General features: G+C 48.1%; 4 protein-coding genes and 1 long non-coding RNA gene across 52 annotated transcripts; 1 reads left to right on the top strand and 4 right to left on the bottom strand.

The window, feature by feature from the left end:
• Positions 1 to 2,182: 2,182 nt before the first annotated feature.
• Positions 2,183 to 17,005, bottom strand: ZSCAN22 (zinc finger and SCAN domain containing 22). Of its 3 annotated transcripts, none has more exons than XM_009436589.5 (3): positions 16,917 to 17,005; positions 8,867 to 9,320; positions 2,183 to 6,285 (listed from the first exon to the last, which is right to left on the bottom strand). In XM_009436589.5, exons 2-3 carry the CDS (start codon positions 9,267 to 9,269, stop codon positions 5,210 to 5,212), a joined length of 1,479 nt encoding a protein of 492 aa, XP_009434864.2. In that variant the 5' UTR covers positions 9,270 to 9,320; positions 16,917 to 17,005; the 3' UTR covers positions 2,183 to 5,209. The 3 variants fall into 3 exon arrangements, with proteins under 3 accessions (XP_009434864.2, XP_016792484.2, XP_009434865.2); XM_016936995.4 differs by having other exon boundaries at positions 8,883 to 9,320; XM_009436590.5 differs by lacking the exon at positions 16,917 to 17,005 and adding an exon at positions 15,488 to 15,610.
• LOC107969834 (uncharacterized) lies at positions 16,758 to 29,534 on the top strand. 2 transcript variants are annotated; one of them, XR_001711964.3, is made up of 3 exons: positions 17,010 to 17,203; positions 18,457 to 18,543; positions 29,278 to 29,534. It is a non-coding gene; the product is annotated as an uncharacterized LOC107969834 (long non-coding RNA). The 2 variants fall into 2 exon arrangements; XR_001711965.4 differs by lacking the exon at positions 18,457 to 18,543 and having other exon boundaries at positions 16,758 to 17,203.
• On the bottom strand, positions 28,663 to 38,092 carry ERVK3-1 (endogenous retrovirus group K3 member 1). The gene is made up of 3 exons (XM_054673619.2): positions 37,964 to 38,092; positions 31,710 to 32,006; positions 28,663 to 29,566 (listed from the first exon to the last, which is right to left on the bottom strand). Exons 2-3 carry the CDS (start codon positions 32,001 to 32,003, stop codon positions 29,531 to 29,533), a joined length of 330 nt encoding a protein of 109 aa, XP_054529594.1. The 5' UTR covers positions 32,004 to 32,006; positions 37,964 to 38,092; the 3' UTR covers positions 28,663 to 29,530.
• On the bottom strand, positions 38,010 to 65,678 carry ZNF8 (zinc finger protein 8). Of its 2 annotated transcripts, XM_054672504.2 has the most exons (5): positions 65,092 to 65,678; positions 58,392 to 58,518; positions 58,030 to 58,125; positions 48,623 to 50,106; positions 38,010 to 38,092 (listed from the first exon to the last, which is right to left on the bottom strand). In XM_054672504.2, the coding sequence occupies exons 1-4, from the start codon at positions 65,155 to 65,157 to the stop codon at positions 48,668 to 48,670; spliced, it is 1,728 nt and encodes a 575-aa protein (XP_054528479.1). In that variant the 5' UTR covers positions 65,158 to 65,678; the 3' UTR covers positions 38,010 to 38,092; positions 48,623 to 48,667.
• Positions 65,679 to 66,718: 1,040 nt separating this feature from the next.
• Positions 66,719 to 116,619, bottom strand: ZNF544 (zinc finger protein 544). 44 transcript variants are annotated; one of them, XM_054673596.2, is made up of 9 exons: positions 116,064 to 116,406; positions 115,770 to 115,872; positions 114,879 to 114,947; positions 103,063 to 103,411; positions 101,312 to 101,403; positions 98,941 to 99,067; positions 98,574 to 98,657; positions 67,811 to 67,917; positions 66,719 to 67,057 (listed from the first exon to the last, which is right to left on the bottom strand). In XM_054673596.2, exons 4-9 carry the CDS (start codon positions 103,163 to 103,165, stop codon positions 66,989 to 66,991), a joined length of 582 nt encoding a protein of 193 aa, XP_054529571.1. In that variant the 5' UTR covers positions 103,166 to 103,411; positions 114,879 to 114,947; positions 115,770 to 115,872; positions 116,064 to 116,406; the 3' UTR covers positions 66,719 to 66,988. The 44 variants fall into 44 exon arrangements, 43 of the variants coding, with proteins under 43 accessions (XP_054529571.1, XP_054529580.1, XP_054529575.1 ...); XM_063802357.1 differs by having other exon boundaries at positions 66,784 to 67,057; positions 116,374 to 116,619; XM_054673595.2 differs by lacking the exon at positions 67,811 to 67,917 and adding an exon at positions 67,630 to 67,751 and having other exon boundaries at positions 66,784 to 67,057; positions 116,374 to 116,619.
• Positions 116,620 to 117,137: the final 518 nt, after the last annotated feature.

Here is a 117,137-nt window from a genome sequence, read left to right as displayed (position 1 = left end):
GCCATGTTGGTCTCAAACTCCTGAGCTCAAGTGATCTGTCCACCTCAGCCTCCCGAAGTGCTAGGATTACACCGCACCCGGCCTCCAGCCACTTTTTCTTCTTTTTTTTTTTTTTTTTTGAGACAGAGTCTTGCTCTGTCGCCCAGGCTGGAGTGCAGTGGCGTGATCTCGGCTCACTGCAAGCTCTGCCTCCCGGGTTCATGCCATTCTCCTGCCTCAGTCTCCCAAGTAGCTGGGATTATAGGCGCCCACCACCACGCCCAGCTCATTTTTTTGTATTTTTAGTAGAGATGGGGTTTCAACGTGTTAGCCAGGATGGTCTCCATCTCCTGCCCTTGGGATCCGCCCACCTCGGCCTCCCAAAGTGCTGGGATTACAGACATGAGCCACCGCGCCCAGCCGCCTCCAGCCATATTTTAAAGATAAAATATTTGTGCAATCTCTATTACTATCATTTAATTCCCAAAGTTCCCGCTTTCCCTCTGGTATCATTTCCCTTCTACCAAGGGTTTCCTTTGGCATTTCTTTTCAGGCAAGTCTGCTGGCAAGAAATATATATCTTAGGTTTGTTTCATTTGAGGATGTTTGTATTTTGCCTTCGTTCTTTAAGTGTGTTTGCACTGGATATAGAATTCTGGGTTGACGGGAGGCGGAGCTTGCAGTGAGCTGAGATCACACCACTGCACTCCAGCCTGGGCAACAGAGCAAGACTCCATCTCAAAAAAAAAAAAAAAAGAATTCTGGGTTGAGTCTTTTGTTTGTTTGTTTGTTTTTGAAATGGAGTTTTGCTCTTATTGCCCAGACTGGAGTGCAATGGTGCAATCTCGGCTCACTGCAACCTCTGCCTCCTAGGTTCAAGTAATTCTCCTGCCTCAGCCTCCTGAGTAGCTGGGATTACAGGCACCCGCCACCACGCCCGGCTAATTTTTTGTATTTTTAGTAGACACGGGGTTTCACCATGTTGGCCAGGCTGGTCGCAAACTCGTGAACTCAGGTGATCCACCCACCTCGGCATCCCAAAGTGCTGGGATTACAGGTGTGAGCCACTGTGCCCAGCCTTTTTTTTTTTTTTTTTTTTTTGAGACAGAATCTCACTCTGTTGTCGAGGCTGGAGTGAAGTCACCCAATCTCGGCTCACTGCAACCTCTGCCTCCCGGGTTCAAGCAATTCTCCTGCCTCAGCCTCCTGATTAGCTGGATCTACAGGCGTGTGCCACCATGCCTGGCTTTTTTTTTTTTTTTTTTTTGAGACAGAGTCTCGCTCTGTTGCCCAGGCTGGAGTGCAATGGCGTGATCTTGGCTCACTGCAACCTCCGCCTCCTGGGTTCAAGCAATTCTCCTGCCTCAGCCTCCTTAGTAGCTGGGATTACAGGTACACACCACCACATCCAGCTAATTTTTTGTATTTTTAGTAGAGACAGGGTGTCACCACGCTGGTCAGGCTGGTCTCGAACTCCTGACCTCGTGATCCTCCTGCCTTGGCCTCCCAAAGTGCTGGGATTACAGGCGTGAGCCACCGTGCCTGGCCAATTTTTTGTATTTTTAGTAGAGAAGGGGTTACACACCATGTTAGCCAGGATGATCTCAATCTCCTGACCTCATGACCTGCCTGTCTTGGCCTCCCAAAGTGCTGGGATTACGTGTGATCCACTGTGCCCAGCCCAGGCTGGCTAATTTTCGTATTTTTTGTAGATAGTTTCACTATGTTGCCCAGGCTTGCCTCGCACTCCTGACCTCGTGATCCGTCTGTCTTGGCCTCCCAAAGTGCTGGGATTACAGGTGGGAGCCACCGCACCCGGCCTCTTCAAATGTTTTCTATCATAAAGAACGTGTTAGCACTTCCAAGTACACTTAAGGTTTCGTCAGTTTCTCACTGTGATTCTGTTCTTCAAGACTCATATTATGTGCCTGGTTTTGAACTATTACATCTTCCTAATAGATTGTTTCTTTTATGAAAACATAGTGACCCCATGATTCTTAAAATGCTTTTATACCTTAATGTCTGTTTTGCGCGACTAATGCAGCTCCATCAGCTTTCTTCAGTTTCATGCCTACCTTGTATATCCTTTTCTATCCCTTTGCCCTCAACTTCCCATATCCTTGTTTTAGGTGTATCTTTTCTAAAGAACATATGGCTGGCCCAAAAAGAAATTCAATCTGTTAGAATTTGTCTTTACACTTGGTTTGTTGAGTACAGTCATGTTTATTGAAATTGCTGACATATTTGGATATGCTGTCAAATCCTAGTGCTTCCAGTTCCTGGCAGTGTGACTTTGGTCAGTTACATTCTCTAAGCCACTTCCTCTTCTATAAAACAGGGATGGTTGTGTGAGGACTGAGACGTATATAAATTATTTGGTAGACCGGGCAGCACACACAGGCTCTGAGTAGATTCTCTTTTTTCTCCCTCATCTCCTCCCCTTTTAGACAGACATGGACAGATATGTCTCAACGACCAAATGGGTGAAGATGCTCAGAGCATCAAGGGGATGGAGATCCAGTTCTTGTGACAGAGACTGAGCAAGTAGGAGGCAAAGAGAGGTGATGATGATTGCTGTGAGTCAGAGGCAGTGTGCAGGGCCAGGCTTTGGGTCAGGCACTACACAAGGTGGGTCCTGTCCCTGGTTTACATATGAGGAGGTCATGGAGGTTCAGGAAAGTCACTTATCTTAGGTCCCAAAAGTAGCCACAGGGAGGAGTCAGGCTCTGCAGCCTGAATTCAGGCCCATGCCTTTTCTGTTCCCTCCAGCGTGCTGGAAGCCTGTGCAATCATTTCACTAGGAATGTGCATCTCTCCTCTCTGAGTTTTCCCCTAAGCCTGGCATCCCTCTCAGTCTCTCAGCCTCTGGCACACGATATGTGGCCCTCTCTGCCTGTGTCTGGGACTCCCTCAGAGATACTTCCACAAAGTCTCTGTCTCCCTGAGTCTTACCTTCATGTTATGAACGTTTCTCATCAGTCTCTGTGCCTCTATTTACTCTTGACATAGAGGGAATGGGCCCGAAATACAGGGAGATACATATGGAGAGATGGTGACGGTGACTAGTACACAATACGCCAGGTCAAATGGTTCACATATGATGAGACCATCACAGAAACAGAGGCATGAAGAATGATACGCTAACAGTAATGAACAGAAGCTGTAGCATCCAGTGATAGACAGGGACCCTAAAAATGGGACAGGGATGCAGCATTGTGAGAGAAGACCAGAGAACACATGGACAGAATGCTGGCAAAGACTAAGTCCATGACACCAGGGGATCTGGGGCCCTAGAAAATGACTCAATACAGTCACATTTTATTGAGGCCACTGCATGCCAGGCTTATCTGGGTGCTGGCCCCCAGGAAAATCAGATTGTTCTTGCTCTCCAGGGTTCAAGCTGCTGGGGAGACATCCATGTAAACATACATAAGGACAATATGGGGCAGAGACAGCACGGTGACTGCCTCCTGGGGGCACCAGTCACATTCATGTAAGAGACATCAGTCAGGGCCTACTGAGTCTTGTGTGTTGTAGATACTGAGAGTAAGACATGGCCCCTGCTCTCAGGAGTTTATGGTATCCTTGGAAAAGGCAGACTATAAGCTCTACAAGGAGCAAATAAGTAAAACAAGGTGGTAGGAGTTGTAAGAGAGGTATCTAGGAGGTGCTCTGGAAGCAGAGAGGGCAAGCTGAAGTCTGCTCCCGGAGAGCAGGGAGGTTTCTTTGGGCGACACTTGAAACACCTTAGATGAAAAAGGAGGGCCAGGTGCAGTGGCTCACGCCTGTAATCCCAGCACTTTGGGAGGCCGAGGCGGGTGGATCACGAGGTCAGGAGATTGAGACCATGCTGGCTAACACGGTGAAACCCCATCTCTACTAAAAATACAAAAAAAAAAAAAAAAAAAAAAATTAGCTGGGCGTGGTGGCAGGCGCCTGTAGTCCCAGCTACTCGGGAGGCTGAGGCAGGAGAATGGCATGAACCCGGGAGGCAGAGCTTGCAGTAAGCCGAGATCGCGAAACTGCACTCCAGCCTGGGCGACAGAGCAAGACTCTGTCTCAAAAAAAAAAAAGAAAAAAGAAAAAGAAAAAGAAAAAGGAGAGGAGGGTTCCAGGCACAGGTACAAAGGCACATAAGTGGGAAAATGTATGGCTCCTTCAGGGACCACAGTAGTTCCGTGTGGCTGGTGTATGGAAGGTGGAGCCATGGTATGAGATGAGGCCATTTTCACTGCACGCACAGAAAAATGACATTATTCATACACGCATATGAGGATAACTGGAGAGGTTGCTCGGGGCCCAGAGCAGCCTGCATCTCAGCATACTTATACCCTGTTCAGGAAGCTGTGCTGTAGAAGATGGGTTGGAGAGCTTTCCACCTTGGAGTGACACAGTCAGATCTAAGTAGTATCAAGAGTCCCCTGGAGAGTGATACAGGGGCAGAGAATAAAGGCAGGAAGGGGTCAGGAAGGAGACCCCGGCTATAATCCAGGCAAGAGGCAATGAGGGCTCACATAAGGTAGCAGTGGTGGAAAAGGAGGTGAATTACAGATAAGCTTTAGGTTAAAACAATAGCGCTGGTGACTGGTGGGATGTGGAAGGAAAAGGAGAGACAGGAACATGCTGGGCAGGTGTCAAGCAGCACCACTGATTACGACAGGAAACCATGAGAGAGGCAGAGTGTGGAAAAGGCATCGTGGAAGAGGCAGTCTCAAAAGTCAGCCTTGCAGTTAGGCACAAAATAGGCTGGAGTGGAAAGAGTAGGTGCCAAGGCACAGAGGTGGGCATGGCAGGTGTCCGTTCTGGGCTAAGCAGCAGAAAAGCAGGCCAGAAGAACCACATGAGAACAAGCTACAGTCTGCCCGCCCAGAGCGTCTTGGGACGCTGAGTTCTGAGAGACATGCGCCTTCATTTGCCCTGGCCCTCAGAACCAGTCTAAATCCTCAGCTCAGCTGCCTTCTCTCTGGGACAGCCCTGAGTGGGAAATAGAGGGTAGCAGTGCAGGGCCCTTCTGGAAGCTTCTCCAGCTGGCCTGAATCACCTTGTGCTCATCAGGGTTCCTCAAATGCAGAGTTGTTCCTAGACAGCCCGAGTCTGCCCTCAGGCACCTATCATTTTGACAACTCATCAATCACCCACCCCGTCTGTGGCTCTTGAGGAACTCAGGGTTTCTCTTAGACGTTGAGCCTCCGAGAAGACGCTGTGCTACGCCCCCAGGGGCGACTTCCGGTCACTGCAGCACCGTGATGTGGATCCGCAAGTGAACCATCAGGGCTGAGCTACGGCTGAAGGCCTTCCCACAGTCGCTGCACTTATAAGGCTTCTCTCCCGTGTGGATCCTCTGGTGCTCAATGAGGGAGGAGCTCTGTGCGAAGGCCTTCGGACAAACCTTACACTGATATGGCTTCTCTCCAGAGTGGATTCTCAGATGTCGGATCAGGGCTGAGCAGTCGCTGAAGGCTCGGCCACACGCGTCACACTTGTAGGGCTTCTCCCCGGTGTGGATGCGCTGGTGCTGAGTCAGGTGCGTGCTCTGGCTGAAGGCCTTCCCACACGCGTCACACTCGTAGGGCCGCTCCCCCGTGTGCACCCGCTGGTGCTGGGTGAGGTGAGTGCTGCGGCTGAAGGTTTTACCACATTCCCCACATTTGTAGGGTTTCTCTCCAGTATGAATCCTTTGGTGCTGAGTCAGGTGGGTGACTCGGCTGAAGGCCTTCCCACATTCCTTACACTCATGGGGCTTCGCCCCTGTGTGGACAACCTGGTGCTGGGCGAGGTGAGTGCTCCGGCTGAAGGCTTTCCCACACTCGCTGCAGGCATATGGGGTCTTCCGAGAATGGGTCTTCTGGTGTGCCTCGAGCGCCGAAGCACTCTGGAACATCTTCCTGCACTCGCGACACTGGGAGGGCCTCTTCCCTGAGTAGGTGTATGGAGGCTCTGTCCCATAAGCATCCACCACATCAAATTTGTCTTCTGAAGGAGGCTTCTCTTGGGAGGTGAGGGTTGGCCACGCACTAGAACTGTTCCTCGAGGCACCAGATTCACGGCCACGCTGGTCTGTGGGGACATCCTTGTAAGGCCCTGGAGTTTTCTTGAAATGGATCTGTTGGGTGACAGACTTTGTCCAGATCTCCCCTGATAGTCCAGACCTCTCTGAGCTGCCCTCAGGTTCACATGCCTTGACAAAGGCGGGTCCAAGGGAAACACCTCCCATGAGGGTCTCAGTGACCACATTTGATGGCTCTGACTCTCCCAGGTCACTCTGCTTGCAGCTTGCCTCTGTGGGCTCGGCTCCTGGATCCCATCCTGAAACAGTCCGAACCACACTGTCACTCCTCCTACCACACCAAGCCTCCCCTACTCTGCCGAGGGCCCTGGTCACACCTTGTAAGGGGAGATGTGGCCCGTTCCTAACATCTGGCCCCAGTTCCAAGGGGAAGTTTCTTATTTGGTGTCTTGGATGACAAAGGGTGCAGGGCTGTCCTCCCACACCATCCAAAACTACACCATGGGTTCTGATTTCTCCTCCTCCCAGCAAACTCGCCATCTTTCAAGGCTCCCAATTTTGGCTCAAGAGTCAAGAGGAGAAACCCTGATGTGGAACTGATCTGGAGACAGAGAGAGAGGGAGGGTCTGTCCTCGTCAGGACCCTGAGCACATGCACCCCTGCAGGCTCTGATCTCTGTGGGGTTGCAGTTCTCTCCCTCACACTCAACACCTTGCCTCTAGGCCTGGATGTGACCCCTGTAGGCTCTGATCTCTGTGGGGTGGCAGTTCTGTCCCTCACACTCGACACCTTGCCTCTAGGCCTGGATGTGTCCACAGGTGCTCAGTGAATTCTGGCTGAATGAGGGAATCCATCCAGAAGCCCACGACGGTGAAAATTTCTGCAAGTAGAACCCCAGGTAGAATATGGCTGCTGGGGGTGAGTACGCGAGGTACCCACCTGGCCTCTCAAGCCCCTACATTGTAAAGTACTATGAAGGCAGAGTGTGGCAGAGGTGCTCTTGGAGATCAGAGTGTGCATGAGGTAGAGGAATGCTCGCACTGACCTGCCCTGCATGGGTGCAAAGGACACATAATCTGGCACATCTACTGGATGGATTCCAGGGAGGAGGCAGAGACAGGTGGAATACCCACTGCTCAAGTCCACAGTGGGGCTCAGCAGTGCAGAAACTGGACTCAAACCCCAGCTCTACCACCTTAAGCAGTCCTGCCCTCATCTGGGACTCAGTCTCCCCATCTGTAAGCCATGGACGCTGTGCCACTGGCCTTCCAGGGCCACTAACCACTATCAGGCTCTTGTCGTGCTGGGCCCCAAGCACAGTGGGTGACTTCCATTGCCTCATTTCAGCTTCGACCTGCTCTCAGAAGGAGGTACTGCTGTGATTCTGTTGCAGATGGGGAAACTGAAATCCAGCTGAGGGAAGGTGTTGAGTAACTGGTACAGGATCACAGTTAGCTAGTGGCCCAGTTGGGATTTCAGCTCCAGAATGTTCTCCTCCAGGTCCACAGGCAGTCTCCCCTGCTCCCCCAGCCATCTGCTTGGCCCTGTCTCCCCCTTCCTTCCTCTACTCCAGAAACATCACACCACCTGCTTTTACCAGAATACACCAGTGCAAATCACACTGCCAGGCCTTTGACCCCACCATTCCCTCTGCATTTTGCCCTTTCTCTGAGCTTTGGCCAACCCTGTGGGAGGACGGGGCCACTCCCTCCTTCCTCTCCCTGTCTCTGTGACATCTGCTTGGGCATAGACCAACCTCTGTTCCAGAGAGGCCTGTTTCTCCCAGAGCTGAACAAATTATCCTAACAGTTGCAGTTACCATTTATTTAATCTGTGCCAGGCACCATTTCAGGTGCTGCACGGGTATTGCCTTGTATCTCTCAACACCACTAAGGTGGGCGTTTTTATTACAATCCCCATTTTACCCATGAGTAAACTGAGGCACAAGGGAGTCACATGGCCAGGAAGAGAAGCAGCGGTTGGATCTACTGAGCCTTGATGATTCAGCTGTATCCAGACTCCACATTCCTCCTGCACACTGCACGTTTCCTCCCAGTGTGTGGTATGCCCACCTCCTATCTGTTGCCAATAGGCCAGGCCAAGCCCATCTGAGACGAGCCACCACTCCCTGCTCTGGATTGTCCCAAGGCTGGGTCTTCCCTGCATCCCACTGGACCTCCCTGGGTTGGGATGTTTGTGTGGGTCTCTGTGAGTAACAGTGCCCAGCTGAGCCTGGGGTAGGTCTGACCCACCCAAATCCTGGAGGCCAGCCCAGGGTGGGCACAGAGAAGGTGCACAGGGACATCTGGTATTTCCGTCTCCCCCAACAGCCACCCCAGGCACCGAGGCCCTCGTCTGGTTTCCTCTGAGAAACAGCCAGTTGCTCACTGTTAGTCCCTGGGATTTGGTTGGCCAAACACAAACATAAGATCCCAACCAGGCCAGTGGGGGCTCAGACCAGGGGCCTCTTATTGTTATTACCCCGGGGTTTCTACATTGGTAAGACATAAGCCTGGGGTTCCTGGCTATCTGTAACCCCTTTGGAAAGAGAACCTAAAATAAGAATGAAGCTAACACAGAAAAAACCAACTGAGAAACAGAACAAGAGAGGAAGAAGAGAGTTCTGATGTTGTCAACAGATCTTCTGGATATAGCCATATCTGCTGCCTCCTTACCCTTCTTTGCTTCAGCCCATTTCAGCTCGCTTTTGGTCACCTGCAACCAAAACACACCTGTCTACAACAGTGTGTGAGAGTTACGGTAAAGTACAAATGTGAGAATGGGTGCATGAGCAACCCCAAACCAGAGCCCTGTGCTCCCATGTTCCTGTCCAGGGTGTACCCCTGGTGTGCCGTGAAGCTGCCCACGGCGCCCCTTTACCTCTCTTGTCCAGCACCTGAGTCAGATCCTCCACCAGCACAGCGGCTTCCTCTCCGCTCTTGGGACTCTGGGCTCCCACCCAGGCTTGGATCTCTGGGGGCAGCGCACCCAGGAACTGCTCCAGCACCAGCAGCTCCAGTATCTGCTCCTTGGAGTGTGCCTCGGGATGCAGCCACTGACAGCACAGCGCTCGGAGGTGGGCCAGGGCCTCGTGTGGACCAGATGCCTCCTCATAGCGGAAGTGCCGGAAGCGCAGGCGTGCAGCCTCAGAGTGAGCAATGTGGTCATGGCTGGATTCTCCGCCCTGGGAGAGGCTGGCTTCCTCTTCCTCCTCCACCTTCACTTGAAGGAAGCTGTCCTCTTCCCACGGCACTGGGCTCAGGGAGTGCTTGGGGATGGCCATTGGGCCGCAGTGCTCAGTGAGACACAGGATGCCGGAGCCTTGGAACTGGGCCTGCAGGAATGTCAGAGCTTCAGCATCACATGGAACCTGGGCCCTGCCTCATGCCTACAGAGCAGGGAAAACACAGGCTTGTGGCCTGTGAGATGTGAAAGACTCTCACAAAGACATAGACAATCCTCATAATTAGGACAGCACCCACTTGGTGCTGAGCACTGTTCTAAGCTACTGCTGCTTGCATGTAGACTCATTTAAAACTTACAACAAACACCATCCTGGCTAACATGGTGAAAACCCGTCTCTACTAAAAATACAAAAAAAATTAGCCAGTCGTGGTGGCGGGCACCTGTGGTCCCAGCTACTCAGGAGGCTGAGGCAGGAGAATGGCATGAACCCGGGAGGCGGAGCTTGCAGTGAGCCGAGACTGCGCCACTGCACTCCAGCCCGGGCAACAGAACAAGACTCTGTCTCAAAACAAAAACAAACAAACAAAAAACTTACAACAAACTCAGGAGGTGGGACTTTCTACCTATTTTATGGATGGAAAAACAGACACTCAGGAGGAAAATATTTGCCCAAAGTCCCTCAGTTAGTGAAGGGTTAACAGAGAGCTAAGCTACAAACCCACGCAAACCTACAGCCAGCCTGTTTAAGGCGTGCTCCTCCCCAACAGAGCCAAGTCTTTCTCCCTCTGTTCCCCAGGTAGCCACATGGTCATTCTCTCACTTTATTTGCTAATTATTTTGTAGTGTTTGAGATTGATACATAATTGACTTTCGCCTTTCCTCTTTTCTAATGCACATATTTAAGGCTATAAATTTCTCTCTAAACACAGCTTCAGCTATACATCACAAGTTTGATATGTTGTATCTTCATTATCATTTAGTTAAAAATATTTTCTAATTTCTGTTACAATTTCTACCTTACTCATTAATTATTTTTTAAAATTTATTTTATTTTTTTGAGACGGAGTCTCCCTCTGTCGCCCAGGCTGGAGGGCAGTGGCACTATCTCGGCTCACTGCAACTCCGCCTCCCGGGTTCAAGCAATCCTCCTGCCTCAGCCTCCCAAGTAGCTGGAACTACAGGTGTGCACCACCATGTGAGGCTAATTTTTGTATTTTTAGTGGAGACGGGGTTTTGCCATGTTGGCGGGGCTGGTCTCGAACTCCTGACCTCAAGCGATCTGCCTGCCTCGGCCCCGCAGAGTGCTGGGATTACAAGCATGAGTCACCATGCCCAGTCCCATTGGTTAAAACTCTCCTGCTTCATTGCCAAACAACGGGGGGTTTTCTAGTTGTCTTTTTATTACTGATGTCTAGATTAAGTCTGTTGTGGTCAGAAAACATGCTATGATGGATTTCGATCATTTAAAATTTGCTGAAACTTGGTTTGTGACCCAGTGTATGGTTAATTTTGGTTAATGTTCCATGAATACTTGAAAATAATGCAAAGTCTTCTTAACTATGACACCAAAAGCATAAGTAACAAAAGAAAAAATAAATAAACTGGACTTTATCAAAATTAAAAGCTTTTGTGATTTGAAGGACCACATCAAGAAAGTGAAAAAGCAGCCCACAGAGTGGGAGAAAATATTTGCAAATCATATATTTGATAAGGGACCTGTATCTAGAACAACTCCATAGTAAAAAGATGAATAATACAATTTAAAAATGAGCAAAGAATGTGACTAGACATTTCTCCAAGGAAGATACACAAATGGGCAATAAATACACAAAAAGATGCTTAACATCACTAGCTACCAGGGAACTGCAAATGAAAACCACAATGAGATAGCACTTCACACCTGCTGGGATGCCTATAATCAGATAACATGTGTAGGCAAGGATATGGAGAAACTGTAATCCTCATATGCTGCTGCTGGGAATGTAAGATGGGCTGGCCAGTGTGGGAAGTACAGTCTGGGAGTTCCTCAAAAGCTTAAACAGAGTTACCCCATGACCTAGCAATTCTACTCCTACGTATAGACCCAAGAGAAATGAGAATATGTCCTCACAAAACTTGATACATAAATGTGCATAACAGCATTACTCATAACAGCAAAAAAGGAGAAACAATCCAAATGTCCACCCGATGAATGGATAAAATGCTGTATATACCTATAATGGAACACTATTCACCATAAATAGAAATGAAGTACTGATTAATGCTACAACATGGATGAACCTTGAAAACATGATGCTAAGTAAAAGAAGAAAGACACTGCAGGGCGCGGTGGCTCACACCTGTGATCCCAGCACTTTGGGAGGCTGAGGTGGGCGGATCACCTGAGGTCAGGAGTTCAAGACCAGCCTGGCCAACACAGTGAAACCCCGTCTCTACTAAAAAATACAAAAATTAGCTGTAATCCCAACTACTCAGGAGGCTGAGGCAGGAGAATCTCTTGAACCTGGGAGGCAGAGGTTGCAGTGAGCCGAGAGTACACCACTGCACTCCAGCCTTGGCGACAGAGGTAGACTCCATCTCAAAAAAAAAAAAAAAAAAGCATATTAGTGTTTGTCAGAGGCTGAAGAGAGACAAAAATAAGAGTGGTTGCTAATGGGTTTGGGAATTTCTTTTGGGGATGATAAAAATGTTCTGGAGGCCAGGCGCGGTGGCTCACACCTGTAATCCCAGCACTCTGGGAGACCGAGGCAAGTAGATCATGAGGTCAGGAGTTCAAGACCAGCCTGACCAATATGGAGAAACCCCATCTATACTAAAAATACAAAATCAGCCGGGCGTGGTGGTGCATGCCTGTAATCCCAGCTACTTGGGAGGCTGAGGCAGAAGAATCCCTTTAACCTGGAAGGTGGAGGCTGCAGTGAGCCGAGATTGTGCCATTGCACTCCAGCCTGGGCAACAAGAGTGAAACTCCATCTCAAAAAATAAAATAAAATAAAAATACAGCTTTAAAAAAAATAATGTTGGCCAGGCACAGTGGCTCATGCCTGTAATCCCAACACTTTGGGAGGCCAAGCTGGGCCGATCACGAGGTCAAGAGATCGAGACCATCCTGGCCATCATGATTAAACCCCGTCTCTATTAAAAATACAAAAAAATTAGCTGGGCATGGTGGAGTGTGCCTGTAGTCCCATCTACTTAGGAGGCTGAGGCAGAAGAATCTCTTAAACCCAGGAGGTAGAGATTGCAGTGAGCCGAGATCACGCCACTGCACTCCAGCCTGGCAACAGAGACTCCATCTCAAAATAATAATAATAATAATAATAATAATAATAATGTCAGCTGGACGCAGTGGCTCACACCTGTAATCCCAGCACTTTGGGAGGCTGAGGCAGGTGGATCACAAGGTCAGGAATTCGAGACCAGCCTGGCCAGCATGGCGAAACCCCATCTCTACTAAAAATATGAAAACTAGCCAGGTGTGGTAGCGGGGGCCTGTAATCCCAGCTACTTGGGAGGCTGAGACAGGAGAATTGCTTGAACCCGGGAGGTGGAGGTTGCAGTGAGCAGAGATTGTGCCACTGCACTCCAGCCTGGCCGACAGAGTGAGATTCTGTCTCAAAAAAAAAAAAAAAAAAAGTGCATTTGATAATTGTTGGGTGTTCTCTCCCTTATTTAAGTCAGGCCTCTACACAAAAGACGCCTTATCAGTAAGTCTCTGTGCTTCTACACTGCTTTATTTGCTCTTTACCACCTGATGTGTGATACACTTACGTGGTTACTTGTTTATTATTTACTTGTCCCTGTTGGAGTATCAGCACATTAAGGGCAGGGGTTTTTGTTTAGGTCTTTGCTTTATCCCCCGTGTCTACAGCATTGCTGGGCACATACATCAAGAATAATACTTTTGTTCAGCACACCCCCATTAGGTGCCTACTCTGTGCCCAGCACTGTACTAGGAATGCAAATACGGGGAAGGCATGGGTGCTGTGCTCAGTGACCTCAACGGAAGGACAGCGACCAACACATGATAAGATAATCATGATGATGGATATGGGTATAGTGTGCAACAGGAATAAAAGAAAATGGGAACAGACAGTCAGTGGGAACCTACTGGCTACCAGGCCACACTAGCCTTTGGCATCTGTTATCCCATTCAAGCCTTAGCACCACCCTGTGAGTCAGTATTACCACTCCCATTTTCAAAGTTGGGGAAAGTCAGCTGCTAGAGTCATCTGGTCAGTAGGAACAAAGCTAGTGTTTGAGCTCAGGCTATCTGCGGTCTTTCCTCCACACTCAAAGCCTTTCCAAATTCTAGAACTGTGAGCACTGAATGCTGGTCAGGGCCAGCAAAAAACTACTTTCATGTACTATTGGTGAGGGCAATCAATTAGAATATCTTTGGCAAACAATTTGGCAGTATGTTGTAAGAGCTTTAAAATGACTGTGCTCTCTGCCTCGATATTAATTCTACTTCTCAGAATCTAGCCCCTTTTCTAGATGGGGGTGCTACCAACATTCAGAGGGAGATAATACTTTCTTTTTGAAAAAAATTTTTTTTTCTCCAGACGGAGTCTTGCTTTGTCGCCCAGGCTGGAGTGCAGTGGCGCAATCTCGGCTCACTGCAAGCTCTGCCTCCTGGGTTCACGCCATTCTCCTGCCTCAGCCTCCCGAGTAGCTGGGACTACAGGCACCCACCACCACACCCAGCTATTTTTTTTTTGTACTTTTAGTAGAGACGGGGTTTCACCGTATTAGCCACGATGGTCTCGATCTCCTGACCTCATGTTCCGCCCACCTCAGCCTCCCAAATTGCTGGGATTACAGGCATGAGCCACTGCGCCTGGCCGCATGTAGCCAACGCTTAACTTTTTAAGAAACTGCCAGGCTGTTTTGCAAATTGGCTAAACCATTTTGCATTCCCACCAGTTGTGGATGAGGGTTCCAATTTCTCTACATCCTTACCAAGGTATTTTATACTATGGTAGTTCCCCCTTATCTGCAGGGGATGTGTTCCAAGACCCTCCAGTGGATGCCTGAAACCATGGATATTACTGAACCTTATATATTCTATATTTTTTCTTATACATATATACCCTTGATAAAGTTCATAAGTTAGGCATAGTAAGAAATTAACAACAATGACTAATAAAATAGAACAATTATAACAATACACTGTAATAAAAGCTATATTAATGTGGTCTTTCTCTCTCTCTCAAAATATTTTATTGTACTATATTCACCAAAACTGAAGATGAGGGGTGACTACTGTATTACTTTTCTTGACATTCTCTACTTCCCACAGTGAATTTGTTTTCTCTTATAGTCAGGAAGAATACCCTAAATTAAGTGTAACCTCTCCTAGGAGACCTCAACACTTTGCTTTGGCCACATACTACTCCTTACTCAAAGACTTAGCCTCTCCCTCTCCCATCCACGACTCCCACAGTTTTAAGTATTTGGAGTTCTTTTTCCTTTCCTTCAATGTCAGCCAGGACACTCAGTGTGCCTGGAGTCTCTGCTCAAGGAAGTCACCCTGGACAGAGATGCAGGAGGCCTGAGAAACAGCAATGGCCTTGGGCACAGGAAGAAGAGAACGTTACTCTAAAACAAGACCCCAATCCTGAAACCTTTTGGTGACAGCTGGTGACCTCTGGTGACCTCTGGCAAAGCTGTGTTTAAGCCCCTTCACTGCACTGTAAAGTTCTCTTGGGTCTCTTGTGGCCTTTCTAAACCCCTTGTTGCCCCTGCTGTTCTCGAGTTCTGAAATCCGTCTCTGACTGATTCCTCTGGGCTCTCTAGGCCTCATCTTAGCTGCCACTTTCTTCAGGTGTCATCCCAGATACCTGGTACTAGTCTAAGTCCTCTTCCCAGAGTGCCCTGGGTAACTCTTTGCTAGTTCTGTACTGTTTCCTCAGAGAGGCTGGGCTGTCCTGGAGCCACAGCACACAGGACTTGCCCTATAGCAGGTTCACAATAAGCAGGCATTAAGCAAATTGAATGACCAGGAAAGGCTGAGCATGGTTACCCAAGAATGTAGGGAATCATGAGGGGAAGGAGGAGCAAGGGTGGCAGGGATGACAATAGATGCTGCAACAGCTTCCAAGTTCTCTTTTGCACCCCTGGAACACCTGTTCTGGAGAAATCCCTCATGACAGTCTCTGAAATACATGTATGTGAAACTTCCTCAGCCTCCTCAGCCAACCTCAACTCCTGTCAGGTTGAGGTTCCCCATCCACAGCTGCTTTACCAACCAAGGAGGGTGGTTCTTTTCATTTCTCACACATGGATTATACCAAGCCTGATAATGGTACCTACCTCAGAGGGTTGCTATGAGATTATGTGAGGTGATTTATTATAAGTGTCCAGCACAGGCCTGGTGCACAGTAAACATGCAGTAGATGTATGGATACCATAGCCCCCTGCTACACGTAAGCAAACACTGGGGGACATATCCATAAGCCCAGCTGAATGACCACTAGTCACTCAGTTTCAGCTGCAGACATGGCAAAGCACAAATCCTCTCTCATATGCTTGGTAAACTGTTTGTGGATCACCCAAGTTTTAGTCTCCCTGATAAAAATCTCAGTCCATCAGATATTAACACATATTATCTCAGGTACAGTCTGTCAGCCACAGCCTTCAAAATACCCAGACACAGGAAATATCTCAATGTCACCTATAATCAGTCAAATAAACACAGGCCTGGCCAGGCATGGTGGCTCATGCCTATAATCCCAGCACTTTGGGAGGCCTAGGCAGGTGGATCACCTGAGGTCGGGAGTTCCAGACCAGCCTAACCAACATGGTGAAAGCCCGTCTCTACCAAAAATACAAAAATTAGCCAAGTGTGGTGGCCAGTGCCTGTAATCCCAGCTACTCGGGAGGCTGACGCAGGATAATCGCTTGAACCCGGGAGATGGAGGTTGCAGTGAGCCGAGATTGCGCCACTGCACTCCAGCCTGGGCAACAGAGCAAGACTCCGTCTCAAAAATAAACACAGGCCCTCGCAGCATTTCCATCACACAGTATTATTCTGATCACAGTCATTCATAATCTTAGTCACCATCTCAAGGACACACAAAGAATATCAGTCACACTTGAAATCCCACCGTCACACGCTCACCCTCTCACAGTATCTCACAACCCACGTAGGAAGTCTCAAACGGCAATCATCTCTGTCAGTCACACACTCCATGGTTAGTGTTACACTCAACCTATCAGAATCACACACTCCAACCCGTCAGATACACACACCCAAGAGGTGTCAGACACAGAACCGCCTATCAGACACATAAACGGGTCCGCCCCGCACCCTCCCAGGCCACTGGTCCTACATTTTATCTGTTATCTGTCCGCCCGCTCCACACTTCGTCCGCCCCACACCCGGTCAATCAGTCCATCCGACACACACTCCGTCAGTCCGACACATTCTCCCTCGGTCCGTCCGGCACTCAGTGTGTCAGTCCGCACCACATTCGGTCCGTGAGTCTGTCCACACCGGGTCCGTCAGTCCGTGCACACACGGTCCGTCCACACCTGGTCCGTCAGTCCGTCACATCCTCTGCGCGTGTGTCCGGCACTCGCAGTCCGTCTACTCACGTCCCCTAGTCAGCCTCTCACTCTCTACCCGCTGGGCGGTACCCCGCATCTCGCTCTGGCCGCCCCAGAGGTTCGCGGCTTCTGGACCTGCTGTGCCCCTCTCCAGCCTGGACCAGGACGGAGAACACCCCCGAAACCACCTCACCAGCACAGCCGGCGGACCCTTCCGGAGGTGGCCGCAGAGACTAGCCAACTTGCGCGCCCGCCGACCCGGACCACAGCTCCCAGCACACCTCACGGGCCCACGCCCGCCAGGACTACAATTCCCGGCGTCCTCCGGAAGCTCAAGTGTACCCAGGCGCGGTGCCTGCTGGGAATTGTAGTTGACGTTGGTCAGCACGGAGGCCACAGGATCCCAGCCCGGCCTTTGTGGGACTGAGGTGGCGCTGAGTGGGAGAGCAGCAGGCGATGCGCGAAAGGCGGGACTTGGAGGTGAGGGAAATGTGAAGGCTGAGGGTGAGAGTGCCTGTGTGAGGCTGAGGGTGGCTTTGGGAGGGCTGAGGGTGTTTGTGTGAGGGGTGAGGGGTAAGGGTGAGGCAAGAAGATCGGGTCTGGAGGCAGGGGAACCTAAGGACTTCCTAGAAGTAAATCAAATGGAAACTGCAGCTATGGTAGGAAATACCCTCTCCATTTATGCAGGGCGTACATGGAGTAAATCACTTTGTAACTTTACTTCGTCCTCTTCATTTACATAGGGCATATACCAAGTAACCAATGGAAACCTCTAGAGGGTATTTAAACCCCAGAAAATTCTGTAACCGGGCTCTTGAGCCCCTATGCTCCGGCCTGCTCCCATACAGTGGAGTGTACTTTCATTTTCAATACATCTCTGCTTTTGTTGCTTCATTCTTTTCTTTGTGCATTTTGTCCAATTATTTGTTCAAGATGCCAAGAACCTGGACACTCTCCACCAGTAACAAGGGTTCCTGGGTGAGAGGTGAGGGTGCCCATGTTAGGAGTGAGGGGAGAGGGTGCCTGTCTGAGGGCTTGTGGGTGTGAGTGTCTGTGTGAGTACTGAAGGTGCCTTTGTGAGAGGTGAGCGGTGTGGTTGCCTATGTCAGGGTGTGTATTGAGTGTAGCTATGTGTGGCTCTCTGTGAACACATGTAATCATTTTTATAAATGTGTATCATTTTTTACTGAATTTGAGCTGGGCGTCTGTCTGCATGAGTCACTCTGTGACCAGGTTTGTGGGCTGTTCTGTGTGCTTACTCTGCATGTGTGTGACCTGTGATTTAATCGTCATATGTGATAATCATGCAGCTGTGTTTGCCTGCACCAGGTGTAATTGTGTCTGAGACAGATACTTAGAGGTAACGGGGTGGACCTGACACAGTATAAAGGCCCTAGACTGTGTGTGATGTTGTTACGGTGACTGTGAATGGTAGTGTGATTGTGTGATTCAGTCGATGCCTGGACTGTGTGTGAGAATGTATCTTCTCTCTGTGTGTGTGTATGTGTAAGAGACATTGAGCAGGAGACTCTGGCTTGGGGCCCGATACATAGAGGTTGGTGGCCCAGCCTATGTTCAGGTGAGGCCTTTTTGAGGCAGGGCGTGTATGATTGCTTGGTGGTGCTGGTGGTGTTTGTTGGCCCCAGCCTGTGCTCACATCCCCTATTGTTCTCAGACTTTGCCCTGCAGACTGCTAGCAGCTGGAATGAGCATATATTCTTTTCCTTCCACAGATAAATACTGAGCACCCACTACAGGCAGCCAGCACCACTGCAGATTGGATACTGCTATGATGATAAGCATGGCCTGCCTTTATGGAGGTGATGTTATTGTGTGGGGAGGCAGATGGTAAACAAAGAAGTCATTTTTCTGAGAAGTTGGTATTTAAGCTGAGGCCTGAATAGAGCAAAGAACTCAGGGAGAGTAAGTTCAAGGTAGATGGAACACAAATGCCCACGTCAGGAGGAGGCATGGATGAGGAAGACTGGCTGGGGTGGATTAAGGGAAGGAGATGGGAGGGGACAAGGACAGAAAAGGGAGGCCTGTGGGGGCAGATCTTGAAGGGCTTGTGAGCCACATACGACTTTATTTATTTTTTGTAGAGACAATGTCTCACTATGTTGCCTAGGCTGCTTTTGAACTCCTGGCCTCAAGCAATCCTCCTGCCTCAGCCTGTCAAAGTGCTGGGATTACAGGCGTGAGCCACACTTGGCTCACATACAGACTTTGATTTCCACCTTGAGAGAAGTGGGAGCTATGGGAGGCCTTTGAGCAGAGGAGGGCTGTGCTGTGACTTAGCTCTTCATAGGAATTCTCTGGCTGCTGCAGGAGAAGACTGTCAAGATGAGAGTGGAGTCAGGGAGACCAAAGATGCAATTGCTTTGAGAGTACTGGCACCTGAGGCAGGCAGCTCAGATCAGGGTGGTCAAACGGTGGTGTGGTAGAGATGCTGACAGGTGGTCAGATCTGGATCTGTTTTGAAGGTGTATCAGGGGTGTCCACTCTTTTGGCTTCCCTGGGCCACATTAGAAGAATAATTGTCTTGGGCCACACATAAAATATACCAACGATGGCGGATGAGTTTATTAAAAATCGCAAAAAAAAATCTCATGTTTTAAGAAAGTTTATGAATTTGTGTTGGGCTGCATTCAAAGCTGTCCTGGGCCACATACAGCCCGTGGGCTGTGGGTTGGACAAGTTTGGTATAGATGATAGGGTTGATGGGTTGAAGTACAGTGTCCAAGGGGTGAGCAAGGCTGACCCAGGTGCCTGATAGTGCCCTCTGATTATGGGTGGGAGGAGGGTGTATGTGTTTGCTAGGACTGCCATAACAAAATACCACAGATTTGGTGGCTTAAACGATAGTTTAAAGTTTATTTTCTGGGCCAGGCGCGGTGGCTCATGCCTGTAATCCCAGCACTTTGGGAGGCCGAGGTGGGTGGATCACGAGGTCAGGAGTTCAAGATCAGCCTGGCCAAGATGGTGAAACCCCATCTCTACTAAAAATACAAAATAAATAATAAATAAATAAAATAAAATCAGCCGGGCGTGGTGGCAGGTGCCTGTAATCCCAGCTACTAGGGAGGCTGAGGCAGGAGAATGGCGTGAACCCGGGAGGTGGAGTTTGCAGTGAGCCGAGATCACGCCACTGCACTCCAGCCTGGGTGACAGAGCGAGATTCCATCTCAAAAAAAAAAATTTTTTTTTTATTTTCTGACAGATCTGGAGGCTGGAAGTCCAAGTCCCCAGATCAAGGTGTCAACAGGTTTGGTTTCTCTTGAGGCCTCTCTCCTTGGCTTGTAGATGGCTGCCTTCTCACTGTGTCCTCACATGGCATTTCCTCTGTTTGCACATGCCCCTACTGTCTCTCTCTCCTTATAAGGACACCAGTCATGTTGGATTAGGACCCATCCATATCTTCTTTAACCTTAATTACTTATTTAAAGGTCTTATCTTCAAATACAGTCATATTCTGAGGTATACTGGGGGTTAGGACTTCAACATATGAATTTTGGGGGGACACAATTCAGTCCATAACGGGTGAATGGACAGTGGCATCAGTGTGGGGATCCTTAGACCCCTTTTCAGGGAGATTCTAAGGAGGAAACGAGTGAGATAGGGCAGCAGCTGGAGGGGACTCTGGTGTCAGGGAGAGGAAGAAGAGCCCTGGTTGACATTTAATGGGTATAGGGTGACTTGGAAAGCCAATGGAATCTCTCCTCATTGGCTCCTTTTCTGCCTAGATTGTGAGTCTGTGCTGTTAGGCCTGAGAGGGGTCCTGCCCTTTACATAGCCGAGGCCAGGGTATCCTTGATGCCTTGTACAGGGCTAGGTACTAAGAGTTGGCTGAGGAATGACTGAATGACTGGCAGACCAACAATGTTCCCTTGCCTGGAGCTGCATAGCTGGATTCTCCTCATTCATCTCCTGCACCCACCATGGCACCTGTAGTCAATACTGCAGACCTTGGAAGGCCCTTTCCCTTGGCCACCCCTTTTGTGCTTGTGCTCTGTTCAATCAGCATTCAGGCCTCTGGACTCTCCTGAGTGGATGCTCCTCCTTTCCTCTCTCCCTTTGTCTCTTTCTTATCCTCTCCCCAGATTTCAAACCTTATCTTTTTCAGGGAGTATTCACTTTAATTTGGCAATTGTATCAGCTATTGCTCTGTAACAAACAGCTATGACACCTCTGTGGCCCACAGCAAAAAAAGTGCTTATTTTTGTCATGTGTCTGAGGGTTGGCTGATCTGGGCTGGGCTCAGCTGGGCTTGGCTCTAGGCTGCAGTTTGGGTCCAGGTCTGCTGTATTTGTCTTGCAAGGCTCACAGGAAAAATTCTTCTCATCCTGATGGCAGAGACACAATGGGCTTTAGGCCTGGACTCAGGACTAGCATGCTATCACTTCCACTCAGATTCTGTTGGCCACATCAAGTCACATGGCCACACCCAAACTCAAGGAATGGGTGGGGACATCAAATTTGCCTTTACTGGGAAGAACCATAAATATGGCCGTGGGTGTATATATGCAAGGAGCAGTGAAGAATTGAGCTAGTAATTCAATCCACTACAATAATACTTTTGGTTTCTTTTCTTTCCATGTAGAAAGCCAACAAAATCATTTGTGACCCTGGTTTCTTTCAGTTCAAGGCATGTGGTGATCATGCCTAAGAGTATCTTTGTTTACCTGAGGACCTTGGGCCATGCCAAGTATTTGTCAACAATGTGATTTATGGTGAGGATCTTAGGCCACACTGTAACAGTCTGACCACTAGAGGGGTGGAGACTAAGTGACTAAAGTCAGTCAGGTGGGCACTCCATGCCCACATGATCATCACCTAGTAAATGTCCGGAACACCAAGGCTTGGGTGAGCTTCCTTGGTTGGTGCTACTCTATATTGTCAGTCATTGCTGGGAGAATTCAGCAGTCTCTACAACAGCTGTACCTCCTCTCTTCTGGTTGCTGCCCTATGCATCTTTTATCTTTGTGATTTTAATCTGTATCCTTTGACTATAAACCGTAAATGTTAAGTATATCAGTTTTCTATGTTCCTCTAGTGAATCTTCACACCTGAGGATCTTGGGGACCCCCACATAGAGGCCAGCTAGAGGCCAGATCTCAGCCTGACAGCCAGAGAACCCCTGAGCAATGTTACAGGGGAGAGTGGGAACACATGCAGGGCTCCCAGGAAGCATTTAATCAACATCTGGATTGAGCAGTGGCTCCCAGTTACTACTTTGCCTTTGCCTCAAGTCAGCTAAATGGGTCAACTTGCTTCTTCAGGTGGAACCCAATCATTCCATTGTCTCCCATGCTCAATAGGACTTTATATTCTAGAACTGCCTCCTCAGTTCTAGAATTCCAGTAAATACCTCTGGGCATTGGTAAAAGGGAAGGAAATACTTCTGCCACCTTGGCCTTATCCATTAACTCAAGTATTTTCGTCCTGAAAAGTGAGTGCCTTTTAGCTAGGGGCACTGGGCAAGTGATTTAACCTCTCAAAGTCTCAGCTCCCTGATGTATGAAGTGGGAATAAAAATACATCCCAGGCTGGCTAAGAGGATGGAATGGGACAATCTACTTAAAGTGCTTCTAAAGTGCTCAGTAAAATCTTAACGAACATCATCACTGTCTCAACTAGTTTTAGTGACGTCCTCATGCTGAAGCTGAGGAACACACAAAATTTTCTTCTTAAAGAGCTAGACTCTGTGACACACACTTCAGCATATAAATTTTACGTTTTTGGTTCTGGGGAATAAAACCCCAAACCATATGGTCCACCTTAATACAAGGCACAAACAACTGCAAAAGCATCTTTTAAAAATATGTATTTTTTTGGGCGGGCGCAGTGGCTCATGCCTGTAATCCCAACACTTTGGGAGGCCGAGGTGGGTGGATCACGAGGTCAGGAGTTCAAGATCAGCCTGGCCAAGATGGTGAAACCCCATCTCTACTAAAAATACAAAAAGCTGGGTTTGGTGGCTGGGGCCTGTAATCCCAGCTACTCGGGAGGATGAGGCAGGAGAATCACTTGAACCCAGGAGGCGGAGGTTGGCAGTGAGCCGAGATTGCGCCACTGCACTCTAGCCTGGGCGACAAAGCAAGACTCCGTCTCAAAAAAACAAAAAAACAAAAAAACAAAAAACAAAAAAAAAACACATTTTTTAAATTTCATTTTTGTCTTGGCAAAAACTGAAATAAAGTCTTCTAGGACTGCTGAGAGGAAACCTGTTCATACCTGTGTACCTCCTACCACTTGGTTAGCATCCATGGGAACCTAATTAAAGTGGAAGTGGCCATTGTGCCCCTTGATGATTATGGAGAAGTATCTCCATGTGACATCTGAAAGACATATCCTAGGCCCACTCCCAGCTTCCTCACCCGCCCCGGTGACCCTGAAGGGAGAAATGTATAATAGGGGCTGCTCACACTGACCCTGATTTCCTCACACTCACAGTCCCTCTTCACCTGCCACCCCGGTGCAAAGGACAGCACACCAAGGATAGATGGGAGGATCTCTGCCATATTTGGCACATGCCCAGTTCACTGACATGCAAGAACCAAAGTGTCACTGAAGGCTTTCTGATATCCATGTATTCACATGGTTTTCCCTGGGAATGAATTCTCTGGTGCTGGGCCAGGAATCTGCTCTGGCGGAAGGCTTTGCCACACTCACAACACTCAAAAGGGCTTCTCTCCAGGGAATCCTCTCATGCAGTACAAGAGTTGTGGCCTCCTGGAAGGTTTTCTGACATATATGGCATATGAATGGCTTGGTACATGCATGCACATGCTGGTGCTGTGTGAGGTGTGTGCCACGGCTGAAAGGGTCGTTCCCCAGCGTGTACCTGGTAATGCTCGGTGAGGTGTGTGTGCCACGGCTGAAAGGGTCGTTCCCCAGCGTGTACCTGGTAATGCTCGGTGAGGTGTGACATCTGGATGCAGGACTTGCCACACTCGTTCCACTTGTAGGGCTTCTCCCCATTGTGAGTCCTCTGATGGAGGGCGAGGGATGAGGTTTGCATGAAGGCTCTTCCACAGTCACCACACATGAAGGGCTTCTCTCCCACGCGGACTTGCTCATGCTGGGTGAGAAACTTGCTGTGGCTGAAAGTCTTCCCACATTTTCCACATGCATAAGGATGCTCGCCCGTGTGCACCTGCTGGTGTAGGACCAGGGCTGAGGAGTCACCGAATGGCTTCCTTTACTCACCACATATGTATGGCTTCTCACCGCTGTGGATCTTGAGGTGCTGGGTCAGGTAGGACCCCTGGCTGAAGCCCTTTCCACATTCTGCACACACATAGGGCCACTCACCTGTGTGTACCCGCTGGTGCTTGCTGAGGGATGAGCTGTGGCTGAAAGCTTTCCCACATTCCTGACATGCATACAGCTTCTCTCCCGTGTGGCAGCGTATGTGCTCAGCCAGGGACAAGCTGGGGCTGAATGCCTTGCAGCACACCCGGCACTCGTAGGGCCTCTCACCCGTGTAGGTTCTGTGGCATGCAAGGCGGGCCGAGAAGTCAGCAAAGGCTTTGCTGCTCTTGGCAGGCAAATGGCTTTTCCCCGGTGTGGAATCACCGGTGCTGTACAAGGTGTGTGCTCTCGCTGAAGGTGCGTCCACACTCACCACACACGTATGGCTTCTCACCTGTGTGCACACGCTGGTGCTTGGCAAGGGATGAGCTCTCTCGGAAGCACTTGCCACAGTGGCCACACATGTAGGGCTTCTCGCCTGTGTGGACGCACCAGTGCTTGACTAGAGATGAATTGTTGCTGAAGGTACACCCACATTCCTGGCATGCATACGGCTTCTCACCGGTGTGCTGAACAAGGTGACTTCTCTGTCCAAAGGCCTTGCCACACTCTTCGCACGTACAGGGTCTCCTTTTGTTGGGAATCTGCTGATAGCTCACAAGGCACGTATTCTTGCCAAAGGTATCTTCCCACCCACTACATGGCAGTACACCCTCCCCAGCGTGGACTCCTTGTGGCTGATTAAGGTCTGGGAAACAGCTGCAGGCCTCCCCACATACACCCTCTCCTTGGCAGGAGCACCCCGATCTAGGACTGAAACACACGTGAGACCGTTTTCCAGAATGTGGTTAGGGGTGGCTTGTGTCTCTGGGGGAGTGCCCTGATACTCAGTAACAAATGGATGCCAGCTGGAAATTCCTGCCAGGCTCCACTCTCGGCTCTTCTTCCCCTGGCTGAGTGTCACTGCTTGGCAACATCTTTCTGTTGACTGGCCTCCATGCTCCGAGACTTCTCTCAAGCTGCTGGGCCAGAAACCCTGCCTCCGGAGTCTCACTGTCACCTGCCCCCAAGGCAGAGCGCCTTTGCCTGGAGATGGCTGTGCAGCTTGGGTTCCAGGCTCTGAGTCTGAAAAAGCAGCAAAGAAACATACTCAAGGCCCAATCTGAATGTGCAGTGCCCTATGAGAGGGGATGGACAGAACCTCAGGGGAAGGCGCACCCGTGAGCTGCTGGCCATGGATCTGCAGTCTTGAGACGGGGCTCCTGCAGTTGAAGAAGTAGACAGGGGCTGAGGACAGCCTCAGGGGTGACCTAGGGAGGATGCAACCTGGGAGCAAAAGGCCCTGGGCCTGTGGCTCCACTGCATGCCACTGACTGACCATATCCCAGCTCTGGGCCTGTTTCCTAGTTTCCTCACTAAGCTGAGCACGTGCACGTCTGTAAAAAATATACATGTATTTTTGAAAGCACAAAGTTTCACATCTCTGCCTGCCAGTCACTTACCAAACAACCTTTGGTTTAACTTTTCTGTGCCTCAGTTTCCCAACCTGTAAAAGAGGGTAATGATGATAGCTCCCCTTTGATTGGTTGAGAGTACCATCAAAGGTGTTTGCTGAGCAGCCTGACCTGCAGGAGGTGCTCAGGAAAGGGGAGCTGCTGCTGTCATTTGGTGGAAGTGGGTCCCCTTATTTGGCTAGCAGGGCCTGAACACTGCCACACTCCAACACATTGTCTCCACGTTAAGGAACTCAGCATCACACAGCAAGCCCTCGAGAAGCCCACAGCCAGAGGCAGTGTGGGGGCAGCAGCATAGATGGCTGTGGCTGCCTATGGGGACCCAGCCTAGGTCCAGAGGAGGTACCCAGATGAGGTGGGGTGTCTGTGTGGACGGCTTTCTGTTTTAGAGGCAGGCGTCTGAGGCACAGCTCTTAAGCATCAAATCAGGAAGCCTCTTTCTGTGGAGCCCCAAGCCCAGTGACCCCCTTGCCCTTCCTGGGAGTCAGGAGCAGAAGGAGGGTGTGCAAGTGGCATGGCTCTAGGCAGCAAAGATGCCATGAGGTGTTCGTGTTCTGTTTCACAGTCTTTCCACAGAGTGATGCCATTCCATCCTTCTGGGAGTCTGTCCCCATCATACTCATCATAACTCATGGCATCTGCTAGCCAGAGAAGGGGACCCACTTCCACCAAATGACAGCAGCAGCTCCCCTTTCCTGAGCACCTCCTGCAGGTCAGGCCACCCAGCAAACACCTTTGGTGGTACTCTCAACCAATCAAAGGGGAGGTATCATTACTCTCTTTTACAGGTTGGGAAACTGGGGCACAGAGAAGTTAAACCGAAGGTTGTTTGGTAAACTGACTGGCAGGCGGGGACGTGAAACTTTGTGCTTTCAAAAATACATATACATGTTTTACAGAAGTACAAGTGCTCAGCTTAGTGAATTTGATAAATGCACAGCCCTGTGTAACTAGCATTCAAATTAAATTCTAGAATGTTCTGTGAGGATGGAAAAGTTCTGGAGTTGTGCTGTCCAATATGGCACCATCAGTGTCAGGTAGCTCCTGAGTACTGGAAACATAGCTGGTGTGACTGGGAAATGGAACTTGTAATTTTATTTGAATGTAATCATAACTACCATATTGGACAGCGCAGGGCTAGGACATTTCAGCACCTTAGACAGCTCCCCTGTAGTAAGTAGCCCTTCCAGGAAAGGTGTCCCAGCCTAATTTTTTTTTTTTTTTTTTTTTTTAAGACGTAGTTTTCCTCTTTTGTCCAGGCTGGGGTGAAATAGTGCAATCTTGGCTCATTGGAAGCTCTGCCCCCCAGATTCAAGCGCTTCTCCTGCCTCAGCCTCCCGAGTAGCTGGGATTATAGGCACCTGCCACCATGCCAGGATAATTTTTGTATTTTTAGTAGAGACAGGGTTTCGCCACGTCGGCCAGGCTGGTCTCGAATTCCTGAGCTCAGGTGATCTACCCTCCTTGGCCTCCCAAAGTGCTAGGACTACAGGCATGAGCCACCGCGCCCAGCCCAGCCTCTTCTTGAACTTCATGCAAAATTATGTGCCCTGTTATAGTCTGAGGCCTCAGCTCCATGCTATCAGGCTTCAAGGACAGCAGCCACAGGATACCTCTATGAGGGCTATGTGAGAACAAAGTGAGATGTCAAGTGGGTGAGTGCTCTAAAGAGAGAAAAATTGATCATTCCTGCTGTACTGAATTCAGGTCGTAACAGAGACTCCCAGGAGGAAGGGCAGATGTGGGGCCTTTTGTTCCTTCCCACGAGACAAGAGTACTGAACAGACTATTTGGGCCCTGATTTGCCCATTACCCACACCTTCCTCCCCATCTTATTCCTAAGCTGAGAATGGCAAGTATGATGGTAGAGGCTGTCAGATCTAGGATCAAATCTTCACCACTCTCTGCTGTGATTCTGGGCTGCTCACCTCCCTTGGGGTCTGTTTCCTATCTATAAAATGGAACCTCCTGTGAAAAGCTTTTTGCTCATTCATTAAGGAATGAATTACATTTAACAAAGTTTTGGATTTTATTAATAAAATGTATGGACATATGTTTTTCTCTTGTTAGATAGGTACCTTCGTAACATTCTTGGTTTTCCCTCTGAGCCTACAAAGCTGACATTTGCTGCTTGTGTGTTTTTTGTTGGGTTTTTGAGACAGAGTTTCGCTCGTTGCCCAGACTGGAGTGCAATGGCGCGATCTTGGCTCAGCACAATCTCCATGTCCTGGGAACAAGCGATTCACCTGCCTCAGCCTCCCGAGTAGCTGGGATTACAGGCATGCATCACCACGCCCAGCTAATTTTTTGTATTTTTAGTAGAGACAGGGTTTCACCATGTTGGCCAGGCTGGTCTCATACTCCCAACCTCAGGCCTGCCTCAGCCTCCCAAAATGCTGGGATTACAGGCATGAGCCACTGCGCCCAGCCTGCTGCTTGTGTTTTACAGAAAAGTTTGCCAACCATACTCTGACGGCCTGGGCAGTGATGGAGGGTTTAAAGAGAGGGGTGTCCTCATCAGTCAGGGGTAAAAGACCCTCTCTACCCAATGCTGAGTGGAGAGTGATGAAGGGGACAACAGGAGGCAGGAGAACCATGACGAGGTAGTGGTGTAGAGCAGGCTGAGGAAGGCAGGGCAGTGGAATGAAGGCAGCAGAAGCAGGGTGTGTTTTAGAGGGATATCTGGTTTCTGAAAACATCTAGCCCTGTACCTGCCTCCTGTGCCACTGTGACTGCCACCCCACCATCTACCTCACTCGGCACCTCAGGCTCCATCACCTCACCCTCTCTCTGTCTCCACATTGCTTGGCCTCAGCAGCTACAGGGTAGGGGGCACCTGAGGTCTCAGTCCTGGGCAGAGGTCCCAGGTTGCTAGTGACTCTTACAGAGACAGGTTTGTTTCCAGGGCCACTGCTGCCTTCTCTTTGATCCTACACACCAGTGTGGCTCTAGGCTCCTGGCTTTGACTTCAGGGGCCCAGGCCTGGGATTCTGGAAAATGAAGTATGGCTAATGAGCACAGGCAGCAAGGAGTGGGTGTGGTCATGGCCACGCACACAGGCGCTCCTCGGACAAACAGATACACCCAGGCCAGGCTCTTCACAAGCCTAGGTCCCACCCATGGCCTCCCCTTCCCAAATTAAAAATATACATCCACACAAACACCTGTACATGAATTTTCACAGCAGTAGCATTTATAATATCAGAGTTGGAAACAACCCCAATGTCTATGAACTAATGAGTAAACAAACTGTGGTATATCCATACAATGCAGTATTATTCAGCCATAAAAAGGAATGAAAAACTGATACATGCTACAACATGGATGAACTCTGAAAACGTTCAGTGGTAAAAAGCCAGACACAAGAAACCACATATTGTATGACTCCATTTATATGAAGTGTCCAGAAGAGGCAAATCTAGACACATAACGTGGATTAGTGGTTGCCAGAGGCTGGAGGAAGAGCGAATAGGCAGTGATGATAAGGGGTATAAAGGATACTCACACACCTGAGGTCACACCTGCACATACAGGTGGCATCAACACATGCAGGACTGTCGCGGTTGCTTCTGGACCGAACGAAGGAGGATGAATGCAGAAATGAGACAGACAAAAGGATCTGTTTGAAAGAAGGGGTCAGGGGGCTCCTTGATTCTAGGGAACAGGGACCTGAGCTTTTACAGCCCTTCGTATTTATTAGGTAGAGTGAATAGGGAGGAAGGGATAACTGTCGGTCAGCTATTTGATTTAACACAGGCCCACATGATTCCTTTCTTTGTTCAACAGGTTCTGGATGTTCCTGTGGATAACCTCAAGGAGCAGGGGACCTGGGACATGACTGCCCCCAGCATTCCTTCTGGCGGCAGACAGAGTTTGTCAGTTCGCCAACATCCTGCTTTCATGAGAACAGTTTGCTGTTTGCTCACAGAGCCTCCAGTGGTATACTGAGTTGGTCACGACCCTCATTCCTTCGGCCTCCAACATCTCCCCTTTTGTTTTTGCATTAATTGAATAAAGGTAATTTCAGGCTGTGCAGCTTTCAATTGCCGGTTGGTGGTTCACCCGATCCTATAGACTATGAGCAAAAAAACAGAGACATAACAACATTATTCTTGTAATTATTATAAAAGAGACATTGAAGTTATGTTTAAGGTAGGTCCAAGGGTTGAGGCTTTTTTTTTTTTTTTTTTTTTTTGAGATGGAGTCTCGCTCTGTCGCCCAGGCTGGAGTGCAGTGGCGCCATCTTGGCTCACTGCAAGCTCCGCCTCCCGGGTTCACGTCATTCTCCCACCTCAGCCTCCTGATTAGCTGGGACTACAGGTGCCCGCCACCACACCCGGCTAGGGTTGAGGCTTTCTAAGCCCTGCTGGAATTCTGTTTAAGCTTCTAAAAAGGGCTGTTATTTTTGAGTTTGCTTATTCAAGAATTTTACTCTGTAAGTTACTGATATCAAAAGTAATATTGGATGTAAAAGCTCCCTGCAAATGAGCTTTTACAAGGTTCCATGGATATTCACTTTGGTTCTATTCCAAATTGGTCACACAAATATGAATATGATTGAAATGACAGTGCAATTGCTGCTGCAATTGCAAACTTTGTACCTGCTTTCCCAGCCACAGAACAGTAGTCTTTAACATTGCTACCTTTGTTTGTAATTCGGTATTAATTTTATTTTGAAGCATCCATGCCTGGTTGGCTGTACATGTCCAATTTTCTACATATTGGGCTGTTTGAATAGAACTATGTAGTGCTACTGAGGACACTACAACCGAGGTTTTTAGTGTGACTAAGGAGATTACAGTAAAAATTACTATGTTTAAGGCTTTACATGCACGATGAGTGAGCTGGGTAAGAAGGAGTTTTACAAAATGTAAAGCAGGGGTGGCAGCCCAAGGTTTGCACAAATTGACAGGGATCCATAATCCAGGGATACGACCCAGAATTATTAGAGTGGATATGTTGTGTGTTTGTATTGTGCTATGATTGAGGCAGTGATACAGTTGACAAGAGTCACAAGTCAACTGGGTGATGTTTACGTGGAGTTGGTCCTTCTTAGATGCTAGAAAAACATACGGATTAAAAACACAAACTGGCCGGGCACGGTGGCTCACGCCTGTAATCCCAGCACTTTGGGAAGCCAAGGCGGGTGGATCACGAGGTCAGGAATTCAAGAGCAGCCTGGCCAAGATGGTGAAATCCCGTTTCTATTAAAAATACAAAAAACAAAAAATAGCCTGGCACGGTGGCGGGTGCCTGTAATCCCAGCTACTCGGGAGGCTGAGGCAGACAATTGCTTGAACCCGGGAGGCAGAGGTTGCAGTGACGCGAGATTGCGCCACTGCACTCCAGCCTGGGCGACAGAGTGAGACTCCATCTCAAACAGTAACAACAACAACAAAAAACCCACAAACCGTAAATTGAGTGGTAATATTTTTTACAAAGGTGATATTAAAACTGTGTTGAGTAATATTACTATTGTTGGATAATGTTCTGACCCAGATGCTGTTATTCATAAATGGGAGTGTTGCCTTCCATATCGATTCCTGAATTGGGCCTCTGTTTCCTAGATGACGTCACTGAGGTAAGGGCGGGTTAAAGCCTGTTCTGTACCAAGCAAGTTGTGCAGCCAACTGGGGGACTGAATCCCAGTGTGATGTGACGAAGAGGTGTTGAAGGTCCACCACCAGTGCCAGTGAAGTTTGTGCCAAGAGGTCTGATTTTCATCTCTCCCCTCTAAATGGCCACGGGGACCCCAGTCAATGTTTCCCATTAACATAGACTGTTGTCTGGCCAAGGGGCCAAGACACTGGGTCCAAGGAGGGGGGTGAGAAATATCAAAGGGAGCCCATTCCATATAATCAATACAATTTGAGTGATGGGGCCGGGAGTGACTGGTGAACACGCCAGTAACATTAATGAAGCTGAGGCCTAATAAATACATAATTTTTCCATGGTGACTTAACCATGCCTGAGATTGGACTGCAAGACAGCTGCAGTTGAGTGACGTATCCGTGGTGATACATAAAGGGAGTCCTTCCAATGGGCCGGTGTAATTGATGCTATTGCTCTGTGTCAGACGGAGTTAGGGGTCCTGGTGCCCACGCTCCCTGATCATAATATATCTCAGGAGGAGTGTCGCTCCAGAGTACCAGTCGTACTACCAGTGGGTTAGGAACATATGCCCAATATGTTTTTGCCTCTACACAGGGGAAACATACCGCACAGGACACTACAGCTAGCATGGCCAAGAACATGGAGTCAGGGGTTTTTGCCTGACCCTGGCGCTCCAGTAGTTTCTCAGCTTCCTGTGTCGTTTTCTTGATCTGTCCCCATGTTATGGGGTTGGATGTCATTGTGACTCCGGTCGGCCCTTGTTCTGTCTTTGCATTCAGATTCCGCTGGCTCATGGCTTGTACTGGAGGTAACAGGCCCACGGTTGAATACCACGGATCCCTCCGGTCTCCCGTTCCATGGTCACACACACCTGGAGGGCACCCACACGGTTTGTCCATCTCCTGTAAAAACACAAGCATACCCTCGTCCCCACGTCAGCAAATCCACCGGACCTTTCCATTGTCCTTCTTCTGGGGATTTCCATAACACTTTTGGATAAACTTGCCTCTTTTCCTCTAGCAGTTGCCAGTGTCGTTCTGTTGGGGTCTTGCCATCCGTACCAGGAGTCAAACAATTTAAAGTAAACAAGGCTAAATGTAATTTTGTTTGAAGTGGTAATTGGTCCCCTATTCTCCCTTTTTGTTTTTTCAGCATGCGTTGTAGTGTTTGATGTACCCGCTCAATAATGCCTGGTCCTCAGGGATTGTATGGAATTCCTGTTTTATGATTGATTGCCCACAATTGTAAAAAATTGGGAAAGCATGACTAACATAAGCGAGTCTACTGTCAGTTTTAAATTGTTTAGGGACCCCCATATGGGCAAATGACGACAGACAGTATCGTCAGACATGACCAGCTGTTTCTCCAGTTTGGCATGTGGCATGTAACATATGGGAGTAAGTGTCTATATTACATGAACATAGCGGAGTTTGCCAAAGGCTGCTATATATATGTAACATCCATCTGCCAGATTTCATTTGGAGCCAAGCCTCGTGGGTTGCATCCTTCCACAGGTGCAACACCAGGGACATGCTGGCAAGTGGGGTAGGCTTGCACAATAACTCAAGCCTGGCTGCGAGGCAGATGAAACATACGAGTAAGGGCAAGTTGTTCTGATGCAGTAAAGCATGGGAAGCTTGGGCTTGTTGAAATATAGAACTGATGAATTTATCTGCTCTATCATTACCTAGAGATAGTGGCCCCAGGAAGTTGTGTGTGAGATCGGATATGAGAAATATGAAAAGGGGCAGCATGAGAGCGAACAGCTTTTTGGAGTCTCAGAAATAGGTTAAGCAGTTCTGGTTTTAAGGTGCTCTTGTGTGGGCGGCAAGCCACCCAGGCGCCGAAGCAAGAGACAGAGGACACGGGCTGTTCCAGTATAATAACATATAAAACAAGAATAGTTATACCAGATATAGATCTTAGATATGATTATATATGAATATCATTAATCATTAGTTTGTAGCAATTAATTTTTATTCCAATATTACAATAATCCTCGCTCTATAATCATAGCCTAGGAAAAACCAGGCCATACAGAGATAGAAGCTGAGGGGACACAGTGAGAAGTGACCAGAAGACAAGAGTGCGAGCCTTCTGTTATGTCCAGACAGGGCCACTAGAGGGCTCCTTGGTCTAGCGGTGACGCCAGCGTTTGGGAAGACCGTGGTCTAGCGGTAGCGAAAAGTGTCAAGGAACAACACCCGCTACTTAGCAGACCGGGAAAGGAGGGGGGGTCTCCCTTTCCCTGGGGGAGGTTAGAGAAGACTCTGCTCCTCCACCTCTTGTGGAGGGTCTGACATTAGTCAGGCTCGCCCGCAGTTATCCGGAGGCCTAACCGTCTCCCTGTGATGCTGTGCTTCGGTGGTCACGCTCCTAGTCTGCCTTCATGTTCCATCCTGTACACCTGGCTCTGCCTTCTAGATAGCAGTAGTAAATTAGTGAAAGTACTAATAGTCCCTGATATGCAGAAATAATGGCGCAAGCTGTCTCTCTCTCTGTCTCCTCTCTCTCTCTGCCTCAGCTGCCAGGCAGGGAAGGGCCCCCTGACCAGTGGACACATGACCCACGTGACCTTACCTATCATTGGAGATGACTCACACTCTTTACCCTGCCCCTTTTGCTTTGTATCCAATAAATAAGAGCACAGCCAGACATTCGGGGCCACTACCGGTCTCCGCGCATTGGTGGTAGTGGTCCCCCAGGCCCAGCTGCCTTTTATCTCTTTGTCTTATGTCTTTATTTCTACACTCTCTCGTCGCCGCACACAGGGAGAGACCCACCGACCCTGTGGGGCTGGTCCGTACACTCTTGATAGTGGCAGTTTTAATGCAACTAGCTACATTTACAACATAGGCTGAATTACAGACAATATTAATAGGAAATAAAGCTGTGAGCTTTAAAACTTGAATAACTGCCATTAATTCAGAGTGTTGAGCTGAAACTCTAGGGGTCTTTATTATTTAAGTATGTTTAGGTCCATAAATGGCTGTGTGGCTTTTGGAAGAGCCATCGGTAAAATAGGTCTGTCCACCTGAAATGGGTTTGTGATGAGCAATCACAGGGGGAATAAAAGGCTGAATTTTATAAAACTGCAAAATTTTGTCTGATGGATAATGGTTATCTATTATTTCTACAAAATCTGCGAAAGTGATTTGCCGTGCAGTGGACATCTCCCAGGCCGCAGCCTGTTGTTGGGAATCCAAGGTAACAATAATTTTATCAGGATCATATCCTGTAAGCATTTTTGATCTATGCCTGCCTATTATTATAAGTTGTGTGACTAAAGCAAGATAAACTTGCAAAGATTTTACTGTTTGACTGGATAAAAAAAGCCATTCTATTACCATTATAGTTTTGTCTATGAATTGAGCTAAAAGTCCTGATGGAGAATGGGGGGTAGGAAGAATAAACAGAAGCAAAGACTTTTGTGGTTGTAGCCAGGAGGCATGTCGTTGCCGAAGCATCTTTCTACAAGCTGTAATTCAGCTTCTGCCTCCTTAGTAAGTTGCCGAGGGGAATCTAATGAAGAATCTCCTTGGAGGGTTTGATAAACATGAGTGAGTTGATAAGAAGCAATACCTAGCATTGGGCGCAGCCAATTAATATCCCCTAATAACTGCTGGAAGTTATTCAGAGTTTGCAATTTGTTCTTACGAAGAGCTACTTTCTGAGGCTGAATACTTTTTTCAGTAACAGTAGTACCTAAGTATTGGTATGAGGAGGTTGTTTGTACCTTTTCAGGAGCTATTTTGAGATTCCATTTAGTTAAAGCCCATTTTATTTCTCTGAATAACTGGTATAATACTTGATCTGTAGGAGTGGCCAAAACAATATTATCCATATAATGAATGATGTAGGTGGTGGAAAACATATTCCGAGGCTCCTTCAATGCTTTTCCTACAAAATGCTGACATAACGTAGGACTGTTGAGCATGCCTGGGGTAATAAAACTTTTCATTGATCACAAGAGACAGGCTCTCTCTGATTAATAGAAGGCACAGAGAAGGTGAATTGAGGCTTGTCCTTCTTGTGTAATGGTATAGTGAAAAAACAGTCTTTAAGATCTATTACTACAAGAGGCTAATCTCTTGGAATGGTTGCCGGGGATGGCAGACCTTGCTGTAATGCACCCACTGGTTTAATTTGTGCATTAATAGCTCTCAAATTATGCAGCAGTTGCCATTTTCCTGACTTTTTGGGGGTCACAAATACTGGTGAATTCCAAGCACTAACTGATACTTTTATATGTCCTGCATCCAATTGCTTTCTTACCAGCTGATGGAGTTGAGTCAGTTTTCTCCTGTGATAGGGGCCATTGATCCACCCACACAGGTTTATCAGTCAGCCACTCTAGCAGCAAGGCAGTGGGTGGAGGAGAAGTATCAATGACCCCTATCAGAAATCCTGATGACCTAGCCCTTTCCTATCTGTTTGCCCAGTTACCGATACTGGACTGGGGTTTCCCTGTAGGAACTTTCCCAAGCCTTTCCCACTCTGATATCCCATTTCCTTCAATATTTTAAATCCTGGATTATCAACCTTTTCATTTGTAAGTCTCACATCCCATGCTGTAAGTAAATCTCAGCCCCAGAGATTAACACGTATATTTGCAACATAAGGTTGAAAAGTACATGGCTGTCCATCTGGACTGACACAAAGTAAAATTTCAGCACTCTGTTAAACACTTTGAGCTGTTCCTACTCCCACTAAGGATGTAGAGTTTAGTAGCAGGGGCCAATTGTTTTTGGATATTACTGAAACATCTGCTCCCGTGTCCATACACCCACAACACTTCTTTCCTTTAATTTGCACTGCACAGGTGGGTCAATTAGAAGCTATGGGTTGGGATAGGTAAATTTCCTGTGTAGTTGTACTCCCAAATTCTTGATTTCCTCTTTTCTCCTTTCGTGAAGAAGGGTGTAATTTGCAGAGAATAATAATAAGCAATAGCTGAGCAATATATTTCCCAGGTTTAAAAACCCAAAGATCTTGTGACATTACAATTACTTGAATTTCTCCTTCATAATCAGAGTCAACAATCCAGGGATCACAGTAATGCCCTGTAAGTTCAGATGGCTTTGGCCTAAAATTAATCCTGTATATCCTGTTGGCAAAGGTTCCCAAATGCCTGTGGGAATTCTGGTGGGTTTGTCTCCTCCAACTAACGTGACCCATTCTCTGACTGAGCGATCTAATCCTGCACTCCCCGGTGTTCCAGAGGAGAGGGAGTCAATGTTCCTCCAGGAACCCACCCCTGTAGCAGGGTTGTGGCCTGGATGGGGGATGCCCTCATTGTTTGAGGGGCCCAGGCCCCATTCTCATTTCCCGAGAGCGGGGTGCCATTCTGATGAAATTTTGAGCAACACTGATTAGCCCAATGATTTCCTTTATTACGGCGAGGGCAAAGTCCTGGTGTTTTTTTTTCTGTGTGTGTGTGTTGTGGGGAGCGGGGCGGGGAGGGGGGGCGGTATTGCATTGTAAGATCCCTTCTGCCCAGAGGTCTGATGGTATTCTTTTTTGAAATGTCCAATTTTTCCACAATTATAACATTTTCCCACTTTAGGGCTCAACCCTTGGCCCTTTCCAGATTTGTTCACTACTAAATTAGCTATTACTTGAGCTAACACAGTTGAACGATGGAGTTCAGTTCCCACATCCTGACAGGCTTTGAGAAAATTTCCCAAGCTGTTTGTACATCTCATGGGTGCTAATGCACATTTACAATCTGCATTTGCATTTTCAAAAGCTAGGGTCAAAGTAAGCATTTTCGCAGGAGCAGTATGAGGAATCTGATGCCTCACTGACTGTTGTAACTGTGCAATAAATTGTGCAAAGGGCTCCTGTGATTTTTGCATGATATGCAGAAAAGATTTTATTGAGACCCCTTTCTCAGGAATGGTGGCCCAGGCACGCTTAGCGGCCAGGCGCACTGATGGTAAGCAGCATCTGGAAGTGTCAAGTGTTGCACCAGATCTGAATAAGAGTCACTACCCAATAGCATTTCCTCTGTAATGCTCCCATGTCCAGCGGTGAGATTCTGTCTAGCCTGGTCTTTACACATTTCTTGCCAATTTAAATTCCATGTCAAATATGCACTAGCAGAGAAACAAGTGCAAGCTAAATGCTTTATATCCAAGGGTGGGAGGCGCATAGTGCTGAATACAAATTCTAACAATCCTAAAGTAAATGGGCTCTATATTCCATTATTAACCACACTAGCTTTTAATTCTTTCAATAATTTAAATTTTACTGGAGTGTGTTCATGAATAAACTGCTGTGGATTATTTGGATCAGGCCTTAAGGTAATAGGAAAAGTGCAAGGTCCTAGTGGCTCGCCAGCTATGACCACAGCATGCAGAATTTTTTGTACTGGGGTCTCTATTTCTGCTACTGGAGGGGACAGTACAGGCCAGTTCTCATCCTCCCTCTCCTGTTTATCATTTTCAATGGGCGCTGCTGGTGAGACAAAAGATTCTTTCAATTTTTGAGATTCAGAACATAGCACCTGCTGTCTGGCAGAATAAGAAGAGGACAATGGCAGGAGGACAGTACAGACCAAACCCCAAGCAGAGAAAATAGAAGGATCCATTTTAAGAACTTTCTGATGAGCTCGTTTCAATCTTTCTCCTACTCAGTCTCAATTTTCCACAGCAAGAGTACCTGTCTGCAGAAACCATGGGTTATGTGTAATAACCTCCTGTAGAAGCTTAATGTTTGAGAACTAACCTGAGCACCAGATTGTTTAAGCAAAACTTTAAGCAGCTGCACATAATGTTGCTCCTCAACGGACAAATTCTGCCCCATGTTACCCTGATTCAGAAACCTCCCGCTCCCGATACCTTCTCAGGGAACTGACCTTATATCCTCCGCCGGCAGACTCTCCCGTCCAGGGGTTCGTAGTTCGTCTGATCAGTTTCACTTTCTCTGCTCTGGCAGACCTTCCTCGTTCAGGTCCCTGGTCGGGCACCACTTGTCACGGTTGCTTCTGGACCAAACGAAGGAGAACGAAGGCAGAAATGAAGACAAAGACAAAAGGATCTGTTTGAAAGAAGGGGTCAGGGGGCTCCTAGATTCTAGGGAACAGGGCCCTGAGCTTTTACAGCCCTTCGTATTTGTTAGGTAGACTGAATAGGGAGGAAAGGGTAACTGTCGGTCAGCTATTTGATTTAACACAGGCCCACATGATTCCTTTCTTTGTTCAACAGGTTCCGGATGTTCCTGTGGATAACCTCAAGGAGCAGGGGACCTGGAGCGTGACTGCCCCCAGCATTCCTTCTGGCGGCAGACGCAGTTTGTCAGTTTACCAACATCCTGCTTTCATGAGAACAGTTTGCGGTTTGCTCATAGAGCCTCCAGTGGTATAATGAGTTGGTCACGACCCTCATTCCTTCTGCCTCCAACACAGGATGCTCCCCTCCCACGGGCGCATAAGCGGTGACACCCGGCAGGACATGGCAGGTCGCGCCCTCACGCACCGCAAGCCTCTCTGCCCGCGCCGACCCGGGGTCGCGTTCCCCTCACAGGTCCCACCCGTCCACTCATTCACTCCCACCATCGGCACACTTAGGCCACGGGCGCCTCTCCATCCTTCACAATCACCCTCGCCTCTCCTCCACACACCACTCACCACTGTGGCAGCCTCCTCAGAGAGCCTAGCCGCCCGATAGTCCGCGCGCCCGTGAGCGTCTTACACACTGCCGCCAGCACTTCCGGTACGCACTTCCGCCTGGTGGCCAGCGGCCGCCCAGGACCTCACCTCCCAGAAGGCCCTTCGCCTTCCTGCCTGGAAACGGCCATGCACGGGATACAAGGCCTTCTGGGAAATGGAGTTCACAGCGCTGCGGGGTCGGAAGGTGAGCGTGGGAGCTGCGGGTCGTCAGAACCTCTCGGTTTTGCGCAGGCAGCGCACCGGAAGGGAAGTATATTGACATCCATGGTTTTATATGTTCTTTGAAATATACAGCGTATGTACTTTTTTCTTTCTCTACGCGCACACATGTACACACATAGATATAAAAGTATATCGTTTGGAGATATTTTTCCCCCCTGAACCTTGTATATCCTTAAGATGTCCCCTAAGAACACGTACATTCTTCAACTCACCCAAGTAACGACATTGAAGCCTGTACCCAATCCCCAGCCCATATGCTAATTTCTCCAGTTGTCCCAATGTCTTACGTAGTTTTCGTCTTTTATTCAAGCACAAACTAAACACGCATTACACTCTACTGTCTCATTTCAAGTTGCTTTCAATCTAGAATGGATCCTGTTGTTTCTTTATAATGATCTTGGCAGTTTTCATGTATCCAAGCGAGTTTTCCAAAATGCCCTCCAATTTAGGCTTGTCCGTATAGAGTATAAAACAATCATAATATAATTTTACAGGTTTTCTTCCACTGACCCTGCACATTTCTCCACTAAACATTTTTTGAAAACTTTCTGAAACATGGCTAGTATTACACCGTATGAATGCCATTTCTTTATCCCCCACCTCCAGCCATTTAGCTAGAAATTGAGCAACAGGTGTATGCAGTCCCTGTACATTCCTATTTCTGTATGTCCAGGAGACTCCCTGATAACAGGCAGGCCCTGCATGATGCAAATCACCTTAATCGAGGGAGGTGCCCGGGTACAGTGTGGGACATGATAATTCCATCTACACGCAGAAGGCCTGTATGACCTAGTGGAGGAGGCTCCCAATGTGCATACTGACTCGGGTTACACCTCCCTACTCCTACCACAGTCAGATCATCACAGGGGGACTTTAAAAATTCTATCAGCTATGGGCCGGGCACGGTGGCTCACGCCTGTAATCCCAGCACTTTGGGAGGCCACAGTGGGAGAACCACTAAAGCCCAGGAATTCGAGACCAACCTAGGCAACACAGTGAGTCCCTGTTGCTATAAATGAAAAATTTTTTTAATTAAAAAAAATTTACATCTAAATAGCTATACATGACTAGTGGCTACCATGTTGTACAGTGCATTCTGGAAGATGTCCATGTTGGATCTCCTTACAAAAGACCTATGGGAGACTGCTTTTCAGACTGGATGCTGATTTCTTCCCAGTTACCCATTGCAGAAACAACTTGAATACCTTGGAGGACATGAAGATAACACTGGAAATGGGGGACTTGGCTATTGGCTAAAACTTGTATGTAGGGGGCTCTCATAATTGGGGCTCATTGATACAGGAAATTTAACAAAGTAACTTGGAAATGTATGTGTGCGCTACAGCCACCCTCCAGGGACCTTTATCTTGTATCTTTGGTATCATCGAGTTAAAGCTGTTTTACACTCAACTGTTTCTGTCAACTGAACACACACACACACACGAGTATATATAGAACAAGTATGAATATGACCAAGACACACACTCTCTGCTCATGTGAACACTGTATGGGGGATGCAGACAGTAAACAATGAAAGAAATTATCAAACTTACTTTAATTTGAAACAGTTAAGATTTTTGTTTAAATTTATTTTTTGAACTGGTAATAATTTTACATGTTTCAAAATTCCAAAAATATAAAATGATAAAGAGTGAAAATTATTCCTCATCACTGTCCTCCCAATTCTTCTGGCCAACCAGTATGCCACTTTTACCCTTTCAGAGATTATGTGTGTACATATAAACAAATGTTTCTTATTTATTTATTTATTTTTGAGATGGAGTTTCGCTCTTGTTGCCCAAGCTGGAGTGCAATGGCACAATATTGGCTCACTGCAACCTCCACTTCCTGGGTTCAAGCGATTCTCCTGCCTTAGCCTACGGAGTAGCTGGGATTAGAAGTGTGCACCACCACACCCAGCTTTTGTATTTTTAGTAGAGATGGGGTTTCACCGTGTTGGTCAGGCTGGTCTTGAACTCCAGACCTCAGGTGATCCACCCGCCTCGGCCTCCCAAAGTGCTGGGATTACAGGCGTGAGCCACCTTGCCTAGCCTGTTTCTTCTTTACATAAATGGAAACATACTCTACAGTTTGACACCTTGCTTTTATCTACTTAACTATCTTAGAGCTCTTTCTCACATTAGTATAGTTTGAGGATCCCTAATTCAAAAATCTGAAATCTGAAACACTTCTGGTCCTGAGCATTTTGGAAAAGGGATACTCAACCTGTATATAAAGAGTCTTCATTTTTAAGGCTATGATCTCCATTCCACCATAAATGACTTAGCCAGTTCCCCATGGTGGACATGGAGGGTTGTTTCCAAATTCTGACTTGTAAAATCAATAGCATAATGAAAACCATGTACAAACAGTCTGCACACATACAAATATATGTGTAGGATTTATTCCCAGCAAGTTTGCTTAGACAAAGGGTTTATGTATGTGTAATTTAGATAGTGGCTGATAAACTGCCCTCCACAGAAGTTGTATCAATTCACATTCCCACTGTAAATGTATAAGAACCCCTCCAATGCCCCCTTTGAGAAAACTCAAGGCTGGTAAAATACTGGGTGGAGAGCACATTGTTACAATCCTCCTGAAAGTTAATTTAAAAAGCTACATGAAATTCATAGAGAAAATCCTCAAAATAGAGTAAGCACATGTTACAAGACAACTAGAAGGGATTCCAAATTTCTAAACACAAGATAACTATACACATATATATTCCTCTGTGTGTATGTAAAATTTAGTGTACACTATGTATGTGTAGACACACGTGTATATTTTAAGAAAAAACTGCAAGGAAAATTAGTAAAATCCTAATGGTAAGGACCATCTATGGATGGCTAAAGTATGAGGAATTTTACACAAGTTTTCATTTTTTTTTTACTTTTATGCATTTTCCAAGTTTTGCTACAAAGAACTCACATTACTTTTATGAACAGAAAAAAACATGTCTTTTCCCTAGTTAACAGTAATTTCCACGGAGGAGTTTCTTATCTGTTTCAAAATATCTACAAGGAAATCAGTAGGAATATCATGCTTAGAAAATGTGAACTGAAATGAGAAACAGAAAATATGCAAAGATCTGAAACACTTCTGGTCCCAAGCATTTCGATAAGGAATATTCAAGCTGTATATAGAGTCTTCATTTTTAATGAATTTTTATGATCACCATTCCACCATAAATGACTTAGCCAGTTCCCCATGGTGGACATGGAGGTTCTTTCCAAATTTTTACTTTTAAAATCAATAGCATAATGAAAACCATGTAGCCTGCACACATATAAATATATATGTAGGATTCATTCCCAGCAGGTTTGGTGAGACAAAGGGTTTATGTATTTGTAATTTAGTGACTGATAAACTGCCCTTCATAGAAGATGTATAAGAACCTTCCCACACCCCCTTTGAGAACTCAAGGCTCGTTGAGTTCCAGTTGATTGCTTCATCCCAGCTTACCACCCAGTGGGGCTGCTATAACCTCAGCCAACCCCATGCCCCCTCAGAGAAGTATCAACTGTGACCCCTTCAGGACTGGCCATTTTGGGGGCCAAGGTGGAGGGAATGAGGCAATCACAGGCCTGACTTCCAGAGCTGTCTAGAACCACGCTGTCATTGTTGGTCCCACTGCTTCAGAGGGGAGGAGCTTTCCTGTCTGGATTCCCAAGCCTGTGCCCCAAACTGCTGGTGGAGCAGAAAGGAGGAATGATCCAGAATAGGGTTTTGGTACCAGACTGTTTGGTTCACACTCTGGCTGGGCCACTTGGTAGCACATTACTTCTCCTCTTAGGGCCATCCTGCACTGTTGGTGGCAGTGGGGATGAAGTAAGCAAATCCAAAATGTTTACATGGCAAAATCAACAGGACCTCTAACTCCATGGAGTGAGGAAGGGGAGAGGTCAAGAAGACTGATTTTCTGGCTTCCATGATGGGATGGCAAGTGGAAACAGCCTCCAGGAAAGGGATCAGGAAAGCAGAGACTAGTCTGGGTGGAAAATGAGTTTTGTTTGGGGTAGGCTGGGTTTGGGGAGCTTTCGGCACACCTCGGGGAGTTGCCCAGTAGCACACAGCAGTTGTTTGGGTCTGAAGCCCAAATCTCAGAAGCACCAGACTGATTTGGTGGTGAGCAGCACAAAGCTAGGGATGTAGATGACACCTGGGGAGGGCGTGGAGCACAAGGTGGACTCTAGGACCCCAGGGACCCCAGCATTTAGGAAGGGTGACGGGAGGTTGAGAAGTCTCTGAAGAGTTAGAAGGAACCCCACAATGCAAGGAGATGGAGCTCTGCAAAGAGGTTAGCAGGCTTCACAGTCCTGGGGATGAAGAGAGACGACACCAGAGGTAGTACCTTGGACAGTGGTCGCAGTGGGTTCTGTGAAGCAGTGGGGGCGGACAGCAGGTCTGAGGTGTGAGCTGCCACCAAGGGAATAGGGAGCACAAGCGGTTCTCCCAAGAGCTTGAAGGAGAAAAGCAGCAGATATGGCTAGCTGCCTCCATCATCCACCAAGGGAATAGGGAGCACAAGCAATTCTCCCAAGAGCTTGAAGAGAAAAGCAGCAGCTACGGCTAGCTGCCTCCATCATCCACTTCCCAGGACTTTTCTCTCCCACCTGTCTCCACCACAGAGGTTAGAAAGGTAAATACGAGGTTTCTAAGCCCCGTTGTTATTAGGGGTGGCCCCTTGACCCATCTGTGGCCAGTGAGACTAAGGGGGGCATGTGCTGCAGGCTTCTGGGAATGTTTTTCCTTTAAACACCATCAGCGGTAAGTGTTGGCCTGCCCATTCCCCCTTCTTTCAGTCTTCACTGTGGATGCAATGGCTGGAGCCATAGGAGTCTCCTCATGACCACAATGGAAAGGTTGAGAGATTGCAGAAAACATCGACTGTGACACAGCTGAGCCATTGAAAAAGACAGCCTTTGAACAAAGCCTCATCTGTTTAAGCCATGGTCAGCTGGGTGCTGACATCAAATTCTAACTCCACCACTTCCTAGCTTGGGCTGGTTACTTTTGTTCTAGTTACCACTAACTTTTGTCCTGTGCCAAATTTTGCCTATCTATAAAATGGTACTAACTCACAGAACTATTGTTGTGGCAGTGTCGGAGGGTGCAGCATTTAGCTATGTGAATGGAGGTTATCTAAGGAGACAGAAGTGGCGCAGTCCAAGGTAGGAGGCCAGAGTTGCTGTGAAAAGTGAGAGCTGACACGGCAACGTTTTGAGGACAACCCCGAAGAGGTAAGTGCAGAGAAACGAACTTGGGCCATCCACAGGGTCCTGTTGAACCTCTAGAGATGAACCACAAAGCTCTGGCTCTGGCATCCTGGAGGCCAGCTCTGCCTTGATTGGATCACTGAGTTGTGACACTCCCAGCATCCACAAAGCAAAAACGGACACGGGAAGTTCTTTTATTTTTTTCGAGATGGAGTCTAGCTCTGTCACCCAGGCTGGAGTGCAGAGGCACTATCTCAGCTCACTGCAAGCTGTGCCTCCCAGGTTCACGCCATTCTCCTGCCTCAGCCTCCCGAGTAGCTGGGACTACAGGCACCCGCCACCACGCCAGGCTAATTTTTTGTATTTTTAGTAGAGACGGGGTTTCACCGTGTTAGCCAGGCTGGTCTCGATCTCCTGACCTCGTGATCTGCCCATCTCGGCCTCCCAAAGTGCTGGGATTACAGGCGTGAGCCACCGCACCCGGCCTGACACGGGAAGTTCTGATGCTAATGAGTTCCAATGCTCAACCATTCCAACATGGTTATTCAAATTGCTGTTTTGGGGCCAGGTGCAGTGGCTCACTCCTGTAACCCCAGCACTTTGGGAGGCCGAGGCAGGTGGATCACGAGGTCAGGAGATTGAGACCATCCTGGCTAACAGGGTGAAACCCCGTCTCTACTAAAAATGCAAAAAATTTGCCGGGCATGGTGGCGGCCGCCTGTAGTCCCAGCTACTCGGGAGGCTGAGGCAGGAGAATGGCATGAACCTGGGAGGCGGAGCTTGCAGTGAGCCGAGATCGCACCACTGCACTCCAGCCTGGGTGACAGAGCGAGACTCCGTCTCAAAAAAAAAAAAAAAAAATTGCGTTTGGCAGGGTGCATTGGCTCACACCTGTAATCCTAGCACTTTGGATGGCCAAGGTGGGAGGATCGCTCGAGCCCAGTTTGAAACTGGCCTAGGCAATGTAGTAAAACCCCATCTCTACAAACAATTAAGAAATCTGCTGAGTGTGGTGGTGCATGCCTGCAGTCCCAGCTACAGGGGCGGCTGAGGCAGGAGAATTGCTTGAACCTGGGAGGTTGCAGTGAATCACGTGACAGAGCAAGTCTCCATCACAAAAAAAAAAGAAAAAGAAAAAAGAAAAATTCCAACCAAATGCACTGTGTGGATCTTGTTTAGATTATGATTACTATGAAACAAATAGAAAACAAAATTTATGAGGCAACCCAGAACATCTGAACACTAGGTATTTGATGATATCTGTTTAGATGTGATAATGACAATATAGTTCTACTTGAGATTTAACAAAATTAATTTTTCCTGTTTCATCACAGAAATTCAGTGAAAGTAGGCCAGGCACGGTGGCTCATGCCTGTAATGCCAGCATTTTGGGAGACTGAGGCGGGCAGATTACTTGAGGTCATGTGTTTGAGACCAGCCTGGCCAACATGGTAAAACCCCATCTCTACTAAAAATACAAAAATTAGCCGGGCGTGGTAGCGCACACCTGTCATCCCAGCTACTTAGAGGGCTGAAGCATAAGAACTGCTTGAACCCGGGAGGTGGAGGTTGCAGTGAGCCAAGATTGTGCCACTGCACTCCAGCCTGGGCGACAGAGCAATACTCTATCTCAAAAAGGAAAAGAGGGCCAGGCGCAGTGGCTCATGCCTGTAATCCCAGCACTTTGGGAGGCCGAGGTGGGCGGATTATGAGGTCAGAAGATCGACACCATCCTGTCTAACATGGTGAAACCCTGTCTCTACTAAAAATACAAAAAAGTAGCTGGGCAAGATGGCGCACACCTGTAGTCCCAGCTACTCGGGAGGCTGAGGCAGGAGAATGGCGTGAACCCTGGAGGTGGAGGTTGCAGTGAGCCGAGATCACGCCATTGCACTCCAGCCTGGGCGACAGAGCGAGACTCCATCTCAAAAGAAAAAAAAAAAGAAAAGAAAAGAAAAGAAATTAAGTTAAATTAGCTTTTCTTTTTCTTTACTGCATTGCCCAGTGGAGAAGAATATGAACAACCAACCTGAGGGCTACTGCCCTGCTTTGAACTCAGGCTCAGCAGTTTTACCTGCCATTGCTTTCACACTATCAGTGCACAGCAAAAATGTGAAATGACAGCTTAGTATGATTGTGAAAATGGTTTTGTCCCAGTGGACAAACATGGTTATATATATATCCAGGGCAGGAGAGTGGTGGGGAGGTAGATGGGAGTACCAGCAAAAATATATGACTCATGTTTGAAAATGTCCACAATAAATCCTTAAAGGTTACTCAGAAAAATAAGTGGCTGGGCACAGTGGCTCATGCCTATAATCTCAACACTTTGGGACGCCAAGGTTCGAGACCAGCCTAGGCAACACAGTGAGACCCTGTCTCTGCAAAAAATAAAAAAAATTAGGAATGGTGGCACATGCCTGTGGTCCCAGCTACTTGGGAGGCTGGGGTGGGAGGATCACTTGAGCCCAGGAGGTCAAGGCTGCCAAGTGAGCAGTGATTACACCACTGACTCCAGCCTGGGCAAAAGAGTGAGACTCTGTCTCCAAAAAAAAAAAAAAAAAAAAAAAAAGGATTATCTTCCTTATTTCACATCAATTATGAATGCTGCAAAACCGTAAAGGATGTACTAAAAAGTACATCATGTATAAACTAGCTAATGATACCATTTGTTAAAATCAAGCTTATATGATTTCTAGTCTAGTCCAGCCCTGATCAATCAATTTGAAGGTTTTTTTTCTTTTCTTTTTTTTTTCTGAGACAGAGTCTTGCTCTGTCACCCAGGCTGGAGTGCAGTGGTGCAATCTCAGTTCACTGAAACCTCTGCCTCCCAGGTTCAAGCGATTCTCATGCCTCAGCCTCCCCCGGGTAGCTAGAATTACAGGCGCATGTCACCACACTTGGCTAATTTGTGTATTTTTAGTAGAGACGGGGTTTCGCCATGGGCCCAGGCTAGTCTCAAACTCCTGACCTCAAGGGATCCGCCCTCCTCAGCCTCCCACAGTGCTGGGATCACAAGCGTGAACCACCACACCTGGCTGCAAGTTTTAAAAATGTCAGCTACATTTCTGGGCCGGGTTTATACTCAGGTGGCTTCTCCACCTTGGCACTACTGACATTTGAGCTAGAGAATCCTTTGTTGAGGAGCTGTCCTGGGCACTAAAGGATGTTGAGCAGCATCCCTGGCCTCTACCCACTACATGACGGCGGCACCCTTCCTCCAGGCACAGCAACCAAAAATGTCCCTAGATGTCACCAAATGTGCCCTGGAGGCAAAAGCACCACCAGTTAAGAACCTCTGGCTCAGCTGGGCATAGTGGCTCATGCCTGTAAACCCAGCACTTTGGGAGGCCGAGGTGGGTGGATCACGAGGTCAGGAGTTTGAGATCAGCCTGGCCAACACCCCATTTCTGCCAAAAATACAAAAATTAGCTGGGCGTGGTGGCAGGTGCGTGTAATCCCAGCTACTCGGGGGACTAAGGCAGGAGAATTGCTTTAACCTGGGAGGCGGAGGTTGTGGTGAGCAGATTGCGCCATTGCACTCCAGCCTGGGTGACGGAGCGAGACTCCATCTCAGACAAAAAACCAAAAAAAGAACCTCTGGCTCATAGCAACACCAGATGTTTTTCAAGAGGAGCTGTGACACTCCCCTGCACGGAATGCTGTGAAATTTCATGGGGGCTGGTCACGTAATTGGGTTGGGGGTGTGGTTGAAATGTGGGTAGGAGCCATGCATGCTGCCAAGATGGTGAGGAACAGAACTGCCCCCAGTGGACCACATCAACAGATGTGGAATAAGCAGTTTTCAGGGTATGAACTGAGAACCTAACTGGACTTCACACATAAGCACAAACTAATTGCTGCATGCTTGGAATTTACCCAGAATTTCCCAGAAATGCAATAGTATATTATGTTGTTAAAAACTTTTCCAAGAGTTAGTCACTACTTTGGAAGGTCACGTTCCACATGGGAAGGCCCCTCACAGTATTGCCATGGTCAACATCATACCCTCTACCAGTCCACAAGCAACAGGCTATTGCCCTAGGTCTCCTGGCAAAATTGGGCCCACAGTGACAAGGAGAAATACTGCACCAAGTCAGTACACGTTACTCTACAATTTACTCTACCATAAATTACTTTCATTTTAATGATCCTTTACAAAATGGGGCCGCATATTGATTTTTTTTGACATTACACAGGTGGGTAGGTTATATTACCTGTGAACTCACTGTGGTGTAATGGAAGGAATGTCACAAAATATGTCGCTAAAGAGGGCACTGAGTTTGATAGATTTGGGACCAACCAACCTCGGGTGCTTGGGAAGCATCATTTCCTTAGAAAGTCACAAGTCACCCATGACATTTCTACCCCCAGCCCCTCTTTCCATGAGTACACTATGTGGACTTACCACATTTTTTACTTGTGGTTAAAAGTCATCAGCAAAGTTTCTCTCCTATGTGGATTCTCTGATGTCAAATAACATGGAAGCACCCACAGAAGGCTCTTCCACCCCAATAACGTGCACAGGGTTTTTCTCTTGCATGATTTTTTGGATGTCAAACAAAGCCAGGGCTCTGCTTTCCGGCTGCCCTGCCTTTGCTCCGCCTGCAGAGCTCTTTCTGGAGTTCGAGTGTTGATGCTGAACCAGGTGTGAGTTCCTGCTCGAGGATTGTTCACGCCGCCGGCTTCGCCCATGGGGCTGCTCCTCTCTGGTGTGAGTTATCTGGTGCCGGATGAGGTGAGAGCTCTGAATGAAACACTTCCCACACTGATTACATTTGAAGGGTCTGTCGCTTCGGTGAGTCCTCTCATCTTGACTCAAAGGTGGGTCACAGCCCAGGGCTTCTGTCCATTCATGCTTTGTGAGAGCTGGCGTCTGCTCAAAGATCAGCCTCTGGCGGCACTCAAAGGGCTTCTCTCCCGCGTGCTTCCGCTGGTGCTGGGCCAGGGATGAGCTGTGCCTGAAGCCCTTCCCACAGTGGTTACACTCGTAGGGCCTCTCCTCGGTGTGAGTTCTCAGGTGCAGGAAAAGGCAAGTGGTCCGAGAGAAGGATTTCCCACACACACTGCAGGTGTATGGCTTCTCCCCAGTGTGTGTCCTCTTGTGCCGCCCCAGGGAGGAGTTCTGGTTGAAGGCCCTCCCACAGTCCTGACACTCGTAGGGCTTCTCCCCAGTGTGAATCCTCCGATGGACGGTAAGGTGTGTACTATGGCAGAAAGACTTCCCACATTCGGCACACTTGTAGGGCTTGTCTCCAGTGTGGATGCGCTCGTGCTGGACGAGGGAGGAGTTCTGGCTGAAGGCTTTCCCACACTCTTTGCACATATAAGGTCTTTCTCCCGTATGAATCCTCTTGTGCACGGTGAGGTGTGCGTTATGGTTAAATGACTTCCCACAGTCAGTACATTTGTAGGGTTTGTCCTGCACCTGGCTTTTTGTGAGTTCCATAATTGGAATGGCCTGACTGGAATCTCTGTGACAGTCACTGTTTTCACCGGGCTGTTTTCCTGGGGAGCCTGTCTGCTGACTGACTAAGCTGGAGTTATGTTCTGAGTCTGTAATCTGTGAGTTGTAAGTATACAAATACTCCCCTCTAGAGATCTCTGGGAATGGATTTGGGCTTGAACTCAGGACGCAGTTTTCCCCGAGTCTGAGAGTTTTGTAGCCTTGATCTTGAACTGGTGCTTCCTTGAGGCCAAATTCCAACTGCTTCAAGTTATTCTGCTCCTTGAGTGCCAGACTCTGGCTCTGACACTCCCTGTCTTTCCCTAACGTGGTGGGATAAGGAGCATCTGTCGGGAATCCTTCCCTTCCCGTGACATGGGATGGCTCCTCTTCAGGCAGGCCCTCTTCCTTGCGTGATGCTTGGCTTTCAGATCGAGGCTCCCAGCCTGAAAGAAAACCCAAAGATCTCTGAGCTGTTGGGAGAAAAAAACGGAAGGGGGACAGGCCTCCAACGCCATAGGCCTGATATTGAAATGGGGTCCTAACCAGCTGCCCTGGCAAGTCCCCTGATTCTCCTCTTATTTTAACATCAAGTGCCCTCAGACACGGCTTCACTCATTCAACAAACATTTATTGAGCACCTGCTGTGGGCCATGCACTGGCAATGAAGTCAAGGTATATGAGTTCCCTGTTTGCTGCTGTAACTTAAAACACACTTATTATCTTATAGTTCTGGAACGCAGAAGTCCTAAAATCAAGGTGTTGGCAGGGCTGGTTTCTCTTCGGGAGGTTCTGGGGAAAATCCTTGCATCTTCCCGTTCCTAGAGGCTGCCTGCATTCCTGGCCCTTTCCTTCACCTCTAGAGCTGAGCACAGCATCTTCAGATCTCTCTCACTCACCTCTGCTTCTGCTGTCACATCTCCTTGTCTGATTCTGACCCTCTTGCTCACCCAGTATCCAAGATAACCAGTTCTGGGGATTAGGACAGGGACTCTGTTATAAGCCAGGCTTCCCGCTTTCCCCAAGCCCTCTTCAAGCCCCCTCATCTGCTCTTGTCCTGAGCAAAATACAGGTCATGTGTTCATTCATTCTGGGTCCACCTCACCGCACTAGAATGTTCACAGCCAGTGCCTAGAAATGACAAGTAGTAGAAGCTCAAAAATATCTCTCAGTGAATGCTGAAGGAACGTATCGAGGGAACGAATGAATGAGAGCTTGACAACGGGAGAGATACTGGAGGAGCTGAGGCTGGCCAGGTGCCAGGCTTCCTGCTCTGTCACCTCTGGCCCCCAAATTTGACTCTCTGGCTAGGCCCGGTGGCTCATGCCTGTAATCCTAGCACTTTGGGAAGCCGAGGCTGGAGGATCACTTGAGGTCAGGAGTTCAAGACCAGCCTGGCCAACCCTGTCTCTACTAAAAATACAAAAATTATTCGGGTGTGGTGTTATACACCTGTAGTCCCAGCCACTCAGGAGCCTAAGGCATGAGAATCGCTTGAACCTGGGAGGCGAAGGTTGCAGTGAGCCAAAATCACACCACTGCACTCCCGCCTCGGCGACCAAGCAGAGACTCTGTCTCAAAAAAAAAAAAAAACTGACTCTCTACATAGCACCCAGAGGTTTATTCTAAAATATAAGTCACTTCACACAAAAATTTATACACTAATGTTCATAGTGGCACTACTAATTAATAGCCAAAAGTAGAAACAACCCAAATGCCCCTCAACAAATGCATAAACAAAATATGGTCTATCCATACGACGGGATATTATGCAGCCACAAAAAAGAACAAACTACTGACATACGCTACAACATGGATAAGCCGGAAAACATTCTGCTGAGTGAAAGAAGCCAGATACAAAGGTCACAAATTGTAAGATTCCATTCGTATGGAATGTCTAGAACAGGCAAATCCATAGAGAGAGAAAGTAGGTTACTGGTTGGCAGGGGATGGGAAAGACGGAGAGTGACTGCTAATGGGTGACTGCTATGGACTGAATGTCGATAGCAAAATTCCTATGTTGAAACCCTAATCCCCAGTGTGAGGGTATTTGGAGATGAGGCCTTTGGGAGGTAATTAGGTCACGAGGGTGGGGCCTTTAAGAATGAGATTAGTGATCTTATAAGAAGAAATACCACAGGGCTTGCTTCCTCTCTCTGCCATATAAGGGCACAGAGAGAAGGCGGCCTTCTGCAATTGAGGAAGGGGCCCTTACCAGGGCCCGAATCAGCTGGCACTGTGCTCTTAGAATTCCAGCCTACAGAACCGTGAGAAATAAATGTCTGTTGTACAAGACACCCAGGCGGTGGTATTTTGTCACGGTACCCCACGCTGACTAAGATGGTGATGAAATGTTCTGGAGTTAGATAGTAAAGATAGCTGCACACAATCTGAGAATATACTCAAAACCGCTGAGTGGTACATTTTAATAGGTGAACTTATGGTATGTGAATTTTATCTTGATAAAGCTATTATGCAAAACCAAACAGACCCACCCTCCTCCCCACTGCAAGCCAGCCCTTGTCACTCCTCCATTCACTCTGCAGTCACTTCTGAGGATGGACACGACCCTGTGCCCTTCTCCACCATGCCCTGGCTCGTCTCACCTCCTGACTCTTACCCCACGCCCACTCTGCTCCACATGGCTCCTCACATCCCTCTAATGCATCCCCCATACTCCTTCCTGGGGCCCTTTGCACCTGCTGCTCCCTCTGCCAAGAACCCTCATCCCCAGACATCTGCCCACCTTGCTCCCTGTGCCCCAGTTTGAGTCACTTTCTCAGAGAGGCCTCCCTGCCAGTCCTGGGGCATGAGCACCCCATCTCGCCCTCCCCAGGTGCATTTCCTTTACGGCCTCATCACTGCCTGGCACTGGCAGCCATCTCTCAAGACTTCCATCTCCCAGATGCTGAGTGAGGGCTCAGCCTTTCCTGTCATTCTTTGCTGCATCCACAGCACAAACAGCAGCACATGGCAGGTCCTCAGGAACATCCGTGGAACAGGCTTGTGAGCTGAGAGGCTGCCTGAGAGACAACACGGACGAAACACAGAGACTAAAGACAACACTGTGACCCCAGCCAAGACTAACGCTGCCTGCTGGGAGAGTGCGGAAGAACATCCGGAGGAGGGGGACTTGAGAACACTAGTGAACTGGCCTGGCCAGGAACAGCAAAGAGCACTGAGGTTGAGACAGGCTCCAACTCCAGCCTGACTCCCGGCTGCCCAGAACAACTCACTGATCCTGGCACTTGGGAAGCCATGGAGTCTCCGAGAGAGAGGGTGAGCAGTTGATGAAGAGAGCAAATGGGAGAAGAGCTGGGACTGCAGTCAGCCAGGAGGTGACCTGCAGCAGGTGAAGCTGAGCAACCGCAAGAGGGAACCAGTAAGGAATGATGCCAGACGAGTGACAGGGGCCAAGGAGGGGCTTGAGATCGCCCAGCCATCCCTGAGCCCACAAACCCCTGTGAGTGCACTGGGAGTGGGATCTGCCTGGACAGGGATTCTTCACCATTATTTTATTTTATATTTGAAATAAGGTCTTACTCTGTCGCCCAGACTGAAGTGCAGCGGCATGATCTCAGCTCACTGCAACCTCCTGGGCTCAGCCTCCTGAACAGCTGAGACCACAGGCATGCACCACCACACCCAGCTAATTTTTTTGCATTTTTTGTAGAGATGTGGTTTTGCCAGGTTGCCCAGGCTGGTCTTGAACTCTTGGACTCAAGCGAACCACCCGCCTCGGCCTCCCAAAATTCTGGGATTACAGGCGTAAGCCACCATGCCTGGCCTCTTTTCCTTTATTTTTTAATGCTCTGTTGCTCAGCCTGGAGTGCAGTGGTGCAAATTGTAGCTCACTGTAGCCTCGAACTCCTGGGCTTAAGCAATCCTCCCCACTCAGCCTCCTAAGTAGCTAGGACTACAAGCACACACCACCATGCCAGGTAATTTTTAAATTTTTTTGTAGAGACGGGGTCTTCTTCTATTGACTAGGCTTCTTTTCCTTAAAAGTAATTAAAAAAAAATTTACTGTCTCTTTTAATCATGTGGTATGCTGAATAATGGCCCCTCAAAGATGTCCCCATCCCAATTCCTGGAACCTTATGTGGCAAAAGGGATACTGTAGCTGTGATTAAGAATCTTGATGGCAGGGTGTGGTGGCTCACGTCTGTAATCCCAGCACTTTGGGAGGCCAAGGCGGGCGGATCACGAGGTCAGGAGATCGAGACCATCCTGGCTAACACGGTGAAACCCCGTCTCTACTAAAAATACAAAAAAAAAATTAGCCGGGTGCGGTGGCGGGCGCCTGTAGTCCCAGCTACTCGGGAGGCTAAGGCAGAATGGCGTGAACCCGGGAGGCGGAGCTTGCAGTGAGCCGAGATTGCACCACTGCAGTCCAGCCTGGGGGAGAGAGCGAGACTCCGTCTCAAAAAAAAAAAAAAAAAAAAAAAAAAAAAAGAATCTTGAAATGGGCCGGGCACGGTGGCTCATGCCTTTAATCCCAGCACTTTGGGAGGGAGGCTGAGGCGGGCGGATCACAAGGTCAAGAGATTGAGACCATCCTGGCCAACATCATGAAATCCCATCTCTACTAAAAATACAAAAAATTAGCTGGGCATGGTGGCACGGCCTGTAGTGTCAGCTACTTGGGAGGTGGAGGCAGGAGGATCGCTTGAACCCGGGAAGGCGGAGGCTGCAGTGAGCCGAGATCACACCACTGCACTCCAGCCTTGCGACAGAGCGAGACTCTGTCTCAAAAAAAAAAAAAGAATCTTGAAATGGGAGATTATCCTGGGGCCCTAAATCTGACCAAAGAGTCCATATAGGAGGGAAGCAGAAGGGTCTGAGTCAGGGAAGGGGTTGTGACAATGGAAATGGGTCAGAGTGAAGCACTCTGAAGATGGAGGAAGGGTCTATGAGCCAAGGAGTCTGGGCAGCCTCCAGCTGCTGAGAAAGACAGAAATGCATTCTCTCTGGGCGCCGTCAGAGGAACTAGCCCTGATGAACCATTTTGAACTTCTGACCTCCACAACTATAAGAAAATAAATCTGTCCTTTTTTTTTTTTTTTTTTTTTTTTTCTTTGAGACAGAGTTTTGCTCTGTCGCCCAGGCTGGAGTGCAGTGGCATGATCTCAGCTCACTGCAACCTCCACCTCCTGGGTTTAAGAGATTCTTGTGTCTCAGCCTCCTGAGTAGCTGGGATTACAGGCATGCACCACCACGCCTGGCTAATTTTTGTATTTTTAGTAGAAACGGTGTTGGGCCATGTTGGCCAGGCTAGTCTCGAACTCCTGGACTCAAGTGATCCGTCTGCCCTGGCCTCCCAACGTGCTGGAATGATAGGGGTGAGCCACTGCTTGCTTTTTCAAGCCACCTAGATTGTGGTACTTTGTTACAGGAGCAACAGGAAACTAATACAAAGCATTACATGGAAAATATGTTTCTGTCTTAACATAAAGCCTTGAAAACCTTCTGCTTCTGGATTATTTATAACTGTCTAGGTATTAAGTTACTGAAACTGTCCATCATGATTTTGACCCCATACTCCTAATCCATGCAAGCACAACATTTTGCTCAGTATTTATGGGCACACGTTTTAGATCCTGGATTTGGTTATGGCATAAGACTTGTGAGTGACAGACATATGTCCAGGGTGATGAGAATTTGCTTCCGACATACATGTCTGAAGTAACAGCAGTGACAACCGATGAAAGGGGCAGGAAAACAGGGTCTGCAGCAGATTCACCCGACTCCCAGTTGATAGGTCATACGCTATCATGGGGGCACATGTGTTTTTCTGCAGAATCAGAAAGCCCTGGGTGGCATCAGAAGTATTTGGGTGGGAGGCTAATCTGCAGGCATTGCTGGTTGTACATCCCATGGCCAGATGCTATTTACTCTAGAATGTGGTCAGGGTACCAATACACAAGCCACAGCAAGGGGACCATGACTTGCCCAAGCCAATTATGACAATCTAGACACCCCTAGCCTTCCAGCCTCTCTAGCAACTAGGGTCAGTGCAAGAGGAGGTGGCCTAGTTCTGGCTAAAGAGACCCCAGTAGGTGACATCTAGAGTTCTGCCAAAAGGGGACAGATGTGGCTGGCAGAATTCTTCCTACCTCTTCCCCTCCTTCCTGCATGGAGCACAATTGTGATGGCTGGAGCTGCTGCAGCTGCACTGTAATCCCAAGGACAGCCTGGGAAAATCACAGAACAATCAGCCCTGGCACCTCTGAGATGCCAAGACAGTACCAGCAGACTCAGGGCTCCTGTTTTATGAGAAAAATGCTTCTTTTTTTTGAGCTGCTCCAACCTGGTTTTAGGGTATTTATAGCTAAACACAATTCTTCCTGATAAGAGAATAAAGAAGGGTGTGGGGAACAAGTTTACAGAATCTAGACATGTGACCAGGTACAGTGGCTCACACCTGTAATCCCAGCACTTTCAGTGGCTGAGGCAGGAGGACTGCTTGAGCTCAGGAGTTTGAGACTAGCCTGGGCAGTGTAGAAAGATCTCATCTCTATTAAAAAAAAAAAAAAAAGGACACACAAACAAACAAACAAAAAGTCAGGCATAGTGGCTTATGCCTATAATCCCAGCACTTAGGAGGTTAAGGCAGGATTGCTTGAGCCCAGGAGTTAGTTTGAGCAGCCTGCAGCCTGGACAAGATGGCGAGACCCCATCTCTGAAAAAAAAAAAAAAAAAAAAAAAGGAAAGAAAGAAAGAAAAAAAAAGTAAAATAATTTTTAAAAAAGAAAAAGAAAAAAATCAAAAAAATCAGCTGGACATGGTGGTACACACCTGTAGTAACGGCTACTAGGGAGACTGAGGTAGGTGGATCACTTGAGCCTAGGAAACTAAAATAATGCAACTGTACTCCAGCCTGTGCAACGGAGTGAGACTGTCTCAAAAAAAAAAAAAAAAAAAAAAGGCCAGGTGCAGTGGCTGATACCTGTAATCCCAGCACTTTGAGAGGCCAAGACAGGAGGATTGCTTGAGCCCAGGAGTTTGAGACCAGCCTGGGAAACACAGTGCGACTGTGTCTCTACAAAAAAATTTAAAAAGAAAATTAGCCAGGTGCGGGGGTACACACCTGTAGTCCCAGCTACTCAAGAGGCTGAAGCAGAAGGACCATTTGTGCCAGGAAGGCTGAGGCTGCAGTGAGCCATGATCACACTGCTGCCACTCCAGCTTATGCAACAGAGACGGTCTCAAAAAAAAAAAAAAAAAAAAGCTGGGCATGGTGGCTCACGCCTGTAGTCCCAGCACTTTGGGAGGCCAAAGTAGGTGGATTGCTTGAGCCCAGGAGTTCGAGCCCAGCCTGGCAAGATGGCAAAACCCCATCTCTACTAAAAATACAAAAATTACCAGGGCGTGGTGGTGCATGTCTGTAATCCCAGCCACTCGGGAGGGTGAGGTGGGAGGATCATTTGAACTAGGGAGGTCAAGGCTGCAGTGAACCGTGATTACACCACTGCACTCCAGCCTAGGCGATAGAGTGAGACCCTGTCTTAAAAACAAAACAAAACACAAAGAATCTGGACATGCAAGAATGAAATGGAGAAGATGAAGGGCAGGTTCACATATTAGAAATGATGCCACAGAAAGGACATGCTGAGAAGGATGGTGAGAGAGGGAATGACCTGGAACCTATAAGGGAAGATGAAGCAGAGAGGGAGGAAGGGGTGGGAGTCTCAGCACTGGAGCACAGGTGATGACCTCTGAGCTTAGAAGATGGGGAGCACAGGAGAGAAGGCTATGGAGCACTGTGCAGAAAAGATTTAACAGGGCAGGCCTGAGACCAGCATTCTTAGGAGAAGCCTGTTCACAAGGTTAGCCTTTGGCGGCAACTGAGAATTTGGATTTGGGGATGGTTCCCACAACCCTAACTGATGAGAGTGGTTTACTACACCCACACTGCACACACTATGTGGTTTATTCCAAACACTGGCTTTCTCCTGGTAGTCTGGAACCTTGGTCTGTGCTAGGCAGAGAGTGTCTATGTGGCAGCCTCAGTCAAAACTCCTAGCACTGAGTCTCTAACAAGATTCCCTGGTAGAGCTCATGTCTCATGAGGTGCCACATCTGAGTGCTGGGGGAGCCTGGCACATCCTGAATGACTCCACAGTGAGGGGACTCTGGAGGCTCATGCCTGGCTTCCTCTGAACTTATCCCCACGCGCCTTTCCCCTTTGTTGGTCTCATTATACTGAGCGCTGTCAGCATGACTCTATGCTGAGTCCTGTATACTCCTAGTGAATGGGGTGGTCTTCAGGACCACCAACCACCACCCCTTCCATGAAGTGCATCTCCAGTGACCTGCTAGGCTAATGGAGCAGCTAATGGAGCTGCTCCCACATAGTGGGTTCTCACCTGGATGGCAGCCCTGGGTGGTTCCTCTCTCAGCCACCCATAGCTCGGTCCCTTGCTCCAGCTGGGAGATGACTTCAGGCTTCGGAAGCTCAGGACCTGGAAATGGGGAAAAACACAGGAGGTGAGGAGCTGCTCAGGAGAGAAACAACAAGCCCAGGCTCCAGACCAGACTCCCGACTGTGAGGACACGTGGGCACCTCACAACATGGTGAAGCTCTGCATGTTGATGGAAAAGGGCAGACCTCCCTCTTCATGCACTCCCCATAGGGAGTGAGGACCCAAGGTCAGGTCCTCACACCAGAGGCCCCATGACTTATAACCCAGAGAGAATCAGCTATCACACCTTGTGAAGCAGGGCTTACCTATGGAGAGCAGGTGACCAAAGGTCTCCAGCATCACGTCACGGTAGAGGATCCTCTGGGTAGGGTCCAGCTGCCCCCATTCCTCCTGGGTAAAGTCCACAGCCACATCCCGGAAGGTCACTGGTTCCTGAAACATCACACACATTCTCAATCAGCTGGACTATCTCCATCAGTGCTTTCTGGCAGAGGAAGAATGGAAAAGGAGAAAACAGGCAGGCCTGTGTCACAAGAGACTGCACGTTATGAATGATGGGAGTCAGGTCTCACTGGGCACCTATTAGGCCACTACACATAGGTGTGGGTTGTACAGTGAGGACATGTGAGAGGACTCACCAAGATCAACAACGCCAGGCAGAGCTGACCTACATCTAACAAGACAGACGAGGGTACCAGCAGAGACTGGCCTAAACCACTGATTTGCAGGTTTGTGAACTAAAGAAACAGTTACTGTTTTAAGTGAAACAGATACTGTTTTAGGATAGTGTTACACAGCAGCTAACTAATACACTCACTAACACTTAGATACAAAGTGAAATTGGCTGGGCCACATGCCTGTAATCCCAGCTACTTGGGAAGCTGAGGCAGCAGAATCGCTTGAGCCCAGGAGGTGGAGGTTGCAGTGAGCCAAGACACCACTGCACTCCAGCTGAGGCGACAGAGTGAGACTCCATCTCAAAAAAAAAAAAAAAAAAAAAAAGAGGTTCACCATCCTTCCTGAAAAGAGAAGCACACAGGGCTGGGGTCAGAAATTCGCCTGCTTTCAGGACAAGGCAGGCTCACATGACAGAAGTGGGCCAGTTTAAGAGCCCACAAGGACACTTACCTGTGAGTGGTGGGACTGCAGGTGATGGGGAGCATGGACCCTGTCTGAAGGAGCAGCAGGGACTCAGAACTCACTGATTACGGGAAAATACAGGTCCCTTTGTCAGAACTGCTCATCTCTGAAGAGAAGCTGAAAATTAGGTCAGATTTTTATGTGAAAAATTATTTTTCTTTTTGAGGTAGAGTCTCGCTCTGTCACCCAGGCTGGAGTGCAGTGGTGCCACCTCCACTTACTGCAACCTCTGCCTCCCAGGTTCAAGTGATTCTCCTGCCCCAGCCTCCGTAGTAGCTGGGACTACAGGAGGGCACTACCACGCCCGGCTAATTTTTGTATTTTTAGTAGAGATGGGGTTTTACCATGTTGGCCAGGTTAGTCTCGAACCCCTAGCCTCAAGTGATCCACCCGCCTCAGCCTCCCAAAGTGCTGGGATTACAGGCGGGAGCCGCCGCGCCTGGCCTTTATGTGAAAAATTCTGATTTTTATAAGTTGATGCAACATTACCTAAAATGTGTCCCATAAACAAAGCCCTTCTGCAGCCATGCTTGAGAGCCAGATATTTCTGGATCAGAGTCTTGGCTCAGTCACTTCGTCCCCAAGAAGCATCTTTGCTTCCCAGTTTCCATGTCAACAAAGCATCACCCCTTGGGGGCTGTATAATGATTAAGTGGTTTACAAACACTTCCTACAGGACATCTGGATAGCCACATGGAAAAGAGTAAAGATAGTCCCTGTCTCAGCATATTTTCTGTTGCTGTAACAGAATATCACAGACTGGATAATTTATTTTTTTTTTTTTTCTCGAGATGGGAGTCTTACTCTGTCAATCAGGCTGGAGTGCAGTGGCACAATCTTGGCTCACTGCAACCTCTGCCTCCCGGATTCAGTTGATTCTCCTGACTCAGCCTCCTGAGTAGCTGGGACTACAGGTGCATGCCACCATACCCAGCTAATTTTTGTATTTTTTAATAGAGACAGGGTTTCTCCATGTTGGCCAGGCTGGTCTCGAACTCCTGACCTCAAGTGATCCTCCCGTCTTGTCCTCCTAAGGACGAGGTAATTTATAAAGAAAGTTTCTTTTTTTCTCTCTCTTTCAATAACTTTGATGAAGACAGTTTATTTGTGGGCTGGGAGCGGTGGCTCATGCCTGTAATCCCAGCACTTTGGGAGGCCGAGGCGGGCAGATCACGAGGTCAGGAGATCGAGACCATCCTGGCTAACACGATGAAACTCTGTCTCTACTAAAAATACAAAAAATTAGCCGAGCGTGGTGGTGGGCGCCTGTAGTTCCAGCTACATGGGAGGCTGAGGCAGGAGAATGGTGTGAACCCGCGAGGCAGAGCTTGCAGTGAGTCAAGATTGTGCCACCGCACTCCAGCCTGGGCGACAGAGCGAGACTCCGACTCAAAAAAAAAAAAAAAAGAGTTTATTTCTTACAGTTCTGAAGGCTGGGAAGTCTAATATCATGGTACTGGCATCTGGTGAGGGCCTTGTTGTTATGTCATAAGATGGTGGAGGGCATCACATGGCGAGAGGGCAAGAGTGTGCCCGCTCAGGTCTCTCTCTCCTTCTAAAGCCACTAGTCCCATCAAGGGAGTCCAATCCTGATAACCTTATCTAATCCTAAATTTCTCCCAAAAGTCGCCACCTTCAAATACTATCAACACATGAAATTTGGGAGACACATTCAAACCAACACAGACTTCTATCTTATATCATATATAAAAATTAACTCAAAACAAATTAGGCTGGCTGGGCAGAGTGGCTCATGCTTGTAATCCCAGCACTTTGTAAGGCTGAGGCAGGCAGATCACTCGAGTCCAGGAGATCAAGACTGGCCTGGGCAACATGGTAAAACCCTGCCTCTATAAAAAAAAAATAGAAAAAAATTAGCCAGGCTGCCTGTAGTCCCAGCTACTTGGGAGGCTGATGTAGGGGGAGTGCTTGAGTCTGGAAAGTGGAGGTTGCAGCAAGCCAAGATCATGCCACCGCACTCCAGCCTAAGCAACCAGAGTGACATCCTGTCTCAAAGAAAAAAAAAAAAGAAGAGAAAAAAAAGAAATAAAATAAAATAAAAACAAAGCCATAAATGTAAGAGGCTGGGCGCAGTGGCTCACGCCTGTAATCCCAGCACTTTGGGAGGCTGAGACGGGTGGATTGCCTGAGCTCAGGAGTTCCTGACTAGCCTGGGCAACATGGTGAAACACCATCTCTACTAAAATATGAAAAATTAGCCGGGCGTGGCAGCGTGCTCCTGTAGTCCCAGCTACTTGGGAGGCTGAGGCAGGAGAATTGCTTGAACCCAGGAGGCAGAGGTTGCAGTGAGCCGAGATCGTGCCATTGCACTCCAGCCTGGGCGACACAGTGAGACTCCATCTCAAAAAAAATAAAATAAAATAAAATAAAAAGTAAGAGCTAAAACTATAAAACTCTTAGAGGAAAACAGAGAGATAAATCTTTGTAACCTTGGATTTGGCAAGGGATTCTTAGATATGAAACCAAAAGGATAAGCAACTAAATGTAATCAATTGGACTTCATCAAAACAAAAATTTTGTAGTTCAAAGGACATTAGCAAGAAAGTGAAAAGACAACTCACAGACTGGGAGATAATAATTGGGAATCACATATCTGATAAGAGACTTGTATCTAGAATATGTAATGAACACATACAACTCAGTAATAAAAAGACAACCCAGTTAAAATAGGCAAAGAATCTGTATAGTTATTTCTTTGAAGAATATATAAAAGAAGATACACAAATGGCAAGTAAGTACATGAAAAGATGTTCAACATCATTAGTCATCAGGGAAATGAAAAATCAAAACCATACACCATCAGTGTTGCTGCTAGGTTAAAAAACAAAACAAAACAAAACCACATATACCAAATACTTCAATTTTTTTATTTTTTATTTTGAGACAGGGCCTCACTCTGTTGACCAGGCTGCAGTGCAGTGGTGCAATCTCGGTTCACTGCGACCTCCATCTCCCTGGTTCATGTGAGTCTCCCACCTCAGCTTCCCAAATAACTGGGATTACAGGCATGTGCCACCAAACCCAGCTAATTTTTGTACTTTTAGTAGAGATGGGGTTGCACCACGTTGGCCAGGCTGGTCTTGAACTCCTAACCTGAAGTGATCCATCTGCTGTGGCCTCTCAAAGTGCTGGGATTACATGCATGAGCCACTGCACCAGGCCCCAAATACTTCAATTTTAAAAGGACATTTCCTTTTAAGAAAAACATGAGTAGATTAAAAAATAAGAAAGAAATTTTAGTACAGGTAACAGGTGGCTCTAATAGGAAACATACAGAAAGATGCCTTTGGTTGGGAACTGAGGTCTCTGCTCCTGTCTCTGTGTCTTCGCTTTCCTCCACTCAGAATGCCCACCAATTTTGATTTGTGCTTCCCGTGCCTCCTGCCCCCACCTCCCATCATCACCCATTCTGCAAGAGTCACTGGTGACAGCCTAGACACCATGTCCACTGAGTACTGGTCTGACCAAGCCATGAGAATTCTCAGTGGCATCATACAAGTCCTTCATGCCTCCTCTTGGCTTCCTTCTTGGAATTCTAGCAGAAGCCCACTCCCTGTTGTCTCATGATGTTCTTTCTGCCCTACATCAGATCCCTGCAGCCTTCCCTCTTGTCTTGCACTTCTGGAGCCTGAAGGGGTGGGGCTGTGCTCTGATGTTTCTCCTTTACATATTCACCCCAGCATCAGCCAACACCTGGTCACTGGGCCCTAACCACTCCTCTCTTTTTCCCACTGCCTTAGTTAAGCGGCCAGTATCTCCCTTCCCACCAGCCCCTAATGCATGAGTGGATTTTTTCAACCCTATGCCAGTCCTGCTTAAAACATGTGAATGGCTCCTTCTCATCACTGAATACTGGATGGTTCCTCTCAGCCTGGCTATGGTAGACTGAGATATATAATGGCCTCCAAGGACATCCAGGTCCTAGTTCCTAGAACCTGTGAATATTACTATATATGGTAAAAGGAACTGTGCAGATGTGATCAGGATTTTCAAACAGAAAAATTATCCTGGATTATCCAGGTGGGCCCTAAATGCAATCACAAGTGTCTTTATAAGAGGTAGACAAAGGGAGCTATGACTATAGAAGACATAAGGCAATATGATCACTGAAGCAACATGCTACAATGCTGGCTTTGAAGACGGGCAAAGGGCCATGAGGCAAGGAATAGAAGGTCTGTACCTCTCACAGCTGGAAAAGACGAGGAAACATTCTACCCTAGAACCTTGGTAGGGAGGGTAGCTCTGCTCATACCTTGATTCCAGACCAGAAAACCGATTTCAGACTTCTGACCTCCAGAACCTAAGAACAAATGTTATAAGCCACAAAATTTGTAGTGAACTGTTACAGCAGACACAGATAACCAGATAAAACACTGGACCATGAAGCTCTCCATTCTGGTCCTTGTCTCCTGTGATGGACAGTCTCCAAGATGCTCCCCCACCACCTCTGCCAATGACCTCCAGCCCTGGTGTGGTCCCCTCCAACACTCAACAAGGTTGACTTTGTAACCAGTAAGACACTGTGGAAGTGACAAGAGTGTGAATTCTGAATCCAGGTCATGGAAGGTGTTACAGTTTCTACCTTGCCCTCTCCTGGATCACTTGTTCTGTGGGAAGCCAGATGCCATGTTGCAAGGATCCCCAGCAGTTCCAAAGAGAGGCCTACATGGAGAACAACTGAGGTCTCCTATCAACAGACATGTGAGTGAGCCATCCTGGAGGTGGGTCCTCCAGACTCAGGTCTCAGGTGACAACAGCTATGCTGACATCTTCACTGTAACTTCATGGGCCTGAACCAGAACCACCAGCTGGGACATTCCATTACTCCTGTCAGAACTCGTGAGATATTTATTGTTGTTCCAGGTCACGAAGTTTTGAGTTACACAGCAACAGGTAACTAATACACTTTCTCTCAAGCCTTTCTTACGACTCATTCCGTGTCCCCCATCCACAGCAAGAACAAAATAAAACCTGGTAGCATTTCATGCAAATTTGGAGTAACACACATCTGAAAACCTGCAACCTAAGATTATCAAGTCTCACTTTATGCACCAAATCTGAAATAATGCAAATCCCCATGAACAAACCAACGACCAAAAAAAAAAAAAAAGTATATAATTTCAAAGTTGCAGAGCTTGAGGAAGTATAATTATTGTTGTTTCCTGCCACGCGAGGCAGCTTTATGGAGAACACAGGCAGCAGCCACTTTGTCTAGAAAGTGGAGCTCTGATGGCCAGATGGCCCTGCAAACACTGACCGCCCTGCACTGCAGTTCTCCCACAGTCTCGCAGGGGACGACCCTGGTGGTCACTCTCATCACACTCAGTGCGTGGTGACCCATCATTGCCCCCAAGAGGTTGTGCCCAAGCCCCAGGGCAGGGGCTCCGCGGTGCTGGGGTCCCGGTGGGTGTCCGCTGACTCCACGCGTTAAAGCATCTCTATTCGATGATTCTTGCCATCTGGGCACCCGGCCAACGCTACAATTACTGTTATCAGTCAACACGAGGACAGACCTTCCTGGAATGGGCAAGGGTGTCGGCGGGGCGGAGCCGAACGCAGGAGATGGGCCTGCTCGATTCTCTCGGGAATGACCGACCCCAGCCCTGGGGAGGACAGAGCCGCGTGGAGCATGCGCATTCGGGGGCCAGGCGCCTGGTTGGAACCCCGGCCCCCTCTCTGACCGGCCAGGACGGTCACCACGCCCCGACCCGCGCCTGAGTTTCCCCACGTGTCAAGAGCATTAACAGCGGTGCCGCTCTCATCGCGCCGCGAGGTGAAAGGGTCAGTCTGCGCGGGAGACGCTTGCCCGGAGCCCGCCGCCGTCGTTATTGTTGTTATTGTTACCTGAAGCCGGGCCGCCGGCGGCCCCACAGACATCACTCCCGCTACCCCTTCGTCCTCGGGGTCCATGCTGGATCGCCCAGTGAAGGATAGCGCCTGAGGTGATCCCCAGACCAGAGAGGCACTCCAGCCAAAGGGACCACCCGACTCGCCGAACGCCGGACAATGGCGGCCGCACCGGCGACGCGGCGACTACAACTCCCAGTAGGCCGTGCGGCGAACCACAGCCCTCGGCCAATGGGAGTCTCCGCTGGCCTGGCCTTCGACCAATGGAAGCATTATGGCCGATGGCCAATGGGAGCCCCCACCCGCTGGCCTCTGGCCAATGGGAGCGCTCAGCTAAGGCTGGTGGGGGCGGTGTTGCTCCGGGCTGCGATGCCCCTTAGGGTGCGGGCAACCAGAGGCCTCAGTCGTGGGCAGGGAGCAGGGGCGGACCCCGAGAGATGGCTGATTGTGGGGGTGGGGACCGTCTGCTCCTCCTAATGGCTGGGGACCGTGCACGTCTGTGCGGGCCGGACCTGCTCTTCTCGGGAACTTGCGCGGGAGGAGGCCCGGAGCTGCGCCGCTTTACCCTCTGCTCCCCGGTGCCTAAAACGCACACGCATCAAAGTCACAGGACGAGTTAGGGGTTTGTTCATATAAGAGACTTTGGGCGTAGCGGCTGGAAGCGGGGAGGCTGGGAGCGGTGGTTGTGTTACAGGAAAGGGGTCCGATTCAGACCCCAAGGGAGGGTTCTTGGATCTCGCGCAGGAAAAAATTCAGGGCGAGTCCGCAGTGCAAAGTAAAAGCAAGTTTGTTGAGAAAGTAAAGTTGTGAAACAGCTACCCCATAGACGGTAGGACGTTCCTGAAAGTAAGAGGAACGTATGCACGCTAGGTACAATGCTTGTGTATATTTGGGCTAAAAATAGATTTTGGGGAGATGTGCTCTGCTACAAGGGTTTGTGAAAAAGGATCAATTTTCTTACTGTATTTTTCAAGAATCGATATTATTTTTAAAGCAAAATTAGGAATGCCTTTGTTCTCTAGATACCGGGATATCTGGACACTCCCAAGTCTGGGTCTGTTTTAGTACCCATTATTAATTTGTTCCCTTAACCGTAAACATCTAGAGGTTAGGAATACCTACTTTTCTGGGAATGCAGCCCAGCCTCATTTTCCTAGCCCTCACCCAAAATGGAGTCGCTCTGGGTCGAATGCCTCTGACAGCCCTATTGCTTCTCCCTGTGGGTGTTCACTTTGTGATGTGTCTTTTTCTGTGGGTCTGTTGTAGTCCATTAAAATGTTTATTAAAGGTCGGGCGCGGTGGCTAACGCCTATAATCCCAGCACTTTGGGAGGCCGAGGCGGGTGGATCACGATGTCAGGAGTTCGAGACCAACCTGGCCAATATGGTGAAACCCCGTCTCTACTAAAAATACAAAAATTAGCCCGGCGTGGTGGCGGGCACCTGTAGTCCCAGCTTCTCGGGAGGCTGAGGCAGGAGAATCGCTTGAACCTGGGAGGCGGAGGTTGCCGTGAGCCGAGGTCAGGCCACTGCACTCCAGCCTGGGTGACAGAGCAAGACTCCGTCTCAAAAAAAAATAAAAAGTTATTAAAAAAGAAAAATGGGGAAGCAGATTTCCATTCAAAAATGTTGCATTCAAACCGCAACAATTTTTAATTTTTTAAAATTTTTACCAAGAGCCAGACACATAGCAGGGAACAGTATAGTTACTTGTTATTTGCTCATCCCCATGGGGCTGATGGTGTAGTCTGAGGGACTGAAGATCAACCATGACATGGCCCTTCACACCGTGTTGAAGGGGTGAAGACGTTACCAGTGGGGACGGAGCAGCTGACTCCCGAGGGGCTCAAGCTGGCCACACTCTCTCAGATCCTTCTGGCCGACTCCTGAGGGGCTCAAGCTGGCCACACTCTCTCAGATCCTTCTGGCCCTGTACCGTCTCTGCTTTTTGCTGGCCCTCGTTCCTGAGAAGGAGCAGGTGTTAGGCAAGTTACACAAAATTATGAGAGGACATGGTTTTGGACTGAGCTCCTGCTCTAGGCCTCGTGAGACCAGACCAAACCAAGACAGAGTCACTTAGGCTAAATGCCACATAATCAGACTGATACTTTAAGCAGGTAGATCCCTAAACAAACCAGATTTCCAGTCTACCTGAGCAGCATAATAAGGAAGTCCCCTCTGCTTTAGTCCCTAAAAGAAAAGTAACCTAGTGTTAACTAATTAGCCTTTTCTCTATCTTACAAAAACCACTATTCTACCATTTGCCCCGTGGGAGCCCTCATTCTGTTTTGCAGAGTGGAGGCTGCCCAGATTCATGAATCACAAATAAAAGCCAATTCCATCTTTAACCAAATTTGTTAAAATTCTGTCTTTTGGCTGGGTGTGGTGGCTCACGCCTGTGAGTGAATCCCAGCACTTTGGGAGGCTGAGGTGGGTGGATCACCTGAGGTCAGGAGTTTGAGACCACCCTGGCCAACATGGTGAAACTTTGTCTCTAATACAAATACAAAAATTAGCCAGGTGTGGTGGCGGGCACCTGTAATCCCAGATACTCAGGAGGCTGAAGCAGGAGAATCACTTGAAACTGGGAGGCGGAGGTTGCGATGAGCTGAGATTGCGCCACTGCACTCCAGCCTGGGCGACAGAGTGAGACTCCATCTCAAAAATAAAATAAAATAAAAATAAAATTCTGACTTTTGACAGATGTCTTCACTCACCTGAGCAAGTGGCAGCTGCTGTGGGAACTGGATCAGGCAGCCTTCCAGGAGACTAAATCTGTCTTCTATTGGGAGTCCCAAAAAGCTCCCAGGCAGCATCCCCTTCTCTGTAGGCAGAGAAGGTACTAGGAGGATCTATTGCCTTCACCTGCACAGTGGCCACCAGTGTTGGAGAGGTAGGGGCAGGTGTGCAAAGATCTATTCTCTTTAGGGGAAACCTGTGTGTTCTTTTTTTGTTGTTTATTTGTTTTTTGAGACAGGGTCTCACTCTGTTGTCCAAGCTGGAATGCAGTGCTGCAATCTTGGCTCATTGTAACCTCCACTTCCCAGGCTCAAGTGATCCTGCATCCTTAGCCTCCTGAGTAGCTGGGAGCACAGGTGAGAGCCACCACACTGGGCCAATTTTTGTAGAGACTGGATTTTGCCATGTTGCCCAGGCTGGTCTCAAACTCCAGAGCTCAAAGCATCTTATCTGCCTCAGCCTCTGAAAGTGCTGGGATTACAGGAATGCGCCACTGCACCCGGCCCTGTGTATTCATTTTGGAGCCAGTCACTGGGCTCAGCTTTCCTCCTAGTTCTAATGGTGTGGAATCTGTGATTTTGATGTCCTATTATTTCCTCTTTCCTCCTCTTTTTTTTTTTTTTTTTTTTTTTGAGACAGGGTCTCACCTGTTGCCCACTCTGGAGAGCAGTGGTGTGATCACAGCTCACTGCAGCTTCAACCTCTTGGGCTCAAGGGATTCTCCCACCTCAGCCTCATGCTACCATGCCTGGCTAATTTTTGTATTTTTTGTAGAGACAGGGTTTTGTGATGTTGCCTAGGATGGTCTTGAGCTCCTGATTTCAAGCAATCCATCCACCTTGGCCTCCCAAAGTGCTGGAATTACAATAACGGTACCCAGCCTATTTTTTTTTTTTTCTTTTCTAGTTCTTGTTTATCTCCTTGATTATAAGGCAGGAGTTTGTCTATTGCAGTAGTTCTTAAAGTGTGGGTCAGGGAGCCCTGGGCGTTCCTGAGATCCTTTCAAGGGATCAGTGTGTTCAAAACTAAATTCATAATAATAATGAGATGTTGGCTTTTTCTTTTGTTGCCAGAGGGCTCAGGAAGGTCACCGGATGCCAGTGCCAGTTGGTGTCCAGGTTCTTGAAGCCATCACAGGAAAGAATTCAGGGATAAGTCAGAATAAGCAGAAAGGCAAGAAGCTTTCATTGCAAAGTGAAAGGAAACACGGGAGACAAGTGTGGGGGAGCTCCTGGCTCCTGAGTCACACCCAACATTGTTTGCATTTCTCATTTTATGGGTGTTTAATTATGGGTGGAATAGTCATTCGGTATCTGGAAAAGGAGGGGATTTCAGGCACCACCCTCCCCCTACCCCACCCCAGTTACCACCCCCTTTCTCCCTTATTTGGGTTTGCCTGGAAGAGTCATGGACATGTCACCCTGACCAGGGTTTTGGCTGTCTTCTCTCCCTTATTTTGGGTTTTGTTATTCTGTGGTTTCTTTGCCTACTGCTTGTTTTAGTTGTCGTTTGGGTTTTTCCATTCTCCTGGACTACCCACTGCTATTCCTCTCTCATTTTCATAGGAATATACAATAGAGTTTTCCAGAGGCTGCTGGATGAGTCATATTGTAACAGATGCAATGGGAACATGGAGCTATGGGAACTCAACTGCCTTCAGTGAAGCCAGACATTAAGGAGATTTGAAAAAATATAATACAATGCCACTCTTCTCCCTATTTCTGTTTTGGAAAATGCTGTTTTTCGTAAAGTAGGTGCTTTTTAAAAAATATGTTGTATTAGTCATGAGGGCTCTGGTAACAACATACCACAAATGGGGTGGCTTAAATGACATAAATTTATTGTTACAGTTGTGGAAGCCAGAAGTCTGAGATCAAAGTGTTGGCATAGTTGGTTCCTTCTGAGGGCTACAAGAAAGTATATGTTCCATCCCTTTCCTTAGTTTTTGGTGGTTTGCTGGCAATCTCTGGCATTCCTTGGCTTGTAGATGTCTGACTTTGTCTTCAAATGTCATTTTCCCTGTATGCGTGACAAGTTGTCTGTCTCCAAATTTCTGTTTTTATAAGGACAACAGTCATAATGGACCAGGGCTCACTCTAATGACCTCATTTCAGCTCTTTAAAGACACTGTCTCCAAATAAGGTCTGAGGTACTATGGGTTAGAACTTCAACATATCAATTTTGGGAAGAGACACAGCTCAACCTATATATTAACATAGAATGGATTTTGAAAAATTATATTAATAAAATATATTAACTTTTTTCCATTTTAATTCCTAATACACCAAATATTGATAGGACCTACATAAACAAAAACTGTTTAGGAGCCGGGTACGGTGGCTCACGCTTGTAATCCCAGCACTTTGGGAGGCGGAGGTGGGCAGACCATGAGATCAAGAGTTCGAGATCATCCTGGCCAACATGGGGAAACCCCGTCTCTACTAAAAATACAAAAATTAGCCGGGCGTGGTGGCATGCGCCTGTAATCCCAGCTACTCGGGAGGCTGAGGCAGGAGAATCACTTGAACCCAGGAGGCAGAGGTTGCAGTGAGCTGAGATCGTGCCACTGCACTCCAGCCTGGCGGCAGAGCAAGACTGTGTCTCGGGGGAAAACGAAACAAAACAAAAACTGTTGGGGGTCTTCAGTGACTTTTAAGAGTGTGAAGGGGTCTTGAGACAAAAAACTTGAGACACACTTGTCTACAGAATAGGCTTTTTTTTTTTTTTTTTTTGAGACAGAGTCTCACTCTGTCGCCCAGGCTGGAGTGCAGTGACACAATCTCGGCCCACTGCAATCTCCGCCTCCTGAGTTCAAGCGATTCTCCTGCCTCATCCTCCCAAATAGCTGGGATTACAGACACCCGCCACCACGCCCGGCTAATTTTTTGTATTTTTAGTAGAGACAGGGTTTCTGCCTGTTGGCCAGGCTGGTCTCTATCTCCTGACCTGGTGATCTGCCCACCTTGGCCTCCCAAAGTGCTGGGATTACAGGCGTGAGCCATCGTTCCCGGCCTAGGCTTTAGGCAAGCTTTGGTATTTTGTATTCATGTTGATCGTTTGATACAGAGTACTTATTTTTACTTAAACAGATGTAGTATTTTTATTTCCTCTTTGACCAAATAGCTGTTTCATATATATTCTAAAATATCCACAATTATTAATTTGTAATTTTGTTGTGCTATTAAAGTATATGATAATATGATTTTCTACTTTTTTGGTTTCTTTCTTCTTTTTTTTTTTTTTTGAGACAGAGTTTCGCTCTTGTTGCACAGGCTGGAGTACAATGGTGCGATCTTGGCTTACTGCAACCTCCGCCTCCTGGGTTCAAGCGATTCTCCTGCCTCAGCCTCCCAAGTAGCTGGGATTACAGGCATGCGCCACCACACCCGGCTAATTTTTGTAATTTTAGTAGAGATGGGTTTCACCATGTTAGCCAGGATGGTCTCGATTTCCTGAACTTGCAATCTGCCCAACTCGGCCTCCCAAAGTGCTGGGATTACAGGCATGAGCCACCGCGCCCGGCCTTTTTTTTCTTTTCTTTTCTTTTCTTTTTTTTTTTTTTTTTGAGAAGGAGACTCGCTCTGTAGCCCAGGCTGGAGTGCAGTGGCACGATCTCAGCTCACTGCAACCTCCGCCTCCCAGGTCCCGGTTCAAGCAATTCTCCTGCCTCAGCCTCCTGAGTAGCTGGATTTACAGGCACGCACTACCACGTCTTTTAGTAGAGACGGGGTTTCACCCTGTTGGCCAGGCTGGTCTTGAACTCCTGACCTCATGATCCTCCCGCCTCAACTTCTTCTTGATAAGAATTCTGGAAAATCAAATCTTCAAGGACTAACCCACTCCCTTTAAATCCAAGGGATTATTTTTATTTTTATTTTTAAAGAAACAGGGTCTCACTCTGTTGCCCAGGCTGGAATGCAGTGGTGCAATCTCAGCTCACTGCAGCCTCAACTTCTCAGGCTCAAGTGATCTCACACCTCAGCCTCCTGAGTAGCTGGGACAACAGGCGCGTGCCACCACACCTGGTTTTTTATTTCTTGCAGAGACAGAGTCCTGCCATGTTGCCCAGTCTAATCTCAAACTCATGGCCTCAGTTGATCCTTCCACCTGGGCCTTGGTCTGTTAGGATTACAGGTGTAAGCCACCACACCCATCCAACTCCAGGGGATTCTAGGAAGCCAAGGAACCTTCCTGCCTTGCCTGGTGAAATAAACTCAAACTGGCCAAACAGACAAGTCTGACATCTTTTCTTTATGCTTTTTTTTTTTTTTTTTTTTCCTGTCAAGGAGTCTCACTCTGTTGCCCAGGCTAGAGTGTAGTGGGGCAATCTCAGCTCATTGCAACCTCCAACTCCCGGGTTCCAGCGATTCTCCTGCTCAGTCTCCCAAGTAGCTGGGATTACAGGCACCCACCACCACGCCCGGATAATTTTTGCATTTTTAGTGGAGACAGGGTTTCACCATGTCGGCCAGGCTGGTCTTCAACTCCTGACCTCAAGTGATCCGCCCGCCTCGGCCTCCCAAAGTGCTGGGATTACAGGCATGAGCCACTGCGCCCAGCCTGCTCTTGCTTGATTTTTTAAATTGTCAGATCACTAATACAGAGACACCGAATCAAAAGGAGAGTAGGACAGTTGTTCATAATCCCACAAATCAAATGCTTACCTCCTCATGTACCATTGCTTCTCTCACTTATAGGCACACATTTGAAATAATTTGTTAGTTATCCAAATAAGAAGTGAACCACCAGGGAATTAAATGCTATGGGCTTAAAAGGGAAAGTACTCATCTCCTGCCCCAGTCACTCATCCTCTCAGCCTCCTGACATCACTTTTTTTTTGAGATAGGGTCTCACACTGTCACATAGGCTGGAGTGCAGTGATATAATCACAGCTAACTGCAGCCTCAACCTCCTGGGCTCAAAGAATCCTCCCAACTCAGCTTCCTGAGTAGCTGGGACTTCAGGCATGTGCTACTATGCCCGGCTAATTTTTGTATATTTTGTAGAGACCAGGTCTCGCCATGTTGCCAGGGCTGGTCTCCAACTCTTAGGCTCAAGTGATCCACCTGCCTCAGCCTCCCAAAGCACTGGGATTACAGGTGTGCACCACCATATCCACTGCACCCACCTCCAGCCACTTTTAACCATATCTGTTCCAATTCTTCTTGAGGACACCTCCGTAATTCTAACTTTGATCATCTTTAGTCTTTTTTTTTTTTCTTTTTCTGGAGACGGAGTCTCACTCTGTTGCCCAGGCTGGAGCACAGTGATGCAATCTCAGCTCACTGCAACCTCCACTTCCCGGGTTCAAATGATTCTCCTGCCTCAGCCTCCTGAGTAGCTGGGATTACAGGTGCCCACCACCACGCTGGGCTAATCTTTGTATTTTTAGTAGAGACAGAGTTTCACCATGTTGGCCAGGCTGGTCTCAAACTCCTGACCTCAGGTGATGCACCCGCCTCAGCCTCCCAAAGTGCTGGGATTACAGGCATAAGCCACCACATCCAGCCAATCATCTTGAGTTTTCACCAACTTCCTGCTCTGACAGGTGAGGATCTGACTCACATCCGCTGCCAATTCCTCTCATATTACATTTCAAGCTTTAATTTTCATCTTCTAAGTAAACTTACATATCATGTTTAAAAGCCTACTTCCTAAAAGGATGGTAAGGGAAACCTCTACTCTCCACTACTACTTTCCCCATCTACTCACCCACATCTGCAGGTGGGGCTGACATTGTCAGTGACAGGAATAATGACAACAGTGCCCTACCCTATGGCCACTATGAAGTTGTCAGGTCACAGCCATGTGTTACTTCCTAAAAATTAAAAGCCAATACAGGCCGGGTGCAATGGCTCATGCCTGTAATCCCAGCACTTTGGGATGCCGAGGTGGGCGGATCACGAGGTGAGGAGTTGGAGACCATCCTGACCAACATGGTGAAACCCTGTGTCCACTAAAAATACAAAAATTAGCTGGGCGTGGTGGCACGTGCCTGTAATCCCAGCTACTCAGGAGGCTGAGGCAGGAGAATTGCTTGAACCCGGGAGGCGGAGGTTACAGTGAGCCAAGATCGCGCCACTGCACTCCAGACTGGGCGACAGAGACTCCTTCTCAAAAAAAAAAAAAAAAAAAAAAGCCAATACCTAGGGTTCATGTCACAGCTATGCAAATGCCATTCCCTGAAGGGTCAATCAACAATCTGACTGCATCTCCTCCTCCTTTATTCAAATTTCATGAGCTTTTTGCCCCCTCCAGCAAGAATTACTCACATCAGTGTCACGTGAACACTACTTTCTAAAGTTACCTTCACATAGGAACTATAACCATCTAGCAGAATTTGTATAGTTTGAGCACAATTTACCTTGAAGCCTTCAATTAAAATTATCTTTTTTTTATAAGTTATGGGTGAATAAACATTCCTTTTCTTACCCTATTCCTTTTCTAGATTAAAGCTATTCCTTTCTTAGATTCAAAACTATTTTCTCTAGAGAAGGTTCTGCCATGCCATTTGCTCTTCGTTTTGAGACAGAGTCTCATTCTGTCGCCCAGGCTGGAGTCCAGTGGCATGATCTAGACTCACTGCAACCTCTGCCTCCCAGGTTCAAGTGATACTCCTGCGTCAGCCTCCTGAGTAGCTGGGATTGCAGGCATTTATCACCACACCTGGCTAATTTTTGTATCTTTAGTAGAGACAGGGTTTCACCATCTTGGCCAGGCTGGTCTCAAACTCCTAACCTAGAGTGATCCACCCGCCTCGGTCTCCCAAAGTGCTGGGATTACAGGCGTGAGCCACGATGCCAGCCCTGCCATCTTTTTTTTTTTTTTTTTTTGAGACAGAGTCTCGCTTTGTCGCCCACGCTGGAGTGCAGTGGCACAATCTTAGCTCACTGCAACCTCCACCTCCTGGGTTCAAGCAATTCTCCTGCCTCAGCCTCCCAAGTAACTGGGATTACAGGTGTGAGCCACCATGCCCGACCCTGACATTTTTTTTGTTTGTTTTTTTTTGAGACAGAGTCTCGCTTTGTCGCCCAGGCTGGAGTGCAGTGGCACAATCTTAGCTCACTGCAACCTCTACCTCTCAAGTTCAAGCGATTCTCCTGCCTCAGCCTCCTGAATAGCTGGGATTATAGGCGGCTGCCACCATGCCTGGCTAATTTTTGAATTTTTATTAGAGATGAGGTTTCACAATGTCGGCCAGGCTGGTCTCAAACTCCTGACTTCAGGTGATCTGCCTGCCTCAGCCTCCCAAAGAGCTGGGATTACAGGCGTGAGCCACCACGCCCAGCCTGCCATCTGTTTTTAATCATGGTGTTCTCAGTTTTCCACGATGCATGGGTCTTATTAATTCTGATAATAATGGCATGACCTGAAAATTTCCTTTCAGCCCTGGGGAAGTTTCCCTTTTTCTTTTTCTTACTTATTTGTTCAATGTGGAAAGTAAAAGTTCCTCTTCAAAGTTTCCCTTCTTGTTAAAGAATAAATCTTAAGTGTTAAAAAATAATAGTTTCTTTCATAAACTAACTTCCTTGAAACCTCCTTGCTTTGTGCTAATAAGTCTTTGTTAGGCCCTATCCTATGTAGCTGGTAAACATGCTCACAGGCACGTAGTATGTTCTATGTCCCTGTACCTTAACCAAGTTATTTGTGCTGGACGTGCTCATGGTCACGTTCCAGCTCACAGCCTATGCTCCTTCCATATCTGGCATAAGCAACTTCCTCTTTTCCTTCGTCTTTCCACTACTTTTACCTATTTAGAAAAGTTTTAAACTGTTAGCTAATCTAGTTTTAGTTTAGATTGTGCAGGCTGGCTCCAGCCAACGGAGACAGGACACAGTAGCAGGGACAAACTGCCTAAGGAATAAAAATTGCTTCCCTCCTTTGTTCAGGTGTGCTCTTGCCATTGTTCCATCTGTGATGAGCACCCTTTCTGCAGAAAGTAAAAACGGCCTTGCTGAGAGAATTAAATTTATGTTTTGAGTGCTATTTCTTTGCAGCACCAGGCAACAAGCATTCTGTTTCTCAATAAACATTGTATCTATAACATTGAACAATCTTACTTGTAATTTCAAAGAGTCTGTTCTGGTTCTCATTGTTCTATTTTATCAAAGTATCTTATTTTTTATTTTTATTTATTTTTTTGAGGCGGAGTTTCGCTCTTGTTGCCCAGGCTGGAGTGTAATAGCACTAGACCTCGGCTCACTGCAATCTCCACCTCCCAGGTTCAAGTGATTCTCCTGCCTCAGACTCCTGAGTAGCTGGGATTACAGGCATGCGCCACCATGCCCGGCTAATTTTGTATTTTTAGTAGAAACAGGGTTTCTCCATGTTGGTCAGGCTGATCTCAAACTCCCAACCTCAGGTGATCCGCCCGCCTCGGCCTCCCAAAGTGTTGGGATTATAGGCGTGAGCCACTACGCCCAGTCTGTCTTATTTTTTATTGGTAACCCTTTCTTTTTTTTTTTTTTTGAGACGCAGTCTCGCTCTGTTGCTCAGGATGGAGTGCAGTGGCGTGATCTCGGCTCACTGCAAGCTCCTTCTCCTGGGTTCACGCCATTCTCCTGCCTCAGCCTCCCGAGTAGCTGGGACTACAGGTGCCCGCCACCATGCCCAGCTAATTTTTTGTATTTTTAGTAGGGACGGGGTTTCACCTGTTAGCCAGGATGATCTCGATTTCCTGACCTTGTGATACGCTTGCCTCGGCCTCCCGAAGTGCTGGGATTACAGGCGTGAGCCACCGCACCAGACCTTTTTTTTTTTTTTTTTTTTTTAGATGGAGTCTTGCTCTGTCACCCAGGCTGGAGTGCAATGGCATGATCTCGGCTCACTGCAACCTCTGCCTCAGCCTCCCAAGTAGCTGGGATTACAGGCGCCCACCATCACACCCAGCTAATGTTTGTATTGTATTTTTAGTAGATATGGAGTTTCACCATGTTGATCAGGCTGGTCTCGACCTCCTGACCTCACGATCCGACCGCCTCGGCCTCCCAAAGTACTGGGATTAAAGGCATGAGCCACCACACCCGGCCTTGTAACCCTTTCTTGACTCACTTTTACGTTAACAAAATGCTTTAAATATTTGATTCTGCCGGGTGCGGTGGCTCACACCTGTAATCCCAGCACTTTGGGAGGCCAAGGTGGTTGAATTACTTGAGGTCAGGAGTTTGAGACCAGCCTGGTCAACATGGTGAAACCCCGTGTCTACTGAAAATACAAAAAATAGCTTGGCATGGTGGCACGTGCCTGTAATCCCAGCTACTTGGGACATTGCGGCAGGAGAATTGCTTGAACCTGGGAGGCGGAGGTTGCAGTGAGCCGAGATCGTGCCACTGCACTACAGCCTGAGCAACAGAATGAGACTCCGTCTCAAAAAACAAAGAATATTTGGTTCCTCTGAATATCTGTCTTTTCTGCTGTCTTAGATACCTTCTCTCATGATGGAGACTTTATCTTTTGCTCCTTGCCTCCCACCCATATTGAAGAGGCTATCAGAAAGCAGACAGGAAGCTCCACAGACAGGCGGGGCTGCTTTAACAGTATGCTTTGCTCGAGGGTGAAGAGGGAGAGAACCAGCTATCAGGTAAAAAGTTCTGAAATGCCAGAATAAAGCAGCCCTTGCTGCAGAGCAAAATACATCAGATTCCCTTGTCCCCTGAACTAATCTTTTAGCACGTGACTCCTTCCCTACTTTAATTTTTGCTAACCCACAGCCAGATAGGTAATGCCAGGCAAGAAAAAAAAATGGGGAAGAGTCTGAGTTTCATGGACAGACCTTCGATTAACCCACTTTCTGGTCTATCAGTCTATGGCTCTGCTGGGGCTGCCACATCTGCTGCCACAGCCTCTCCTCGCCTGACCCTCTCCAGCCTTCCTCATTCTGTATGTTTCGCTATTGGCTATACTTCCATCTTTTTTTTTTTGAGACCGAGTCTCACTCTGTCGCCCAGGCTGGAGTGCAGTGGCATGATTTTGGCTCACTGCAAGCTCTGCCTCCTGGGTTCACGCCATTCTCCTGCCTCAGCCTCCCTAGTAGCTGGGACTACAGGCACCTGCCACCACACCTGGCTGATTTTTTGTATTTTTAGTAGAGACGGGGTTTCACTGTGTTAGCCAGGATGGTCTTGATCTGACCTCGTGATCCACCCTCCTTGGCCTCCCAAAGTGTTGGGATCACAGGCGTGAGCCACCGCACCCAGCCCTTTTTTTTTTTGAGACAGAGTCTCGCTTTTCGCTTTTTTGCCCAGGCTGGAGTTCAACGGCGCAGTCTCGGCTCACTGCAACCTCCACCTTCTGGGTTCAAGTGATTTTCCTGCCTCAGCCTCCCGAGTAGCTGGGATTACAGGCACATGCCATGACACCTGGCTAATTTTTTGTACTTTTAGTAGAGATGGGATTTCACCATGTTGGCCAGGCTGGTCTCGAACTCCTAACCTCAAGGGATCTGCCTGCCTCGGCCTTCCAAAGTGCTGGGATTACAGGCATAAGCCACCATGCTCACCCTCCCATTGGCTCTTATCCTGCTTAAATGTGCAGTAATAGTATGCACTATGGCTCATGCCTGTAATCCCAGGACTTTGGGAGGCCAAGGCTGGAGATCACTTGAGCCCAGGAGTTCAAGACCAGCCTGGGCAACATGGTGAGACCTCGTCTCTAAAAAAATAAATTTAGCCAGGCTTCATGTCACATGCCTATGGTCCCAGCTACTTAGGAGGCAAGGACAGGAGGATCAGTTGAGCCAGGTTGAGGCTGCAGTGAGCCATGACTGCGCCACTGCACTCCAGCCTGGGTGACAGAGCAACAGCCTGTGTCAAAAAAAAAAAAAAAAAATGCGGCCGGGTGTGGCGGCTCATGCCTGTAATCCCAGCACTTTGGGAGGCCGAGGTGGGCGGATCATGAGGTCAGGAGATCAAGACCATCCTGGCTAACACGGTGAAACCTTGTCTCTACTAAAAATACAAAAAATTAGACAGGCGTGGTGACGGGTGCCTGTAGTCCCAGCTACTCAGCACATTGAGGCAGGAGAGTGGCGTGAACCCAGGAGGTGGAGCTTGCAGTGAGCAGAGATCATACCACTGCACTCCAGCCTGGGCAACAGAGTGAGACTCCGTCTTAAGTAAGTAAATAAATAAATAAATAAATATGCAGACATGGCCTCTTCTAGTCTCCCCACTACTGTCAATTTACATTTTTTTCTTTTAGGAAACATGTTGCTGAGTGGACCAATTTAAATTATGTGCTTGTAACCTTCTGTGAACATACTATTTGGGCTCCTGTTTTCACATCCCCTGATAAGTATTTTCCATATTAATATGCTGCCAGTTCTGATTACAATCAAACCAACTGAGCAACAAAGTTAAAGCACAACCGAATCCCTGAAATATTCAGAGTCCAATATTTTGTTGTTTTTAGAGACACAGTGTTGCTCTGGTGCCTAGGCTGGAGTGCAGTGGTGTGATCTCAGCTCACTGCAGGTGAGACCACCCCCCCACCCCCAGGCTCAAGTAATACTCCTGCCTCAGCCTCCCGAGTAGCTGGGACTACAGGTGTGCAGCTCCATGCCCAGCTAATTCTATTTTTTGTAGAGATGGGGTCTCAACATGTTGCCCAGACTGGTCTCAATCTACTGGGCTCAAGTGATCTGCCTGGCCGCTCGGTCTCCCAAAGTGCTGGGATTACAGGCATGAGCCATTACAGCCAGCTCAGGGTTTTTTGTTTGTTTGTTTGTTTGTTTGAGACACAGTCTTGCCCTGTTGCCCAAGCTAGAGTGCAGTGGCATGATCTCAGCTAACTGCAACCTCTGCCTCCCAGGTTCAAGCGATTCTCATGCCTCAGCCTCCCAAGTAGCTGGATTACACACGTGTGCCACCACACCCGGCTAATTTTTGTATTTTTAGTAGAAATGGGGTTTTGCCATGTTGGCCAGGCTGGTCTTGAATGCCTGTCCTCAAGTGATTCACCCACTTCAGCCTCCCAAAGTGCTGGGATTACAGGCATGAGCCACCAAGCCTCACCAGAGTCCTTTTTTTTTTTTTTTTTTTTGAGATGAAGTTTCACTCTTGTTGCCCAGGCTGGAGCACAATGGCTTGATCTTGGTTCACTGCAACCTCTGCCTCCCAGGTCAAGATTCTCCTGCCTCAGCCTCCCGAGTAGCTGGGATTACCACCACCATACCTGGCTAATTTTCGTATATTTCGTCGAGACGGGGTTTCTCCATGTTGGTGAGGTGGGTCTCGAACTCCTGACATCAGGTGATCCGCCTGCCTTTGCCTCCCGAAATGCTGGGATTGCAGGCATGAGCCATTGCGCCTGGCCTGTATTTTTTTTGTTGTTTTTTTGAGACAGTCTTGCTCTGTTGCCCAGGCTGGAGTGCAGTAGTGTGATCTCAGCTCACTGCAAGCTACGCCTCCTGTGTTCACGCCATTCTCCTGCCTCAGCCTCCTGAGTAGCTGGGACTACAGGAGCCCGCCACCATGCCTAGCTAATTTTTTTGTATTTTTAGTAGAGACAGGGTTTCACCATATTAGCCAGGATGGTCTCAATCTCCTGACCTCGTGATCCACCCACCTTGGCCTACCTAAGTGCTGGGATTACAGGTGTGAGGCACCGTGCCCGGCCCCTGGCCTGTATTTTTAATAGAGACAGTTTTGCCATGTTTGCCAGGCTGGTCTCAAACTTCTGACTTCAGGTGATCCACCCACCTCAGCCTTCCAAAGTGCTGGGATTACAGGCATGAGCCACCGTGCCCACTCACCTGTGTGATTTTAGAAACTGCAGACTCCTGGATTTTACTGCCAGAGATTTTTATTTAGTTGGCTAGAGTGAGCTTGGTAATACACAGTTTCAGTGCACACTCCAGGCAATTCTGATGCACATGGTCATGAAGCCCCACTCTGAGAGTCATGTTTTGGCCACCTGATTTCTAGTAAACAAGGTCTGGCAGGGAAATTTCCCATCTTGGTTATTATTTATTTAGAGTGTCTCAATCTCTCACAAGCAGCGGTGTGATGGCATGATCACAGCTCACTGCAACCACTGCCTCCCAAGCTCAAGTGATCCTCCCACCTCAGCCTCCTGAGTAGCTAGGACTACAGGTATGCGCCACCATGCTAGGCTAATTTTTGTATTTTTTGTAAAGACAGGATTTTGCCATGTTACCCAGGCTGGTTTCAAACTCCTGGGCTCAAGCGATCCACCTGCGTCGGCCTTGCAAAGTGCTGGGATTACAAGTGTTGGCAACTGCACCCGGCTCCATCTTGGTTATTCATAGAGTTTCTTGCCCACGAGCTTTCTCATGTTGAATAAGGAAAGTATCATAACTGGAAGCTTTTCCACATTTGTTAACATTCACAGGGCTTCTCTCCAGTTTGAATTCTCTGCTGCCTAGTAAGTTGACACCGTTGGCTAAAGGCTTTCTCGCAATGGTCACATTCATAGGGTTTGCCTCCAGTGTGTGTCCTCTCGTGTTTACTAAGGGTTGAGCGATCATTGAAGGCTTTCCCACAATCCATGCATTCGTAGGGCTTTCCTCCAGGATATGTCCTCTGATGTTCAATGAGTCACAACCACTGGCTTAATACACGTCACACTGATAGCTCTTCCCACCGACATGCGTACTCTGGTGCACGATGAGGGGAGACCTCTGGCTGAAAGCTTTCCCACAATGACTGCACTCCTAAGGTTTCTCTCCAGTATGTGTCCGCCGATGCACTACAAGTTGAGATCGCTGCCGGAAGGATTTCCCACAGTCACTACATTCATAGGGTTTCTCTCCAGAATGAATTCTCTGATGGGAAAGAAGGTTAGAGCTCCCTGAAAAGGCTTTCCCACACTGACTACACTCAAAAGGTTTCTCACCAGTGTGAGTTCTCTGATGCATCACAAGGTAGGAGCTCCTTGCAAAGGCTTTATTGCACTGATTGCATTTGTACGGCTTCTCCCCAGTGTGAATTTGCAGATGCCTAATGAGCTGAGTGCTTCGATTGAAGGCTTTTCCACACTCGTTACATTCATAGGGCTTTTCTCCAGTGTGAGTTCTTTTATGTGCAACTAACTGATAGCTTTGGCTGAAGGACTTTCCACAGTGAGTGCAATCGTACAGTTTCTCTCCAGTATGAATTCTCTGATGTATGACGAGGTTAGAGTTCCATCTGAAGGATTTCCCACATTCAATACACTGATACGGTTTTTCTCCAGTGTGAATTCGCTGATGCGTAATAAGTTTGGAACTCTGGGAGAAGGATTTCCCACACAGGTTGCACTCATAGGGCTTCTCTCCAGTGTGCGTCCTCTGATGTACGACAAGGTCATACTTCTGGCTGAAAGATTTCCCACACTGAGTACATTTGAAGGGTTTTTCTCCAGTGTGCGTTCTTTTATGTGTAACTAACTCATAGCTTTGGCTGAAGGACTTTCCACAGTGAGTGCACTCATACGGTTTCTCTCCAGTATGAATTCTCTGATGTACAATGAGGTTAGAGTTCCACCTGAAGGATTTTCTGCATTCAATACACTGATACGGTTTTTCTCCAGTGTGAATTCGCTGATGTGTAATAAGTTTGGATCTCTGGGTGAAGGATTTCCCACACAGGTCACACTCATAGGGCTTCTCTCCAGTGTGTGTCCTCTGATGTATGACAAGGTCATAGCTCTGGCTAAAAGATTTCCCACACTGAGTACATTCGAAGGGCTTTTCTCCAGTGTGTGTTCTCTGGTGTATGAGCTTACAACAGCTGAAAGATTTTCCACACTGATTACACACAGATGGCTTCTCTGTAGTCTGAATGATGTTACAGTCAGAAAAAGATGAGGCCATGGGGAAGGCAGCACAGCGTTCCTCACATCTGAAGGGGGTCTCTCCAGGGCCACTTCTTTCTGTTTGTACAAGGCACAGACTCTCAGAACAGGTTTCCCTGCACTCATCACACTCATACTGACTTTTCCCAAAATGCACTGGCTTCTGTTCATTCAGAGACACACTGTGACTGAAGAGGTTTCCATAATCCTTACAGTCATCACTTTTCTTCACTGAAAAAGTTCTACCATGAAAACAAAGGGAGGAACCATAGTTGAGTCACCACTGACAATATATTCATAAGGGTTTTTCTTTCCTGTTTCAACGTTTCCAAGTTTACTCAAGTAAATACTCTGACAGAAAGCTCTAGCACACTGATGACTCTCACAGTGCTTCCCATCTGCTCCATTTTTCTCATGATTAATGAAAGCTGAATTTTGTTTCAACTCTTTAACTTGTGAGTTGGGCTTAGGGAAACCTGTACTTGTAGGTAATAGGCTTAAAGTAGAAGGTAGAGAATAACCTCCCCCAAGTTCAAGCTCACAATGTTCCCTTTCAGCAAACAGTCTCTCTGAGGTGAGTACCATGAACCTCAAGGAGTTCTCCTGGTGTTCCCTTAACTGGTTGCTCTGATCTTGCACTTTTCCTAATACCAAAGAGGGTAGCTCCTCCTGTACACTCCTGTACACTTCCACGTGGTGGGATAGTTCTTCCCTAGCTCAATCTTTTTCAGAATTCAACCTATTCTCCTCAAGGGTAGCTTTCCAGTCTGAAAGAAATCCAAAATGCCTAAGTTACTGGAGAAGCATCAGAGGGGGAGGGGGAGATGAAGGAGAAAACTGTTTAATGGAAGTGTCTCTGGTTTGTTTCCAAACTACAAACTGTAATCCGTATGCAGGCCGTGAAAGGGAGGGATGGATCAGCAAACATGGTATCAGTGGTAAAGTGCAAAATACAAGCAAACATAATAAAGAAGTGACTAAGTAACACTAGTCCCCAAATAGAGGGCAGAAGAATAAGAATAAGCAGGGAGGGGCCAGGTGCAGTGGCCCACACCTGTAATCCCAGAACTTTGGGAGGCTGAGGCAGGTGGATCACCTGAGGTCAGGAGTTAGAGACCAGCTTGGTCAACATGGTAAAACCCCATCTCTAATAAAAATAAAAAAAAAAATTAGCCAGGTGTGGTGGTGGGCGCCTGTAGTCTAAGCTCCTCGGGAGGCCGAGGCAGGAGAATCGCTTGAGCCTGGGAGGTGGAGGTTGCAGTGAACCAAGATTGGGCCACTGCATTCCAGTCTGGGTGAGAGAGTGAGACCCTGTCTCAAAAAAGAGAATAAGCAGGGAGGTGAAGATAAAAAGAGAAATCCACAGAATGAACTGGGTCTGCAGGATATAAAGCCATTAACCATTGCAAAAAGTATGTATGTTCTAAGCCCCTGGATTCTGTGAACGTGAACTTTTGGGAAAAAGGAACTGTCCAGATGTGATTAGAATTTTATTATTATTATTTACTTAGTTTTCTACAGTCAGGATCTTGCTCTGTTGAACAGACCGGATAACAGCACAATCATGGCTCACTGCAGCCTCAAACTCCTGGGCTCTTGTGATCCTCCCCCACTGGCCTCCCAAAGTGCTGGGATTACAGCCAAGCCAATGTACCCTTCTGTAATTAGTATTTTTATTTTATTTTGTTTTGTTTATTTTTGAGACAGAGCCTGGCTCTGTTGCCCAGGCTGGAGTGAAGTGGCATTATCTTGGCTAACTGCAATCTCCACCTCCCAGGTTCAAGTGATCCTCCTGCCTCAGCCTCCTGAGTAGCTGGGATTACAGGTGCCTGCTACCACACCCTGCTAAAAATTTTTAAATGGGGATTTTTTTCTGGACTATCCAGGGGGGCTCTAAATGTAATCACAAGTGTTCCTATAGGAGAAAGGCAGAGGGAGATTTGAAACACAGAGGAGGTGATGAGAAGACACAGCAGAAGATATCTGAAGACTGGAAAGAATGCTGCAACCAACAGGAGAAGGAAAAGACAGAAATGTGTTTTCCATTTGGAGCATCCAGAGGGAGCACAACCATATCAACACCTTGATTTTGATCCAGTGACATTGATTTTGGACTTGTGGCCTCCAGAACTTTTAGAGAATAAATTTGCATTGTTTTAAGCCAACAGGTTGTTGGAAATTTTTTACAGCAGCCACAGGAAGCAAACACAGACTCCTAACTGGTGCTTAGTCCTAGAATATCAGTTTCTGCTCTACTTCTGGATCTCATAATTGCATCTCAAACATCAACACTGATTTCATATTCTTAATGCACCAATTCTACCATTTCTTCAGGCTGCAAACAGAGAAAAACTTATTTAAGCATTCCAGAATTGACCAAATAGAAGACTCTCCAGAAAAGACTGCATGGTCTCTGAAGCAGCATGATCAGCATGACTCGCTGCATCTGGGCTCCACCGTTTGCCACTTCAGACAGGTCCTTAGCCTCTTGGAGGTTCATTTTCCTTGCTGTAGCCCGGAGTAAGAATGTTTAGCCTACAAGATTTATTTTGAGGCATCAATGAATCACTATGTGAGCCTCACACAGTGTCTGGCACTGACATTACAAAATATGGTTGATCTTGCCATCCTTGTTATTGTCCTGGTGGGGATTCCTCTCTGTTGAAGATACGGAGCCTCTAAAAATGAGTGGCAGAGGCTCCCAGTTCAGGATCCTTGTCCAGGTCCTAAAGATCCTCCACTCTGCTTGTCACTCTGTTCATTATGGTTGCATGGCCACCACGGCCAACACTACTGCGGCCTACCTCAAGTTCTCATGCCTCACTCTCTGAGCTCATGAGGACACAAGGATCCTTTGGCAACACATTAACTACACTCTGGCCATCCCTTGACTTCTGAGAGGATGTTTCCCTCCTGTCAATCAAAAGCTCTCTTCCCTCCTGGGCAAGATCCTTGCATGCACCCAGCACCCTCACACCTGGTGCCCTCGCACCCAGCACCCTCTCACCTGGTGCCCTCACACCCAGCACCCTCTCACGTGGTGCCCTCACACCCAGCACCCTCACACCTGGTGCCCTCGCAACCAGCACCCTCACACCTGGTGCCCTCACACCCAGCACCCTCTCACCTGGTGCCCTCACACCCAGCACCCTCACACCCGGTGCCCTCACACCCAGCACCCTCTCACCCGGTGCCCTCACACCCAGCACCCTCACACCCGATGCCCTCACACCCAGCACCCTCTCACCCGGTGCCCTCACACCCAGCACCCTCACACCCGGTGCCCTCACACCCAGCACCCTCACACCCGGTGCCCTCGCACCCAGCACCCTCACACCCGGTGCCCTCGCACCCAGCACCCTCACACCCGGTGCCCTCGCACCCAGCACCCTCTCACCCGGTGCCCTCGCACCCAGCACCCTCTCACCCGGTGCCCTCGCACCCAGCACCCTCACACCCGGTGCCCTCGCACCCAGCACCCTCTCACCCGGTGCCCTCGCACCCAGCACCCTCACACCCGGTGCCCTCGCACCCAGCACCCTCTCACCCGGTGCCCTCGCACCCAGCACCCTCACACCCGGTGCCCTCGCACCCAGCACCCTCTCACCCGGTGCCCTCGCACCCAGCACCCTCACACCCGGTGCCCTCGCACCCAGCACCCTCACACGTGGTGCCCTCGCACCCAGCACCCTCACACCTGGTGCCCTCGCACCCAGCACCCTCACACCTGGTGCCCTCGCACCCAGCACCCTCACACCTGGTGCCCTCGCACCCAGCACCCTCTCACCTGGTGCCCTCGCACCCAGCACCCTCACACCTGGTGCCCTCGCACCCAGCACCCTCACACCTGGTGCCCTCGCACCCAGCACCCTCACACCTGGTGCCCTCGCACCCAGCACCCTCACACCTGGTGCCCTCGCAACCAGCACCCTCACACGTGGTGCCCTCGCACCCAGCACCCTCTCACCTGGTGCCCTCGCACCCAGCACCCTCTCACCTGGTGCCCTCGCACCCAGCACCCTCTCACCTGGTGCCCTCACAGCCAGCACCCTCACACCTGGTGCCCTCACACCCAGCACCCTCACACGTGGTGCCCTCACACCCAGCACCCTCTCACCTGGTGCCCTCGCACCCAGCACCCTCACACCTGGTGCCCTCGCAACCAGCACCCTCACACCTGGTGCCCTCGCACCCAGCACCCTCACACGTGGTGCCCTCACACCCAGCACCCTCTCACCTGGTGCCCTCGCACCCAGCACCCTCACACCTGGTGCCCTCGCAACCAGCACCCTCACACCTGGTGCCCTCACACCCAGCACCCTCACACCTGGTGCCCTCACACCCAGCACCCTCACACCCAGCACTCTCACACTTGCACTGTCCTCATCCCAACTCTGTGGTTCCTCTGGGGAATCACTGTGGAATCCCTCATGGGAGGATGTTTTCAAAAGAAACAAGAGCCCAATGAAGGGTATTTGAGGATGAGAAGCAGGAAAGAAGTCAGTGGGTGGCTGAGTTGTGTCCAGGTTTTGCCTGGCCATGGAAAATCAGGTGAAGGACATTAAATATCTTGCAGTGGCTTCTCCATTAGGAGCATGAAATGAGGAAAGGGGCTGTCCTCACAGGCCAGCCAAGAGGGATGTCTATGCCAAACAGAAAGACTGACAGTAAACAGAATCCAGAATGACATGACTGAGGTATGGTGTGCAGGGCATGGCCCAGGGAGGAGGGTAGATAAGTAAGCCTGGGTGCACCTTCAGAGGAAGAAATAACAGAGGCTGCAGGCGAGAGAGTTACAAGGAAGGAGGAGCAGGAAGACATGAGAAAAATTCAGATAAACTCAACATCTCCAGCCTGGGGGAAACGTGAGAGGGTGGTATGAAGATACACATGATGCATGTTGCTTAGTGAAAGCAGCCAGTCGGAAAAGGCTACGTAGTGAATGACCCCAACTATGACATTCTGAAAAAGGCAAAACTATGGAGACAGGATAAAGATCAGTGGTTGCCAGTGAGGCAGGAGAATAGGGTCTGGGGGCAGGGAGCCTAAGGCTGATTCATGCTGACTTCATGAACCGAATCAAAAGGAAAACCCTAAATTTCCATGCCCACGTAACAAAAGGATCAGAGGCTACTCCCTTTGCAACTCCCCCCAACTTTCTGTGTTGCAGATGAAAAATGGAAAGTGCCTCGGATTGGTCCCCTCCTGCAACCAGTCAGACATCTGCATAGAGCGTAACTTTGTAACTTCACTTCAGCCTCTGCTTGGTCACCTTCCACAACCAATCAGACTGGTCATGGGCCACTACTTCATAGGGTGTAAACCAAGTGACCAATGGGAAACATCTAGAGGGTATTTAAACCCCAGAAAATTCTGCGACCAGTGCTTTTGAGCCTTGCTTGAGCCTGCTCCCACTCTGTGAAGTGCATTTTTGTTTCAATACAGCTATGCTTTTGTTGCTTCTTTTGTTGCTTTGTGTGTTTCGTCCAATTCTTTGTTAAAAATGCCAAGAACCAGCCAGGCGTGGTGGCTCACGCCTGTAATCCCAGCACTTTGGGAGGCCGAGGCGGGTGGATCACGAGGTCAGGAGATCGAGACCATCCTGGCTAACATGGTGAAAACCTGTCTCTAATAAAAATACAAAAAATTAGACGGGCGTGGTGGTGGGTGCCTGTAGTCCCACCTACTCAGGAGGCTCAGGCAGGAGAATGGCGCGAACCTGGGAGGCGGAGCTTGCAGTGAGCAGAGATCGCGCCACTGCACTCCAGCTTGGGCAACAGAGTGAGACTGAAATGCCTAAGCTTGTTTTTACTCTAACTGGTTACTTTGAATTTTGTCCTGCTTGTCTCTTTAATCACCTAGCCTTGCTTCTCATGTAAATAAGACTCTCTCTAGCTGGGAAGGCCGGACAAACTCCAATTGACCCCTTAATTTACAAGACACTAAGGGCTCCTTACCCAACCCCCTTTCCTAAGGAGTTGGCCTGGGTAAACAGATCCTCAGCATTTCAAAAGAGCCCAATTAACTGATAAGGTACTAACACCAACAATGTATGAAGTTCCCAGGATTTTTCTCAAAGAGATAACAACATAAAACCTTGAGTTTGTGTCTGGCATAGACCCTATATCTAATTATAATGAAAGATTTAGAACCTTGCACGTGGTACCGTTGCTCTTCTTGTAACGGTTTAAGTTGTTTATCTCTCTGTAACCATTTTGCTTCTGTTGATTCTTGCATGTTTTTACTTCTGTAGAATTATTGCATTTGAGTCCCTCTCCCCTTCCTAAACCTAGGTATAAAAGTTAATCAAGCCCCTTCCTCGAGGCCGAGAGAATTTTGAGCATTAGCCGTCTCTTTGGCCGCCGGCTTAATAAAGGACTCTTAATTCGTCTCAAAGTGTGGCGTATTTTTAACTCGCTTGGGTACAACAAGACTCCATCTCAAAAAAAAAAAAAAAAAAAAAAAAAAAGTAAAAGAACACAATGCCAAGAACATGGACACCCTCCACTGGTAACATATTTTGGTGAGCCAGCCAGGAGGTAGGCTCGAAGTTTGGGATTTCTTTCTTTTCTCTTTTTGTTTTCCCTTTTCCATATAGGGGAATCCTTTTCTCTCTCTCTTTTTCCCTTTCCAACTTACGGATCCTTGGTGGACAGCACATAAGCATGCAAGCAACTGTAAGTTTCTGGCCGGAACCACTCTCTGGTGAAACGGAAAGATTTCTGTGTGGAAGTGCCTGACCGCCACCACCCAGTTCGGGTGAAGGACCTTAGTCCTTTTCCTTTTTCTCTTTTTCAGAAAATCTTTCAGCTGCCGTTTCCTACTAGTTCCTTGGTAACTGAGGGCAGCTGGCCAGGGCCACCCTCCGGTGTTGCCTGAAGGCCAAGGCGTAAATGGGGATAGCTGCCCTGCCCAGAAGGGGAAAAGACTCTTTTCTCTATTTTCCGGTTATAGTCCCTGATCCCTATCTGTGATGCAACTGGCAGCGGCAGCTCATCCAGGGCGAACTCACGCATATTTCAGGTGACTTAAATCCTCTTTTCTTATGCAAAATTCTCCTTAAAGTCAGCCTGTAAGGGCAAAAGATAATGTATCTCATGCATTTGACTTACCTTCTCTTACTCGATTTATTTGACTGTCTGAAGACCTTTGGGATCCACAAGCTTCAGTAGACATTCTACATCTCAGACTTCCACTGAGGGGATCCCATAGGTTGACGGTCATTGCTTCTGCATCAATTTGCTTGCCCTGAATCTCACAGAAATTCTCAACCCCAGCCAGGCACAGTGGCTCACACCTGTAATCTCTGCACTTTGGGAGGCCAAGGCGGGTGGATCACCTGAGGTCAGGAGTTCGAGACCAGCCTGGCCAACATGGTGAAACCCCAGCTCTACTAAAAATACAAAAAAATTGGCTGGGCATGGTGGCACACGCCTGTAATCCCCAGCTACTCAGGAGGCTGAGGCAGGAGAACTGCTTGAACTCGGGAGGCGGAGGTTGCAGTGACCCGAGATCATGCCACTGCACTCCAGCCAGCCTGGGCAACAAGACCAAAACTCCGTCTAAGGCTGGGCGCTGTGGCTCATACCTGTAATCCCAGCACTTTGGGAGGCTGAGGCGGGTAGATCACGAGGTCAGGAGATCGAGACCATCCTGGCTAACATGGTGAAAGCCCATCTCTACTAAAAAGTACAAAAAATTAGCCGGGCGTGGTGGCGGGCGCCTGTAGTCCCAGCTACTCAGGAGGCTGAGGCAGGAGAATGGCGTGAACCCGGGAGGCAGAGCTTGCAGTGAGCCGAGATCGCGCCACCACACTCCAGCCTGGGCGACAGAGTGAGACTCCGTCTCAAAAAAAAAAAAACTCAGTCTCAAGAAAAAAAAAAAAAAGAAAGAAAGAAATTCTCAATCTCAGTCTTTTACGTACTGCTGGATCCTTCCTTCACAGAGAATACCCCACCAACCTTGGTACTATTAACTCTGCAATGTTTCAGAACCTCCTTAGTCCTGTGAGGAATGCAGGAAGATACATCGCACTGAAATTGGTGGGATACTAAAAGTCTGGGATTACGCCCAGGAACCAAAGGAAAGCTCACAGTAGACCATCGCCACTGGAGGGAAAACATATAAAGCAGCACTGGTGCCCACCTAAAGTCAGAGATGTCTGACGCTCTAAGATTGGACCCCAAAGGGGGATCCTCTAGGGGATCCAACTCCAGACCTCAACCTCTCCAAAGGGGACACCCTAGGCTGAGGTTCTGAGGAATAGTACTACACCCTCCTTAGGATTTTCTCTCTTACAGACAATAATAGGAAACACTCCATCTTTTCCATCTGACTCCCTGCTTGGCTGCATCCTCAACGACTGGAATAAATTTGACCCTGATAATCTAAGGGGGAAACACTTGATATTCTTTTGCAATACTGTTTGGCCCCAACATTGTTTGGAATCTGGAGTTTGCTGTTGAATGGGAAAGTGAGATGGAGTTGCATGTATCCAGGCATTTGTGCTGCTGTTCCTTTTTTTTTTTGAGATGGAGTCTCGTTCTGTCACCCAGGCTGGAGTGCAGTGTCGTGATATCAGCTTACTGCAAGCTATACCTCCAGGGTTCACGCCATTCTCCTGCCTCAGCCTCTCAAGTAGCTGGGACTACAGGTGCCCGCCACCAGGCCTGGCTAATTTTTTGTATTTTTAGTAGAGATGGGGTTTCACCATGTTAGCCAGGATGGTCTTGATCTCCTGACCTCGTGATCCGCCTGCCTGGGATTACAGGCGTGAGCCACCGCACCCAGCCGACTTAAGTAAATCTTTACTAAAGAAGTTGGCTTTAAAATTATTGGTAAAATGAAAATAGAAATGTCTTCAGAATTGTCAACATATATGGTTTTATATTTGTCTTTGCAAGATATTTTAAGGTGTCAGTGTTTGGCACAGAAGGTTATAAAGGTATTAACCCAGCCAAAACAAAAAATGGTCCTGGTTTGTACGCTTTCTTTGACAAATGAGACTAGTTTGGCCGGGCATGGTGGCTAGTGCCTGCAATCCCAGCACTTTGGGAGGCCAAGGTGGGCAGATCACCCGAGGTCAGGAGTTCGAGACCAGCTTGGCTAACACAGTGAAAACCCATCTCTACTAAAAATAAAAAAAATTAACTGGATGTGGTGGTGCATGCCTGTTGTCCCAGCTACTCAGGAGGCTGATGCAGGAGAATCACTTGAACCCAGGAGATGAAGGTTGCAGTGAGCTGAGATTGTGCCTCTGTACTCCAGCCTGGGCAAAAGAGCAAGGCTCTGTCTCAAAAAATAAATAAACAAATCAGACTAATTTAATGTTGTTAGCTGAATCTTCTGAGTTATTGGCAAAAATACCTGTGTATTTAACTTTGAGGCTTTTTTTCAGTGAGCAAATGATATTCATTGGTAATAAAAAAATGGCTAACAAGGAAATAACTTTAGAGGATGGTGTCTACTATCTTAGTTTTCAGAAGTAATCTAGATAAAATGTTAAAATGAAAGAATTGAGTAAATGAAATTGGGATAAATGTTTTAGGTAAACTCTTTGTGTAATTTAAAATCTTAAAATTGTTTTTGATGTTCATTGGATATCTGGGTCATTTCCAATTAAGAAAGGATTATGGGTTGGGTGCGGTGGCTCACGCCTATAATCCCAGCACTTTGGGAGGCCAAGGTGGGTGGATCACAAGGTCAGGAAATCCAGCCCATCCTGGCCAACATGGTGAAACCCCGTGTCTACTAAAAATATAAAAGTGAGCTGGGTGTGGCGGCACGTGCCTGTAATCCCAGCTACTCAGGAGGTTGAGGCTGGAGAATTGCTTGAACCAGGGAGTCAGAGGTTGCAGTGAGCCGAGATTGTGCCACTGCACTCTAGCCTGGTGACAGAGCAAGACTCCGTCTCAAAAAAATAATGATAATAAATAAATAAAAAGGAAGGATTATGATACGGGGAAATATGTTTCTAAAAGTTGTGGAATTCTTCTCATCTATAAAATGCTCATATCTAATAGTTCAGGATTTCTTGCTTTTTAGGGTTTCACTAAAATTTAAGGTTACTAAGGATAAGAATTCTAGTTAACAAATGATTCTGTATACAAAAGGTGCCAAAAAAGATGTGCTATTGGTAAGAAAGAAATGATTTTGTGTAGTTCAGAGGTTGTCTAAAGGTTGATTCAGGTTGTTGACTTAAAAAAAAGGGTTATCTATGAAACAAGGTAGTAAGAAACCAGTAAGTACGGGAGAGAGAGGTGAAGAAAGTTATGTATATGAAGATGTATTCTTGGTAGGGAAGGATGTAGCAATAATAATTTTGTATGAGACAGGATCCTGTATGGTAAATTCTTGTCCTAAAGTTAAATGAATGGTTGTTTAAAGAGGGATGTTTAGGACAAGTCAGAAAGTCCAGGCATGTCATAGAAGGTCTGTGTAAGTCGTGAAAAGGATTCATGTAAAAAAAGTAGAATGTACTTTTGGTAAAAGGCATGAGAATATGGATTTCTTGCCAAAGTTTGGAGGGTTAAAAGACAAGTTGTAGAAGGTTTATGAAAAATTAATTGTAGAAGGGATTCTGTGTGTGAATATATTGGCTAAAGTTAAAGGGGAAGACTGGCAATTAGACCTCACTGATATGCCAGCTTGCAAAGGATAAAAGTTTCTGCCAGTACTAACAGACACCTTTATTGGCTGGGTTGAAGCGTACCCTACCAGAACAGAGAAGTTTAATGAAGTTATAAAGGTTCTCTTAAAGGAAATAATCCCCTGGTTTGGGTTACCTCAAAGCCTCCAAAGTGATAACAGCCCATCTTTTGTCTCCCAAATAACTCAAGGGGTTGCTAAGGTTCTCAGAATCAACTATTATTTACATTCAGCATGGAGACCTCAATCCTCCAAAAAAGTGGAAAGAGCTTAGCTAACTCTAAAATAGGAGTTCCTATGTCAGGAAACATCAGAAACTTGGATCTGCTTACTGCCCATAGCCCTCTTAAGAATCCATAATTCCCCTAGAGAAAAAATTATTATGAGCCCACACAAATGTTATACAAAAGGCCATTTTTAACTAATGATCTAATCTCTGATCCAGAAACATCCAGTTTAGTAAAATACCTAGTTAACCTGGGATTATTTCAGCAGGCTTTACAAGAGTTTGGAACTCAAAAGCTCCCCACACCAGGAACTAACCACCAACCCAAAATCAGGCCAACAGACAAGGTACCTGTTAAAACATAGAAGGAGGGATCACCTGCTCAATAATTACAATCAAAGTGGAAGGGACCATTTTCAATGGTACTGGCCATGCCTTCTGGGGTCAAAGTACTAGGATTAGATAGTTGGATACATCTTTCTGGTGTCAAGCCTGTGTTATGTGAAGTCCCAGACCTGGAACCTGAAGCTCCCATCAGCCACTACACCTGTGAACTTGTGAAAGACCTGAAGTACCTGTTTAAAAGACAGCCAAAAGATAAGTAAAAGCCTACCAACTTTCCTTGGTGTCTTTGTTGCTTAGTTACTTTAAACTGGATAATAGTAGCCATTGTTATACTTCTACAATTTAATTGCTTTCTTCTAAACAAATGGAATAACTTCCTTTGTAATAATTCAGCAAAGTGTTTTAATTAATTCTTATAACAAGCATTCCTGACGGCATAGGTATCCACCCCTGAAGTTCCTATTTTATAGCACAAAATAACAAATAAGTATTTTTTGGTTCCATAATGGTCACCCACGGCCTGTGTATACAGGACCACACATAATGGGAATCAGCTTTATTTTACAACAGAGCTTCACTTTACCCCTCCAGCAATTAATGGATTCTGGGTATTTATTAAAAACTTTACATTTAACTCAAAGACAGTTAAATACCACCAGCCCAGCTCTGGCAAAGACTGTTGGCTTTGGTTATCTCCAGCATCATTCAAATACACTACCACCCCGATCCCAGCCCAATCTTTGGCCTTGGGGAAAAAAACATGAACTACAATGACAGGACAAGCAGTAAACCTTCTCCAGTACTATCAGAGTACCCTTTCTGGGGTTGCATCCCACAGAAACCCATTTGGGGCCCAATATCAATGTACACAGAGCTAAAATTCCAGGTGCCACTTTGTATTAAGAGAAGCCAAAATTTTGGTCAGGCCCTGGGAACCTTGAAAAGTCATTAGTGTAACTACACCCTAGAGATTATTAACCCCTCACATGATTACATAAGCTATGCAGTTACCCAGACTGTGTCATTTAGAAAACCTGTATGGTTTTCATGGAAACCATCCCTAGATAAGGACACTTCAAAGGATACACATTCTAAGTACTGCCAAGGTAAGCCCACTAGCTATGATCATATTTTCCCTTGGGAAGACTGCACTAATCCTCAGACATCTAGTTATCTTTTGGTTCCCCAGTACGAAACACCTCTGGATGCTTGTTGGTAGACACTAAGCCTAATTACCTCCAATGGGAAAACAGAACTGCTGGGGCAACTCAGAATATTTCCCAAGGTCCTTTCCAGCCTTTAACTGGGGCCACCTTCATAGGGACCTTAACCACTTGGGAAAGTGAAAACAACAAGCTAACCCACATGTTCACCATAGAAAATTCTTGTCTTGAAAAACTAGGGGCCTTTTTCCTGTGTGGAACTAGTTCTTACTTATGTTTACCAGCCAATTGGACTAGAACCTTTACACTTGTTTATTTAGCCTCTGAAATTAATATAGCTCCCAAGAACCAATCCCCCATTATAACTTTAACTGCAATTGCCAGACACAAATGAACCATCCAACTCACATCCCTTTTGGTAGGACTACAAATAACCGCGGGACTGGGAATGGGAGTTAGCGGGGTTGTAACATCCCTATCCTATTACCAATGCTTTTCCAAGGATTTTATGGAAAGCTTGAATGACATTGCCCAAAGTAAAAAAGAAAAAATAGAGACATTGGCCAAAGTATCATCACCATACGAAATCAAATAGATGCCTCAGCAGCAGTTGCTTGGCAAAACAGAAGGGGACGAGATCTCCTAACTGCTGTAAAGGGGGGCTTAGGTCTTTTTCTAGAGGAAGAATGCTGTTTTTATGCCAAACAATGAGGATTAGTAACAAATGCCACCCAAAAACTACCCAACTGGGCCTCTAAAATACAACAACAGCTATCTGAGTCATGGGGCTCCTGGTCAAAAATGCTAAGTTGGGGTTCATGGCTCCTTCCTCTGGCCAGCCCATTAGTAATGACTATACTTGCCTTGGTTTTTGGACCATGTTTGTTAAACTCTTAACCAAATTCATTTCCTGTCACCTAGAGACCATCAAGCTTCAGATGATCATGTGACAATGTTTCCAGCCAGTTCCAGGTGGAGACACCACCCCTGGCCATCAAGAAGCTATCCTGTCTCCACTAGACAGGGTGGGGAGAGAGTCCTGTGATTCCCCAGTAGGTAGGGACTGTGCCTCAGGTCAGCATAAAGCAGTTACAGAAGAAAGACTATCAATCCTTTTACCTCCCATAAAGATTTATGAGGATCATGTCTTTCGAGGGGAAATGAGGTATGAGAACAGGGTATGGAGGCAGGAAACCTAAGGGTGATTAATGCTGACTTCCTGGAACTGAATCAAAAGGAAAACCCAAACTTTCCATGCCCCAGGTAACAAAAGGATCAGAGGCAACCCCCGCCTTCTGTGTTGCAGATGAAAAATGGAAAGTACCTCTTCCTGCAACCAATGAGACTGGTCACTGGCCTAGTTTTCATCTGCATAGAGGTGTAACTTTGTAACTTCACTTCAGCCTCTGTTGGTCACCTTCCCCAACCAATCAGACTAGTTATGGGCCACTACTTCATTTACAGAGGATATAAACCAAGTAACCAATGGGAAACCTCTCGGGATTTAAACCCCAGAAAATTCTGTAACCAGTGCTCTTGAGCTGCTTGCTCCAGACCACTCCCATTGTGTGGAGTGTACTTTCATTTTGATAAATCTATGCTTTTTTTGCTTCATTCTTTCATTGTTTTATGCATTTTGTCCAATTCTTTGTTCAAAATGCCAAGAACCTGCACATCCTCCACCAGTAACACCAGGGGCTGGGGATGAGGGAGGGATGAATGGGTAGAGCACAGAGAATATTTAGGGTAGTGGAACTACTCTGTCTGATACTATAATGGTGGATACATGACATTGTACATTTGTCCAAATGCACAGAATATACAACATCAGGAGTGAAGCCTGGCCAGGTGCAGTGGCTCATACATGTAATCCCAGCACTTTGGGAGGCTGAGGTGGGAGGATCACTTGAGCCCAGGAGTTCAAGACAAGCCTGGGCAACACAGTGACACTCCATCTCTACAAAAAATTTTTACATTAGCCAGGCATGGTGGTGCATGCTGTGGCACCCGAGGCTGGGGTGCAGAGAGGTGGGAGGATCACTTAAGCCCAGAAGGCTTAAGCTATGACTGCACCACTGTCTCAAAAAAAAAAAAGAAAGCATGAACCCTATCATAAACTATGGACTTTGGGTGATAATGATGCCTCAAGGGCAAGGGGTAGTGGCTCACGCCTGTAATCCCAGCACTTTGGGAGGCTGAGGGGGGCACATCATGAGGTCAGGAGATCGAGACCATCCTGGCCAACATGGTGAAACTCTGACTCTACTAAAAATACAAAAATTAGCTGGGCGTGGTGGTGCGTGCCTGTAGTCCCAGTTAGTTGGGAGGTTGAGGCAGGAAAATCACTTGAACCTGGGGGGCGGAGGTTGCAGTGAGCTGAGATCACACCACTGTACTCCAGCCTGGTGACAGAGTGAGACTCTGTCTGGGAAAAAAAAAAGGATGCCTCAAGATAGGTTTGCCGATTGTAACAGATGTACAATACAAATCCAAGTTGTTAACAGCAGGAGACACTGCCTGTGTCTGTAGGACAGCAGACATGGGTGGGAACTCTGCACTTTCTCGTCAACTTACCTATAAACCTAAAACTGCTCTAAAAAATAAAGTCTATTAGCCTGGGCAACATGATGAAACCCTATCTCCATTAAAAATACAAAAATTAATGGCCAGGTGCAGTGGCTCATACCTGTAATCCCGGCACTTTGGGAGGCTGAGGCGGGTGGATCACCTGAGGTCGGGAGTTCGAGACCAGCCTGACCAGCATGGAGAAACCCCACCTCTAATAAAAATACAAAATTAGGGTCAGGCGTGATGGCTCACACCTGTAATCCCAGCACTTTGGGAGGCTGAGGCAGGCGGATCATGAGGTCAGGAGATCAAGACCATCCTGGCTAACACGGTGAAACTCTGTCTCCACTAAAAATACAAAAAATTAGCCGGGCATGGTGGACATGCCTGTAATCCCCAGCTACTTGGGAGGCTGAGGCAGGAGAATCACTTGAACCTGGGAGGTGGAGGTTGTAGTGAGCCGAGATTGTGCCATTGCACTCCAGTCTGGGCAACAAGAGCGAAATTCCGTCTTAAAAAACAAAAACAAAAACAAAAGAATTAGCCAGGTGTGGCAGTGTGCACCTGTAGTCCAAGCTACTAGGGAGGCTGACGCATGAGAATTGCTTGAGCCAGGGAGATGGGGGCTATAGTGAGCCAAGATAGCGCCACTGCACTTCAGCCTGGGCAACAGAGTAAAACCCTATCTCAAAATAAATAAATAAATATATATATTAATTAAAAACAAAACAAATCAAGTAAAGAGGCCTAAATGGTTGGGATGATGAACATGTTCTAGAACTGATTGTGGTGAGGGTTCCACACTCAGGGAAGACACTGGAAGCCATGAACTGCATACTTCGAATTGGTGAACTCCTTTGAATGGGTGAACTGCTGCAAAGAGCACCCAAGGAGGCTTCCTCCAAACAAGGCTCCCTCCTTGGCCCCTGGGGCCCTGCGGAGAGCTCTCTGTCCAAGCTTGTTAAACGTTGGGCTGCTCACCACAAGGTCTGCTCTTACCTCGGGGGGCCTCCTGCTCTGCCCTGCACAGGTCCTCTTCTTGCTCCAGCTGAGAGATCACATCAGATTTGGAAAGGAAAAGCCCTGGTCAAAGACGGAAAAAGGACTTGCCCCTCTGCTTGGACACCAAGAACCATGCCCTGGGTCCAAGCTTCAGCCCCTAGTGCTGTCCCGAGGAAACTCCCCACTGTTGGGACTACAAGTCACAAACCTGTCCCAGAGGTAGAATGAAGGGCAACCCCTGGGACCTGCACCTGAAAGGGACCTGCTTCCAGTATCTTCCAGCACATCCCAGAACACCCTTCAGAACTTGGTACAGCTTTAAGTCCTAGGGGTAGAACCTCCTTCCAAGGGCACAGCCACTTACCCAGGGAGACAATATGCTCCCAGGTCTCCAGTGTCACCTCTCGGTACAGTGTCCTCTGGGCCAGGTCCAGGTGTTCCCACTCCTCCTGTGTGAATGCCATAGCCACATCCTCGAAGCACACAGATGCCTGAAACAGGGCACTTGTTACTGCTCAGAGACCCCAGGTCCTCATGCCCTCACGGAGGTACCTGCTAAGGCCTAAATGTTGGTGTCCCCCCGTAAAATTCATACATTGGAACCTAATACCCAGTGAGATAGTGTTAAGAGGTGGGGTCTTTACAAGGCAATTAATGTCCTCATAAAAGCGGCTTGAGGGAGCCTGTGTTCACCTTCTACCATATGAGGACATGTAAGAGGTGCCATCTATGAGAGAGCAGGCCCCAACCAGACCAACTCTGTTGACACATTCATCTTGGACTTACCAGCCTCCAGAACTATGAGCAGTCAATTCTGTTGTTTGTAAATTGCTCACTCTAAGGTATCTTATTATAGCAACCCAAACGGACTGGGACAGCTCCATGTATGTGGTCTGTACCATTCCTTTTCTGGGCATCTCACCTCTTGCCAGTCACAGCAGTGGTCCTGATTTCTACACTGGAAATGATAGGAACTCCACTAGCAGATCCTCACCCACTGCCTCTCTACAAAAATCACAGATTCGAAATTAGGTAAGAAAGACACTCTAAATCGGGGTGGGAAAACTGCAGCCTGTAGGACAAATCAGGGCTGTGGTGTGTTTTCAAAAGGCTAATGCTATAGAATGAACTATGTTCCCAAAATTCACATGTTGAACCCTAACTCCCAAAGTGACTGTTGAAGAAGGTGATTGACCGGGCACGGTGGCTCACGCCTGTAATCCCAGCACTTTGGGAGGCCGAGGCGGGCAGATCACAAGGTCAGGAGTTCGAGACCAGCCTGGCCAACATGGTGAAACCCCGTCTCTACTAAAAATACAAAAATTAGCCGGGCATGGTGGCACATGCCTGTAATCCCAGCTACTCTTCCTGGCTGCAGCAGGAGAATCGCTTGAACCTGGAGGCAGAGGTTGCAGTGAGCTGAGATCGCGCCATTGTACTCCAGCCTGGGTGACAGGGTGAGACTCCATCTCAAAAGAAAGAAAAAAAAAAAAACCCGCAAAGAAGGTGATTAATTTTAACTGTTTAAGAACTGTTCAAGAAGGTGACTGGGGGTCGGGCGCGGTGGTTCATGCCTGTAATCTCAACACTTTGGGAGGCCGAGATGGGTGGATTACTTGAGGTCAGGAGTTCGAAACCAGCCTGTCCAACATGGTGAAATCCCATCTCTACAAAAAATTAGCTGGGTGTGGTGGCAGGCACCTGTAATCCCAGCTACTTGGGAGGCCGAGGCAGGAGAATTGCTTGAAACCAGGAGGCGGAGTTGCAGTGAGCCGAGATTGTGCCACTGCACTCCAGCCTGGGCAACAGAGCGAGACTCCGTCTCAAAAAAAAAAAAGGTGATTAAGATTAAATGAAGTCACAAGGGTGGGACCCTAATCCAATAGGACTAGAGTCCTTATAAGAAGAGGAAGAGGCTGCGCATGGTGGCTCACGCCTGTGATTCCAGCACTTTGGGAGGCCGAGGCTGAAGCATCTCTTGAGTCCAGGAGTTTGAGACCAGCCTGAGCAACATGGCAAAACCCTGTCCCCACTAAAAATATAATAAATTAGTCAAGCATGCTGGTGCATGCCTGTAGTCCCAGATACTGGAGAGGCTGAGGTGGGAGGATCGCTTGAGCCCAGGAGTTCAAGGCTGCTGTGAGCCAAGATCATGCCGCTGCACTCCAGCCTGGGCAACAGAGGGAGATCCTACGTCAAAAAATAAAATAAGAAGAGGAAAAGACACTAAAGGGCATGTGTGCTCTCACTCTCTCTCCTCACTACATAAAGACACAGTCGGACAACGGCTGTCTGCAAGCCAGGAAGAGAGGGCCCTCACCATTTACAGGGGACTCTGCAGGTAGGTAACTACAGTGCTCTAAGGGGACACTCCCCCAGCCAGGGGTGTCCGTGAGGATTGAGGGCCCAGTGTGGCTGTCGGGGTGTGGGGCTCAGCTCCATCCACCCTCAAGGGCCTGAGGAGCAACCACAAGCAGAATGTCGGAAGCACAGACCTGGCCTGGTGGAACAGGCATGGGAGACTTGCGCTGGGTCTAGTGCAGGGAGCTCTAGGCTCGTCCATGCTGGTGACGGGTGCCGCACTTTACTGCAGGGAGCTGGAGCGTTTCACTGAGAAGCACTGGCCAGCACTGCGGAGCGCTCCTGTGTGACAGCCTGCAGGGGCGGGTGCTATTCCTGGACCCATTTTACATCTGTGGAGACCAAGGCACTGAGAGCAAAGACCCCCCACTCACCTGGGGTGGAACCAGCATAGAACGTGCTTCCATTTCCTCCCTGCACCTGAAGAGGCTGCTGTGTAGAGGGCAGAGGTCCTCAGAAGACCAGTCTGGGGTGGAAAACAAGCAGAGATTCAGCCCCTCGGCTCCTGCAAACCTCCAGGGCCAACACCCACCCTAGAGAACGCGGGGACAGCCACAAGCAGGGCTTCCCAGGTGCGGGAATGGGCCTCACGCCTGGGTACAGACCTGGGCTACCTCAGGCTCAGGGGATGTGCCCAGTCATGTGCTGGGCGTCTCAGCTGTGAGCCCAGACACGCAGCAGCCCCCTCAACAGTTAAGGGCAAGGAGGGGCATTTTTCCTATCATTTCGTGACTAAGGAAGGGAGGTGGAGGCCAGGTGTCTAAGTAATTGTACATTTAGCATATCACAATGGATCATAAGCTGTTTTCAGAAATGATGACAATGGGGGCGTGGGGACAAGGAGGATGTGACACTCCCCAGCAGGGCGGCGCAGGGAACTTCCCTCGGCTCTGGGAGGGGGTGTTGTACAGGGATGCCCTCCCTCGGTCTCAGCTGGAAGTACCAGGATGCTGCCTACTGCCAGGGCATGCCTGTCACCCTCTCTACTGAACTCAGTCACCAAACCCTTCATATCTTCTGCTTGTCTAATCCCCTTGCAGCAGTCACATCACTGTCCTACCGAGAGTTTGGCAAAAACCCTCTTGAATGTGGCACCAAACCCTTCCACACATCTGACTCCCATCGCCACATCGGCACTGAAGCACACCCTCTGCAGGCACCAACAGGTTACTCGAGACCACTGAACATTCCAGAAGCGCATCCTGTATCTCTGCCTTTGCTCATATGACTACGCTCACTCGACCTGATGGTGCCTTTCATTTGCACAATGCTTTCTAGTTCATGAAGAGCCTTGAACTCTGACCCCAAAGGCCAGCATGGTGGCTCAGGCCAGGAATCCCAACACTTTGGGAGGCTGAAGCAGGCAGACTGCTTGAGTCCAAGAGTTCAAGACCAGCCTAGGCAACAAAGTGAGACCCACTCTCTATAAAAACGTTAGCCAGCCAGGCGCGGTGGCTCACGCGTGTAATCCCAGCACTTTGGGAGGCTGAGGCGGGCAGATCACAAGGTCAGGAGTTCAAGAACAGCCTGGCCAAGATGGTGAAACCGTCTCTACTAAAAATATAAAAATTAGCCAGGCATGGTGACGTGTGCCTGTAATCCCAGCTACCCAGAAGGCTGAGGCAGGAGAATCCCTTGAACCCGGGGGGCGGGAAGTTTTAGTGAGCCGGGATTGCACCCCTGCACTCCAGCCTGGGCGACAGGGTAAGACATTGTCTCAAAACAAAACAAAACAAAAAAAAAACACAAAACGTTAGCCGGGCATGGTCTGAGGTCCCAGCAACTGGTGGGGGTAGGGGCTGAGATGAGAGGATCGCATGAGCCCTAGAGGTCAAGGTTGCAGTGAGCTGAGATCACACTGCTGGACTCCAGCCTGGGCAACAGAGCAAGACCCTGTTTCAAAAAAAAAAAAGCGAAACAACTCCCATTTGGGCTAGAAGAGCAGATAAAGGCAGCCCCTGCAGACGATGAACACTTATCATTCTCCCAGGTTTGAACGCTGGCATTTTTCTTGCCCCATAGTCTCAGACAAAAAAAAAAAAAAATTCCCTGGAATATCAAGTATCAAGCCATGCATTGCAGAAATCTTGCTTTCTCTGTGCTGTATTTTTTAGGCAGTTCTCACCTTTCCCTTCAAAGGCTTGGGAAACTTCTTCCACCAGCATCATCTCCTGCAGATGTTGCGGTGCTGGGGACTCACTCTGGCCAGGAACACAGAGCCTAAGCATGGGCCACCTCACAGCAGCCTCAACACTCGCAGCTGCTGGGACTTCACCCCAGCGATGCTCTCATTTCCCAGGCAATCTCTTCTGAGAACTCTCCTGCTCTCAAAAACTTCTGGTGCCTGAGGCCTCCTTTCCTACGCTGAATTCTGCAGGAATACTCTCCCCTCTAGGCATGAGCTTCGTGGCAGGTCCTAATCTCTCTTCCGAACAGACACATAACATTCTTCAGGCAAATCAAGCACTCAAATCCTCCAAGAACAAGCAGAAAGAGAGAGAGAGAGAAGTGAACAGCAAATTCAGTGCTGAAACAGAAGACAAAGACAACGCAATGCCAAGAACTGCATGCGACCTCAGTGCCAGGGGGAGGACAGTCAAGGCACCAACACACACAAAAGACATGGAATGTAGGCTGGGCGTGGTGGCTCATGCCTGTAATCCCAGCACTTTGGGAGGCCGAGGCAGGCGGATCACGAGGTCAGGAGATCGAGACCATCCTGGCTAACACGGTGAAACCCTGTCTCTACTAAAAAATACAAAAAAATTAGCCGGTGTGGTGGCGGGCACCTGTAGTCCCAGCTACTCAGGAGGCTGAAGCAGGAAAATAGCGTGAACCCAGGAGGCGGAGCTTGCAGTGAGCTGAGATCGCACTACTGCACTCCAGCCTGGGTGACAGAGCGAGACTCCACCTCAAAAAAAAAAAAAAAAAAAGAAATGGAATGTGAATGATTAGAATTGCTATCAGATGACAAGTTTGGGGAGGAGGCATTCACACCCTACCAAAAAAGGTTTAAAGTATAACATAAGTTATGACAAAATATTCAACTTGCAAGACAGAGTTGGTGTATGTACACATTTACCTGACTCCCAACATTAAACTTACTCAAAAGAACAAAGTGGGCCAGGCACATTGGCTCACGCCTGTAATCCCAACATTTTGGGAGGCCAAGGCGGAAGCATCGTTTGAGCCCAGGAGTTCGAGAACTGCCTGGCAACACAGTGAGACCCTATCTCTACAAAAAAAAAAAAAAAATATATATATATATATATATTTTTTTTTTTTTTTTTTTTTAATTGGCTGGCCATGGTGGTGCATGCCTGTGGTCCCAGGTTCTTGAGAGACTGAGGCAGGATGATTGCTTGAGCCCAGGAGGTTGAGATTGCAGTGAGTAGTGATCGTGCCACCACACTCCAGCCTCGGTGACAGAATGAGACCCTGTCTCAAACAACAACAACAATAACAAAAAGAAAAGAGAAGGAGAAAAAGAAAAAGAAAAAAATGACCCCTACCCCAAAAAGGTAAATGCTAAACCCATCATTCCATGATACTGGAATGTTCACACTGCCACATCACACACACATTACAGGGAATGTGCAGGGCTGGTTTAGCAAGCCTGGGTTGTCCACACCCTGTACTTTTTTTTTTTTTTTTTTTGAGACGGAGTTTCACTCTGTTGCCCAGGCTGGAGTGTGGTAGCACGATCTCAGCTCACTGCAACCTCCGCCTCCCAGGTTCAAGCGATTCTCCTGCCTCAGCCTCTTGAGTAGCTGGGATCACAGGCGCACATCACAATGCCCAGCTAATTTTTGTATTTTTTAAGTAGAAGCGGGGTTTCAGGATGTTGTCCAGGCTGGTCTCAAACTCCTGACCTCAAGTCATGCCTATAATCCCAGCACTTTGGGAGGCTGAGGTGTGCAGATCACGAGGTCAGGAGATAGAGACCATCCTGGCTAACATGATGAAACCCCATCTCTACTAAAAATACAAAAAATTACACGGGCGTGGTGGTGGGTGCCTGTAGTGCCAGCTACTCGGGAAGTTGAGGCAGGAGAATGGCGCGAACCCAGGAGGCGGAGCTTGCAGTGAGCAGAGATCAGGCCACTGCACTCCAGCCTGGGCGACAGAGCAAAACTCTGTCTCCAAAAAAAAAAAAAAAAGAAAGAAAAAGAAAGGTCTGATCCTTGACTGGCTGTAACCTCTGAGCCCTTGGGATATCCCGCCTGTTAAAATGTCTCTGCCTGCCAGGGGCACTGGGCCATCTCTGGAGGGCCTGAGTAGCCAAAGTAATTTATATAGGCTCCATGCCTACATAACACATCCCTCAATAAAGAAACCTAAGCACCAAGGCTTGGGTGAGCTTCCTGGTCCACATGGTCGTTTGGAGAATTAAGCACTGTCTACGCAACTCCACTGGGAGCTGAATGAGCTGAATGCTGGTCCTGGTCTCTCCCGGACTCCCGTTTACATGCGTGCCTTTGCCCACTGTAATTTTTTTTTTTTTTTGAGATGGAGTCTTGCTCTGTTGCCCAGGCTGGAGTGTAGTGGCGCCATCTTGGGTCACTGCAACCTCAGTCTCCTGGGTTCAAGCGGTTCTCCTGTCTCAGCCTCCCAAGTAACTGGGACTACAAGTGCAAGCCACCACACCTGGCTAATTTTTGTATTTTTAGTAAAGACGGGGTTTCACCATGTTGGCCAGGCTGGGCTCAAACTCCTGACCTCGGGCGATCCGCCCACCCCAGCCTCCCAAAGTGCTGGGATTATAGGCATGAGCCACCATGCCTGGCCTTGTAATTTTAATCTGTATCTTTTCAATGTACTAAACTGTAACTGTGAATATAAGAGCTTTTCAGAGTTCTGAGTCCATCTGGTCAACCTGAGAATGGTCTCAAGGACCCGCACACAGTGAACACCAGGCTTACTTAAAGAAACAGGCCTTCAGGAATTTCAAGAAAAGTGGGCCATTTCTTCACAGCAGAGGTCCTCAACTGGGGGCAGTTTTGCTTTCCGGGAACATTTGGCCATGTTTGAAGACAGTTTCCAGAGTTTGGTGGGAGTGGAGGGGGGAAGAGGTGTAGAAGGGGACAGCTACTGGCTGCAGTCTGGTGGGCAGAGGCCAGGAAGGTGTAAAACATTCTACAGCTCATGGGGCAGCCCTAGAGGATGATCTGGCCCCAAATGCTGACTGTGCTGAGCTGAGAAATGGCTTTACAGGGAGGAAGAACCTTGCGGGCAAGCCTGTGTCAGGCACAGGACTCTTCAGCCTGAGGCCAACCTCTCACACATCAGCAGATGTGAAGAAAACCTGCAGCCACACAGCACCCAGCCCTGTTTATTTTCACCACCTTCTCTTCCTGAACGCGAAGGAGAACTCAGAGGCCAGTCAGGACACACTAACAGCAAATGCTGAACACTCTTGCCTCCCCTGCACAAGGAGAAGAAACTCACCCTGATGCCACCAAACCTGTGTCCTGTGTCCCCTCCCTGTTCTGCCTGTCCCTTTGCATGCTGATTAGGGCATTGTAATTTTTTTTTTTTTTTTTTTACCGTGACTTAGTGGGTTGAATGATGGCCATATCCTAATCCCTACAACCTGTGAATATGTGACCCTACATGGAAAGGAAAGACCCACGTTGAGGATCTTTAGATGGGGAGACTGTTGGGGTCACCACAATGATCCCTACAATGAGGGAGGTGGGAGGACCAGAGACAGAGGAGGAGAAGTGACGACGACGGGAGGCTCCTGAGCCAGAAACCCACACCCACTCGGTACTGAGCGCACCGCAGACCCTCATGTACGCACTCCTCTGCCTGGAAGCCTGTAACATCGATGCTCACACGTGTACTGAGCAGTGAGAGGGGAAGTCCTTCCTGACCCCTCCTGCGTGCTCTCCTCACATTCAGCCAAAACCCTGTGTCCCCGTCTTCCAGGCACTATGCACCGCTCCACAAGCCTGCCCCATGCCTGGCTCAGCCACTGTTTCTTGTGGGGGTTACCACAGTGGGTTTGATGGGGTCCTGCCTTTGACTTTTCTCCTGTCTCCCAGGAAGCCGCAAGGATACCACAGAATGAAGCCTGTGTCACAGAACCCTGTGGAGTGCCAGCTTTTCGCTGCCCTTAGGAGAAAGCCCAAATTCCTCCACAATCTCCAGAAATCCCTTCCCAGATTAAAAATCTCAGCCAGGCGTGGTAACTCACACCTGTAATCCCAGCACTCTGGGAGGCCGAGGCCGGTGGATCACCTGAGGTCAGGAGTTCAAGACCAGCCTGACCAAGATGGTGAAACCCCGTCTCTACCAAAAATACAAAATTAGCCGGGCGTGGTGGTGCATGTCTGTAATCCCAGCTACTCAGGAGGCTGAGGCAGGAGAATCACTTGAACCCATGAGGCAGAGGTTTCAGTGAGCTGAGATCGTGCCATTGCACTCCAGCCTGAGCAACAAGAGAAGTTTTAAAAATCTCCAGACACTCACCACAGACCTTGTGACGTCTGTCCGTCTCATGGAACACCTTCCAGCTCCCCGGCCCCACAACACCCCACCTCCAGACGCATTTTCAGGCTTCTCTATCCTCGGGTGGCTCCGCACCTTGCTGCCTCCCCAGGCCCTGCCTCCATGCCGAATACTGGCCATGCCAACAAAGCTCCAGGATTCTGGCACAGGTCACACACTGGGGTGTCTGCTGCATTCCAACAGCATTTAAGACACAAAAGGAAAATATGAGGAAGACAGGGACGATAAAAAGCAGCTTGGAAGTCTCCATGGATGAGTGGGGAAGAAAAGCAAAAAGAAGGTGGGTGTGGGGGTCCTACCTGTAGCTGTAAGGGCCCCTTGGACGGCTGGCGGGGCAAGGGTCTGGTTCCGTCAGCCCGTGAGGTGAGCCGCCCTCCAGGCCAGGCTGTGCCTAACACTAGGCCCCAAGATGAAATCAGAGCCACAGCACTCGCAGAGGCTGCCAGGACCAGCAAGCTGCCGGCCCGCAGCGGCTCAGTGTCTTGTGGCCCCTGTAACCAATTTCCACAAAATTGTTGGCTTAAGATGAACAGAAGCTTGAGGCCAGGCGTGGTGGCTCACACCTGTAAACTTTGGGCAGCAGAGGCAGGCGGACTGCTTGAGCCGAGGAGATCAAGACAAGCCTAGGCAACATGGCAAAACCCCGTCTCTACAAAAAATACAAAAATTAGCCAGGTGTGGTGGCGCACACCTATAGTCCCAGCTACCTGGGAGGCTGAGGCGGGAAGATTGCTGGAGCCTGGGAACAGAGGCTGCAGTGAGCCAAGATCACACCGCTGCACTCCAGCCTGGGTGACAGAGTAAAACCCTATGTGGGGGAAAAAAAAAAAAAAGGTAAAAAGTTTCATAGAATGAGGCCAGGTGTGGTGGCTCACTTCTGTAATCCCAGCACTTTGGGAGGCCGAGGCATGTGGATCACTTGAGGTCAGGAGATCAAGACCAGACTGGTTAACATGGTGAAACCCTGTCTACTAAAAATACAAAAAATTAGCTGGGCATGGTGGCGCACACCTGCAGTCTCAGCTACTTGGGAGGCTGAGGCACGAGAACTGTTTGAACTTGGGGAATGGAGGTTGCAGTGAGCTGAGATCCCGCCACTGCACTCCAGCCTGGGCAATGGAGAGAGACTCTGTCTTAAAAAAAAAAAAAAAGTTTCACAGAATGATACATACACACAAATGGAGGCTTAAAAATGCTAAATAAGGTCTACAGTCTAAGTAACAATATGTATCAATGTCAATGTCTGGCTTGTGAAAGATGTCACTTTCTGGAAAAGCTGGGTGAAGGGCACACAAGATACTCTGTACTATTTTGCAGCTTCCTATAAGTATATATCTCAAAATGATGGCTTTTTGTTTGTTTGTTTCTGTTTTCTTTCTTTTTTTTTTTTTTTTTTTTTGAGACACAGTTTCACTCTTGCTGCCCAGGCTGGAGTGCAATGGCGCGAAGCGATCTCGGCTCGATGCAACCTCCGCCTCCAGGGTTCAAGCGATTCTCCTGCCTCAGCCTCCGAGTAGCTGGGATTACAGGTATGCGCCACCACCCTGGCTAATTTTGTATTTTTAGCAGAGACGGGGTTTCTCCATGTTGGTTAGGCTGGTCTTGAACTCCCGACCTCAGGTGATCTGCCCGCCTCGGCCTCCCAAAGTGCTAGCATTGCGTGAGTCACCGCGCCTGGCTGTTTCTGTTTTCAAAATAGAGATGGGGTTTTGTCATGTTGCCCAGGCTGGTCTCAAACTCTTGGGCTCAAGCAATCCACCTGCCTTGGCCTCCCAAAGTGCTGGGATTACAGGCATGAGCCACTATGCCCAGACATGAAGTTGTTTTTTTGTTTTTTTTTGAGACAGAGTTTCACTCTTGTTGCCCAGGCTGGTGTGCAATGGCGTGATCTCGGCTCACTGCAACCTCCACCTCCTGGGTTCAAGCGATTCTCCTGCCTCAGCCTCCCGAGTAGCTGGGATTACAGGCACGTGCCACCATGTCTGGCTAATTTTGTATTTCTAGTAGAGACAGGGTTTCTCCATGTTGGTCAGGCTGGTCTCAAACTCCCGACCTCAAGTGATCCACCTGCCTCAGCCTCCCAAAGTGCTGGGATTACAGGCATGAGCCACCAAGCCCGGCCTATGAAGTTGTTTTTTAATCACACAAATTTTAAAGTTAATTTATTTTTTAATTGACAAATACAAACTGTATATATTTGTCATGTACAGTATATTTAGAAATACATATGCACTATAGAATGGCTAAATTGAGGTAATTAACATATGCATTCACATACTTTTTTGTGGTGGGAATATTTTACTTTCTTAGCAATTTTCAAGCATATAAGAGATTATTAACTATAGCTACCATGATGTATAAATCACACACATTTTAGGTTCATCGCATAAAAAGTCAAAGATGTAGATAGCTGAAAGTAAAAATAATAAATAATCCAACATCTTAAGAGACAGCCACTGTTACTATTTTGTGTCTACCGTCACGTGCCCCATAATGACGTTCTGGTCAGTGACAGACCGCATATATGATAGTGGTCCCATATGATTACAATGGAGCTACGCTATACAGGTGGGCCATTTTTTATCTTTTATACCATATTTTTACCGTACCTTTTCTATGTTTAGATGTATTTACATATATAAATTCTCACCATTGTGTTATAGTTGCCTATAGTATTCACTATAACAACACGCTGTGTAGGTTTGCAGCCTAGCAGCAAGAGGCTGTACCACATAACTTGTATGTGTATTAGACTATAACCATGTAGGTCTGTGTAAGCACACCGATGATGTTCACACAACAAAGTCACCTAACGACACATTTCGGAACATATCCCCATTATTATGGATTGGTAACTGCATGTCATTTGAGAAATCTTCCTTAAAACAAACAAAAAATAACAAAAAGAGAGAGAAATCTTCCTGTGTCAATACACACATGTTCACTCATCACCATAATGCGTTTCTAGAAAAATGTGATTATAATGTAAACACTCTTTTGAAACTTAGCATCATAAAGTATCTCCCAATACCAATAAACAATTTTTGTAATAGCTGTAATCACTGTAATAGCTGAATTTGATGAATGGACTGTAGTTTATTAATAGTCCCAGCTTTAAAGAGTTTAATGTTTCTGAATATTTAGGAGTTTTCCAAATTTCACCCTCACATCAGCCCTATAATGGCCACTCTTGCTTTCATACATGCCTGCCTTTCTGCATGTGTATGTTTAGGTTAAATATTCAAAAGCAGAATTGCCAGACAGCTCGCAGAATGCTGCATGCAGGTACACAGGCAAAGGGAAGAACTGCTCCTTGAGCTATCCTAACACAATAAGAGAGGAAAAGCAGCAGTGTCACCATCAACGATGATTAACTCTGGGCTCACTCCAAGTGCCAGGCTCCAGGCCAGGGATGTAAGTGGGACCCAGACCCAGCAAGGGCACAACCCTGGCCTGTGGGGCCTTTTCCCAGGTAGCAGGGAGGCCACATGAGCAAACAGGCAACAACAATGAAGTGCAGTCAGCATTGGATCAAGGAAAGACAACAGTTCTAGGCCCACAAGATGAGGTTAAGGGAAGGGAGGCACTCCAATGCACAGGCAGAAGCTGAGGCAGATTGGAAACCTCACCCCAGAGATTGGGAAGACCCTGGCCCATCCCGTGACCTGAGCATAGAGAAAGGCAAGGGCCACAGCTAGAGAAAGTCCCATACAAGTTTAGATTCTATCTCAGAGAGAGAGAAGGCATTGCTGGGCTTATGTAGACGTTGGCAGGCTGGAGAATGGACTGTGGGGAGTAAAGGTGGAATGAGGAGAAGAAGTGGCTATCACCAAAGGCCAGGACTCAAGGGACAGCAAAATGGAGAGAAGTGGGCAGATTCATTCTCTACATTGGAAGTATAATCAGTTATGCAATAGAATTGGGAGTGGAGGCTCAATAATGACATCTCTTTCTAGATTCAAGAACTTGTGAAAGTTTATATCTTTTCCCAGAGTGAACAAGTAGAAGGAGGGGAATCAAGACATGTTAAGGCTGGACACAATTTCCAAGTGGGAATGTTACACAGGCAGTTACGTTTGCCAGTCTGAAGCCCAGAGAAGATATTGGGGCACCACAGTAAAGATATTTAAGTCCATGAGACTCAGCAGCACTTAAACTAAACAGGAACAATCAAGTTACAGAGAGGGAACAGGACTCAGGACCAAGGGAATTCAATGATTTACAGATCTAATATAGGAGGGGCCTTGTGTACACAGAAGAAAATCTGGGTCTTTAAATTTTCCGTGGGCAGAATATATTACAGACAGAAGTGTGTAGATAAATCTATAATCTACCTTGACACCATACTTAAAATAATTTATTATACTCTATTTTGTCTTCCTGATCAAATTCTAAGACGTGTTGAAGTTTCTCATACAGTCCTTCTCGTATTTCCTTTAAGTACACAATTTTTGTTTTATATCTATGCTATGTTGTCTGGTCCATAAACATTCAAGATTAATGTATCTTGTTCCTATAGCCTTTTATCACTAAAGAGGTGATAAGGCCAGGCCTTAATCCTGTAATCATGCCTGTAATCCCAGCACTTTTGGAGGCTGATGTGGTTGGCTGTGTCCCCACCTATATCTCTTCTTGAATTGTAGCTCCCATAATTCCCACGTGTCATGTTGTGGGAGGGACTCAGTGGAAGGTAACTGAGTCATGGGCGCAGGTCTTTTCCTTGCTGTTCTTGTGACAGTTTCACGAGATCTGACTCTTTTATAAAGAGGAGCTCCCCTGCACACGCCCTCTTGCCTGCTGCCATGCAAGGTGTGACTTTGCTTCTCCTTCGCCTTCCGCCATGATTGTGAGACCTCCCCAGCTATGTGGAACTGTGAGTCAATTAAACCTCTTTCCTTTATAAGTTACCCAGTCTTGGGTATGTCTTTTTTTTTTTTTTTTTTTTGAGATGGAGTCTCTCTCTGTCGCCCAGGCTGGAGTGCAGTGGCACGATCTCGGCTCACTGCAAGCTCCGCCTCCCAGGTTCACGCCATTCTCCTGCCTCAGCCTCCAGAGTAGCTGGGACTACAGGCTCCCGCCATCACGCCCGGCTAATTTTTTGTATATATATATATTTTTTTTAGTAGAGACGGGGTTTCACCATGTTAGCCAGGATGGTCTCAATCTCCTGACCTTGTGATCCGGCCACCTCGGCCTCCCAAAGTGCTGGGATTACAGGCGTGAGCCACCGCGCCCGGCCTGGATATGTCTTTATTAGCAGCATGAGAACAGACTAATACAGAGGTCAAAGCAGGAAGACTGCTTGAGCCTAGAAGTTGGAGACTAGCTTGGACAACTAAGTGAGACCAAGTCTCTACAAAAAAATCAAAAAGTTAGCTGGGTGTAGTGGCGTACACTTGTAGTCCCAGCTACTGAGAAGGCTGAGGTGGGAGGATCACTTGAGCCGGGAGGTCAAGGCTGCAGTGAGCTGTGATGGCATCACTGCACCCCAGCCTGGGTGACAGAGTGAGACCCTGTCTCAAAAAAAAAAAAAAAAAAAAAAAGATAAAATTGTCTTAATGCTGTTGCACTAAAGGTCTACTTTATCTGATATTATCTTGCCACCCATTTCCTTATTTGTTTTCACTGATGGATCTATGCTCATCCCACCACCTGTTTGTCAAAGCCTGGATCATCTGACTCTTCTAAGTAGAGCGTATCTTTAACTTTTTATTTTCAGTTCAATTTCAAAGTGTCTACTAAAACAGAGTTCTACCCATCACATTTACTGTGAGAACTAGTCTTATTTCTGGCATTACATATTATATTTTCTATTAGTTTTGAAGTTCAAGACCAGCCTGGACAACATGGCGAAACCCTGTCTATACTAAAAAAAAAAAAAAATTAGCTGGGCGTGGCGGCACACATCTGTAATCCCAGTAACTTGGGAGGCTGAGGCACAAGAATCGCTTGAACCCAGGAGGCGGAGACTGCAGTGAGCCGAGGTCATGCCACCATTCCAGCCTAGGTGACAGAGCAAGACCTTGTCTCAAGAAAAAAACAAAACAAAACAAAAAACACACCAGGACTATTTTTTGAACTTGACAAAATATTTAAGCTTCTTTAATGAAAATAAAGACCTACGAAAAAGAGAGGTGACAGTCACAAACAGATAGTTCACAATAAAATAAACTACATGGCTGAAAAATGTACAAAGCTGCTCTGTATTAAAGACATATAATCCCAGCACTTTGTGAGGCCAAGGCAGGAGGCTCTCTTGAGGCTAGAAGTTCGAGACAAGCCTGGGCAACATGTGAGACCCCGTTTATAAAAAAATAAATAATAAAGACATGAATTAAAACACACCGGGGCCTATGATCTCAGCTTCCTTCCCTAGCAAATGCCCCAGGCCTTCCTACCTTTCAAAATCCACTGACCACTCAGGCTGTACTTCCTACAGGCCAGGCATTGTACCCTGTCCTCTGCCTGAATTCATGCATTTGATCTTCCTCGTAACCCCACAAAGACAATTAACAGAATTTACCCTGCTTTCTAAATGAGGAAACCAAGGCAGAAAGAACTTGAGTAAAACTTAACTGAGGCCTCGTGGCTGGGGAGTCAGAAGGTGGGAGCTCCATAGCTCATGGCCCTAAGCACACTACCACTCAGGCTCCCAGCCTCCCCGTCTGGTACACCCCACCCCAGCCCAGCCCAATGCCCCTGTTCTTTTTCTTAACATCCTTGGCCTGAGGCCCACCTCTTGGCCTCTCTGATCTGTTTGTTCTGTGCAATCTGCCTATGCCCTTGACTGCCCTCTCTGCCCAACCCTGCTAGTTTCTGAGTTCTGGGTGGTATAGGAGTTCAGGAACACCAGTATCCACTCAGTCACTATCCCCTTACAGCTGCGAGCTCATGCTCTCACACCCTACTTCAGTCCCCTCCCACCACTGTCCTCTCTGTGCAGACAAATCAGCCTTTTAATTCACTCCAAGGGATGACTCTGGACTCTTTCAACCTCCTGGCACACAAACTCCTGCAGGCCTGCACTCATTAGTAGCTCCCTTCAAATTCTGAGCTGAGATGTCTTCTCCCTGGTCAAGATGAATCCATATCCCAGTGCCCCACCCCCTGCCTCTTCTCCTCTCAGGTGAGGCCTGAACAGAGTGACCAACACTCTCAGTTTCCCCCTCCTCATCTTGCCCATCCTGCTCTGCTCTCTCACTCCCAAACACACACACAAACACAAATGTAGACCACATCCAAGAGGTGTGCCCAATATCTTATGTGTTACTATCTTGTCCTGATGCTCCTGGCCTTCCCTGGGGAATCTCTCACTGCCTGTGTCCATCTTTGCTCTCTAACCCTGTCCTTCCTTGTCTGGAGGCATCCAAGGGCAACGGCTGAGAACACTCACTTTGCAACCTGCTTTCAAAGTACTGGCTCCATTACCTGCCACTGTAGGACTCTGAACGGGTCTCTTTAACCTCTCCAGGCCTCAGTTTCCTCATCTGTAGACATCTGGAAAAACAGCAAGACCTGCCTTGTGAGGATGCTAAAAGAATTAATTGAGTTGCATTTACAGAGCTTAACATTGTGTTGACCTGCAAAAGGGGCACAACAGATGTATTCATAGTGATTATACTTGGACATAAAATCCCCCATCTGTTCCTCATACTGGACCTGTATGGTGGCTGATCTGGCAGAAGTCCCTCTGGCTGCAGGGCTGGGGAGGGAGTTGCTTTCTCTTTCCTTTTCAAGTTTTCTCCTTCCCTGCTTGTGGGGTGACGTTTCCAATCTGCTCCAGGTTACGTGTCCAGCCCAAACCTCCTGGGCTTCCTGCCACTGCCATTCCCTCCTCCACATTCAGCCATGTCACCCACATGCTCCTCAACTCCCATGCAGAGACTGACCAGGCATACCACATCTTCCTTGCACTGTGACTTCTACCCTGGCTCCACGCTGGAAACAGAAACACAGTCTTCCTCCACTCCTTCCTGTCTTTTGGCATCCCTCCTTACACGGAGTCATTTCCACAATCAGATGTTTCCCTACTCCCTTAGACTCTGAAATCCAACCCCATGCCTTCCTCATTAGCACTGCCTTGTACGGTCCCCATCAAATATCACCCAACACAAATGGAACCCCGATCCCTAACTTACAGGCGTTACATACACATCCCATCCTGTTCACCTCTGTAGTCTCTCTATGGGGTGCACCAGCATCGCTTAACCAGTGCAGGCCCCCAACACCCCAGTTACCCCTGCCCTGCGTGGACTGGCCTTAATCTTCTGTTCACTTGGAAAATACACATGTTCTCTGCAAGGTTCAAGCTTCACGTACCATTGGAAGAAAATGTGCCCACGTCTGGAGCTGGGATGACCTCTGGGGTCCAATAGGCGCCACCTGCCTGGTGCCGCTGTGCCAGGAGGCTCTTGGCTGCCACCTGTGGATAAGCCGCAGAAGATGAGTTGAGGGAGGAAAGAGGAGCCGGGAGAGGCCCGCTGGGTCGGCAGCCCCAGAGCTCCAGACGCCGGCCTGAATCCCCCGCCCCTGCAGCCCTCGACCCAGGCACCCTCTGTCGGGAGGGCCCACCCAGTCCCACCCAGTCCCACCCAGTCCCACCCCTGCCCGTACCTGCGAGGTACTATAAGTTCCCTCCCAGCTCTGCAGCAGGAGAGCTTCCCGACAAGCTCAGACCCAGCCGGGCGCTCCTGCAGCGGAAACCTGACTGGACCGGCCTTCCCTGTCCCTGAGGCCGGAGAGATCCCGATCCCATCAGGCCCCTGCCCTTGCTCGGCCTCGCCGCATGAGGGACCCCCGCAGGCCCTGCTTGTTTCTCCGGCACGCCCAGGTCACTTGGGGCGGCTCTGGCCTGGTCCTGCGCTCCGGCCGCACCCGGCTAACAGTGAAACCTCCGCGCCAACCTTGAGGCCGCCAGACTCACCTGCACGCACCGGCCAATGGCGGTGCTTCCGGTGGCCGGCGGACGTGCCCGCGCTCCGCGCAACAAACAACTCCCAGAAGGCCGCGCGCCGGCAGCCGTTGCTCCCACAGGCATAGTCATTGCCGGCCGGAGCATGGGGCCCCGCGGCGGCGGGACGAGCTTTTTCCTGTGTTCGCGACTAGCATTGTGGCTTAGGGAGTTGCTTCCCGCGGCTCTGCTCCTTGGAGCGCCTGTCCCCTCCCCCTTGAACGGGCCACGCTGGTTCTCATCCAGCAACCGAAGCCGAGACAGTGGAGGCGGCGCCCGGCGTCCAGGGCGGGACTAGCGCCTGTGGGGCTCGGCGCTGTCATCTCGGGGGCCTTCCCGGCGCCTTGCCCTGCTGGGGAGAGAGACCAAGACTGAGCCATGAGAACAGTCCAAGGCCGTTAACCGGGAGCTCAGGGGCAAGGGCGCCCGCCAACATCTGCGCCTGTGGCAGGGACTCAGGGACAGCCTGGGCGTGGGGACGCGTCCTAGTGATAGAAACAAAGCCCCGGGAGTGCCCTGCTTGGAGCATTCCGAGTGGAAGCTGGAAGCACGCTAACTGGAGGCGATTCGTCCTAGGTGATTGCTCAGTCGAGCCTATTTGGCTTTCTGTGGTAGCTCCTAAGTGGGACAGGGAAAAAAATAGGGAGGCTGGCAGTGACCAAGTTCTGTTTTGTACCTATTGCTGCAGAAGTTGTAGGACAGAGTTCTGTTATTATAAATGGTCTGATGTTCAGTCT

This window comes from Pan troglodytes, chromosome 20 (assembly GCF_028858775.2).
Source record: "Pan troglodytes isolate AG18354 chromosome 20, NHGRI_mPanTro3-v2.0_pri, whole genome shotgun sequence".
NCBI classification, from domain to species: domain Eukaryota; kingdom Metazoa; phylum Chordata; class Mammalia; order Primates; family Hominidae; genus Pan; species Pan troglodytes.
Note: the sequence above shows the minus strand (reverse complement) of the source record. Positions and strands in the feature narration are given on the sequence as shown.

Excerpts from the sequence above, each read along its gene's own strand:
- ZNF8 (XM_054672504.2), bottom strand. The coding sequence starts at position 65,157 with ATGGACCCCGAGGACGAAGGGGTAGCGGGAGTGATGTCTGTGGGGCCG. Across the intron at positions 58,126-58,391 it reads TGGTCACCTGCTCTCCATAG|GTCCTGAGCTTCCGAAGCCT; the intron begins GTAAGCCCTGCT and ends CCCCATTTCCAG. Across the intron at positions 50,107-58,029 it reads CACCCAGGGCTGCCATCCAG|GCTGGGAGCCTCGATCTGAA; the intron begins GTGAGAACCCAC and ends GTTTTCTTTCAG.
- ZNF544 (XM_063802348.1), bottom strand. The coding sequence starts at position 103,165 with ATGCTTAGGCTCTGTGTTCCTGGCCAGAGTGAGTCCCCAGCACCGCAA. Across the intron at positions 101,404-103,062 it reads CCAAGCCTTTGAAGGGAAAG|ACTGGTCTTCTGAGGACCTC; the intron begins GTGAGAACTGCC and ends TTTCCACCCCAG. Across the intron at positions 99,068-101,311 it reads CTATGCTGGTTCCACCCCAG|GCATCTGTGTGCTTCGAGGA; the intron begins GTGAGTGGGGGG and ends GCCCTGTTTCAG.
- ERVK3-1 (XM_054673619.2), bottom strand. The coding sequence starts at position 32,003 with ATGGACAAACCGTGTGGGTGCCCTCCAGGTGTGTGTGACCATGGAACG. Across the intron at positions 29,567-31,709 it reads TAGCTGTAGTGTCCTGTGCG|TCTATAGGATCGGGTGAACC; the intron begins GTATGTTTCCCC and ends TTTTGCTCATAG.
- ZSCAN22 (XM_009436589.5), bottom strand. The coding sequence starts at position 9,269 with ATGGCCATCCCCAAGCACTCCCTGAGCCCAGTGCCGTGGGAAGAGGAC. Across the intron at positions 6,286-8,866 it reads TCAGGTGCTGGACAAGAGAG|GATGGGATCCAGGAGCCGAG; the intron begins GTAAAGGGGCGC and ends GGACTGTTTCAG.